This window comes from Mesoplodon bidens (genome assembly GCF_964165515.1).
Source record: "Mesoplodon bidens genome assembly, chromosome: 5".
Taxonomy (NCBI): Eukaryota; Metazoa; Chordata; class Mammalia; order Artiodactyla; family Ziphiidae; genus Mesoplodon; species Mesoplodon bidens.
The window spans coordinates 111,796,598-111,940,776 of record NC_138161.1 but is presented as its reverse complement, the minus strand read 5'-3'; the positions used below and the strand labels follow the sequence as shown (position 1 = coordinate 111,940,776).

At 45.5% G+C, this 144,179-nt stretch overlaps 3 protein-coding genes across 18 annotated transcripts; 1 reads left to right on the top strand and 2 right to left on the bottom strand.

Annotated features, from left to right (window-relative positions):
• Window positions 1-41,640: 41,640 nt before the first annotated feature.
• On the bottom strand, window positions 41,641-81,919 carry TNK2 (tyrosine kinase non receptor 2; the record flags this gene model as incomplete). 14 transcript variants are annotated; one of them, XM_081234356.1, is made up of 16 exons in its annotated part: window positions 81,128-81,919; window positions 67,368-67,520; window positions 60,143-60,323; window positions 59,032-59,102; window positions 56,908-57,129; window positions 55,621-55,773; window positions 54,843-55,120; window positions 53,258-53,384; window positions 52,717-52,863; window positions 52,540-52,634; window positions 48,139-48,333; window positions 46,649-46,740; window positions 43,980-45,325; window positions 43,784-43,879; window positions 43,487-43,614; window positions 41,641-42,447 (listed from the first exon to the last, which is right to left on the bottom strand). In XM_081234356.1, the coding sequence occupies exons 3-16, from the start codon at window positions 60,303-60,305 to the stop codon at window positions 42,441-42,443; spliced, it is 3,120 nt and encodes a 1,039-aa protein (XP_081090482.1). In that variant the 5' UTR covers window positions 60,306-60,323; window positions 67,368-67,520; window positions 81,128-81,919. The 14 variants fall into 14 exon arrangements, with proteins under 14 accessions (XP_081090482.1, XP_081090480.1, XP_081090481.1 ...); XM_081234354.1 differs by lacking the exon at window positions 67,368-67,520; XM_081234355.1 differs by lacking the exons at window positions 67,368-67,520; window positions 81,128-81,919 and adding an exon at window positions 66,075-66,150.
• LOC308617967 (uncharacterized protein) lies at window positions 79,241-104,411 on the top strand (the record flags this gene model as incomplete). Its single annotated transcript, XM_081235360.1, has 7 exons — window positions 79,241-79,244; window positions 81,246-81,432; window positions 81,619-82,668; window positions 86,056-86,164; window positions 87,316-88,284; window positions 102,936-103,001; window positions 103,591-104,411. The coding sequence occupies 3 exons, from the start codon at window positions 79,241-79,243 to the stop codon at window positions 82,541-82,543; spliced, it is 1,116 nt and encodes a 371-aa protein (XP_081091486.1). The 3' UTR covers window positions 82,544-82,668; window positions 86,056-86,164; window positions 87,316-88,284; window positions 102,936-103,001; window positions 103,591-104,411.
• A 2,115-nt stretch (window positions 104,412-106,526) lies between these two features.
• TFRC (transferrin receptor) lies at window positions 106,527-132,441 on the bottom strand. Of its 3 annotated transcripts, none has more exons than XM_081235176.1 (19): window positions 132,343-132,441; window positions 126,423-126,481; window positions 125,653-125,863; window positions 124,926-125,136; window positions 123,623-123,772; window positions 123,338-123,449; window positions 121,655-121,768; window positions 119,921-120,019; window positions 119,400-119,539; window positions 117,763-117,920; window positions 116,929-117,048; window positions 115,694-115,779; window positions 115,404-115,467; window positions 114,135-114,202; window positions 113,371-113,429; window positions 113,093-113,174; window positions 111,306-111,527; window positions 110,179-110,319; window positions 106,527-109,561 (listed from the first exon to the last, which is right to left on the bottom strand). In XM_081235176.1, exons 2-19 carry the CDS (start codon window positions 126,456-126,458, stop codon window positions 109,319-109,321), a joined length of 2,316 nt encoding a protein of 771 aa, XP_081091302.1. In that variant the 5' UTR covers window positions 126,459-126,481; window positions 132,343-132,441; the 3' UTR covers window positions 106,527-109,318. The 3 variants fall into 3 exon arrangements, with proteins under 3 accessions (XP_081091302.1, XP_081091304.1, XP_081091303.1); XM_081235178.1 differs by having other exon boundaries at window positions 123,338-123,446; XM_081235177.1 differs by lacking the exon at window positions 132,343-132,441 and adding an exon at window positions 132,262-132,300.
• Between the last annotated feature and the right edge of the window lie 11,738 nt (window positions 132,442-144,179).

Sequence of the window (144,179 nt, the reverse complement as noted above, 5' to 3'; positions counted from 1 at the left end):
AAAAGGAGAGGAAGCCAGATTTCACAAATAAAAACATAAAATATCCAGTAAAATTTGAATTTCATATGAACAACAGATAATTATTTTGTATATTCCATGCAGTATTTGGGACATACTTATACTAAAGGTCATTTGTTGTTCATGTGAAATTCAAATTTAACTGAACGTCCTGTATTTTATCTGACAGCTCTGTGCAGCAAAAAGTGGGGGCCTGGGTGGCTGGGAGTCGGAGGGGCTGGGGGCAGGCCTGAGGCAGGTGACAGGAAGACTGCCTGCCCCTCTGTGACAGGCAGCTGTTTGCTGTGCCATGCGGCCAGTGACCTGGAGACCACAGTCAGTGTTCTGCTACAGGGGGGTGCCTCATGGGGCTGGGGCACAGGGCCAGGATCCAGGAGAGGAAGGCTTTGTCTCACATTTGGGTTGGCACAGGGACAGAGAGAAAAGCAGAACTGCTTTGTGCAGGGTAGATCCCCAAAAGTCACCAGGCAGGAAACTGGAGCAGGAGGTCAGGGTGTAGGGGGCTGACACAAGAGCATCCCCTCCAATCCCCTACCACCAAAGGGTTCTCAGTGTCTGGGAGGAGCATTGAACTTGATGAGGGAGGTGGGATAGGACTTGAACCCACCATCTCTAGACTTCAAGGAAAGGATGACTCCAGTTGACATTTGGGTCTGATATGTTTGTATATGTACACATGTGTATGTGTCTGTGTGTATGATCTTACCTATTACATGTTAGTTTTGTTAGTCTCTCAGAATCCTAGAGATACCTTATTGTTATCCTTAAAAAGGACTTCAAAGACCAATTATTTCAGTACCCTCATGGTAGGCATGAAGAAACTGAGGCCCAGAGGAGTGAACTTGCTTGTCCAGAGTCACACAGCTGAGCCAGAACTAGCAGCCCCTGTGGTAAACACAGCTCTTTCTGCTATTCTAAGTTCTCTCTCCACATTCAAAAGAGTTAACATTGTTGTGCCTTGGTTCCCTCATCTATAAAATGGGGGCAATAATAGCTTATCATAGGACTGTTGTGAGGATTAACTAAAATGATACATGGTTAGAAGTGTCCACCACTGTTACCTGTTTTTATTGTCATCTCTTGACACCTATGTTGTTTCAGTCCTCTGAAAAGCTGTTGCCATGACAGAATTAGACATGCAAAAAATTAATTGGAGGAAAAGCCTCTGAAAGAAGGGGAGTATATTTGTTATCTATTACTGCAGATCAGAGTACTCCAAAACTTAATGGCTTAAAACAACAAACATGTATTATTTCACACAGTTTCTGAGAGTCAGGAATCTGGAGAGACTTAGCTAGGTGCTTCTGGCTCAGGGCCTCTTGGAAGGTTGCAGTTGAGCTGTCAGCCGGGGCAACGGTCAGCTAAAGGCTTCCAAGCTCACTCAGGTGACTGTTGGCTGGAGGCCTCAGCTCCTTACTGTGTGGGCTAGAGCTGCTCAACAACATGGCAGCTGGCTTCCCCCAGAGCAAGTGATCTGAGAGAGAGAGAGGGAGAGAGCAAGACAGAAGCCACAGTGCCTTTTATAGCCTTATCTCAGAAATGACATACTATATCACTTGTGCTATATTCTACTGGTCACACAGACCGAACCTGGTACAATGTGGGAGGGGACTGCATAGGAACACGAATACTGGGAGGTGGGGATCATTGAGCGCCATCTTGGAGACTGGCTACCACAGGGAGGGAACCAGAGAGGGTGAGACCAGCCTTTGGACCATGATTCAGGGAAAGAGGAAAGGACAAAGGACTGGGTAGGAAGAGTCCTAGGTCACAGCCCAGTTCTAAGATGGTTCTCATCAGGCCAATAGGGTGTCCTCCAGCCAGAGTCATGCATTGGAGAAGCTCCACAGTTTGCTGGAATGGGCCTGCATTATAGTCTCACTGTGCTCAGGCATTGGTTGGGAGCAGCCTGGGGTGGGGGGTAGGGGGAAGAAATGGCCTCTGGGCAAAGGTGGCGGTAGACACAGAGGGGCAGCAGCTGGGTTGTCAGTCAGTTATGCTCCTTGCAGCAGGAGACCTGAGCAGTGCATCTTCATGGCTGTCACAAAACCCTGCCCCACAGTACATAAATGTAATCAAAGAAGCTGTTCTTCAAAAGACATTATGTGTGGTGGGCCCAGGGAGATGTGAGGCCAAGCGCCAAGTGAATCACAAGCAAGTGATTTTCTTTTCAGTGGACAAATATTTTCTAAGTTTCAGCTCTGCCTAGGCCTGGAAAGACACCGTCTCTGTCGTCCCGGCATTCCCAGCTGAGCCAGCCTGACAGGTAAGCACATATCTGGGAAGGCTTCCCGTAGGAGGTGACACTTTAGCTGAATCTTTCAAGACTGTAGGGATTAGCCAGGCAAAGAAAGGAGAGAGCTCTCTGGCAGAGACAGGAAAAGATGAGGACTGTGCAGCCCTGACAACCAGGACAGTCTGCAAATCCCTTCACCATGGACGCACACCTGTCACGTCCTAGGGGAGTGTAAGGTCTCAGGCCAGGCTGGATAGTGCTACGGACCACAGCACAGCCAGTGGGACAATGTGACGCAGATGCTCGTAGACAGTGAAGCAGGGCCAAGAGTGAGGTCTGAGGGGTGGGTTGAGGCCGGCAGGAAAACAAGACTCAAGGGCAGAAGCTGGGAAGATGCAGAACAGACTGAGGAGTTCAGTGGAGGTGGGTCAAGGCAGGTTGCAAATGACGGGAAGTCTCGGGGGCCCAATGACCTATTGTGCCAGAGGCAAGGGACACACGTGAGCACCAGCCTGCAGAGGCACACAGGGCCAGGCAGCCACCAAGCAAGAGGAGTGGAGGGGATGTGAGAGGTGACTAGGGTGGAGCTGAGGCTGGGGAGTGGCTGAGGCTGGCAGGAGCGCTCAACAATCTCCCACTGGGAGGAACAAAAGATGGGAGAAGGCGCGCATAAAAAGTTGTGTTGATCAATACAACTTTTTATGCGTGCCTTCTCCCATCTTTTGTTCCTCCCAGTGGGAGATTGTTGAGCGCTCAGCTCGGTGCTTTGTGACCGCCTGGAGGGGTGGGATGGGGAGGGTGGGAGGGAGGGAGATGCATGAGGGAAGGGATGTGGGAACAGATGTATATGTATGACTGATTCACTTTGTTATAAAGCAGAAACTAATAATAAAAAATAAAATAAAATAAAATAAAACAAAAAACAAACAAAAAAACAAAACAAACAAACAAAAATTTAAAAAGTTGTGTTGACTCATCCTGGGTTCCCAGAGTGACAACCAACAATTAAAGAAGGCTTGAGAGTAGAAAGGAGGGAAGGGGGAAAGATGGCTCCGAGGATGTACCAGAGGAGGAAGGCCATGGAGATGGCATAGTCTGTGAAACGGGGCGGAAGAGGCAGAAGGGAGTGGAAACGAGGGAGAAAGGACCCAGAGGAAGACACTGAATAAGAGCAGGTGGGAATGAGTATTGGAAATAGGCTGGTTGCCAAGGAGCTTCTGTGCCCAAGTTCTTGTACCTTGGAGTCACATCACATCCAGGAGGGAGATTCCCCTCTCCCCATCCCCTCTTGACTTGGGTCTGGGAAGGGGGGGATTGGAGGGTGGGAAGCATGGGGAGCAACTACAGGGCTTGGGGGATGTAGACAGAGAAGGCATGCCTCCTCGAGGGCCCTGAGGAGCACATGAGAAAGCCTCCCTTAGTTAGGGGTCTGCTCTGTACCCTCTTGAACACTTTACCTTCCCTCATAACAATCCCCGAGAAGGGGATTAGCATCCTATGTCAGCCCAGAGGAGACTGAGGCTCAGAGAGGTCCAAATGGGTGCATTCCCAAACGTAGCCCTCAGACTTATGCTGGTCACCGTGAGATAACTACAGAAACTGAGAGGAGGTGTTTGGGAACTTCTACAGCACTGTGACAGAGAAGTTGCTTCTCTCTTACATAATAAACATTTGGCATAAAACAGCTAGGAATAAACTTTAAAAGAATTGTGAAAAAGTCATATGGGGAAAGCTTTTAAACTGTTAATGAAGGATTTAAAAAAGAAAGTCCTGAATAAATAGGAAGACATGTCGTGTTCCCAGATGAAAAGCATTAATAGTATAAACATGTAATTCTCCCCGTATTAATCTCTGCAGTTAGAACTAAAATGCTAATGTTATTTTTTGAAACTTGAAAAAAAAATTTTTTTAATTTATTTGATTTATTTATTTTGGCTGCATTTGGTCTTCATTGCTGCACGCAGGCTTTCCCTAGCTGCAGCAAGTGGGGGCTACTCTTCGTTGCGGGGCACAGGCTTCTCATTGCGGTGGCCTCTCTTTGTTGCAGAGCATGGGCTCTAGGCACATGGGCTTCAGTAGTTGTGGTGCACGGGCTTAGTTGCTCCGTGGCATGTGGGATCCTCCCGGACCAGGGCTCAAACTCGTGTCCCCTGCATTGGCAGGTGGATTCTTAACCACTGCGCCACCAGGGAAGTCCCAAAACTTGAAAATTTGATCCTCAAGTTCACATGGAAAAATAAATTTTGAGTAACTAGCCAGACATCAAAATGTAAAACTATAGTAACTTAAAGTATAGCCTTGGTCTAAGAACTGGTCAATAGATCAATGTAAGGGAACAATATCAGAAAAAAATTCATGGAAATTAAATGAAGATTTTTGACAATATTGAAACTCTGGTACTAAATGAAATAATATCTCTATGTATTTAATAAACATGTCTCTAGGGACGCTTATTTCACTTTATAATGTCATTGGAAAGACTTCTGTATTTATGGGGCCCATCAAGAAATATTCATTGAAAGCAAGAAATTTTTGAAAAAAAAATTCCACAAAGAAAAGAAATGAGTAGTTTGCTTCACAAGATAGTGATTTGAAAACCAAGATACTCTTGGGGAAACATAAATTTCACAAATGTTTGGCTAAAATGTGAAGGGTTGGCAAACTACAGACCAAATCCAGCTGCTGCCTATTTTTGTAAATAAAGTTTTATTGGAACACAGACCGCCCATTTGTTTCCATACTGTCTACAGCTGCTTTCATGCTACCATGACAGAGTTGAGTAGCTATGGACAGAGATTGTATGGCTCTTTGCAGAAAAAGTTTGCCAGGCTCTGCTCTATGTAGTTGAATTAGAATAAATTAAAAGTCAGATGAAGGGTATCTGATTGTGCTACATTTTATTTATTTATTTATTTATTTATTTATTTGCGGTACGCAGGCCTCTCACTGTTGTGGCCTCTCCCATTATGGAGCACAGGTTCTGGACACACAGGCTCAGCAGCCATGGCTCATGGGCCCAGCTGCTCCACAGCATGTGGGATCTTCCTGGACCAGGGCATGAACCCGTGTCCCCTGCACTGGCAGGCGGACTCTCAACCACTGCACCACCAGGAAAGCCCTGCAATTTATTTTTAATCAGAAAAAATACTCTAAGCAATCACTGTGTATTTATAATCATAAAATAGGTTCAATGATACCCAACAATTTGATAAATAAAAAATAAAATAAGCATATTATCATGTAAAATTTTGGAATTAATATTTTATGTCTTTGGTTTTTATGTTTCATTTATCTACTAATTCTCTTTTTTTCTGATTCTTTTCCTTCCAGGTTTAGTGAGTCATAATTGACATACAGTACCATATAAGTTTAAAGTGTACAGCATGACAGCATGATGATTTGACTTACATCAGAAAATGACTGCCACAATAAGTTCAGTGAATATTCATCATTTCATATAGATACAAAAGGAAAAGAAAAAAATATTTTTTCCTTGTGATGAGAGCTCTTAGGATTTATTCTCTTAACAACTTTCATATATAACATGCAATGCCATTAATTATATTTATCATGTTTAACATTACATCTCTAGTAGTTATTTATCTTATAACTGGAAGTTTTTACCCTTTGGCTATCTTCGTTCAATTCCCCCTTCCTTCACCCCCACCCCCACCTCTGGTAACAATAAATCTGATCTCTTTTTCTGAGTTTGTTTGTTTATTTTTGAAGTATAGTTAACCTACAACACTATGTTAGTTCCTGGTTCACAATATTGTGATTCGATATTTCTATACATTTCAAAATTATCATCACAATAAGTCTAGTTATCACCTGTCACCATACAAAGATGTTATATTATTATTGATTATATTCCCTACACTGTACATTTCATCCCTGTGATTCATTTGTTTTGGTAACTAGAAATTTGTACATCTTAATCACCCTCAGCTATTTCTCTCATCACTCCACCACCCTCTCCCCTGGCAGCCACCTGATTGATTTTTGTATCTATGACTCAAGTTTCTGTTTAGTTATGCTTGTTCACTTGTTTCGTTTTTTAGATCCACATATAAGTGGAATCATACAGTATTTGTCTTTCTCTTTCTGATTTATTTCCCTTAGTATAATACCCTCTAGGTCCACCCATGTTGTCACAAATGACAAGATTTCATTCTTTTTTAATGTCAGAGTAACATTCCAGTGTGTGTTTGTGTACCACATATTCTTTAACCATTCATCTATTGATGAGCACTTCCTTAACTTTCTGCATTTCTACAAGATGCTCCACCTCCCATCAGGAAATTTGCACAAGCCTCTTAGAAAGCCTCATCTACCAGAGGGCAGACAGCAGAAGCAAGAAGTACAATCCTGCAGCCTGTGGAACAAAAACCACATTCACAGAAAGATAGACAAGATGAAAAGACAGAGGGCTATGTACCAGATGAAGGAACAAGATAAAACCCCAGAAAAACAACTAAATGAAGTGGAGATAGGCAACATTCCAGAAAAAGAATTCAGAATAATGATAGTGAAGATGATCCAGGACCTCGGAAAAAGAATGGAGACAAAGGTCGAGAAGATGCAAGAAATGTTTAACAAAGACCTAAAAGAATTAAAGAACAAACAAACAGAGATGAACAATATAATAACTGAAATGAAAACTACACTAGAAGGAATCAATAGCAGAATAACTGAGGATAAGTGACCTGGAAGACAGAATGGTGGAATTCACTGCTGCAGAACAGAATAAAGAAAAAAGAATGAAAAGAAATGAAGACAGCCTAGGAGACCTCTGGGACAACATTAAACGCAACAACGTTCGCATTATAGGGGTCCCAGAAGGAGAAGAGAGAGAGAAAGGACCTGAGAAAATATTTGAAGAGATTATAGTTGAAAACTTCCCTAACATGGGAAAGGTAATAGCCACCCAAGTCCAGGAAGCACATAGAGTCCCATACAAGATAAAACCAAGGAGAAACACACGAAAACACATAGTAATCAAATTGGAAAAAATCAAAGACAAAGAAAAATTATTGAAAGCAGCAAGGGAAAAATGACAAATAATATACAAGGGAATTCCCATAAGGTTAATAGCTGATTTCTCAGCAGAAACTCTACATACCAGAAGGGAGTGGCATGATATACTTAAAGTGATGAAAGGGAAGAACCTACAACCAAGATTACTCTACCTGGCAAGGATCTCATTCAGATTCGATGGAGAAATCAAAAGCTTTACAGACAAGCAAAAGCTAAGAGAATTCAACACCACCAAACCAGCTCTACAACAAATGCTAAAGGAAATTCTCTAAGTGGGAAACACAAGAGAAGAAAAGGACCTACATAAACAAACCCAAAACACTTAAGAAAATGGTAATAGGGACATACATATCAGTAATTACCTTAAACGTGAATGGATTAAATGCTCCAATCAAAAGACAGAGGCTTGCTGAATGGATACAAAAACAACACCCATATATATGCTGTCTACAAGAGACCCACTTCAGACCTAGGGACGCATACAGATTGAAAGTGAGGGGATGGGAAAAGATATTCCACGCAAATGGAAATCATAAGAAAGCTGGAGTAGCAATACTCATATCAGATAAAAGAGACTTTAAAATAAAGAATGTTACAAGAGACAAGGAAGGACACTATATAATGATCAAGGGATCAGTCCAAGAAGAAGATATAACAATTATAAATATATATGCACCCAACATAGGAGCACCTTAATACATAAGGCAACTGCTACCAGCTATAAAAGAGGAAATCGACAGTAACACAATCATAGTGGGGGACTTTAACACCTCACTTACACCAATGGACAGATCATCCAAAATGAAAATAAATAAGGAAACAGAAGCTTTAAATGACACAATAGACCAGATAGATTTAATTGATATTTATAGAGATTCCATCCAAAAACAGCAGATTACACTTTCTTCTCAAGTGCACACAGAATATTCTCCAGGAGAGATCACATCTTGGGTCACAAATCAAGCCTCAGTAAATTTCAGAAAATTGAAATCATATCAAGCATCTTTTCTGACCACAATACTATGAGATTAGAAATAAATTACAGGGAAAAGAACGTAAAAAATACAAACACATGGAGGCTAAACAATACGTTACTAAATAACCAAGAGATCACTGAAGAAATCAAAGAGGAAATCAAAAATATGTAGAGACAAATGACAATGAAAACACGATGATTGGGCTTCCCTGGTGGCGCAGTGGTTGAGAGTCCACCTGCCGATGCAGGGGACATGGGTTCGTGCCCCGGTCTAGGAAGAACCCACATGCCGCGGAGCAGCTGGCCCCATGGGCCACAGCCGCTGAGCCTGTGCATCTGGGGTCTGTGCTCTGCAAAAGGAGAGGCCACAACAGTGAGAGGCCCATGTACTGCAAAAAAAAAAAAAAAAAAAAAAACCACGATGATCCAAAACCTATGAGATGCAGCAAAAGCAGTTCTAAGATGGAAGTTTATAGCTATACAAGCCTACCTCAAGAAACAAGAAAAATCTCAAAAAAAACAATCTAACCTTACACCTAAAGGAACTATAGAAAGAAGAACAAACAAAACCCAAAGTTAGCAGAAGGAAAGAAATCATAAAGATCAGAGCAGAAATAAATGAAATAGAAACAAAGAAAACAATAGCAAAGATCAATAAAACTAAGCGCTTGTTCTTTGAGAAGATAAAGTTGATAAACCATTAGCCAGACTCATCAAGAAAAAGAGGGAGAGGACTCAAATCAATACAATTAGAAATGAAAAGGAGAAGTTACAACAGACACCGCAGAAATACAAAGCACCCTAAGAGACTAGTACAAGCAACTCTATGCCAATAAAATGGACAACCTTGGAGAAATGGACAAATTCTTAGAACGATATAACCTTCCAAGAATGAACCAGGAAGAAATAGAAAATATGAACAGACCAATCACAAGTAATGAAATTGAAACTGTGATTAAAAATCTTCCAACAAACAAAAGTCCAATACCGGATGGCTTCACAGGTGAATTCTATCAAACATTTAGAGATGAGCTAACACCCATCCTTCTCAAACTCTTCCAAAAAATAGCAGAGGAAGGAACATTCCCAAACTCATTCTATGAGGCCACCATCACCCTGATACCAAAACCAGACAAAGATACTACAAAAAAAAAGAAAATTACAGACCAATATCACTGATGGATAAAGATGCAAGAATCCTCAACAAACTACTAGCAAACAGAATCCAACAATAAATTAAAAGGACCATACTCCATGATCAAGTGGGATTTATCCCAGGGATGCAAGGATTCTTCAATATATGCAAATCAATCAATGTGATACACCATATTAACAAAATGAAGAATAAAAACCATATGATCAGCTCAAAAAGCTGAAAAAGCTTTTCACAAAATTCAACACCGATTTATGATAAAAACTCTCCAGAAAGTGGGCATAGAGGGAACCTACCTCAACATAATAAAGGTCATATATGACAGACCCACAGCAAATATCATTCTCAATGGTGAAAAACTGAAAGCATTTCCTCTAAGATCAGGAACAAGACAAGGTTGCCCACTCTCACCACTATTATTCAACATTGTTTTGGAAGTCCTAGCCATGGCAATCAGAGAAGAAAAAGAAATAAAAGGAATATAAATTGGAAAAGAAGAAGTAAAACTGTCACTGTTTGCAGATGACATGATACTATACATAGAGAATCCTAAAGATGCCACCAGAAAACTACTAGAGCTAATCAATGAATTTGGTAAAGTTGCAGGATACAAAATTAATGCACAGAAATCTCTTGCATTCCTATACACTAATGATGAAAAATCTGAAAGAGAAATTAAGGAAACACTCCCATTTACCATTGCAACAAAAAGAATAAAATACCTAGGAGTAAACCTACCTAGGGAGACAAAAGACTTGTATGCAGAAAACTATAAGACACTGATGAAAGAAATTAAAGATGATACCAACAGATGGAGAGATATACCATGTTCTTGGATTGGAAGAATCAATATTGTGAAAATGACTATACTACCCAAAGCAATCTACAGATTCAATGCAATCCCTACCAAATAACCAATGGCATTTTTTACAGAACTAGAACAAAAAACCTTAAAATTTGTATGGAGACCCAAAAGACCCTGAATAGCCAAAGCAGTCTGAGGGAAAAACATGGAGCTGGAGGAATCAGACTCCCTGACTTCAGACTATACTACAAAGCTACAGTAATCAAGACAACATGGCATTGGCACAGAAACAGAAAGATAGATCAATGGAACAGGATAGAAAGCCCAAAGGTAAACCCACACACCTATGGTCAACTCAACTATGACAAAGGAGGCAAGGATATACAGTGGAGAAAAGAGAGTCTCTTCAATAAGTGGTGCTGGGAAAACTGGACAGCTACATGTAAAAGAATGAAATTAGAACACTCCCTAACACCATACAGAAAAATAAACTCAAAATGGATTCGAGACCTAAATGTAAGACCAGACACTATAAAACTCTTTGAGGAAAACATACGAAGAACACTCTTTGACATAAATCACAGCAAGATCTTTTTTGATCCACCTCCTAGAGTAATGGAAATAAAAACAAAAATTAACAAATGGGACCTAACGAAACTTCAAAGCTTTTGCACAGCAAAGGAAACCATAAACAAGACAAAATGACAACCCTCACAATGGGAGAAAATATTTGCCAACTAAGAAACTGACAAAGGATTAATCTCCAAAATATCTAAACAGCTCATGCAGCTCAATATTAAAAAAACAAACAACCCAATCCAAAAATGGGCAGAAGACCTAAACAGACATTTCTCCAAAGAAGACATACAGATGGCCAAGAAGCACATGAAAAGCTGCTCAACATCACTAATTATTAGAGAAATGCACATCAAAACTACAATGAGGTATCAGCTCACACCAGTTAGAATGGGCTTCATCAGAAAATCTACAAACAACAAATTCTGGAGAGGGTGTGGACAAAAGGGAACCCTCTTGCACTGTTGGTGGGAATGTAAATTGATACAGCCACTATGGAGAACAGTATGGAGGTTCCTTAAAAAACTAAAAATGGAATTACCATATGATCCAGCAATCCCACTACTGGGCATATACCCAGAGAAAACCGTAATTCAAAAAGACACATGCACCCCAATGTTCACTGCAGCACTATTTACTATAGCCAGGTCATGGAAGCAACCTAAATGCCCATCAACAGACGAATGGATAAAGAAGATGTGGTACATATATACAATGGAATATTACTCAGCTATAAAAAGGAACGAAATTGGGTCGTTTGTAGAGACGTGGATGGATCTATAGACTGTCATACAGAGTGAAGTAAGTCAAAAAGAGAAAAATGAATATCGTATATTAACGCATATATGTGGAACCTAGAAAAATGGTACAGATGAACCAGTTTGCAGGGCAGGAATTGAGACACAGATGTAGAGAACAAACGTATGGACACCAAAGGGGAAAAGTGGCCGGGGGGTGGTGGTGGTGGTGTGATGAATTGGGAGATTGGGATTGACATGTATACACGGATGTGTATAAAATTGATGACTGGGCTTCCCTGGTGGCGCAGTGGTTGAGAGTCCGCCTGCCGATGCAGGGGACACAGTTTCGTGCCCCGGTCCGGGAAGATCCCACATGCCACGGAGTGGCTGGGCCTGTGAGCCATGGCCGTTGGGCCTGCGCGTCCTGAGCCTGTGCTCCGCAACGGGAGAGGCCACAACAGTGAGAGGCCCGCGCACTGCAAAAAAAAAAAAAAAAAAAAAAAATTGATGACTAATAAGAACCTGCTGCATAAAAAATAAATAAAATTAAAAAAAACCAAGATGCTCCAGTTCATATTTTGTATTTCTTGCCTGAATCCTAGAATTAGTCATTTCTCCAAGGAGCCCAGGCTCCTTTTTATTGGAGAATGGCATTAGAAACCAAGATCCTTGATGCTAGGTGTGCCCATTGCTACCACAGCATCTCTAAGCTGACAGAACAAGAAAATATATATATATACTATCCCACATACATACACACATATATATATAAATATTTTGTATAAAATCATCTGTATCTATATTAAGCTAAACATGAGTTCATGCTGATGTCTCCAACGCCAATCCATTTCCACAGATAACTCTATCTTCCTCCCCTGCTTACCTGTAACCTCCCACTCTAACAGAGAGGTACCTGATTGCTGCCATCACCGTTTGCTTACTTGCTCAATACCAGTGTACATCAGAATTGTTACCCTGTACCCAAAGGAGAAAGAATTTGATATACAGTTTCTTTTGCCTTTAATCTTATATACTCCACTCATCTGCAAAGTTACTTATGTCAGCACCATTTCCTCCACCCCTATTAGTGAGATTGTTTCATACTACAGTTAGATTGTTTTGACACATTTTGCATTCTGTCCTGGGATTCCTGACCTCCTAAATTAATATTTTTTCATTTGCACACATTAAGGTTCACTCTTTTTTTTTTTTTTTTTTTTTTTTTTGCGGTACGCGGGCCTCTCACTGTTGTGGCCTCTCCCGTTGCAGAGCACAGGCTCCGGACACGCAGGCTCAGCGGCCATGGCTCACGGGCCCAGCCGCTCCGCATCATGTGGGATCTTCCCGGACCGGGGCACGAACCCGTGTCCCCTGCATCGGCAGGCGGACTCTCAACCACTGCACCACCAGGGAAGCCGTAAGGTTCACTCTTTGTGCTGTAAAGTATTACAGGCTTTTACACATGGGTCGTGTCACATAGCCACCACTACAGTATCATACAGAACAGTTTCATTGCCCTAAAAACCCCAGCGCTTCACCTACTCAACTCCTCCTCTTCCCCCTTCCCCTTAGCAACCACTGATCTTTTTACCAATTACGCTGTAATTTTGCCTTTTGCAGAAAGTACTGTATTGTATAAAAATATTGATCTATGATGAATTTTAAAATCTTTAAACTTAATACTTCAGCACAAATAGTTTAAAAAGCAGTGATCTTAATAATCAACCCAAGGCCACTCCACTACCACAAGGGAGAATGAGAATTTGAAGTCACGTCTGTTTGGTTCTGAGTCCCGAGCTGGTTTCCATGTCTGTCTCTTGATTCTCCCCTATTCAAGCATTAAGAGGGATCCCTCATTCTGAGCTCTGAATAGCCACTATGAGATGCTTTAGGAGCCAGTTAGACAAGATTACGGAGGAAAACAAAAGTGGGCAAGCCATGGTTACAAAAAAGGCCTTTATGTGGACTCAGGAAGTTGAAGGAAGAAGGAAGACGAAAACTGTGCATATGGCCCTGGTCATTACGTAAAGCCCATTTGCATTTTGGGGGTGATTCTATAGCCCCAAGTTGGGACCCTCCCTTATGCCAGGCCCTTACTGGGTGCCTAGGACACAGGACACAGAGGGACACTGTCCTTCAAGAAGTTCACAGCCTAGCAGGGTATTTGTCAATAGATATACACCTGATACATTATAAAGAGAAAACAGTAAACCATTAATTCTTTGGAGATGATAAAAATGTAAGAGTCGGGAGAAGAAATGGGTGGTAGGATTTTTACCCAGTCAACCAAAAAAATAAATAAATAAATGAAGAGCTTCATGAAAAGATCAAATATTTGCATTATGTGGTAATTGAATGACTGTAAACCTCTTGCTGAGGGGAAAGAATTATAAATGGAGATGTAAAATGTAGAAAAGAAGCTCAATCCGTAAGTATCAAAGAAGTAAAAACAAAAAAACCCTCTTGCGATTACAATGAGTGTGGGAAGACTTTCAGGTGGACCTGGGGTTTAATTTGACCCCAGAGAAACCAACCAGTGAGTAACTCTGAGCGTTGGCCCTGGGAAATCTGTAGTGCCATAGAATTGACTCTGAGGTCTCACTGTGACAAAAAGTATAAGTCATGGTGGGCTGGGGCTGCCTTGGTCGCTCTTTTTGTTATACGATGTGTGCACTAGGGCTCACGTGAAAATAAGAAATATGCATCACAAAGAAGACTAATGATTAACACGAAGGGTAACCTGACCTTTGTCTCCATGGTCACAGACCTAAGGCAGTGAGCAGGGGCCCCCAAAATAAGATGGACCAGAAGGAGAGGGACAGCTTGAGACTGAAGTGGCTTCTCTGTGGCTCTGTTTGTATTGATAACTCCACCTGCAGCCTCTCTTCTGAGTCAAATGTCACAACTCCCTCCTGGGCATTTCCCCCAGATGTGTCTCAGACACTCCAAATTCACCTCTCCCATTGCATCCCAAACCTGCTCTTTTTCTTTTTTTATTGAGATAAAATTCACATAAACATAAAACCCATCATTTTAAAGTGTACAATTCAGTGGTTTTAGTATATTTATCATGCTGTGCAACCATCACCACTAATTCCAAAACATTTTTATCACCCCCCCAAAACCACCCTGTACCCATTAAGGAGTCACTTCCCATTACTCTCTCCCCCAACCCCTAACAACCACTCATCTCTATGGATTTGCCTATTCTCTGGACATTTCACATAAATGGAACCACACAATATGTGGTCTTCTGTATCTGACTTCTTTCACTTAGCATAAATTTTCAAGGTTCATCCATGTTGTAGCATGTATCAGTACTGCATCTCTTTCTATGGCTGAATAATATTCCATTGTATAGCTATACAACAGTTTGTTTATCCCACACTTGCTCTTATGCCCGTCTTGTATATCTAATGAGTAGCAGCCTTCATCCTGTGTTCCATACGAAAACTTGGGATGTCTTCTTTGATCTTTTCCTCCCTCATAATCCAGTCAGGCAAGGTTGAAGTCCTGTCGATTCTATCCCTCTCTAAATCTCTCCTCCCCACCCTTCTACCATCATGGACCCCGCCCACGGTCAGGACACCCTCCTCTCTCACTCAGATGACTACCCCAATCCCCTGAACTGTCACCCTGCCTCCAGCTCTCTCCCTTCTGTCCATTATCTACATCGTGGTGGCAGGGACCCTTATTTTCAGAGTTGACCATGTCTCTGTCCTGCTTACAACCCTTCCATGCTTTCCCACCGCCCTCAGGATAAAGTTCAAATTTCTCATCATGGCTTACAAATCCCTCCAGGACAGGAGCCCTGCCTTGCCCTCTGCCTCACCTTGCATCTACACTCCAACTGACTGAGCTCTGTCCTGCGCCAGCCAGACTGTCCCCTGGACAAGTAGGAGCTCATCAAGCAAGACTCACCTTGGTGACCACTTTCTCTCTTGATCTCTTGCCCACCCTCCAAACTGGACTAGACCCCTCACAAGCCTCCCCATGGCAGTTAGAGCACTGGGTTGCACTCATATTTACCTCTGGCTCAGGTGGTCATGTGGCTGACCCCTTCTCCTTGTTCCAATCTCCACTCAGTGTCACCTCCACAGAGAGGTTTTCCTTGATGATGCCATGCCACCACCTACCCCAGTCACTAGATATCACATTTCATTCTTAGCACTTACATCTACCTGTAGTCTTTTAAATTTATTTGCTTGTTTATTATCTCTTTTCCATACTAAAATATAAGCTCCCTGAGAGCAGGAATCTTATTTACCTCTGAACCCAACCTCAGAACAGGGCCTGGCACACAGAAGGGACTCAATAATATATATTAAATGACTAATATATGTTCAGTGTGAAAATAGCTTTTATTTTTTTTAACCACATAATGATTTTAAGTCACAAACCTGAAGACTCTTTGCAGAAGTTAAAGGCCCTATGTCCCTGTGATGCACACCTACACTTGACTCCCTCCTCCTTTAGGAAATGCTTTTCACTCTCTGACCTCTGTGGCCCTGGGCCATCCTGGTTCTTCTCTCATTCTAACTAGTACTTTGTCTACTTGCTTCCTGTTTCCTCTTCCTCCTCCTTCGCCTCCCAATTGTGAGCTTTCCTCCACAACTGAGTCTTAGTTCTCTCCAGCGTATGACGCATCCCTTCAATGGCGTCTGGGTCTCTCTGTGTGGATGGCTCACCGGTCCATACATCTGACCCTAAGTTCTCCCACTACCTGCCACCTGCAAGGTCCCACTTGGAATTCCCTTTGTACCTTTAAATTGTGTAATGAAAGACTCAGAGCTCCCAGCAATGAATTCCTGGGGATTTTGTAATTCCTACCAACGCATCATGTTGAAACCTCATCATAATATCTTTACACAATTGTATACCGTGAGGCCATTGGAAAGAATGAGACAGCTCCATATGTACTGATCTGGAATAATTTCCACAACATAGAAAAAAAGCAAGATGTGCAACAGTGTGCAGGGTGGTGCTGTCCGGGAGAAATATAACACAAGCCACACACATAATTTTAAATTTTCTAATAGCCACATTGAAAGTAAAAAGAAACAGATGAAATTAATTTTAACAATATAATTTATTTAATCCAATTATATCCAAAATAGTATCATTTCAACATATCAATATGAAAAAGTGTTAATGAGATATTTAATGTTTCTTCTCATACTACCACTCACTGAAATCCAGGTGTACTTTATACTTATCATACATCTCAATTTGATCCAGCCAGATTTCAAGTCTAGTGGCTGTCATATTGGACCATGCAGGTGTCCTCTTTGAAGAATATGTGCATGGCAAGGACACAGCAGGAAATGACTACACAGCACATCCCAGAGAAGCACCCTTCACGTCCTGTCGTCTTTCCTCCTTGAATGCTCTATGGGACATTGGTGACTGACTGTGACTCACAGATCAGTTGGAGGTCTCTCCCTGAAGTGCCCACTCTAGGTCCCCTCCATGCCCCTGCTTAGACTTCTCTAAAGGACAGCTATTCTACAAAGAGACTCCTGCCACTTTCACCGAGAGGTGAAAGAGAAGAGACCACCGCAAGAGAAGCCATCACAATGAGAAGCCCGTGCACCACAGTGAAGAGTAGCCCCCGCTCGCCGCAACTAGAGAGAGCCCGCGTGCAGCAACGAAGACCCAACACAGCCAAAAATTAATTAATTTTTTTAAAAAACCAACATTTTCACCATCCTTTGCACAGCCCCTCTAGATGAACTTGTTCAAAATCAATCAATTGATCGATTGATCAATCAATCAACAAACGTTCATTGAGTGCTTACTACATGCCGGTTGCTTGCTGGCCCTGGGACATGAGGCAAACCTGGCTCCTGCCTTCATGGAGCTCCCAATCCAGCAGGAAATCTCTTCCCATCCCTCCTCACCCACTCCCTCCGCCTGCCCCTCTTCTCACCCTCCTTCCTCTTCCTCAGATCTCTCTCCTGGCACCCGTGAGCTATGACAAGGGGCTGCTCAGGTTGTAAACCACACCCCTTTGGGCTTGGTTTCCATTTCGGAGGTCAGCCTGGTCTTGTTCTTCCTGGGGAGGTTTCTGTGCATTAATCACTTGGCTCAGAGAGCACAGGATGGCAGAGATGCTGGGGTCATGAGGAGGACAGGAGGAAGTCAGGTGGAGCAAGGACTCAACTCGGGGTCTCACAGCCCCTGGGCTGCTCTGGAATGACCAAGGCCAGGCTGTCCTGGAGAGAAAGCAGAGGCCACAGTGGGCCTAGCTGAGGCCGGAGCTGTGTGTGGGGTCCCATAGTGCTCTCTTCCTCAGCCAGAGGAGAGAAGTGCCGGCTGCCCGGGGCTGTTCTGTCCCGGCGCTGACTCTCCCCTCCCATGACTCTCCCCTCCCCTTCAAGTCTGTCACAAATCAACATACTTCCTGCTCGGCACCATGGCCCCGGCGCCTCTCACCTGCTCTCTGGAGCCATGCAGGGCCCTCCTCCCTAATCACCCTCCCAAGTCTTCATGCCCATCTACATGGCCCCCCTCGGTGGGCGCCCCCTGCTGCTGAACAGCCCTCACAGCACGCTGCCCCGCCTCTGGGGTTGACCAAAGTCACACCTTCCCAGACGTTTCTCCTACTAACGCATGAACAGCGGGACAGACAACCGTGCTCACCCCACCCGCACTCTTCCTGGGAGGGGCTCTTTAGGAAGATGGAGGGGGCAAAATAGAGATGCTCTTAGCATGGTACCTGCAGTGCACCAACGTGGTAAGGCCGTCAACACTGACAAAAGAAAGGTTTGCTGGTTTTGTGGATGTGCTTTTCTGAGGCTGGACACGGAGGGCCATTTTCCTTCATCTTCTCTTCCTCCTTCACACTCCTGAAGTCTCCTCACCAGCTCCAGGAGGAGGAAAATCTGGCAGAGCCAAGACCCTGGATTGATGGAAGGGCCTATGAAACCCAGCGGGTGTGCCTGTGTGTGTGTGTGGTGGGTAGGTGGGTCCTTAGGGTCAGAGCAGAAATGCCCCCAACTCCCAGACAGTGACTGACTGTGGCAGGGATATCAACCCATTCCCGAGAGATACAGGCTTCAGGATTCCTCGACGGCTCTGTTGAAACTTCTACAGACTACTCTGTGGCGGGGCGGGAGGCGGTTTAGGACACCCCACTTCACGTTCTCTCCCTCTCTCCTTCACTCAGGTTCAGACTTGCACGGAGGCCTGGAGGCTCTCCCAGCGCCTCCAGCCCCTTCCTTATTTTCTCTCACACAATCACTTCCCCAAAAAAGACCTTGGGTGTTTGATCCCAACCCTTGGTGACTGCTTCTTGGAGGATCCGGGACTAATGCAGTCGGGCTGTGCATTTTTTCACACAACCTCAGGTGCAGCTGAACCCAGCTCACTGAAGAAGCTGAGTGTGATTCTACCAGCAAGGAGCGTAGGTGCACACAGAGCGAGCGCCCCTCAGCCCTCCTCCTCCGCCAGGCCGGCTTGAGAAGAGCTCACTCCTGTCTTCCCTTCCTGACTTTGTCAGCTCCCACGTATACCTGCCAAGCTTAGCTGTCCTTCGAAGCCTCACTCGGGGTCAAGTTAATTCCAGGTGAAGGGCATGACATCCCAGCTGGAAACTGGAGCACTCCCTGCTCATCTGGGACACAGGCGTGGAGGGTAGGAGGGACCCACAGAGACCATGTCACTGGCACCTCCCCGATCTGGGCCTGCTGGTGTCTCTGGGGGTCTGTCTGTGGTGTGTGAGGTAGATGACACCTGAGGAAGGGGTCCTGGGGCCATGGTTCCATCTGCCCACCCAGGCTCTGAAGGCACAGGGCAGTTCAGGTGGGGATTCCCCAGGGACGCCCAGCTGCTCTCAGCCTCAGGTTCCTACAGTGGCCCTATTTAGTCCCTAAAGAAGGTTTATTCTTTTCTGTTGTAAACAAACCTGGCCATGCCCTGGTGACTACACAACCCTTGACAAACTAAACACCTGCAAAGCAACCCATAGAGGGAAACATGGACTTTGGTGACAAGCAGACTTGGGTTCAACTTGCCTGCTCCCCAATTACTAGCTGTGTGAAAGTGGACAAATTGCTTAACGTCTCTGAGCTTGATTTTCTTAGCTCAGGAGACGGAATAATAATACTTACCTCCTAAACTTATTGGGAGGAGTGGATGAATAACATGTCAATTTCTAAGCCCAGGGTTTTCTCTAGGGAATCAGCAGTTCTCAAGAGGACAGTAATGACCCCTAGGGGACAGTTTGGGAAGTGCTGGGGTGTTTTCAGTTGTCACTATGCTAGAGGCTACTGATGTACTGGGTTGGTCAAAAAGTGCCTTTGGTTTTTAAGTAAAAATAAAAGACACATTTTTCATTTTCAAGAACTTTATTTGACCACCTAGAGGGGTGGGATAGGGAGGGTGGGAGGGAGACGCAAGAGGGAGGAAATATGGGGATCTATGTATATGTATAGCTGATTCACTTTGTTATACAGCAGAAACTAACACACCACTGTAAAGCAATTATACTCCAATAAAGATGTTAAAAAAGATAAATTAAGTGATAAATATTTGCCCTCTGATTATCCAGAGTTAACTGGACTGTTATAAAAATGTTTCCAATCTTCTTCCACATATGAAAGTTTTAAAATGACTTATATATATTTATGTACATATGAATTAAATGTGCAGAGAAACAGAATTTGTAGAAACACTGACCAGCAATGGGTTTGGGGAACTAGAGAAAATAAATGTTATTAAAAACAAACAAACAAAAAAGAACTTTATTGAAAACGTATTCACCCTTTTTTTCCACTACCTTCTGCCATTTTTCAGGAAACTTCATAATTCCATCTTCCCAAAACTTTTTACCTTTTTGAGCAAAGAACTGTTCCAGGTGCCTTTTACAGTCTTCCAGGGAGTTGAAATTTTTTCCATTAAGAGAATTTTGTAAAGACGGAAATAAATGGAAATCCAAAGGCGCAATGTCTGGTGAATGCGGCAGATGAATCAGGACTTCCCAGCCAAGCTGTAACAGTTTTTGCCTGGTCATCAAAGAAACATGCGGTCTTGCGTTATCCTGATGGAAGATTATGCGTTTTCTGTTGACTAATTCCGGATGCTTTTTGTTGAGTGCTGCTTTGAGTTGGTCTAATTGGGAGCAGTACTTGTTGGAATTAATCGTTTGGTTTTGAGGAAGGAGCTCATAATAGAGGATTCCCTCCAATCCCACCATATACACAACATCACCTTCTTTGGATGAAGACCAGCCTTTGGCGTGGTTGGTGGTGGTTCATTTCATTTGCCCCACCACCTCTTCTGTTCCACGTTATTGTACAGTATCCACTTTTCATTGCCATTCACAGTTTGTTTTAAAAATGGAACGTTTTCATAACGTTTAAGTAAAGAATCGCATTTGGAAATATGGTCAAGAGGTTTTTTTCGCTTAACTTATGTGGAACCCAAACATCAAAGCGATGAACATAACCAAGCTGGTTCAAATGATTTTCAGTGCTTGATTTGGATATTTTGAGTATGTCAGCTATCTCCCACGTGGTATAACGTTGACTGTTCTCAATTAATGTCTCAATTGGATCATTATCAACTTCACCTGGTCTACCCAACTGTGGAGCGTCGTCCAGTGAGAAATCTCCAGCATGAAACTTCACAAACTACTTTTGACACATTCGATCAGTCACAGCACCTTCTCCATACACTGCACAAATCTTTTTTTGCATTTCAGTTGCATTTTCACCTTTCTTGAAATAATAAAGCATAATATGCCGAAATTGTTGCTTTTTTTCTTCCATTTCAATATTAAAATGGCTGCACAAAAATTCACCAATTTTGAAAGTCTTTTTTAAAATGCACGCTGATATGACAACTGTCGCATACAATCTAACAAAATTGTTTCAAATGAAGTTAAAGACAACTAAGTGCTGCTAGAGCCAGCTTATGGAAAAACCTGAACGAAACTTTTGGCCCACCCAAATAAAAGGCCAGGGATCTTCTGCCTTACATGGAGCAGTTATGCACAGTGAGGAAATGTCCTCTGTTCTACATGTGGCAAAGGAGGGTTTTTTGCACGATAGTAAGAGACACTGAATTTTCCAGTGGATGAATTGGATGAATTGAGGGAATTTTATGTGTTTTGTTTGGCACTTTACCAAGACTTGTTCACTGATTGAGAAAATCTCACCACTGACAGCTACTTGTGGTCTCTGAGCGTCCGTGAGATACCTGTGTGTCAGTGCACGTTCGTAGTCACACCTGACCCTTGTGAGTCTCAGTGATGTGTTCTAACACAGTGCACACTCATCCCCTGGGGACCGTGCTCAGGTGCAGATTGGGATTCCAGCAGGTCTGAGGTGGGCAACTGAGACCGGCGTTTCTCACAGGCCCCCAGGAGAGGCCAATGCTACAAAGTCCTGGTGCAGTCACACCTGAGCCATGACATGCTTCATTATAAATTATAAATTCCACTTCCTCCTTTGTATGACAGTTAGAGCATTGTCTTAGGTTGAGTTTCCCAGGAAACACCCCGAGAGGGATATTTCCGTGCAGGTGGTTGCCTGAGGCGTTTTGGAAACCCCTGTGAGGGGTGGGATAAGGCAGAGGGAGCTGAGCTGTGAGGCAGTCATAGAAGGATCCCTCAGGGAGCTCGAGGTCTGGATGGCCTTTCAAAGATGTCTCACATTGACACAGGGCCCTGGGCTTCTGCTCTGACGCTGAAGGATTTGGGTCATCCTTTAATGCATTCATTCTCTCATTCATGTATTCATTACATTCTCAGTGAGTGCCTGAACGCACTCTGGGCCTCTTTCCCTCTGTGGCCCCCCTCCACCATGTCTCCCAGCACCCAGACCCTCACTGACTCCTTCCTGGGAGAGATGTGCACAGACTGGGGCCCAGGAGTCTCTGGGTCAAGGAGGGGAGGGGCGGGGTGTGTCCTGAGCAGGAGGCCCTTGTGGTCCCTCCACAGCAGCCTCATCCTAGCCTCCAACTAGGAGAGAGAGTCCCCCTCCCGGCACCCTCTTCTGCATCCCTATTCTCCAGCTTCTCCAACCTGAAAAAGGAGAAACAGCCATTTGTGCCAAGTGCTTTACACTTTTTTTCATCACATCCTTACAACCACCTTAAAATTTATGTTTTATTATGCCCACTTTATGGATGAAGAAACTAAGGTTCAAATAGACTAAATATTTCACCAGAGGTGGCCAGTAGAGGACCCAGAACTCTGGGTTCCAGAGCTCATGCCCTTTGCACAGCAGCATGCAGCCTGCCAGAAGCCCTCTGGGGACTCTCCAGGCTGGAGAAGAAGAGGCTGAGGGAAGATTCAGGAAACATTTTCTAGTCAATGTTGAGGTTTAATCGGAGGAGCTAGTGCCTGTCCTGTCCCAAGAACAAGGCTGAGCGTATGGTCAGAGGCATGACTGAGCATCCCCCAGGGGCAGGCTGACGCTACTATAATCTAGGGTCCGGGTCCGTACTGGCACACCTTTGAGTGTGAAAAGGGTTGCTATTAGCAATACACAGAAGCAATGGGCATAAACAGGGATGCGCTAGAGAAAATGGGGAGGGATGGTCACCCTGCTCAGGGCAGATGGAGGGTGGCAAAAGTACTCTCTAAGGAGATTGCCCAGAGTGGCCAAAATGCACAAGCTCACCCCTCAGGTGAGCTCTGGGCAGCAAGTGATATTCCGAGCAATCGTGTGGTTTCTTCAGGTGACTGACTCTCCTAACGGCTGGGTTCCCAGAACCCAGCTTGGCAGCCACGCTGGTTGTTTATGCAGCCAGCAGCTATGGATTCCAGTGCCATCTCTTTCTGTGCCTTTGGGAAAATTACCAAACCTTTCTGAGCCTCAGTTTCCTTGTCTGTAAAATGGGACAATAAATTCCAGCTTGTGGGGTTACCATATTATATGAGGTAAGGTCTGCGAAAGTGCTGACTGCTTAGTAGGTGCTCCATAAACATAGTGTTTACCTTTGAGGCGGGGTAGGTATGTGGCTGGGATGGGGTCATCAGGGTGATGATGTTAATTAAGTGTCAAGGCCAATGTAAGTTTTCTCCACCGGGGTAAATCCTGATTGGCCTGTGGCTTTCTTCTGCAGGAGTACCCTCAGGAGCACTAGCCTGGGAGGCAGGTGCCTGTCCTAGTCTGAGGTCTGCTATTGGAGACACTGAGAAGTAAATGGTGGCGGGTGGACAGGGAAGAAAACCAGAACCTGAAGTTACATCAGACCAGCAGGGAATTTTCCTTTTTTCCCCTCTGGCCTCTCCAGACCTGGACTAGGACAGCTGACCTGGAGCTGTGGTCAGAAAGAGCTCCAGAGAAGCTCTCTACTTCTGGTCAAAGGAGCAGAAAGGGGGGCTCATGGGTTAGAGTGAGCGGAGGGAATCTCCTACATTTTCTGCTGTTTTTTCATTCTCTTCCACCTCAGTTTCCCAGCAAACCTACAGCAGCACGGGCAACAGCTGGACAGGCACCTAAAGCTCCAAGGGAGAGAACTCTTCTCTCTGACCAGAGAATCTGTGGCCCCCAAAGTATGGGGAAATCACACTGCTTTTTCTTCTCTCTCTTTACTCTCCTCTCCTTTTGCATGGTCAGAGGCAGTTGCCATCATGGGAAGTGTGGGGTAGAGCAGGGAAACTAAACCCCTGGCTTTTTTTTAAAAATAAATTTATTTATTTTATTTTATTTTTGGCTGCGTTGGGTCTTCACTGCTGCATGCGGGCTTTCTCTAGTTACGGTGAGCAGGGGCTACTCTTTATTGCGGTGCGCAGGCTTCTCATTGCGGTGGCTTCTCTTGTTGAGGAGCACGGGCTCTAGGCGCGTGGGCTTCAGTAGTTGCAGCATGTGGTCTCAGTAGTTGTGGCTCACAGGCTCTAGAGCGCAGGCTCAGTAGTTGTGGCGCACAGGCTTAGTTGGTCCACGGCATGTGGGATCTTCCCGGACCAGGGCTCAAACCTGTGTTCCCTGCATTGGCAGGAGGATTCTTAACCACTGCGCCACCAGGGAAGTCCCAAAGCCCTGGCTTTCAAGCCAGAGAACCTGGAAGGGAGGCCTCTGGGAACCAGAAAGTGCCAAGGAGTTTGTGAGGAGGAGGAGGCTCCAGAAATCGACCCTATAAAATTTTAGAGGAACTCCTGGGCTCATGCCCACACTACATATGCTTGGTCTTTCCCTAAACAGTACACCAAAGGAAGGAGACAGTCAGCCACCCAGGTCCCAAATTGCCCACTGGGTGATGCACACATGGACAGATCCAAATAGCATTATAACACACTAGCAAAGACATGAAAATTGAACTGACATTGGAACCGCAGCTCACAAGGCAAGTAGGAACTTGTAATTGTAAATCAATTGCCTGCTAAAACAAACAAACAAAACCAACATTCTCCATAGGTTTCAAGAGAGACTAGAGTCTCACAACATAATATTTAACCAAAACCAAAAATTCACTGGATGGGTACCACCCTAGAATGGGCCACTGGCAGCCCAAGGGCTCCTTGGGTTTAAAAGACGAAGTGTGGAGGGTAGGACAGTAAAGCCAGCACCAAACCAAGTGGCTTTGGCCCCAGAACACTTAATGCTGTTGCCTGAGGCCTACATGTGGCTAAATCTGCCCAGCCCTTGCTAGACCAGCCACCCTAGCCCCCGACTCAGAACCTGGCTGTGCTTACCCTCCAGCCCACCACTGTATTTTCTAACCACCTCCTTGATGAGCCCCCTCTATGTATAAGCTGCCTACGGGGAGGGACTGGTAGTTTTTCCCCTGCACACAGCAGGAGGTACAGAAGGTGTACTCACCTCCAACTGGGGCTCTGGGGGAAGGAGCAAAAGTGAACAGCTAATTAGATCTCACAGCTGGAAGCCCTGACATGTCGACTCCCTCACAATTGCTCACTCCCATTTCAAGAGGAAGAGACTGATGTTCCTGAGAGATTAAAAGACAGGGATGAGGTTGAATGTGAGTAGCAGAGCTGGGCTTCAAACTAGGGCTTCTGCTTATAACCCTGGGCTCTTTAGACAGAGAAGACAAGAGGGACAAGGGAGGGGAGCACAGATGGCAGCTGCGGGCAGAATTAAAGCATCCGTCTTCTCCTCCCATGGATGGAACACAGACTAATAGAGGCAGGGAGGGGAAAAGGACCCTCCTCCAACCCCCTCCTTTACGGTCTGTGAAACTCAGGACCAGGGAAGGACCGGGACTTGCCTAAGGTCATACAACCAGTGGCAGAAATACCCGTTTTCCTGAACTTTCTATATTTCTGGAGAATTCAGAACTATAAGGCTTCTACAAGTTTCATTAAGGATTTCATTTTTACCAAAATGTGCACAGTTCAAGAAAAAAGGTTCTTATATTTAGATATCCTTAATAAATAATTTGCTAAAATAGCGTGACAAGTAATTACTATTTTTTAAGGGAATGCACCAGATTAAATGCAAAGCACTGAGAGGAGCTGGCTAAATAGTAATATATTTAGCACAATTAGCTTTGGCAATAAGAATTATAGAAGGAAAGTAGGAACTGCTTCAATACTCAACCAACGGGCAATGGTTAAGAATATTTGGCACAGGTACTCAATGGACTATGCTTATGAATCTATGATGAAGTGAATACAGTAAAAACCAAACAAAAACAAAAACGAAGACAAGGCAAATACCAAGATGTTAAGCACTGGTTGTATTCAAGTGTCAGGCTACAAATGAGCTGAAGATTCTATTTTCCTATGTTCCAGAAATTCCGTAATGAGAATGTTCTTTTAGTAAAGAAGGAAAATGTTTTATTCGGGGGGTGGGGGTGGGGGGCGGGAAGCCACTCTTTTATTTTAGTGGGAGAACAATAGATGGAGCAATAGTTGATCTGACTTTAAGCAACCTCCATGCCTGGTAACCCATTTCTATTTTGCTCATGACTATACCTCAGTGCCAGGTATACAGTAGGAATGCAGGAAATATTTGTTGATAACTAAATGAATGGATGGATAGATAGATGACATATTTGGAAATATTTAATACTTGAAATTTAAAAACATCTAGTAGAGAAACAAAGGAGTTAAAAATAAGAATTATTCCAAATGGGAACTCTGGAAATGAGACAAAGAGAAATAATTGCATATTAGAGGAAGCTGTTAGGCTTTTCACCTGTGAATTAGGCTCTGGTTAAACAGAGAATGACTATCAGACATGACAGAGTCCTCACAACCCCAAGGCCTTCAGCAGCCAAACCACTCCTCCAAAACATGGGCCTGATGTTGTTTTTCTCCACCTCTACCATCCTTCTCTGACCAGCTGTCCCTCACCTCCAGGGCCAATGTCAACCCCGAGGTTCTGAGGGGAAGCAAGTAAGTGAGAGGGGTGGGCAGGCTGAGACAAGACCTGGGCGCCTTCCCTCCAGGCTGAGTCCTTCCGGAAGCCTGCCCGACACCCAGGGATGCTCTGTGCCCCGAGTGGCCTCTCTTGTTCTGGCAGGGAAGGATGGGACTCGGGGGCGGGGGGTGGGGCGGCAGTGACTTGCCATCATAGACAGTGTGTGCATCTTACAGAAATACAGTTAATGTATTCCAAGCACCCAACAGTAGCCACTCAGTTATAACAGGGAGGGAAACACTGGCCTGGAAAACAAGGAAAGCAACACTTGCCTGGCACACATAAGGAGGAGCAAGATACAGGTCTGCTCTCTAGAACTTCAGACCTGGTCACGGAGACAAAACCATCCCCTGAGGCCTCCTGTCCAGCGCTTCCTCTGGGCTCTCCCCAACCTCCCCGCACCCCTGTCCAGCCACCATTTCCTACCACACGAGTGCTTCTGTGATTCCAGATCTTTGTTTCTTCTAACTTCCGCTTTCTGTGCCTGGCAAGCGCTAGTCCCTCTAGGTTCACACATTTCTCCAGTTGTGCTGCCAGGGCCCCTTGTCCCTGTCTGTCCCATCAGAACTCTTGGCTCGGTGTCGTATAAGGATCTGTGTGTGGCCATCTCCCCTCATTCACTGGGAGCCCGTAAGAGCCTCGTGACCGCTCGAGAGGGCAGCTCACATAGAGGGGACACCTACGAATGAACCGAATGAACCGTAGGGAAGGGGCTGCGGCCAGGGCACGCAGAAGAGGCAGCCTGGATTGGAGGGGCTGGGAAGGCTGGAGGGGCTGGGAAGGCCGAGTGAGAGTCGGCACTTAACGGGGCGGCTGCCGTCAGCAGGACTGTGAGACGTCTCCGCACAGGGGCGCAGCCAGCCTGGCGGGGATGGCAAGAGCCACATGCGAGGTGCTGCTCCTCCAAGAACCGGCTGATAAAAACCCTGAAAAAAGGAACAGTCAGGACAGACGGTGCTGGCGTGTGTGTAGGGAGAGCTGGGCCCACCTCACATGCTTGGAGACAGGAGAAAAGCAGGATTCCTAAAGCCAGTGAAACTAGATGGCGAGAGAGGAGGCTTCAGGTCATGGGGTCAAGCAAGAGGGCAGTTAGGACAACAAAAAACCAACGAACCAGTTAAAAAATGGAAGACAGATGACCAACAAGCACATGAAAAGATGCTCAGCATCACTGATCGTTAGAAAAATGCAAATCAAAACCACCTTGTACTCATTAGGATGGCTGCTATTTTAATAAATAAATAAATAAATAAAATTTTGTAATGTGTATTTTACCACAAAACAAAAACAAAACTGGGCGGGGGGGGAGGGAATTCCCTGGCAGTCCAGTGGTTAGGATTCCACACTCTCACTGTTGAGCGCCCAGGTTCAGTCCCTGATTGGGGAACTAAGATCCCACAAGTCGCCTGGCTCAGCCAAAAAAAAAAAAAGAAAAATAATCGGGGAAAAAAAAGTATAACAGAAAGTCACTTTCCAATAGAAGAGAAGTTTTTTTTTAATTTTTTTTTGTTTTTTTTAAAAATCAGCCACAATCCCATCACTAAGAAATAATCAATTTTAATATTAATTGAATATCAATTGAATATTCTTTTAAGGATGGTTTGATATGCTGTGTTGTATCCCATTCTGTGGATGAGATAAAGTATGTTCAACCAATCCCCCATTATCGGACATTTTGGTGGTTTCCAATTGTTTACTGTTATACACGGTGTTGTGATTAAATTCCTTGTATATATATTTTTATTTATTTTTATTTTTTATTTTTTTGCGTTACAAGAGCCTCTCACTGCTGTGGCCTCTCCCGTTGCGGAGCACAGGCTCCGGACGCGCAGGCTCAGTGGCCATGGCTCACGGGCCCAGCCGCTCCGCGGCACGTGGGATCCTCCCGGACCAGGGCACGAACCCGTGTCCCCTACATCGGCAGGCGGACTCTCAACCACTGCACCACCAGGGAAGCCCTGTATATATATTTTTAAACAAATTGTTTATTCAAAAAAGCGGGGGGAGCGTGAGAATGGGTGATGGGTCATCAGGGAGGGCAAGGCAGGGAGCACAGCCCCTGCTGGGAGAGGACCAGGGGTCCTGGGAGACAGCAGGGCCACCCAAGGCCCACCAGCTCTTTGGGATTAGAGCAGAGCTGCCTTACTTCAAGACTTTACACAGTTAAGTGTGTCTGAGGATCCCCTGGGAATCTTGGTAGAATGGAGATTCCAAGTCAGTAGGTCCAGGGTGGGGCCCGGGTTCTGCATTTCCAGCAGGTTCCCAGGTGATGCTGGCACTGCTGGACCTACCTCATGCCACCCTTTAAGTAGCAAGGATAAGGATAAGGATACCCTTAGCATAAAAGCTGAACACAGGATGCAGCCTGTGATAACAGGACTGGAGATGTTTCCCTCAGAATTTGGCCCAGTGGTTTGTAAAAGCTCCACCTTGTCTCTACCTCACAAAGGCCAGCAAGAGAAGGGGATTCTGTCCACCTGATGCCAGAGCTGTAAGGGGAGAAGCCATGCATCCTGGGGGCCATCCTGGAGGTGTAGCAGAAACAAAGTCAGAAATCTCCAAAGGGACAGTTTCAGAGAAGACAGCTGGACGAGTGAGAATGTTCCCACCTGGAAAGTGCGTGTATTTTCGTTTAGCTTTTTATCATGGAACAGTTCATTCACCCCCTTAAGTAGAATAAGCCATCATATCCCATCACCAGCTTCGACAATTATCAACTCATGGCCCATTTCCTTCAACCATCTGGACTATTCTCAACAGATCACTTCATTCAGAAATGTTCTTAAACATGGCTCCAAAATATAAATCCTGTCTTTAAAAGCATATAGGTTTTGTTTCTATAATTCAAAAAGATACATGCACCTCTATGTTCATAGCAGCACAATTCACAATAGCTAAGACATGGAAACAACCTAAATGTCCATCGACTAATGAATGGATAAAGAAGATGTGGTATATATATACAATGGAATACTAAAGAATACACAAAAAAGAATTTAAAAAATACAGTGGTGGAAGAGATCATAGGCAAAACATTCTCTGACATAAATCGTACCAATGTTTTCTTAGGTCAGTCTCCTGCGGCAAAAGAAATAAAAACAAACAAATGGGACTTAATCAAACTTACAAGCTTTTGCACAGCAAAGGGAACCATAAACAAAACAAAAAGACAACCTAAGGAATGGGAGAAAATACTTGCAAACGATGTGACTGACAAGGGATTAATTTCCAAAATATACAAACAGCTCATATAACTCAACAACAACAACAAAACAACCCAGTCGAAAAACGGACAGAAGGGACTTCCCTGGAGGTCCAGTGGTTAAGACTTCGCCTTCCAATGCAAGGGGTGCAGGTTCGATCCCTGGTTGGGGAGCTAAGATCCCACATGCCTCTCAGCCAAAAAGCAAAACATAAAAACAGGAACAATATTGTAACACATTCAATAAAGACTTTAAAAATGGTCCACATCAAAAAAATCTTTAAAAAAAATTGGGCAGAAGACCTAAATAAACATTTCTCCAAAGAAGACATGCAGATGGCCAATAGGCACAGGAAAAGATGCTCAACATCGCTAATTATTAGGGAAATGCAAATCAAAACTACAATGAAGTATCACCTCATGTCCGTCAGAATGGCCATCATTAAGAAGTCTACAAATAACAAATGTTGGAGAGGGCGTGGAGAAAAGGGAATCCTCCTACACTGCTGGTGGGAATGTGAGTTGGTGCAGCCACTGTGGAAAACAGTACAGAAGTTCCTCAGAAAACTAAAAATAGAATTACCATATGATCCAGCAATCCCACTCCTGGGCATATATCCAGACAAAACTATAATTCAAAAAGATACATGCACCCTTATGTTCATAGCAGCACTATTCGCAATAGCCGAGACATGGAAACAACCTAAATGTCCATCAACAGATGAATGAATAAAGAAGATGTGGTACATATATATGATGGAATACCACTCAGCCATAAAAAAGAACAAAATAATGCCATTTGCAGCAACATGCATGCAACTAGAGATTATCATACTAAGTGAAGCCAGAAAGAGAAAGACAAATACCATATCACTTATATGTGGAATCTAAAATATGACACAAATGAACTTATCTACAAAACAGAAAGAAACTCACAGACACAGAGAAGAGACTTGTGGTTGCCGGGGGCAGGGTTGGGGGCATGGGGGAAGGATGGACTGGGAGTTTGGGGTTAGCAGAGGCAAACTACATTTAGAATGAATAAACAAAAAGGTCCTACTGTATACCACAGGGAACTCTATTCAATATCCTGGGATAAACCATAATAGAAAAGAATATAAAAAAGAATGGACATATGTGTATAACTGAGTCACTTTGCTGTACAGCAGAAAATAATACATATTGTAAATCAACTATACTTCAATTAAAAAATAAATTTAAAAAATAGAGTGGGTGTGTGGGGGTCCCAAAGGGCACTTTTGTCCTCCCAGGACTTTTCCCTTAGCCCACAACTTCCTCCCAGGTAGCCCAGAGTTTCTTTCCTAGGTTAGGGGTGGGCTCCTTCAAAGCCCCCCACTTAGTCCCTCTTCCTGGCATTAAATCCTAGCTGACCCCTCTTTGGCTCCAAGTGATGGGCAAACCTGTTCCTTTTCTCGCAGTTTCTCTGGAATTAGTCCCTTTAAGCACCCATGGGCCTGGGCCCGGAGCTTTTGGACTTGATTATTGGGCAATGACTTTACACAATCTTATCCCTCCCCCTAGCTGACATTTAGCCCAAGAGACTGCAATGTCCCATGTTGCCAATAGGTGGTGCTGCACTTAACCTGGGAGTTCTGAAGATAGATTTCAGGTATTTCAGGTATCATGATTTAAACTAATAATTGCTTGAGAGGGTGTGCTGATATAGCATTGCTACATAAGGGTGAGGGGGCAAATTTACCCCCTACCACTGCCATCACCACACAAGAATAGCCATTTTAATACCAAAAATGTAGGAAGACAAAAATCTCAGAGTAAAGACAATCCCTGCAATTGAGCACATTTCATTTTAAGAAAAACTCAGTTGCCTGCTTCTTATTCTTAACATTTCACCTCAGGCCAGTGAAAACTTGACCCTAGGCCAGCACTGGCCTTGGACTGGCCCTCAGGACCCCTGTTCTACCCAAGGATTCCAGGAATTTGTGGCCTCTTCATTCCCCAAGTTCAAATTTCTGTAAAAATCAATTTGCTTCAAATTAAGAACACATTTATTTTCCCATTGTGCAGCGAGACAAATATGCTAGATCTTCCCTCCACTCATGGCCGCAGTGGAGGATCGAGCCACTTTAAAGCAGAGCCATCTCTCCTTTTAAAAAATTTTATTGAACTATAGTTCATTTACAATGTTGTGTTTAATTTCTGCTGTACAGCAAAGTGACTCATTTATACATGTACATATTCTTTTCCATTATGGCTTATCACAGGATATTGAATATAGTTCCCTGTGCTATACAGTAGGACTCTGTTGCTTATCCATTCTATATATAATAGTTTGCATCTGCTAACCCCAAACACCCATCTCTCTTAAAAACACAGGTCCGACCACATTATTCCTCTGCTGCTGCTTCTCTGCCATCTCCCTTTGTCTACAAAGTCAGAGTCAGAGAACTCAGCATTTCACACCAACGTTTTCATGATCCAGGCCTGCCTTACTAGCTAGGATCACACGAAAGCCACTTCCAACCCACCCCAGAAACTTAACAAAAGGATGGGTGCTAACTTTGCCAACTTCAGTTCTCAGGACAGCCAGTTGGCATCTCCAGACTGTTACATGTGCAGTTCCCCACACCTACAATGCTTTCATGCCATCTCACCTTCCTGGCATAGGCCTATTCCTCCCTATCACATCAGACAATGTCACCTCCTCTGGGGAGCTACTTCCTCTGATCCCAAGGCACCTGGTGCATAATGATCTGAGAACAATGTCACAGTCCCCTGGGGCACAGAGTATGTCTGTTCAACTTGTATCCCCTCTTCAGGGCTTGACACAGAGAAGGTGTCCAATGAATCCTCACTGATTTATCGATTCTCCATGTTGGCAAACAAACCTGGGTCAGCTTTTTCAATATCTTTCCTTAAGATCTTCTCAATAAACCCAAGAGATGCTGGCAGAAGCTGGCAGTCTGATCAGAAGTGAGAAGAACAGCAGGAAACCCTAGAGTTTAGGGAACTGTGTGTCTGGCAAGAAAAGTATTCAATACATTGGTTCTCCTGACCCCCTGAGGAACCCCCAGACGCTTTGGCATGCCCCTTACAAAAAATATTTCTGAAGTGTATTAGCTCTGCCACTGTTTATCAGAAAATGACATTTTTCAATGGAGTCCAAAGTGCCCATGCTCTATAAATAGGAGCGGCTTTGCAGCAAAAAAAGAAACTGTTTCCAAAAAACGGGGATGGGGGATGGGAAAAGAAGACAATTGTACACTTAGAGTTGTTCGGTGTATAATGTAAGCTATTGATTGGTAGGGGCAGGCAGGAACATGAAGAAATAAACTGTATTATGATTATAGTTTATTGGGTACTTACCATGGCCCACACACTTAGCAAAATGTTTTACCTATGTGACCTCATTTCATCCTCACAACCATTCTATAAAGCAGGAATTACTCTCCCCCAGTTTACAGGCTCAGAAAGGTTAAGAAATTTTACCAAGATCCAACAGCTGAGAATGAAATCCAGGTCTAGCAGCGATGCCCAAAGGTAACAATATTTTTTCCCTTCTATGATATCATATTTGACGAATTTTTAAAAATTGCAGCTAAATATAATTTAATTCCTGCATCAGTGAATAGGATACACAGAACACATTTGGATCTGAAGGCTAAAGACCTCCCAGGCCTCAGGGCCCACCACACAAGCCATCCTGGAGCCCCAGACACTAAGGAGAGTGGCTCAGACCCACCCTGAATGGCCTTTGTTTTTAATAAACCCAAGCCACCAGCTTGCTTTGTTATGATTTATCTCTGTTCCTAAAGTTCAGGTGATAATGTGGTAAAGCTCAAAAGGCTAAATTTCTTCTTGCAGTAAATTCCTTAGAAGCAGTAAGAAACAGATTAATAACCTAATCCTTAATGGGTCAAAGCTGTCGTGGTCCGAGCACAGGTTGGAAGAAGAATTTCCAGACACAAAGTATTTTAGAAAAGAGTGAGTTTATTGAGAACAAAAAGCAGAGCAGAGTTAGTGAGGAGCGCTGCCAATACAGCGGGCCAGCTTCCTGACAGACCAGGGAGAGCCGACCCCCTTTGTGGGCTAGTAGCCAACTTTTATAGCCTCAAGACAAAGAAATTCCTGCTGGCAGGATGGCATTAGGTGATTGGTCAGGATGCTACAAGGTTATGACATGGTGATTATTTTGCCTAATATGGAGTTGGGGGGCTGCCCGGTTTAGACTAAGAGAGCCCATGGCAACAGTTGCCATGGGGGTTTGGTTAATTCCAGAATTTTTGTCCTGTGTCCTTGATGTAGGCTGTCCTTGATGCAGGGCTCCACATTCCCCCCTCTTTTTATTTATGGGCCAAATCTTTGGCCTCTTAACACTCCACTCATGACTAACTATCTGCCTATCCTCACCTGGGGCCATAGGAACTCAGGGTACTGGGGAAAGAGGCGATGGCCTTTCCTAGCTTCTTCCTGCTGGACAGGGGCCTCGTGGGGCCCTGGGTCCCAATGCCCGCTCTCTGTCAGGGTGTATTTATGGAGGGAGATGAGAGCCCGCAGAATGATAAGGCGGCTTGTTCCAACATAGTTCGTGTGCCAACTGGCTGGTATCCTTGTTGTAGCACCATCTGGAATTGAATCTTTTGAACCTGTCAGGAGATGAACTTAGATAATGTGTTGATAATGCAGGGGCCAAACAACAAAACAAAGGCCATCAGGATTAATGGTCCCATCAAGGGCAATAGCCATGTCCATATCTGGATACCCATAGAGGAGAGAAGGCTGGAAAGCCAGCTGGGGCCCTGTCCTGCTCTCTCTTTTAAATCTTCTATTAATTTGATGTTTTTCTTTAGACTCTGAAGGTCTTCTTCAACCTGGCCGGAGGTATGAACATAGAAGCAGCCTGTCTCATTTAGTAGGGCACACACACACCCCGCCTCAGCTGTTATAACATTAAGGGCCTTCCTGTTTTGTAAAACCACCTTGGCCAGAGAGCCTAGGGCTGACTGCTGTTCCTCAGTGGCTGCTACCATAGTCTTCCAAGACTCCTGGACCGTGATGGTGAGATGGAGAACGCTCCTCTCTAAGAGGGGTATGCCTGCAAACCAAAGAGCCCTCTAAAGACACTATGTATTATTTCGGGCCGATCAAGAATTGGGGTATCATAACCATGTCCCCCCCAATCAGTGGTTCATTTTTGTCTCTCCGGGACAGGTCTTAAGGCCTCCTCGAGGAAGGACCCAAGGTTGGGAATGCCTCCCGAGGAAGCTAAATCCTTTGTAGTCATAATGGTCGCCTCTGGGACCGCAGCAATAATCGTGCAGGAGCTCCCAAAGTGTGGGAAGATCCAGATAGACCCCGTTACCACATAGAAATGAAAGTCTGGGGCCCCTCAAGGATACTCCGTTGTGAGTCCCCAGATCCAGGCCCTGACCTTTTGGGAGTTTTCCTCTGGAAATAGACTGGGGTCCCATGGCCTAGGATTATATTGGGAAGGCCAAACTCTGAGGAAGTAATCATCTACAGATAAAGGGGAGAATCCGGGCTCTGACTGATTATGAGTGTGATGGGGGGATTGTCATAACTAATTTCTGAATGTTAGTTGAATTATGTTATATTTTGGAGGACAGTCTTGTCGGGAGGTTAAACTAAGTGTCCAGTGGTCACACCAATCCCCACATATTTAGTTCCCAGGGCCAAGCTGTTTATGCGGATATGGTCTTCATTAATATATTTCTTAGTCACATTTTTCCTTGAATTTTCCCAACACAAAGTGCAATTATCTTCACATACATCATATGCATCCTCCTCTGACCAGGGATCCCACTCCAGGCTAGTCTGATTAAAATTGAGGGTATAGATACAAAGAGAGTCATTTAGCCAGCCCCAAATGGGTCCCCATCCATCCAGGTTGGAGATAGTCCTTTAAATTATGTTTTTTCCAGTATGCACAATCCCCTGATTGTAGGTCGTAGGGCATCTGATCTTCATCCAAAAATAGATTACTGAGAGAGCTTTAGAAACAAACTTAGAGTGTCCTTTAATAATTCAATTAAACTTTTTAGCAATATAACATAACAGCAAGGAACTATCTGGGAAGTGAGTCTTGGTAACACAGACCTTAATTAACAAAACTAGAATTTAATATTCAGTGAAACGTAATTTTTCCCCCCATTGTGAGGGCATTAACCCTGCAGCCAGGGAAGGCTTTATCCCATCAAATAAAAAAATGAGGTTTGTCAGGGAGCCGGAAAAAACCAAGCGGCTGTCTTGGATTTCCCATAGCCCTGACTGTTTGATTGACAGCTATTGTTTACCCATTTTAAATTCCCTGATTTAGGAGTAGACTGTTGTCATTTTTTTTTTTGTTTTAAAGATTTTTTTAAAAATTTTTATTTATTTATTTTTGCTGTGTTGGGTCTTCGTTTCTGTGCGAGGGCTTTCTCTAGTTGTGGCAAGTGGGGGTCACTCCTCATCGCGGTGCGCGGGCCTCTCACTATCGCGGCCTCTCTTGTTGCGGAGCACAGGCTCCAGACGCGCAGACTCAGCAGTTGTGGCTCACGGGCCCAGCTGCTCCGCGGCATGTGGGATCCTCCCAAACCAGGGCTTGAACCCGTGTCCCCTGCATTGGCAGGCAGATTCTCAACCACTGCGCCACCAGGGAAGCCCTGTTGTCATGTTTTAAGGGCATCAGGATGGCAAAAGTCTGACAATGAGGGGTTAATTTTTGTAGAAGCAGAATGAACTTTATCTACATGTGCCATAATCTTCATAGATCATTGTGAAATACTACTTATTTACTCAACCAAAGTAACAAAAAGATTTTAAAAGCAAATATAAATCACTTAAATGCAAGGTAATTCACACAGTCTGTTATCAAAAGCAGCATTCCAAGAAAACTTCACTCTTAACAGAGAGAGAGAAACAAATTCCAGTCTGGTACCAGCTTACTGTTAATAACAAAATTTACTTACCTAATTAATTTTAATTCAATCTTAGAAAGTCCTTTCTATAAATCTTGAAGAGGCAGTATTTTTGCAAAGGCAGTTCAACATCTTAAGAAAATTGTACCATGTATAAAATTCTTTTCCTGGGGTCCACTTTCCACAAACCATTTTTTATCACTTTCTGTATCCATCACTTTATTTTCCCATTCAAAAACAGCTACCTGGGGCTTCCCTGGTGGCGCAGTGGTTGAGAGTCCGCCTGCCGATGCAGGGAACACGGGTTCGTGCCCCTATCCCGGAAGATCCCACATGCCGCGCAGCGGCTGGGCCCGCGAGCCATGGCCGCGGAGCCTGTGTGTCCGGAGCCTGTGCTCCGCAACGGGAGAGGCCACAGCAGTGAGAGGCCCGCGTACAGCAAAGGAAAAAAAAAAAAAAAAACAGCTACCTGTAAGTCAGTCCTACTTCCTTTTTCCTTAATAAAATGCAGTTCCATTCCTCATAACTTCTTTACTAAAAACATACATCCTACTTTCCTTAAGCAACCATGAACTGTCCTTTATATCATCACTCTGTAGATTGGTAAACATACATCCAAATAATAATTTTTTTTTTTTTTTTGCGGTACGTGGGCCCCTCACCGCTGCGGCCTCTCCCGTTGCCGGAGCACAGGCTCCGGACGCACAGGCCCAGCGGCCACGGCTCATGGGCCCAGCCGCTCCGCGGCATGCGGGACCCTCCCGGACCGGTGCACGAACCCACGTCCCCCGCACCGGCAGGCGGACTCCCAACCACTGCGCCACCACGGAAGCCCCGCAAATAATAATTTTTGAAGAATGTGCTTTCTTATAGTAAATATCTCAGTGTGGCACCAACACATTTTTTAATAGTTCCAAACCTTTTGTTTCTCTGTAAAAGGAAGCCAGTGTTCAGTAATTAGTGTTTCAGTATCTTATTTTATTTGGAAATGGACTAGGTATTTAATAAACTTCCATCCTTTAACTTAATTTAGCACAACTCAATGTTTTAAGTTGTCAACTATCTGGAGAGATTATTCTTAAGTAGACATTCCTAAAACATAATTATTCCTAAAAAGTTCACCCAAAGCTCTTATCTCATTTGTATTTTCTTTTCTTAAAAGTTTCTTCACCTTGAATTATTTTCATTGCTGACAAATTTGCAGCAATGAAATAGTAAGATCTCATTTAGTTTATATTAAACCTAGGCACAATAAAAGTATTATACTTAATGTTGATGGCTCGAAAGACATGTCTATATTAATTAGATCAACAAACATAAACATTAACACCAGGTATTAATTTAATATTGAATATTTCCCAGTTCACATGAACCTGAAATTTATTTAGCTTACTTTTTCTTGTTTTAGAATTGTTTGATTTGTAAGCGCTTACTTCTTTTAAGCCAATGAAATAGACCTCATTTACAAATTAACCTCAGCAATATTATCCAAAGACAAAGACACATACTGAGACATACACATATATCCAGACAGTCAGAGATCTCATTGTTTCCACTTGAGATTTAAAATGTCTCTTTGCCTCTTTTTTTTTTTTTTTTTTCTTGGCTTGAAGTTCTACTCATTAACCCAAGGCTGAAGTCTCAGGCAAAGTGGGCTGTGTTTGTAGCTCAAGGACATGATAAGAATTAGCTTCAAACTTTTTCCTAGGGATATTTTTGTTCTCTCAGGGTCAGGATTCTGAAAAAAATATTTCAACAGGCTGGCTTTTCTAACTGCACATGCAAAAAGAACCCCTTTTGCAATTTCAAAAAAAGTTTTATTTTAACCAGTTTTCTCCGGAGTCTAAAGAATATTGTAGCCATCCTGACTGAAGGAACCTAACTTGTTTTGAATTTGGGACATGTCAGACATGGGAAAGGGAACATGGACTCTAATAGTGCTCATGTCTCCATTTGCTACTTCCCTTAAGGGAAACATATTAGAATCTGTTTCCTGGCGTTAGGCAGTCCTCCACCTTTTGTGGGGAGGGGAGAGGGGGCTTTCGCCCTGATAAGGAGGTGCCTGCTGGGGAGCTGTGGGTTGAGGCAGGGGCGGGCCCGGGCTGAAGCGAAGGGGGTTGATGGGGTGGGGGACAGGAAATGTCAAGTAGCGGGTCGCCTAGGAGATCTGATGGAGAGGGAGACAGAGGGGGTCGGGAGGATAAGGCGGCAACAGAAAGGCACATGCAGCATGAGTCCCTTAGCTCCAGATTCTGACTAAGGGCCATAAAGGTCTGGACATAAGGAACCTCTGAGTCCTTTCCTTGTTTCCGGCAAGAGATCAAGTTGGAGGATCGTGTTAGAATTTAGTGTGCCATTAAGAGGCCATTGTTCTCGGTCCCCCATTTTATACTGAGGCCAAGCCGTGTTACAAAAGAAAATGAGCCTCTTCTTTTTGAGATTTTCAGGGTCAAATTTTTTTAGTTCCTGAGGATACAGCCGAGGGGTGAGTCTCAGGGAGGCTCCCGAGACGTTCCAGAACCCATTCTTAGCCTGTATGCCGTAGAATGGGGGTCCTGAGAGTCACCAGCTGACAGAAAGCTGTGCCAGTGATGTCTTCGTGCGACTAAGGCACAAAATGGGCCGACCATCCCAACAATCGCGTCCGACTATGAGAGGTGACCCCTGAGCGTGCGACTAAGGCACCATGCGACTTGGGCAGGGAAAGAAAGAGATTCCCAGGATCCACTGTTTGGCAATTCCCTGAAACGTGAAAAGGCACTCCTGGGATGGCTCAGAGGCAACACCTAGGCCCCTGTAAGTCAACCTGGACTGAGAAAAAGGTGAAAGTTAACAGAGAAGACAGGCTGAGGAATCTGCCTTGTAGTCCTGCCAGGAAGGCGGCAGCCAAGGGGAGGGGGCTCAGTGTTTTGCTTGAACCAGTATGTACCCCATGGTGCACGGAAGTTGTCTTGCTGGGGGCAGACGCTGTAACAGCCTCAGCTGTTCCCTGACCCCCCTATCCTTTCATGGGAGTCTTCAAGCGGCAGGCGCCCTAATGGCTTTTAAATGCCTGACCCGTGCCAGCACAATACCAATCGGCCTAGTCCTTAGTCAGAAAGCAGACAGAGGGAACCTCACCCGTTCTGGGTGGCAGTTACTGGGGCAAAGTGAGCCGTGGAGCCTTCAGAACACACCAGGGAGTGGTCCTGGCCAGAGTGCCTCTGTTGCTTTCCCGGCAGCTTGCTTGTTCACAGAGGGTCCCAAGAAATGAGGAGAGGTTGGGAAGGAGATCCCCCAAGAGATGTCCCCGTACAGGCCACCAAAATGTCGTGGTCCGAGTGCGGGTTGGAAGAATTTCCAGACACAAAGTATTTTAGAAAAGAGTGAGTTTATTGAGAACAAAAAGCAGAGAAGAGTTAGTGAGGGGCGCTGCCAATACAGCGGGCCAGCTTCCTGATAGACCAGGGAGAGCCGACCCCCTTTGTGGGCTAGTAGCCAACTTTTATAGCCTCAAGACAAAGAAATTCCTGCTGGCAGGATGGCATTAGGTGATTGGTCAGGATGCTACAAGGTTATGACATGGTGATTATTTTGCCTAAAATGGAGCTGGGGGGCTGCCCGGTTTAGACTAGGAGAGCCCATGGTAACAGTTGCCATGGGGGTTTGGTTAATTCCTGAATTTTTGTCCTGTGTCCTTGATGTAGGGCTCCACAAAAGCTATTAATAGGTAGCTTATAGAAAAGAAATATAAATGGCCCAACTTATTTTTTAAATGTTTATTCATTCATTAGAGGAATGCAATTAAAACTATCGACACCATTTGCCACATGTCATACTGTCAAAAATCAGAAAGCTCTGGTACCACATGGAAAGCTCTCACACACTGGTGGCTGTAACATCAGGAAGAGCCTCTTCTGTGGGGAGAAAACTTTCCCAACTGGCAGGATCCCTCATTAGCCACACACACCCTGACTCAGGCGCGCTGCTTCTGCGAACTCATCCTTCAGATTGCCTTGCAAGTAAGTAATAACCCACATTCGCCATTTATTGATGCAATGGCTAGAACTGCAAAGGACTGGAAACAACCAAATATCCCTCCACCAAAAGGGGCCTGGTTAAATATATTATCGTAAAACCATATCCACGCAACCCTAAACAAGAGTTCTTTCAGTAAGGCTATGGAGCTCTTCAAAATAGTGAAAAAAATTAGAAACACACGGGAAACTGATGTTAAAGGCAGCCTCTGGAGAGGGGAGGTGGCAGCTGGGCTGGGGAACTTCACTGTATACTCTTTAGTACCTTCTGAATTTTGAACCACGTGAACTATTAGCTATTCAGAAAAAGAAACTTAAAATACTTATACATATTGGATCCTTCCATGTTATGAAAGTTTCTGGCTTAGCTCCCACCAATGGAGTTACTGTACTCTGTCCTGCAGTATATCCTGCCTCATGGAACATCAGACATAAAACCTAGGGGCTCTGAGTCAGGTGGGGCTCTGCCCACTGTCAGCCGCGGAAAGGGAGAGACCTGTTAGGGTCAACCAGGCCTGCACTTCCCCCCCTCCGTCAACAGGTGGCGCTACAGGGCCTGTGGCCTGGGACAGATGGTAGTGGCTTGGGGAGCCCAGGAGCCTCGGGCTGCTGACCAAGAGGCAAAGAAGCAGGCAGACACAAATAAGTAACATAAAATAGAAACTAACTTTATTTCTCTGGAAGAAGCAGATATTCATAGCTGGGGCAGCAACTTTGGCAAAAGGCTGGTGGGAAAACAAAGAACAGCACAGGGGAAGAGCTGGGTCAAAGAGGAAGCACTGGTGTCCCTCCAGGGCAGCTGCCCCCTTGGTCTCCTTCCAACCCTGGGGCCTTGGGCCCTGGTCCCTGCCAGAGAACGATCTGGCACCCTAGCTCTGCTACCTGAGCCACCTCAGGCTATTTCCAGGCACAAGATCCGAACACCAGCCAAGTCCCATAACATGTCCATGGTGAGGCCACAAGTCACATTCCGTCCGACACCCCAACTGCCGCCAGGGGCTCCCTGGGGAGGGCCCCCGCCCCACGCCCTGGGTGCTGGTCCACCTTTCTGCATGACCAACACATCCTCCCTGCCCGGGGTCAAGCCTGGCTTCCCCGCCGGCAGGGCGTGGCAACACATTTCAGCTACAGGCCCCACCAGGGACTGAAGCCAGAGGCAGGTCAGCCACAGGGCCTGCTGAGGCCGCCCCCAGGCCTGCCTTCAAGAGGCTCCCTCCTGCACCTCGGCTGGGTGCACTGAGAGCTCCGAAGTTGCAGGGACAGCGCTGGGTGAGGGAGGGACAGGCAAGGCGGGGCTCCCAGCCTCCTGCTGCCTTGGCCTCGCTCTGCCACTGGGGGCAGCAGGTGCAGCAGGTCCTCCAGGCCTGGCAGGGCATCTCCCCACCCTCGTCAGATGGACAGGCTCAAGTGATTCCTTCAGGGCAGATCCTCTGGGTCTCCAGACATCTCAGCGCCTAAGGATGGGAAACAACCAGAAAGCCCTTCCATCAACAGGGGTCGGTGCAACAGAGTATGGAATGTCCAGTGTGGGTGGGTGCGAGAGGGACCTCTCAGGGTCAGCCAAATGGATTGAAAACTGGTGGTTCTAGGCACTAATTTTGGAATTTAGCATCCTGGGACGACTTCTTTTATAAACTAAGCATAAGAGACCAGCAGTATCGTGTATTAGAGTAACTGATGCAGATCAGTAAGAATAACCACGAGGTAATGGCCAACGTTCAGCAATGGCATCCCACGGGCCAGACACTTGCTGTGCGGTGCATCCCTCATTAATTCTCCTAACCAGTTCTACGAGGTAGGCACTATCATTTACACACGTTTTACAGATGAGGACCCTGAGAGGTCAGGAAAGGAGCATAAGCTGACGCCACGTGTGTGCAGAAGGCTGGGCTCCAGCTCAAGCTGTCTGCCGCCAGAGGAATCCGACACACCCACCCCGCCAGCGCCCCCCAGGGAAGGATTTCACTTTTTGACTTGATAAAACTTTCATTTGTATGTATTTATACTCTACATCAAGTATGTTATTTATATATCTATATATTGTGTTATATATACACGTACATACATTTTTTGTAGGAAAGTAATGGATTTTTTTTTTGATTAGACATTCCTTTAAAAAGGCATTAAATCTTTGTCACTTTAAACTGAAATAGGAAATGAAGAGGTGAGAGAGATTCGTTTAAACCACTGGATCCTAAGCTGCTGCTCACTGGAGCCCAGCCAGGAAGCAAGCCCCCTGCAACCAGAGAGGCTCCAATTCCTTTTACTCATTAGCTCATTTGAACAAAGCGTCTATGAAGTCTAGATAAACGTGCTTAGGAGAAGCTGTTTTCTCCGAGAACTGTCTGTGTCCTGGGACCGGGACCCCTTTCCCTCCTCCCGCCTGGAGCCCTGTGTCTGGCCGTGTGTGGCTGTGAGCTGTTGGTTTTTCCCAGAGTGACTGCTCCAGGACACCCCAGGGACAGGAAGGTGGCAGGGGCAAGGTCTGCTCACTTGTGGTGGGCTGGGCCACAGGAGCCCAGCAGGTGGCAGCCAGCCTGCTCCAAGTTCCAGTCGAACATCTCCAGCACTTTGTGGCACTCGCCTCGCGGCCGCAGACCCAAACCAAAGAGCTGCTCCACCTGAGGAGCAGAGGGTGGTGCCGTGGGACACACTGGGGCCAAGGGGTGCTGGACCAGGGCGGGACAGAGGAGAGTGAGGGTGGGGGCAGGGAGCGGGAGGGTTGGAGGAGAGCCGCAGAACCAGTCTTCAGGGTCCCTGAAAGCCAGAGTGGGCAGGAGGTGGTGGTACCTTCAGATACTGGGCAGCCCTCTGCACGCTCCAGCTGTGGCTCTGCAGGGCCGCCTGGCACTCCTCTGTGGTCACCCCATGCACCATGGCCTGCAGCTGGGCACACCCACCCACCTGTCAGCACCACTCGGGCCCCTTCCTCTGGGTCCCTCGGGCCCCTGCCCCTCCTCACCCTGTAGCCAGGCCCACTACTCACCATCTGGATCTTGTCTGCTGGCCGTCCAGCCTCTGGCCCGTCCCCGGGGCAGCCCCTCTGTGGCAGCCGAGCAGTGGCCCTCAGGGCTGGCGGCTGCGCCCCTGAGTTGCTGGTGTTGGTGGAGAAGCTAGCCTTGGGGTCTGGGGCAGCCTGAGGCATTGGTCGAACGGTGGCAGTGGGGGCAGCAGGAGCTGGGATGCCGGGAGGGGGCAGCAGCAGGGGCACAGGCATGGGGGCCGGCTCCTCGGGGCTCCGGGTCTCACGCAGGAAGCGCTGGTAGCGCTCCAGGTAGGGTGGGCGCTCAGGCAGCAGGTAGTAGTGGGTGCTGCTGACCTTCTTGCCATCGCGGACGATGGGTAAGATGCAGGGGCCAGCCCGGGGGCCAGGTGCCTGGATCACCTGGGGTGTGGCATACTTGGGGTCTGAGGCGAAGCTCTGGGTGGTGGGCATGGTCTTCCCAGGTGAGCTGGAGAGCCGGGGTGGCAGCGGGGAGCTGCCGCGTGGCACCAAGGGGCTGGGGGTCCTGGAGCCTTGTGGGGACAGGGGCTCCCGGGGTGGTACCCGGGGAGGGGAGGCAGGTCCAGGCCACCGCCCCATCTCCTCCTCGCCCGAGGGGGCTGGAGACAGCTCCCCACGTGGGCGCGTGGGCCTTGGGGGGATGGGCACACGGGGGGGAACCTGGGGCTTGTCGTCGCCCACCGGGCTTGGCGAGGAGACCAGAGAGCCGGCCGGGACCTGTAGCTGCCGCATGCACTCCTGCTGCAGCGCCTGGAAGATCTCTGCGGTCTGGGCTGAGTTGGGCGGCTTGCCCCCACCCTGAGGCGGGAGGAACAGGTTGTCCTCCAGGGGAGGGAAGAGCCGCGCCGGCTCGGGCACAAAGGCGTAATTGGTCTCGCCCTGGCTGGGCCCAGCAGAGACACCTGCACTCACTAGGGTGCTGTTGATGGAGCAGACCTCAAAGTCATCCTCATCCTGGGCCACGTCATCGTAGGCAGGAGGCGGGGGCAGCGGGCGCGCATCCCAGTCCACCACCGGCGTGGGATGCAGGGGCCGGGGCAGGGCCCGCGAGGGGCTCTGCGGCGGGGTCTTGTCCAGCAAGGAGCAGGCATCCATGGCCAGCTGCGCCAGTGAGGGAGCACAGGGCCGTGGGGCCGGGACCACGGGCTCCTCACCGAAGTCGATGAGCGTGACCTCACCGCTCCCGCGACCCGCTTTGGTGCCCGGCACCCGGGCCGAGGGCTTTGCGAGCCACAGCCCACGGGGCAGTCCTGGCTTCCGCAGGCCCAGCCTCTTGAAGTCGCTGGACAGGGGGTCTTGGTCCTCACTCACAGGGTCGTAGGTTGGTTCTGCGATGGAAGGTAGACCCCAACAGGGAGGCAGTGTCAGGCAGGCCGATGGGAAAGATGGGGTGTGGGGAAGACAGCCCACCAACTCCTCACTCCCAATTCCCCCAGAGGTCAGCCCTCAGCCGCCAGAATTCTCTGTGCACCCAGACCCCATTCAACAGGGGGGCGGAACCTGTGCCCGTGGTTGGCAGCCCGCTATGGGGCCTGGCGAGCCCCTCCCTCCATTTCAGCTAGAGCAAGAACACCCCACACCTGCCTGCCTCTGACACCCCTCCATCAACACAAGACCCCATATACCCCGGCTCCTGAGCCCTGGTTAGTAATCCCTGCCCCACTACGGCACACCATTAGTGCAGGCAGGGGGCTATGGGCAATCTCCCACCATCAAGGACGATAGGAGCTATCCTTAGGGAGGACAGAGCTCCTCACCAACTGGCATGAAGCCCAGACACGGCCTCTGCAGGTCCCCAAGGACGTGAGGCAGGGCCAGGCAATGGCGGACACTGGCAGAGTGGGTGCCAGGACCACACTCTTGTTCCCGAAGCCCAGGCTTCTGGGGGTGGGGGGAGAGGCAGGCATGCCGGGCCAGGTCCGCAGCAAAAGCTCACAGCACACACCCACTTGCCCTCCCACCAGCCGGCCAGCCAGGGCTCTGTACCTTCCAGGAGGAGAGAAATGAGAGGAGAGAGGGGGCGGGGGCGGGGGCCAAGGCACCAAGAGCAGCCCCACTTACTCTGAGTGAAGACGGCAGGCTGAGGAGGGCGAGGTGGAGGCTCCCCTGCGAGAAGGGTCGTGCGGAGAGTAGAGGGGGCAGAACAAGGGAGACAGGACAAGGGAGGGAAGAGAGTCAGACAAGAGGGCGGAGTGGGGGTGGGGGAGAGAGAGAGAGAGACGTGAAGAGGGGCAAGTGAAGGTACACACCCAGCAGCAATGGGAAGCAATGGGAAAACTATGTTCCGGAGCGACAGGCCCTGGGTCCGGGAGACAGAGGAGGCTCCTGGCCAAGATGGAGCCCGTGGGGTAGTTTTGGCAGGAGAGGAGAGCAGGATTAGGGGGAGCGAGGAGAGCCAGGATCTGAGCACGGCGGGAAGGAGGAGGGAGGAGGGAAGCTGAGCGGGCAGGCCAGTGCGGGCCAGACCGAGGATGCCCACCTCGGCGGATACAGCTGCCTCTTGCTGTCCGCCCCACGGCCAGCCGGAGCCAGGGACACAGCTGTCCCCATGCTGCCCTGACCCAGCCGTCCCAGCTCGGGGTGGCCTGAGGAGACAGCATCCCCTCCGGGGCAGCTGACGGACTAGGGGACCAGGGCTTGGGGGCCCTTACTTTTCACCCTGCCCAGATGCTGGGTGGGTCTGGAGGTGCTCAGTTCCACACTCAGCAGGTCGGGAGGGTCCATGGGGTTTCCCAGATACAGTCTGTGGGGAGAGACGCAGGTCAGAGATGGGTAAGGGTGTGGGGCGGCGGCAGTGAGGGCGCCCTGGAGGAGGTGCTGGGCCTGTCTCCTGGGGTCAGGCAGAAGACAGAACCATGTCATCCAAGCCCCTTGCAGGCGCAGGCCTGGAGCCCAGGACTTCTGACCCCCAGTAGCTCCCTTCTGTAGATCTAGCAGGAACAGGGGAGGGTACCATGGAGAGGGGGCAGAGAAAGAACTCCTGACCGTAGGCTGAAAAACCTAGGACTGTAGGAGCTCCAAGGACACCCCAAAAGGGCAGAGCTGGCCCTCTGTAACCCCAAGGCACTCCAACCCATGCCCGGCAGCCACCTGCTGGCACGCTCTCTTCTCTCCTGCCGGGCCCTGAGGTGTCTGGGCCGCACTGCCCCAGCCAGGGTGGACAGGAGGGATCCTTCTGCTCCACTGCCAGGAGGCAGGGCATGGGCCGGGCTACCGCCACGCTCCCAATTCACCTGCAACCCCTGTGCCAACTCTCGGGATCTGGGACGTAGTCACTGGGGCTGATTAAAGCCCAGAGGAATGGGGCTGGGCTGGCCATGGCACGCCAGGAGCAGGACAGAGGGTGCCGGGCCGCCTTCTGGAAGGTGTCTGCCTTCTCTGGCCCCAGCTCTCTCAGGCCCTCGCCTGGCTCCTGTGAGGCAAGAGACAGGCACCCTCCCAGGGCTCAGTGTTCTGGTGTGCGGGGCAGGGGGTGAAGGGCCTGCTGCGCCACGCCCCCGGGGCAGAAGCCTGTCAGAAGTCAGAGGAGAGAGCGCTGCCCGGAAGCCCCGTGGTGCCAGCACAGAGGCTCGGAGGCCCAGCAGGAGGAGCTCCAAGTGGCTCCCTCGGGCGGGGCCCCCAGGAAGTGACTAATTCTCCTGTGTATCCTCCCCAGATGCCCCCCCGATGACCTCATCCTTTCACTTAAAGGAGACTGAACCCCCCTCCCAGGTACAGAGTGAGCAGGCAGGTGGGCACTCTGAAGTTTCCCTGCAGGGAGCTTTTTCTGCACCTTGCGCCCCTGGGCCTGAGCCAGCAGCTCCCATCTCCAGGACTCGGGTACTACAAGCAGGAGGAGGGAAACTGCCACCCAAGTGCTGGGGATCATGAGGAGATTCCCTACTGAACTGCTTCCAAAGGCTGTTCCCAAGTCCATTCTCCTAAAGCCAGTTTGCCAGGGGGGCTTAAGGTGTGGACGGACCCTGGAGGCCTTTGATCCTTTGAAGCTCCAACCCCAGTTCTGCCAACGAGGAAAAGCTTCTGAACAAGAGACCCTTGGCCCACGGCTGTAACTGGGAACTTGGAGGCCTGGAGAGCCTGCATGCCCAGAGAGGGGGCTGCTGGCCCTGGAGCCCCCAGGCGGGACCCTGCCGGTACTCACTCATCGATCCTGTCAGGGAAGCCCCAGCAGTGCCGGGGGTCGCTGTCACCATGTCCTGTGTGAATGAAGCTGTTCTGCAGGGGCTGGCTGATGTCCTGGGCCGACAGGCCGGCCACAGAGGTCACCACGTTGCGAGGGAAGGGCCCCACGCACAGCGTCCGTGTGTTCTGGCCGCGCCACCAGTAATTCTCAGCCCTGTGCAACAGAGGTGACGTGCTGAACACCAGGGCGTGGTGGGACGGGCCCCAGGACTGGGACCCTTTGCACACCAAGCTCTCTTTAGCCGTGGTATCTGACCACCTTGGCAGAAGGGAGCACAAGGGCTAAGTCCCCAGGATCAGAGTAGCCTGCCCCCAGCCCACCTCCTCCCAGCAGCCCCCCAGGACCTGACATTCACCCAGTACAGGGCCTGGTATTTGCACGCAGCCTTACCCTAAGTGCCCTAGGTGGGTCACAGAGCTTTTCCTACAGTTTACAAGTACGGAAACAGGTTCAAACAAGTGACACGACTTGCCTGCAGTTACCAGAAAGAGTACAGCAGATCCAGGATTCAAACCCAGCTGCTACTCCGCGAAGCCAGCGCCCTTCTCCCAGTACCACCTCGCCGCCCTCCTCCCCTGGCAAGGCCTGAAGCCTAGTCGTCTCCTAGCCACCCGACCTCACTCTTCAACCCAGTTCCAGGAGTTCTGAGCTGCCACGGCCCAAGGGGGCTCCACGGCCTTAGGACGGGGCTGGGGCCAAGCCCTCCTACCAGAGTCCCCGCCCCTCCACGGGGTGGGAGCGCCTGGGGCGACCCCCACTATCACATCGCCACTCGACACGCCTCCAGTGCCTTCCACCACCTCCTGCCAGGACCGTGGGACCCCCCACTCTGTCCCCCATCCACCTCCGTGGCAGGAGAGCTCCACGCTGGTCTTAAACCAGGGGTCCAGAAGGGAACCCAGCCTCCCAGCGTGGCTGGGCTAGGGGATCACCAGCCCCTCGCTCGGACCTCAGACACAGAATCTGTTGGCACAGCCTAAGTCCAGGCCTGGGGTGGGGGTGGGAGCCGGGCCAGGTGGGCAAGGAAGGAAAGAGCGCCCCTCTGGACGCTTCCAATGCCCCAAATCCAACAGGCCACGGGGCTCCTGCACCTGCTGGGATCGCGCACACCTGAGGACAGGCACGGACTCTGGGCTAAGGCAGAGGTGGTGACAGCCTCACGCTGCTGCTGCAGCGGACGTGTCTGGCACCAAGCTGCATCCGCTCACTGTCAGCCCCCCACCTGTACGTCCCCTGTCCACAGCAGGAGCATCAAGAAAGGTTTCCTCCAAGCTGCAGCCAGACCACAGGGGTTGGGGGAGGTGGAGGCTGGAAGGAGGCAGTGAGGCCCGAACACCTGGACCCCCCTCCGCGAGGTGATGTGGCCACTGGGCCAGTATGAAAAGAGCCTGTCCCAGAGACCTAATGTTGAACCCCACAAACACAGTAATCCTTGGGGAGCCAAGAGGCGTGGAGGGGGAGGGATGAGAGCCCAGCCTCCCTGTCAGCAAGGCTGCTGACCGGCCACCACAGACACAGCAACCCGGTGATTACCACCCAGCCCCCCTGGGTGGGAAGGGCAGGAAAGGAAGGAAGAAGAGAGGACAACACCCGGGAAGGGACAAAGCCCATCCAAAAACAGCAGGGCCATTCCAAAGAGAGAAACGCCTCCCCTCCCCACCCCACCCCAACCCCCAGGCCGGCTGAGGCCAAGGAGGCAGGGTGGGGAGCCCCTGGCCCCCACACCCCGATGCTGCTCTCACCCAACACCCATGAGCCCCCTGGGTCCCACGTGCCCTTCCACGGAACAGGCTCAGACACCAAGCCCATGGCTGGACGCTGGACTCCGCTCTCCGCACCTCTTCAGAGATGCTCGTTAACTGAGGTGGAGAAGTAGTGCAGAGTGGAACAGACTCGGGTCCAAGGCCAGGTTTACACCGTGATCACGCCCTCCCAGTGGATCCTGAGCAAGACCAGATGGGCAGGAGGTCACTCCCTCCGCTCCTTTCCTTTTGCTAACAGACCCTCACTCGGAAGCCTCCTGTGGACCCACTTCTGAGAGCGAGAGCAAGCCTACCTCTCTTTGTTACAGGCATGGCCAAGGCGAGAGCCAGGCCCAGAAGAAAGGGCTCCCTTTATCACTGCTGGGAGTCCTCACATCAAGTCTCAAAAAAGGAGGTGGGAGGTGAGGGGCAGGAGGCACGACAGCCCTTGCTAGTGGGGGAGGGGAGTTGGGAGTGCAGAGTATGTATAAGAAAGACCCCCTTGGGAATGACATCCCAAGCACAGAAGCATCCTCCTCCCAACGAGGGTCAATTACAACTCCCGAGATGGCCCACGTTACATCACGCTGCCCACTGGTCCCCCCCCTCCAAGGCTCAGTGGGGCGGAGATACCGGCAGCCCAGAGAGGACCAGACCAGCCCTTCCCACCCCGCCTGCTCTGGCCACACCTCCGTTCCCCTTCCAAGAACAGCCCAGAGTCTCCACGGCAACTGGAGGGCACAGTCCCCGCAGCAAAGACAGGCACCTCCAGCAGGATGCTTGACAGCATCCTGGGACAGGCAAGATGTGAAGCAGCACCTGGGAAACACCAGGGCCTGGGTTAAGAACCACCGAAGGCTGCCCCAGCTCTATTGGGGACCAGCCTCTGGAAACATCAGCCCATCATCCCAGTCCTGGCTTAGGTAGCCCAGAAATGGCTGACAAATGTAGCTTAAACATTCTGCTCAAAACACCACCCCACGCACTGTCCCCGGCAGCCCCTGGCCTTGAGGGACAACACACCCCCTTTGCTTCCCCCTCTCCCACCCACCACAGGAAGCAAAGGCTCCAGGGACCAGGCCAGGCCAAGGACCTACACATGGATTTCAAAATCTCTGTCCCCCTTCTCTGGTTTGTGAAAACAGGACATCAAAGTTCTGTCAGCCATCCCAGCCTCCAAAGAAGACCCACTGGAAAAGAGTGGTCATCATCTGTCCCTCACAGTCTAGACAGAGCCTCGCAAGCCTGGCTCACAGGACATCTGCTGTCCTCTCTCTGCCCCCTGCCTGGTACCCCGAGAAGCCCTGAGTCTAAAGAATCAGTCAGAGCCAGGGGCAAGGGTGCTCCAGACTCTGGCTAGGAGACAGCTTCTGCAAGAAGGAACCCCAGTCTAACAGAAGAGCACAGATACGAGACAGCTGAGAGCCAGGCTGCTAAAGGAAGACGGAGAAACAGACCGAGACGCACACGTACAAACCCAGACCCAAAGGGACACCCACGAACAGAGCCCACCCACCCGGAGACACGGAGACAGAGCCAGACAAACAAACACACTCGGGGCACCAAGGAAACAAGGGGGCATTTAAAGCTCTGGTACCACCGACACACAGGCCCACTCCCAAAGCCTCACCGGCTGTCATGCCTCCTGCCCCTCACCTCCCACCTCCTGAGTAGCTCCAGGGACCTGCGGCAGGCACTGTGGTCCAAGTCGGCCGGTGGCCCAGGAGGAAGAACCCAGCAAGCCCACACTGGCAGGCAGTGGCAGTGGAGCCAGCAGCTGGGCCAACCCAAGCCTGTGACGAAAGGGCGGGGCAGGGCCCGCCCACGGTGGCCTTCCAGGAGGAGCGGCTCCCCTCTCCCCTCCTGTTCCCCGCCTCACTCCAGTGGTGACCCAGGGTGCCAGCTCCAGAGACAAACGCCCCAGAAACACACAAAGCCCCTGAGTCACCGGTCCCAAGGACTGGGACCCTTTTCACACCAGGCGGTAGGGGGGCCTCCACAGCAGGCAGGCTTGAACTTTGGGGGCTCCATGTGGGAGACCTGACTCAGGAGAGGCTGCCTGCAGGCAGACACGTGTTGCCAGGTGTGAGGGGGATTGAGGGGGCAGGAATAGAGACCCTGTGAGGGCAGCCTGGGGACAAAATGGCCAGGTGGGAGGCCCAGCAGAGGACGGAGGAGAGCCCTGGGAGGGCAGAGGCTGCCAGGAACAGGCAGGGCTGCTTGGGGCTACTGAAGGGCACCCAGGTGGGAGTCCAGAGTCCTTATCCTGGGAGGACGGGGAAGAGGAGGGGCAGGGGAGGGTAAGAGGAGGAATGTCCCGGAGTCCCAGCTGGGCCCCGAGGCCAGGCTGCTCCACTTCCTACACCCCAGCATAAGGGCAGTGCGGCCCCGACCCACAGAGCCAGCGCTGGAGCCTGGTGGGAAAAGGGTGACAGAGGAGACGCTAGGCAGGGAAACCCCCCTGCGAGCCACCGCACCTGCATACTTAACCCCAAGCACTCAGAAGGACCCAGGCCTGCCCTCCCCTCTTGCTGCAGGAGCCCTGATAGGGGCTGTTGCCATGGGGACCTGAGAGGCAGAACGGCTCGGGGTCCCAGGCCCAACCAGTGCTCCCTACCTGCCCTCAATGACGGTGATGACATCGTTCATCTGGATGTGCAGCTTGTCTGGTTCCTCAAAGTCCTGAAGGGCCCGCATGTCAGTGGGCTGGGCCTGGGGGCAGAGACAGGTCACTAACCACCTCAGGCTGACACCTGCTCGATACCCCTGCCCCCGGGGGCAGATCTGCCCTCACCTCCAGCAGGAAGTCCCTCAGGGCCACAAACGTGGGTCTGTCCTCTGGCTTGTGAGCCCAGCACTGAACCATGACATTGTAGATGTCCTGGGGGCAGTCCTCGGGCCGGGGCAGACGCTCCCCCTCCTTGTCAATCTTATGCAGGATCTGGTGGTGGGGAGGTGCAGTGTGAGGACAAGCAGGGCACCCGGCTCTTCACGGCTCATCTTCCCCCCAGCCCACGGAACAGCTGGAACTGCTGGCCGCCACGCCTGTACCCCAAAGAAGGGCTCTGCCTGCGCCCTGGGCCTCTGACCCTTACCCCTACGTCTGGGGCCTCCAAACGGGGCCGTGGCAAAGGAGGACTGCGAAAAAGCCCAGGCCGGCCTGTTCCTGACCATTGGGGGCCGTGCTCTTTGCTCAGCTACCTGAGGGGGTCAGGCGGGCACTGGAGACAGGGATTCCAACAGGTAGGAGCCAGTTCCAACAGGGCCAGGTTGGGAGACAAGGATCAAATCAACCCCCAGCCACGCTGTGGGGAGGACAGCCCCAGCCCCCTCACCTGACTGCCATTGAGGCCAATCCAGGGCTCCTGGCCATAGGTGAACATCTCCCACAGCGTGACCCCAAACATCCAGGTGTCGCTGGCATGGGAGAAGGTGCGAGTCTTCAGGCTCTCAGGGGCACACCTGGCAGAGGCAGGGGTCAAGCAGAAGGCCTCTCAGAGCACCCCCGCCCCCTGCATCAGCGCCAGTGGACCCCAAATGCTCATGCACAAGTGTGCCGTTGCCCCGCGTGCCCGGGTTCACAGTAGGTACTGGGGGCGCAGTGTGAAGTTAAGGACTTCTTAACTACGGGGTGCACAGACTTGGACAAAATTGTCTCTGCTCAGGTCTTTTTTTTCCACGCGCGGCCTGGGGTGGGGAGAGGAGGACGTTCCCATGTCAGGGAAAGGAAGGTCAGCAGCTCCAGAAGGGGCAAAAAGTGGGGTGGGATAAGATCTCAGGCTGTTTTCTAATTGTGGTGGGAGGATGACAATTTCCAGACTTGGGGCAGGATCCTAGGATTTAGGTCATTTCAGCAGGAAAGTGTGGGTGGGAAATCTGGATAGGGCCTGGGGAAGAACCAAAATGGGTGGGAACAGTCACAGTGGCTTTCCTCATCCCACACGCTCTCTGGGGCTCCCTCTTGGGTGAGGAAGAAAAATGGCACTGCAGGGAAGCTAACAAAGGGTATTCATTCCAGGGTGGACTGAGGCACGGGGAGTGAGGAGGAAGCTGCCCTCGATGGAGAATCAGAGATATCTCATGGGACTGGAGAGCTGGCCCTGCCACTCAAAGGGGGTGGGACCCAGGGAAAGTCACCCAAGAGCTCTAAGCCCCACGGTCCTCATCTGTGAAATGGGAATAACAATAATCTGCTCACTTCACAGGGTTGTTATAAGAGGGCTGCATAAAAAAAGGTGACCTTATAATTTCCCATTCAAACCAGGACGCTTGAGCATGAAAGGAGGTGCTATTAATTACTCCAGGACATCAGGCATAATCCAGGATGTGTGATCATCCTAGATATAAAGTCAGTAATTAATGAGGGGTGAGTGTACATCCTGGATTAGAAGGGTTTTCTGGCAACCAGAACTGGACCAACTCCTCCCACCCCAAAGCAAGGAGACGACACTCCTTCAGGAGCCTCTGACAGCAGAGGATCATGATGGTCTCAGCACACGATAAGCTCACACGGGGTCCAGGGCAGGGCCAGGTGCCACCCCAGTGTGCAGGTGAACATCCCTCATCAGTCTACAAGGCCCTGCCTGCCCCCAGCTCTACCTGGGACATACTTACCAGCCAGTCTCTGCCTGGCTAACTTCTCCTGGTATTTCAGGAGCTTAATACTGGGTCTTCCAGGAAGCCTTAATGTGTCCCACAGCACTTATCCCTGTGCATCCTAGCACCTGGCACGCGGGCCCCTGAGAATTCCTGGATGGATAAGTGAATGGATGGGCACATAACAAGGGCACCCCGGGCCCAGAAGAGACAAGGGCTGGTGGGTGTATGGAAGGCCCTGGAAGCTCTGAGGCCTGGGCATGTAGGGACCAGGGCGGGGCGGGGCGGTCCAGGCCCCGTGAGCCGGCAGCACCTGCCCCTCACCAGGCAAAGGGCACCTTGCGATGCTCCTGCATGACGTAGTGGTCGTCATTCTGGGGCAGTGCTCGCATCAGTCCGAAGTCCCCGATCTTGACCAGGTCACGGGTGGCCAACAGCAGATTGCGGGCAGCCAGGTCACGGTGAATAAAGCGCTTGGACTCCAGGTAGCCCATGCCCTCAGCCACCTGCACAGCGTAGCGGCTCAGGGTACCCAGGAGGAAGTGGCCCTGGTGCTTGCGCAGCCGGTCCAACAACGATCCCAGAGGCGCCAGCTCTGTCACCTGAGGCCACGGAGGAGGAGGGAGGAATAAGCATGGCTGAGCCCTGCCCCTCCCTCAGCCCCTCCCCTCAAGGCCTGCCAGAGCCACGCTCCATGCTCCTTCCTGGCCTGTCCTCCAGGGACCTCTAGGAGTCCTACAGCTTCCCAAGCCTCTCCCCTCTAGGGAACGTGGGAAACTGAGACCCAGAAGAGCAACCCAAAGAGGCTCAGGTTAGCAATGCCAAAAACTAAACTCTGGGACCGGCCCCTCCCGTGGGTGCAACCCTCTACTGGTGAACACAAGCCAAATCCAGAGAGATGGAAGTGAGCTCCAGCGGACACCAGGGTCAGTCAGTACCGGGGTAGGCCTGTGAGCCCCTTTGCCACATCAGGTGGGGCATCAAAGCAGGATCTGGAGGACCTCCGACCTTCATCAGGATGGAGGGAGTAACCACAGCACAGGCAGGAGGTGAGGGGCACAGGGCCCTCCCTGCCGCCATCCCTTCTGCCCACAGTGCTCACCATCTTCATGGGTGGCGTGAGCACCACACCGTAGAGGCGAATGAGGTTTCGGTGGTCAAGCGAGTGCATGGCATTGACCTCCCGGATGAAGTCATCCATGGCCTCTGGCTGGCTCAGCACATCAGGCTTCAGGCACTTCACAGCCACACTCACCTGGCCAGAGTGGGGACTGCAGAGAGTCAGGACAGGCCCCAGCCTCCACACTCCGGGCCAGCCTGCTCCCCCCTCCAGTCTCAGACCTGCTCATCGGGCGGGTGAGCATGTCCCAGGTGCCTGTGGCCTGGCAAGGGGAGGGCAGCTGACCCCAACAGCCATGAGCCAGGCCTCTGCTTCCTGCGGGAGTGCCCAGGTTAAGTGGCAACCGCAAGGTAAGAGATGACCGGTACAATGATGGAATATTAAAATGTTATGATAAAAAATGTTTTTGGTGTAGAAGGAAAATGCTTTAAATATAATGCCATAAAACGAATCTGTGGTGACAGAAATCAGAAGAGTGGCTTCCCTTGAAGGGAGGTGATACTCAGTGGAAGAGGCATGAGGGAGCCTTCTTGGGTGACAGAGATGTTCTACACCAGTGGTCCCCAACCTTTTTGGCCCCAGGGACGGGTTCGTGGAAGACGGTTTTTCCACAGACTGGGATGGGGGGTGCTGGATATGAGGGTTCAGGCGGTAATGCGAGCGATGGGGGGCGGCAGATGAAGCTCGCTCACTCGCCCGCCACTCACCTCCTGTTGTGCGGCCCGGTTCCTAACAGGCAGCGGACCGGTCCCGGTCCACGGCCCAGGGGTTGGGGACCCCTATTCTACATCACAATCTGGGCAGTGGTCACACGGGCCCATGCATATGTGAAAAGTCACTGAGCCGTACACTCAAGAACTGTATGCTTTACTGCACACACGCTATCTTTCCTTCTGGGGAAAATTTTTTAGATACAATACTAAGATGAAAGGGCAAGCGTTAAAAAGTTGTATCTAAAATTTGTATCTTAAAGAAATTCAACAAAATATCTGAAGGGGAAAAAAGGTGTAAATGCTAACTCCACTTCCTCTGAGTGGTGGGATTACAGGCTTTTTTTTTTTTTTCTTATTTTTAAGTCTCTAAACTTTTATGATAATTAGTTTTATAATTGAAAAAAGGAACATGTGTCTAGTTAACCCTGAGCACGGACTCCAGGGTGAGCCACTTTGGACCTGTCCCCAGCCCCCTTCACATCCCAGCAAAGGGGACAGATCCGCCTTAGAGGGCAGAGCAGGGCCTGCCACGCCCCGCAGGACCCAGAGAACTCACCTTCTTCCCCGAGGGGGCGTCCCACTCGCCCCTGCGCACCACGCCAAAAGAGCCATCTCCCAGCTTCTCAAAGAGATGCAGGTCCTTCTCCCCAATGAGGCAGGTGAGGCTCTGCAGGGACCCCTCCGTTGCTGGGCCTCCGGGGGTGGGTGAGGTCTTCCGGAAGGTGCTCTGAGAGTGATGAGGGGGGAACTCAGCCTCCAGCCGCTTTCCACTGAACACCTGTTTGAAGGCAGCCAGGGGCCAGATGGAACCCTGAGGCCCCAGAGCCAGTCATTCAGTCCTGCCCCACTGCGTCCTTGGTGAGGCCGCCAGACAGGTCGTGGCTTTGCCCAACTTCTGGGGGGCGGCCTGGCTGGAGGCCCACGCCCCCTCCTGACTACACCTCCAAACGGGAACCCACGGCCTCAGTGTGGCCTCGGGCTACGTGCCAGAAACGGGCTGCCAGGCATGTAGCCTGCGGCAGCTGCAGTCCCACACCCAGCTGCGGGGTCAGGGATAGCCCAAAGCCCGGCACCACCTCTGCCCCCCTTCCTGCTCTGTACCCCTACCCAGCACAGACTCCAGCCCCTCACCCGAGCAGATGGGTAGGAGCCCGAGGGGCCCTCACAAACACCTCCTGTCCATTTTTAGCCCTGGCCCCGTCTCTGGGTTGCCCATTTGGCGCTGTCTGTCTCCACCCTCCCCAGGGAGTCGGCTGCTCTTCATCCTGCCCGGGGAGAGGATAATTTGAGCCTGAGGTTGGACCGTGAGTGTGTATGGGGGTGCAGATGAAGCAAGGCCTTGCTGAGGAAGGGCCTGGGAAGACAGCTGGGCTTCTGGAGGGAGGCCTAGAGCTGAGGGCTCAGAAAGAAGGAAGGTTGGAGAGGACTCTGCAGCCTCGGCTGTAGAGGGAAGGGGCCAAAGGTCAGGGGACAGGAGGGAAGCCCTGAGGGTCAGAGCAGCCCTGTCAGTTTGAGTTGACCACCCTACCAGGGCATGCAAAGCCTCGGCTTCAGGCAGCACCCTCTGCCCAGTTGGTCCCTGCCCCCAAGGTCGGCAGAGCCTTGTCTGTATGGGGTGAAGGGGTCTCCAGTCTGAGGGCCTCTTCTGGCTGCTGCTCCATCCTTCCTCCCAGCAACTGGAATCCCTTCCATTTGCAAGCAGTGTTCAGCTGACAAGGTCCTTCACAGCCTTTTTCTCAAGGGACCCTCCCCAAGGCCCCGTGAGGTGAGCTGGGCAAGTGCGGCTGGCACTGTCTTACTGGCCACATGCCTCAAGTCTGGAGCGGTCAACCGACTGGCCCGGGGACCTCCTGTGAGTCGGTGGGAGATACAAGACCCCCTGAATCCTGCACACCGCGTGGCTCTTCCCTCTTGCCTTCGCCCGCCCCAACACACCCATCCTCCCCTAAAACCTGGGCAAGGGACCAGGACAGTGTCCCCAGAAGAGGCCACAGGATCCCAAGAGACAGCCCCTTGCCAGATCACAGCCAGGAAATCTCTGCGGCCCAATCCCAGGTCCAGCTGTTCTGCACTGCCCGCCCCTCTCCCCAGCCCTGAGGCCAGAAGTGGGGGGAAGGCCCGGCTGGTTCACTTCCTCTCACATTGTCTTCCAGACAATGGGCAAAGTTCCCCTGAGTCAGACCTGGGACTCACCACTCCAGAGACCCAAATTAGGGCAACGGGGGTGGGGGCGGGCCTTGGGGAAGGAAGCTGTCAGTGGGGCCCGGTGACCAGAGAAACCCTCCACAGACTAGGGAGGTGCGGGACGAGGGAAGCAAAGACGTCCTGGGTCCAGACGGTCCCACTGCCCCACACTGGACACCGGCCCCAACACTTAGGCAAAGCGAGGGCTCAAGTTACAGCGCACTTGTCAACAAGCGTCTGTTCCATGCCCGGCACCACTGCCCGGCGGGAGGGGACGTGAAGCCAAGGCTGCACACAGGCCACTCAGGGCCGTCTCCAGCGGAGACAGACGCTTAGCCAGGCAGCTCTACAAGCACCCTGCCCGATAAGACCCCAGAGGAGGGAGGTCTGTACAAAGTGCGAGATTATACTGCGGAGAGTGGGGGAAGGCTCTCGGGATGACACCAGAGGAGGCTCCAGTGAGCTACCCCTCCCACGTCCCTCCCTGTCCGCCCACCTTGCTCATCCAGGACTTGCGTTTGCACACGGCCTTCCTCCTCTTCACAGCCTCCCACAGCCGCCGCTGGCCTGCAGGGAGGAAGGGGAACCCGTGCTGTTAAGGCGCTCACACCCCCAAGAGGCTGCTGCCCACCGCAGGCTTCCTCGGTCACCCTGGGGGAAGTCCACCACTAGACACTGCCCAGCACGATGACACCAAGGAAACAAGCCATCCCCACCAACCAGGGACTGCCATTAACCAGATGGTCACTGCATTCCACTTCTAGGCAATTCTTCTCGAACTGGATGGAGGTATTTAACCACCAAAATTGAACAGTAGTGCTCTTATGCCAACTCTCAAGAAAAAATAAATAAATCAAGGTAACGGACAGAATTTTCCCAATTTTGAGTTTTTCTCCCATAAAATTTTCTTATGTTACTGGCATCAGATATCAACTCTCTAGGCTAAAAGCAGAGTAAGTCAGTGTCTAAATTAGCACATTATTACTTATTTAGCTATTTCAGGCTGAATGCACTCAAAAATTTCTAATGTTCTACAAGGAACACCGTGACTTCTAGAAGCTATAGTCACTACTTTCAAGATAAACACATAGAAAAAAAAAAAAAGAGTTCAACTTATAGAACAGATCTTTGTAGGAGAGACAGAGAAAGGGAGAGAGATGGGGAGAAAAGCAGCAAACCATCATCTGAAGGATTTTATCTTCCCTTCTCCACAGACCTCTGGACACTAACCCCCCTGGTGTTCAGAAGAGACTCAATTCTACATTTATAAAAGAGGAGAAGATGGAAGAGATACACCCTAGAAATGTCTGCACAAACAAAACAGAGTGTGTAGTTAATCCTGAGTAGCCAGAAATTCAAGTAAGATTCCTCAAGCTCCAATTCACCTTCACAACTGCAAACTGTTCTCATGCACTCACTGTGTGCAGCATCTACTGATGCCCCTGTGCCCCACCGCGGGGGCTCTTGGACAGGCAGTGAGAGTTCTCAGCTCTGCCACCCCACGGAATAAAGGGGGGAGGGCTCTTCCATGAGGCTGGCCATCCTGAGGACAGAGGAGGTAAATGGTCAGTGGGGCAACGACAGGCGAGGCCAATGCCCCCACCTACCAGGCCGGCCCATGCCAATCTTCTCCAGGTCCTCATTCTTGACATATTCAAAGTGGGACAGGCGGGTAACGTTCAGGTCGTCGCGGAGCCGCAGGAAATATTGCTGCAGCTGCACCTCGGACAGCAGCTCCAGCAGCCAGCCTGTGCCCTCCTCCGGCTGCATGCTGCTGCTCCCCAGCCTCTGCGGGGAGAGAAGAATGGCTCAGGGACCACGGGATGCAGGAGGGTAACAGGCGACCCTGCCTCTGCTTTGGGCTCACCCACATCCTACTATGTGCTGTGGGGAAGGACTCAAACCATCTTCTTGCTCCCCAAAACAGCTGTACAGAAGAGCCTGTAGCCACCTGTCCTCCTCCTATGGCAACAAGGGTAGAGTCAGGGCAGTTGGGACACAGCCCAGGCCCTGGAGTTGGGGTCTTACTCCCCAAATCTGCCATCCATGGCTGAGTGACCCGAGCTCAAACTCTGTTCTCCGGTTCCCCACTGGCTCTTAAACGCTCCTGTTGTCACAAGGCCTTTGAGAATCTGATGAAAGCTATCGAGTGTGTCTCCAGGAAAACATATGCATCCTTTTCATCATGTTTTAATTACAAAACTTTTGAGGGTGCAGTGTCCCTTGAGACCCATCCATGAGCTCCCCACACCTGATGGACCCCACAGGGACTAGACGAGCTCTAGCTACTTTCCTCTCAGTGCCTGACATCGCATGAGCCTCCCCCCAGGTCCAAAGACCCCTCCACAGGCCACCACACAAACACCTCCAGGACCACAGGAGGGTCAGAGGGAAGGAGGCGCAGAGGCTGGGGCGGGCTTTCAGACTGCTGTCAACGGCTGTCACAACAGACTCCGGCCCAGTGTGGTCAAAGCTTTCCACTTTTTCAAGAAATACCAGAAATCTGAATCGACGTGTAAAATCTCACTATTGAAATGTTTTTTGAAAAGGTACTATACTCACATGTAAGATATTGAAAAGGCACATGAGAGCCGTAAAGTCTCATCCCTATCTTGCCACACAGCCACCTCAGCCCCATCCCCAAAGTCGGCTGCCATTCACGACTTTTACACGTTCTTCCAGACTTGTTTTTCCCCCACACAAATACTCACCCATTACCCACACCATTCTGTTCCTTGTTTACACTTGACGTTAGATCTTTCTCCTGACTTTTGAACTATGTCAACTAATTCAAGTTTGAAACACACACACGCAAGCACATGTGTATGCTGTGCTGGCCAAACAAAACTACATGCAGGCCTCAGTCAGCCAAGGGGCCACCAGACCTGTTACACCCTCTGGGGCCCAGAGAAAGAAGCCAGTGGCACCCTCAAAACTAGGCAGCCTGACACGAAACCCATCCTTGTCCGAGTAAGACCCGTCAGAGCTGATGAGGGCTTGGCCAGCCCCTGACCCGTGTTCAATCCCCACTGGAGAAGACAGGGATGAGGGAAAAGGCCAGCTGCCCCAAGACCCCCTCCTCCCGACTTGGAGGTGGCCTTGTCCCCCACCTCTCATCACAGGTCGCACTAAGAGAGCAGGTGCTCACAGCCTGGGCCCGGCGTGAGCCTCCTGCTCTCACAGTTCCCAGCGGTGCTGCCAACCCAGTGCCAGGAGCTCAGACTCTCCCAGGCAGCTCAGGGCAGTACAAAGAGCCACCACTGGGAAAGAGAAGCCCTCAGTTCAAACCCTGGCTCCTCTACCAAAGTGGCTGGGCCAGAAGGGGGTTTCCAAACTTTAAGCCCTAACCCTTCACCCAGATGGTTCTCATAAGGGCCATACAGCCCCCTAGGGGGCATTTTTGGCTGTCACAGTGTTGGGGGACCATTAGTGGCACTGAGTGGGTGGCTGGGGGACTCACACACTGTCCCAAATCCCATACAACTTAATTCATGTAGGTGAGAAGTTTGTTTATAGTCATCTGATTATAAATCAAATCCCATTTTACATACGAACAAGAAAGTATTTTTACAGTGTTAATACAGACTGAATTTTCCTGGAATGGAGCTACTGTGTAAACTGAGGGAAAACTGGCCTTTTGCTTTGTTTGGAACTTAGCAGAAGTTGTCCACCATTCAGAAAAATATCACTGAAGGCAGCCCACCCTACTATTTCAAAACTCTCCTCTCAGTCAGCACTTGTGTAGACGTTGCCGTGCTGGTTCTACCTGAGGTCTTAGCAGCTGACAGCTTGGTAATGTCAGATTGTACTGACATATTAGAATACACGAAATGATACAATTGATTTCCTTTTGATTCTCCTTTATATTACAGGAGGCATTAAGTTGACTGACCACACACACACAGAGTAAACAGGTTGTATTTCTCTTAATTTTAGTTAAGAAAAATAAAAACTCTAACACTTCAACTACAGTTAACTACATGCTGCGCACAGTTCTGAGCACTTAGCTGTATTAACTCACTTATCCACAACAAAGCCATCTGTTACAAACAAGGGGGTGTGGGCTTAAGAGGGCAGGGCACCACTGCTTTCCAGAAGAAAGCCCCAAAGGTGCCCTGTGAAAATCACCAACCTAGGCAGCGTCTCTCTGTGGCGTGACCAGGAGAGGCCAGCCAGCGCTTCCGCCATCACTATTCCATCCCTGGAGCAAAATGATCCCACCCCCTACAGGGCTCAGCCCAAGAAGAGGCTGGCCACCAGGGCAAGTGGTCTGAAGACCCCCACTGCTTCCTCCCCAGTCGCGGAATCCCAGGGCTCCAGGCCGCTCATTCCTACCCTCCTGGGGGTAGGAGGCAGCCACTCCTGAGAATAGCTCCAAGCCCTGCCCTGTGTGGTCCGGGCTGGGAGAGACCCAGAGGCCACTCCCCTGAAGAAGCTGCTTAGAAAGCACAGTCTGTCTGCCCTGTTCCTTTACCCCTGAAACACCAGCTAACAAATCTCCCTGCTCGGCTGGGCCCTCCTCTCCCTGCTCCCCCACCCCAGGAACAGGGCTGCTCTGCGTGGGGCGGGGCGGGGCGGGGGGGGGCGGCGAAGACTAGAGAGAACACTGGGATCTGGGTGAGAAGAAAGCAGCCAGGGTCCCTGTCCGGTCTCCACCACCCCGCCCAGGGTGACCCTGGACATGTCCCCTCCCTCCCCTCCCTCCCTCTCTAGCCCCCAGCACAGCCCCGTCCACACACCTGTGTCTGACACATGTGGCTCTCGTGGCCGGCACACACACTTCCCACACACGCTCTCCTGACACATTCGCCACCAAGAATGCAGCCGCTGGAGCAGGGAGGCCCTGAACCCCCGTCAGGCCGCCCGGTCCTGCTCTCTGGTCCTCAGTGCAGGGCTGCCTCTCAGTCCGTCCGGCTCCCGCCCGCAACCCCCCACTCACTGTGTAGAGTCTCCGCCGGAGTCTGGCCAGAAGGGGGAAGGAGAGCTCTAGGCCAGGGAACCGACGAGCTGCTGGCATCTCCACGGAGCTGGACGCCCTGACCAGGTCACCGGGGCTCTGGCCCGAGGGGGGGGGTGGGCAGTGGTCTCAGCTCTTGAATTTCAGGTGCTGCCCAGAAGGGAAGTTGGCCAGAGGTCTGCCCCAGAGGCCCCCCAAATCCCACACCAGGGGTGGGAAATGGAGCAGAAGAATAGGGTGGTCCCCCTTTCTCTGCTCTACAGCTGTTTCCACAGCTGGCTACCCTGGCAGGAGAGAGTTAGTTCTTCTCTCAGTTGACTGCAGCCTGGGTCCTCGGTCCGGTCCTGTTTCTCTGTCTTCCCTCCAGCGCAGTGGTCACGGCTCCAGCCCTGCTCCCTTGCTCCCCCGCCAGCCCGCCTCCCTCCCCCCTCCCTCCGCAGCTGAGCAGCTCTGACACTGGCTGAAAAAGGACCTTTCTGAATCACTGCCAAGAGGGCGGCGGGAATGGGGGGACTCTTCCTCCCAGCCACCCGTGCTGCCCCCACCTCCTCCCCGCACACAAGGCCCCTGTCTCTGGCTTCCACCCCAGCCCCCAGAGTTGCAGACAACCCCTGGGATTTTAGGGTGGGGGCTAGGTCAATCGGGCAGCAATATACAAAGAGGCCCCCGTAGTGCTTGTCTGGGGCTGTGAGGGCTTAGTGCACAGCCTGAGTTGAGGGCTTGGACACCAGAGGTTTGTTCCTGGACCTTGCAGGCAGACCCTTCGGAGACCCTCCCCCATCTCCCAGTCCCAGCCTTGGCTGGGCGTCTCCTGGCTCAGGCCCTAACGTGGCCCTGTTACCCTGGTGCCCGACGGAAATAGGAGTCCGGCAGCCTGCCAGAGCGGGGCAGTCCAGCCAAGAGCCGGGGTGGGGGGAAGAATCTCCCAGTCCAGCTGGCCAAGATCCAAAGCCCCCTCAAAACACACAAATATGCCCCTAAACCCTGCGATGCCCCCAGCCAAAGCTAGGGGATTCCGGGCTATAGGATGTCTCCTGAATAGCACCTACACACACAGACATCAGCCCCAGCTAGAGGGAACTGCAGTCACCCCATGAAGCCCCCGTGGAACCCACACATTCCTAGAGCTGACAAGTGATCCCTCTGGCCCTCCTCAAGGGCGCCAGCTGCTCTTACACCCCCCTCGCTACAGCCCCCAGACACACCTGACAGCTGCAGGAAGTCCTCTCAGGCTCCCTCAGCACCCCCCTCCCAGCCATGCCCAGGGAGCCCCTGTTTCTTGCACACTGCTCTCTTGTCCCTATCCAGCTGGCCACCAGCTCTGGGAGTCCCAGCTGGCTGGTGGAGTAGGCAGCTGGGGTTGAGTTTTGGGGAGTCAGCATCCCAGGCTCTTTCCAGGGCCTCTCTCTCAGTGCTTGACCTCCCTGGCAGGGAGGTGCCTGCAGGGACAGCCGTTTCCAGATCTGACTCAGGGAAGGGGGAAATGGGACACCCCCAGCAATCAGTCCTCTTTCCCATCCCCCTGTCATGTCATCCACCACCACCCAAAGCTTGTGAGGCCAGCCAGGTGCAGCCTCCCTTCGGTGCCAGTGAATCACCAGTCTGAGAATGGAATCAGAGCTAATGGACAAGATGAGGTCGGGTCAAGGTCACACTGGAGCTGACCTTCCCGCAAACGCCGGCTCACAATGCCCAGAGCACAGAGAAGCCTATTGCTTATTTCCCACAAAGCACCATTCTGAAGGAGATCCAGGGACCTGACTTCAGGGGACAATTTAAGCAGGATTATTCCCTCTACCGCAAGTTGGGGGACTGCTGGATTGGAATGGCCAGACTGAAAATTATAGCCACCCCTGAAAGATGTGCCCCAAATCCACCAGAACCCCATGCCTGCCTGTTCCCTTGCACATCAGGTAAGAACAAGCCTCAGTAGCTTGCTCAGCAATCCAGCTGTGGGAGGCTGTGGAGAAAAGCAAAGCATGGTCAGGGGTCAGAGGTCAGGCCAGCTCCTGGACCTCTTTTCCCAGCCCCGGAAAACAGCCACCTTTCTGCACCGCCACCCCTACCCCGCTTCGTCCTGTCAGTGACTGCCCTCTACTGGTCAAGAGAGAAAGTGCTTGATCTCCAAGGGGAAGGGAAGCCGACCCATAAATACCATGATCATGTTTTCCAAAGCAAACAGGGACATTTGGCTTAATACACAGATTCATAAAGCCAGTAAGAGGGAATGTCCAGGGCACAGGGACTCAGTGTCCATAAAGGACTACACCCACATCCTGGCAGTGCTTTCGGGGCTCCCCTGCAGCGATGAAACAAGCCCCAAGGGCAGCTTAATTGGGTCCCAAGGACTCAGAGATACTGAAGCAGATGTCAGCAACAGGAATTACCACCACTGACTCGCCCCGCCCCACCCCGCACACAAACACATCACCCTTCTTTACCCAGCATCCCAGCCCCCAGGATCTGTCCTGGGGCCAGGATCACAGATACCTCTCACTCCTGAGAGGCTCCCCTGAGCTCACCAGCAGACGATGCGGTCTAGGGCCCAGCTACCTGGCTATTCCCCAGGTTTCCCCTATTACCTGCTGTCCCTCCTCGGCCCCAGTTAGGCGCAGATATGCAAATCTCTCACCCTTGGAACCCAAACTCCGGGCTTTAGGGCCCGGGAGGGGAGCAGAGCCCTCCCGCAGTCCCCGCCCCTCCAGCGCACCGGCAGCGTCACTGCCCTGCGTCCTGAGGGGCCGGGCCTCGAGCATCCTCCAGAAGGGCAGGGGCCGCTAAAGCACCTCAGCCAAGGGAAGGCCCAGTCCTCGGGCCCGCACGCACCCCACAGCCCCATATCTGCCACCTGCAGCCAGAGCGAGGGAGCAGAGCCTGGTGGTGGCGGTCTCTCCCGCTGGGCCTGCGGCTGCCCCTCCCCCAATCCCGTGCACAGCCTCCGTTCCAAGGAGCCGCCTCTCCGCAGCGCAGGCTGCCCCCCCCAGAGAGCTAGGTGCGGGGCTGCACCTTCACTGACCACGGAGCCACAGCTCCCCTCGGCCCCTGGCCGCCTCCAGGACCCCAGAGATCCACAGCCACCGATCAGGTCCTGGGGACTCAAGGGCCCCCATACTCCATGACAAGGGGGGGTCCACCCAAGCAGCTCACAGAAGAGAAGCCCCCATCCTAACTCGACCTGAGACCCCTCCCTCTAGACCCCTCTCCTTCCACCAGCTCAGCTTCCACCTGGCTCCAAGCATGCGCCCACCTGCCAGGCTCCCTGGTGCGCTGCCGTTCCGCACTCCACTCAGGCCCGGGGAACCTGCCCAGCCCACTCCTCTCCGCAGTGGAAGCCACGCCCCCCGCATCCGCACTGGGAGGGAGACCTCAGCCCTCCGCAGCCCACGCCTCTCCTCACCGGCCAGGACTTCTCCCCGCCTGCACCTCCACCCGCCCCGCCCCCAAGACTGCGCGGGGCCCCGGGAGCTCGGGGCTGGGCAGAGCACAGTGGCTGACCTCTCTGGGCTCAGAAGAGTGCGAGTACCCACACTCCCTCCCGCAGGAGCTGCTCCAACACGTGTCCACGCAGGGCTGTCACCCAGTGCCAGGATGAGGACACTGCTAGTGGAGGAAGTCCCACTGCAGAGGCCCCAAGGTGCCACACGCACGCCCTCTCATTCCAATGGCATCTGATGCATCCACGGACTCCTCAGTACCAGGTATTTAGGGCTGAGCTCAGGGCACCCTCACACCTTGGGGGTTTGGGCAGAGGAGGAGGGAAATGCTGAGACATCTCTACTCCCCACTGCCCCCCACCACCCACACACACTCCACCTCAAGACTGAGGAAGGAGACCCGGGGCGGGGGGGCACTAGGTGAGTTCCCATAAGGCTCACTCTCTTCAAAAGCTCCTTCTCCAGCTGAAGCGCGTTGGCACAGGGGATGACCCTGCCAGGCAGGGTGTTTATTCTAGGCAGAAGCTCCTCTGCATCTTACTGCAGCTACGGCAGAAACTGGTTTTGGGAGCAGCTGCAGGAACACTCAGGAGGCTGTCGAGAAAGAGAGGCTGAAGATGCCAGGCCCACAGATCCCTTCCTCTCCTGGTTGGATAAAGAGTCTGATCTAAACCATTCCCCCTTCCTGCTTTCTCCCTACCTCCTCCCTCCACAAGGCCCCTGCCTCCGAATGCCATCCTATTACAAGACACCCACAAGATCCAAACTGCCTCTAGGATTTGGGGAATCCACCCCACATGTATACCCTCTGGTCTACAACTTGCCCCCTTATCTCTAAAGGGAGCTGGCAGTGGCCCAGGAACCAGCCTGCCTCTGCTGCCCACTCCCCTCCCCCAGGCTCTCCAACAGCATCAGTCAAGTTACAAATCCACACTGAGGAGCAGACGTGACATGTAATTTCCGGCCAAGAAGATTTTTCCAAAACAAGCTACCGTATTCTCAGGAATACATGCCAGGCCAGCTCTCCCCTATCTCTGCCCTCCCTCTTCTCTGGAGGGAAAACAACATATTGGGGAGGAGAAGGAGGGGGGCTTATGGCTCCTCTCCCAACCAGAGGATTATCTTGCCTACACATGCCAGCCCCACCAAGCCCAGTCAACCTCAACTCACCCCTCTGTGTGCAGCACCCAAGCTTCTGGAACAAGGCCAGGCTGGTTCCCCTTGGGACTTCATCCCAGAGGGAACTGTACCAGGTAACCCCACACCTTCAGGTCATCCCAGGTCTGAAATCACACTGGTCTGGGTAGGAGGCTGGCCACGGGCCAAGGGAGAGAAGGGGGTGATTCAGACACATACCATGGCTGTCCACACCCTCTCCATCTCCAGGCCACAGTGGCCCACTCCCTTCCAGGGAGCTTGGCAGCTGAGGCCCTCAGGACAGTCAAGGCTGAGGCATATGTGCCAGCAGTGATGAGCCCACAGGCCCCGAGGGCTCTTCACCCTTCTCCTTAACTGTGGATATTTCCTAAGTCTTTGGAACTTGCCCTTCCTTCGCTTCCCTCCCTGGGGGTCACCTCCTCTCCTCCCAGAGCTCCAATTAGCACCATGTGCTGTCTGTCTCCATTCCTGAGTTCTAGAGGCTCTACACCCATGCTTCTAGACATTTACAGCCAGCTCCACCAGGAGGATGCAAAGGTACCATGAATTCTACATGTCCAAATTGAGCTCATCAACCCCCACCTTAAACCTAGCTTATGTGTGCTCTTATATCCTGACTGAAAACATGGCAAGCCAACACCAGCCACCTAGGCTAGACACCTCACCCCTGGCTCCCCAACCGTAACTCCCTTCTCTCCCCACTGGGCAGCCCACAGAATCGTGTTGTTTCTGCCTCCTCATTACTCCTCCCATCAATACCTTTGGGACAACAATCAGACAGACCTGGGCTGAAAATCTTGGCTGTCTCACTCTCTAGTCAGAAGACTTCTGGGCAAATGCCTTAACCTCTAAGCCTCAATTTCCTTATCTGCAAATGGGAATAAACAGTACGTCCTTCATAAAGTGCAAACTCAATGAGATCATGAATGGCACACTTAGCCCAGCATCTGGCACATAGTTCCCTATTGTTATACCGTCATCTGAATACAGATCCGAAGTTCCTCTCCTGCTTACATCCTTCTGTAATTCCTCACTGAGCCAAATACAAGGCCCTTCAGGATCCATCCCTTGCCTATTTGTCCACCTCCACCTCTTATCATTTCCTTCAAACGTCTCCATATTCCAACCAAGTCAAATACTTGCCCTTCCCTAGACACACCATCTTCTTTAATTTTAATGTCTTTGAGCTATTCTTTGTGATACTCTTTTCTCTTCATGATGAACTCCTACACCTCCCTCAAGACCCAAATAAAACGTCATCTCCTTCGTAAATTCCCATTTCCTATCCCCAAACGGTTCTTTTTGCCATTGCTTCCCAGGTTTTCTTGTTAAAGTATGTTTGAAAACAAGAGTGGTATAAACACATAATACTACACGTGGAAAATAGCCAAAAGAATGAAAAAAATTTTATTATCCATCATGCTCTGATCCTTAAAGGGTACTATTTCTGTAGCACTCTGTATTAATATATAATTCTATTGAGGGAGCCCTGTGTACGCACCTCTTGTGGTTTGTACATTGTAACCATCTGTTTATATCTGTCACCTTGAAAGAAGAATCTGGCAAGGCACCTGGTCAAGAGAGTTTGCTGAAAGGGACTTCAAGCCTTTGTGACAGACACTGGGGAAAGGAGGCCTGTCTCTTTTCCAGTGAGCTGGTACCACCTTATGTCCCTCCAGTGAATACCAGGAATAAGCCTGGTTGCCCTTGTCGGCCCTGGCTTTGCTTCCCCCCATTATTTCGAATCCAGAAAAGCAAGCACCTTCAAGGGAAGAAGCGCAGCCAATCTCATTACAGCTACTCCTGTCCCAGAACCACTAAGCTACTTTGCTCCCACAAAGCTATTTCAGCCCCGGGGACAACACAGCAGTTCCTCAAGGCAGAGGGAGAGCTTTGACTGAAGGCTGCCTTCTCATCAGACTGCGGAGGGAGAGCTGGGGATACCACAGGGTGATCGACGGGCAGGAGGTCTGGTTTGTCAGGCATCCCAGCCTCGCAGAGAGAGAGGAGGGAGACAGGGGGGTCAGAGGGTGGGAAGGCAGGGCACAGAAGCAGGGGCAGACACACCAGATACAGGGACCCCCCTATGCCTCATCTCCTTTGACTCCAACAGAGAACGGGGCGTAACTTTCAGAGAGGAAAGAAAAGAAACTGACTAAACACCACAACACAGACCCTCACTGAACCCAGTACCTCCCCACATCTACCAACTTGGTCTTGAAAGTATTTTTTAGCTGTTTCACGCTCCACCAGCGAAAGACCGGTGTGCCAACCCTGACACCCAGAGACAGGACACTGAGAGCCCTAACACATTCCTGGAGCATCCCTCCCCCGCACACAAACACCACTCGAGTGTGACAGTGGGTAAATTCCTGCTGTTGCCTGGGTCTCTTGCACACACGCACCACACACGCCTGAGTGACAGGGCTGGGATGCAGGGTACTGCAGAGAGGTGCCTCTCACCATCCTCTGGCCCAAGTGTCCTCCCGGCACCAAGGCCCGGCAGCCGAGGCTCCTGGGAAGAGAGGAAGGATGTAGTCTGGCTCCCAGCAGCCAGCCACTCCCAGGGCTCTTCCAGGGCTGGGCAGAGGCTGCCCAGCTGGTCACCCTGCCTACCAGCTCAGGCCTCACCCTACTCCCCCCACCCCCTCAGCAAGAGCCTAGAGCTGAAGGGGCCTATTGTTGGGCCCTGGAGGTGGGGTGGGCCCAGAGCTGTGAATTGGAGAGCATTTACTCTGTGAGAGGGACTGCTCATTCCCTTGGGACAGCACCCACACCAGAACCCCAGGAGCTAGGAACATCAGGCACAGGGTGGGCTGCTGGGCCAGGGAGAGAAAGGGTCCGAACCTGGAAGCGAGAGAGATGTCAGGGACTGCAAGATATTTAAGATACCTTAAATCCCACCCATTTTAGAGATAAAGAAACTGAGACCCTGAAAGGGAAGGGACATGCCTGGTCTGAGGCACCTAAGAAGCTGTCATAGGGAATAGATCCCTAGGAGCTGGGGAGCAGTTCAGAGCAATGGTGATTCCTCTTTGGCCATGGAGGGGCAGCCCTGCCAAGGTCAGGGACTAATAAAGGTCAGGGGCCTGAGCGGAGAACCTCAGGAGGAGATACAACATCCAGGGCACAGGCAGAGACAGGAAGAACCTAAGAGTTCTCACATCCAGCAGAAGCCCTTGGCTCCCAGGACCTACAGCTGCTGAAGGAGGGCCCAGGCCAAACCTCTCACCCCACCCACCTCTTTAGTCACTCACCACATACTGACTGTGTGCTCACCCTGTGCTAGGTTTGGGGGACTATGAAGGAGAAGAAGTCACGATTCAGGTCCTCAAAAAGACACTGTGTGCAAGTTCTTTACTAAAAGTTTTATCTTTCATTGACTGATTAACCCCCCCCCCACTACCCTACATTATCCACATTTTACAGATGAGGAAACTGAGGCTCTGGAGAGGTTACCAGGGTCACCTGTTACTGGAGAGTAACAGGTGAACCAGAATTCAGTCCATATACAACTGGACACAAAACTGCTCGGTTCAAGGATCTGGGCTGATGGAGGGCAGAGCTGGAGTCTTATTTGTTAAATATATACTAGATACTGAATGAATTCATGGATTCTGCGAGGAAGTTTAAAGAGGGAATAGAGGCTCCAGGAAAAGTTAGATTGCGCAGATGCACATAATTTCACTCCTTCCCAAAACCCCACCAAAGCCAAAATTATCAGAAGAGAAATTCTCTGGGCTTCCCTGGTGGCGCAGTGGTTGAGAGTCCGCCTGCCGATGCAGCGGACGCGGGTTCGTGCCCCGGTCCGGGAAGATCCCACATGCCACGGAGTGGCTGGGCCCGTGAGCCATGGCTGCTGAGCCTGCGCGTCCGGAGCCTGTGCTCCACAACGGGAGAGACCACAACAGTGAGAGGCCCGCGTACCGCAAGAAAAAAAAAAGAAAAAAGAGAAATTTTCTGAATGGCCAAAGTCCCTAAGGACAGGAAGAATAGTAGAAGAGAAAACCACAGCATAGCTTTGGAAGCTGGAAAGCAGATGGCCAGTGACTATGGAGAGCAGACCTGAGAAAATCCCCAATCCCAAGGTGAAAAGGACCTGATTGACCCCACAGAATCCTCAAAAGGCCTGGGAACTAGAAGCCCCAGAAACCTCTAGAAGAAGAACAGGCGCTAAAAATACAGAGGATGAGTCGAAAGCTGTTTAAGAAGCAGTAAGACCCCCCTGGACTCCCTCTCCAGTACAAAGCCACTGAGTTGCTGCCCCGGTACCACCCGGCAAAATCGGGATTTCCCTTCAGGGGTAAAGTGCAGGCCTCTGCACTGGCGCAGCAGGCTTGGCTGAGAGCGGGGTGCCAGGGACCTAACAAGGAAAGCACACATAGATGTGGAGATCTCAGTCCCCTTCTCGACTCCCTCCAAGAACATGGAGCCAGGCCTCCACCTCCTGGCAGAAGACAGGAGTGTCCTTTCTGGGGACTCTGATCAGGCCAAGAAAGATATAAAGGAACCAACATTGGGAGTTCTCCACAAACCCAGCAGCCAGGTCACCATACAAAGAAGCTCGGTCAACAAGGCCACCCAGTGCTTGTTGTAGTCAAGAGTAGATGACAAAAAAATATTGGACACCCAAGGAAAGCCTCTAACATGGAAGAAAGAGCAAAACACACAGAAAAAACCAACTGAGAAGAAATGCAGACTATGCAGAAGAAAATTTCTGACAGAAAAAGCTCATTAATATCCTCAGAAAGACAAGATGTTGTATCTACAAAAGAAGAAGAGAATATTATTATTTTTTAATAGGGGGAATAAGAAATTACAAATATGACAGGAAACATAAAAAATTCAACAGACCCATCCTCACCCCAACCAACAAAGTCCGGCCCACAGCAGGTGCTCATAAATATTTGCTGAATGGATAAATGAGGCAGTATTTCATGAACTTTAATGGACATACAGATCACCTGGGGGAATCCTGTTAAAATGCAGATTCGGATTCCATAGATACAGGGTAGGGCCTAAGTTTTACATTTCTAACAAGCTCCCAGTGATAATGTTCTGGTCCTTAGACCACACTTTGAGAAGCAAGGGTCTCTGCTAAACCCTGGAGCAGTGGTTCTTTGCACTGGCTGTGCATTAAAATCACCTGGGAGGTAGGAAAGTGTCGGTGTGTGGTCCCCGCCCACTGAGATTCTAATCAACTTGGTCTAGGTGAGACTCAGGCATCATATCTTGAAATCTCTGCAGATGAATCCATACTGGGGTCGAGAACCGCTGCTCTGGAGAAAGCCTGTAACCGCGCCAATCATTGGTCCTGGCCAGAACAGTCCTGTTTTCAAATATTCTTTCCCATTGTTGACACTAACCACTCTTTCAGAAGACCCTTCTCATCGTGGCCATGAGCATCAGTTTATGGGACTATTTACTATACAGATGGTAATTCTTAATGCTAAGTCCCATTAATGTCAGTGGATGGAGAAATCATTCTACTGAATTTCCAAAAATTCATTCTGGGAATTTTTTCCTTATTAGATTCACACACTTACCTTAATTTTTCTAATTAAAAAAAACTGAACCGTAAAACTTTAGCAAGCCCTTTAAAAAAAATAAAGGATTTTTTAAAGTGAAATGTGGATATCTCCCTAGCCAAAAATCCTAATCCATTATTCCAATGTTTCTGTTAAAACTTAAGTTGAATTTAGTAGTTTTGTGTCTACCCCATCCATGCCATGGGATAAAATAATATCAACAGACATTTACTGCTGTTAAAATTACTAAAATCACAATAGAAGGGTTGGAGGATAAAGTATCTTCCACAATGGAGAGCAAAAGCCCACACCAAGCTACATAATTAAAGAATACTGGAGATAAAGAAAAGATGCTATAAACTCCTGGGCAACAGTATAACACAAGTTCCACAAAAAGGATTGGGAATGATTTTAGACATTAATGTTAACTCTGGAACTTAAGAGCAATGTCCTTAAGATTCCAAAGGAAAGCAATTTCCAGCCTAGATCTCTATATTCAGCTAATTAAGTGACTGAGTATCAGACTGGCAAGGTCTCAAAATAATCTACCACTCTTTCACCCTCCTCTCTTAGGAAGCTTCTAAAAGATGTACTCTACCAAACTAGAGAATAAACCAACAAAGGGGAAGATAGGAAACAGGAGAGAAAGGCACAGAAAGGCAGTGAAGGAAATGCCCAAGATGCTGAAAGGGAGATCCCAGGAGGACAGCTAAGCATCAGTGATAGAGAGCAATTAGTCCATGCCACTTTAGGGCACAAGGCTCTGAAAGAGACTTCTTCAGAGAGGTGAATTTGATAGAATACCTAATGGAATTGACACCCTGAGAAATTTATACAGCTACTGGAGAGTTTAATTAATTGAAAAGTACATAGAAAACTAAGCACACAAAAAAAGCAACTCCAGGAAGAACAAAAAGGTGCCCAGGAAAGGAAAAGTCACAGTTTACTACACCATAAGAATATAAACAATGAACAGTAGATTGAAGAAAAAATGAGATATGCCCAGAGTGGATGGGCTGGAAGATGGGATGAGTAGCAGGGTGGGAATGAGGAAATTAAAGTAAAATCCTCATCTTTGGCCAAGATGCAATAACATGGATCAGACTTACTCTCCTGACTGAAACAACAGAAAAATGGACAAAATATACAAAATGGTTTTGAAGACACCAGACATCAAGATGCAAAGGTCAGTGATACCTAGGAGATAGGAAACAAAGGAGGTCAGCCCTATGGTTGGGTTTCCAGGCTACAGAAAAGGGAAGGGAACCAGTTGGACCCCAAAGGACTCTCTGAGTTGAAGAGATGGAGCTGAGACTCTGGGGAAACTCAAGTGGCCAGAATTCACAGAACAGAGCATCAGAGAAGAGAGAGCACCACAGAAGTCTGTAAAAGATCCCCCTTGAGTAGTAAGCTGAGTACTGATCATCACATGAATGTATGGAAACTACCCAAGGCTGGGAAAAAGAACCACCCAAAAGGATTAGCTATAACAGTGCCCGGTGCTCACAGGGCTGGGAAAATTGCTTGTTCCCACTAGCCAGACTGGAAAAGCTAGGCACTGGGTAGAATACACAGGTGGGTCTTGCCTCAGCAGTGAGGAATTATTAGCCCCAGACTGAGCATGGCTCTGGTCTCACCTAACAAATCTTAAAAATGAAATCCAAAAGGATCAAACTATTCCCCAGTCATTTAACTGCATTTCAGAACAAAGCTCAAGAATATTTATAGGAATACAAAAATACCCAGCAACCAACAAAGTAAAATGGATTGTCTGGCATCCAATAAAAAATTACCAGAGGGATTCTGGTGCAGTGGTTGAGAACCCGCCTGCCAATGCAGGGGGCACGGGTTCGAGCCCTGGTCCAGGAAGATCCCACATGGTGCGAGCAACTAAGCCCGTGCGCCACAATTACTGAGCCTGCGCTCTAGAGCCCACGTGCCACAACTACTGAAGACCACATACCTAGAGCCCGTGCTCTGCAATGAGAAGCCACTGCAACGAGAAGCCTGTGCACCGCAACGAAGAGTAGCCCCCACTCGCTGCAACTAGAGAGAAGGCCACACACAGCAATGAAGACCCAACACAGCCAAAAAAAAAATTACCAGAAAAAAAATAAGGAAGAAACTATGATCCATAATGAGGAGAAAAAGCAATCAATCAAAACCAACCCAGAACTGACACAGATGTTAGAATTAGTAGACAAAGACACTAAAACAATTATAACTATGTTTTTAAAAGACTATCATTGAACTTTTAGAATAAAGACTACACTATATGAAATGAAAAAATAAAGTGAATGGAATTTAAGTCAGATTAGACAGTGCAGAAGAAAAAGTGGGTTAAAATGAAGACACAGTAATAGCACCATTACTATAGTAATACTAGACTACCCAAAATGAAACACAAAGGAAAAAAGATTCTTTTTTTTTTTTTGCGGTATGTGGGCCTCTCACTGCTGTGGCCTCTCCCGTTGCGGAGCACAGGCTCTGGACGCGCAGGCTCAGCGGCCATGGCTCACAGGCCCAGCCGCTCCGCAGCATGTGGGATCTTCCTGGACCGGGGCATGAACCCATGTCCCCTGCATCGGCAGGAGGACTCTCAACCACTGCACCACCAGGGAAGCCCCAGATTCTTTTTTAAATGAACAAAGCATCAGTGTGCAGTGGGACAATTTCAAGTGGCCTAATATATGTGTAATGAGAGTTCCCAAGAAGAGTTGGGAACAGAAAAAAAAAAACATGTGAAGAAACAATGACTGAAATTTTCCCAAATCTGATGAAAACTAAGAGTCCACAGATTCAAGAAACTCCATGACTTCAAACACAAGACACATGAAGAAAACTACACCATCGCACATCATAATCAAATTGCTCAAAACCAGTGATAACATCTCAAAAAGTAGCTGGGGAAGGCAAGGGAGACATGCTACATACAGGGAACAAAGATGACAACAGATTTCTTGCAGAAACAATGGAAATGAGAGGACAGTGGCACAACATCATTAAAACTAATGATTTAGAATTCGATTCCAATGGAAATACCTTTTTAAAATAAAGGCTAAATAAACTTTCTAAATATACAAAAGCTGAAAGAATTCAACACCAGCAGACCTGCACTATAATGAATGTTAAAGTAAGTCCTTCAGACAGAAGAAAAATAATACATATAGAAATATGGATCTATGCAAAGAAATGAACAGCACTGGAAATGGCAACTACATGGGTAAATAGTTAACAAAATTTTTTTACTATATTTAAATTACTTTAAAAGATAAATTGACTGTTTAAACAAAAATTATACCAATGTAGTGTGGGGTTTATAACATGTATAATTTTGATAATATTGCATAAAGGGAAAAATGAAAATATTTTAAGGTTCTTACATCACTTGAAGGCAGACTATGATAAATTAAAGATGTATATTATGAATCCTGTAGACATTACAAGAAAAATATCCTCATAAACACATGATAACTTAAGGATGTATATTATGAATCCTGTAAACATTACAAGAAAAATATCCTCATAAACATAGATGCAAAAATTCTTAACAAATGGAATCCAGCAATATACATAAAGAATAATAACCGTGACCCATTGGAGCTTATCTCAGGAATGCGAGGTTGATTTAGCATTTGAAGACGAAATCAGTGTAATTCATTCACATTAACTAAAAAAGAAAATCCTATCATCATTTTGATAAACATAGAAAAAACATTTGACAAAATCCAACATCCATTTCTATTAAAAATCTGTGTAAAATAGGAACAGAAGGGAGCTTCTTCAACCTGATAAAGATCATATATGAAAAACTTACAGCTAAATCATGCATAGTGGTGAAATACTGAATGTTTTCCCCTGAAGATCAGGAACAAGATACCTAATCTTCTATTCAACATTATATCAGAGGATTAGCCAGTGCAATCAGGCAAGAAAAAGAAATAATAGACATAAAGACCAGAAAGGAAGAAGTAAAACTGTCTATATTAGCAGATGACATGACAGTCTATGTATAAAATCCAATGGAAGCTACAAAAAAGCTACTAGAACCACCTGGTTAGCAAGGTGGGAGGGTATAATATACAAAAGTCAACTTTATTTATATATACTAACAACAAACAACTGGAAATTTAAATTTAAAAAACAACACCATCTTATAGCAACATTATTGGCAATAGCAAAAAGGTAGTAGCAACCATTGATAGATGAATAAACAAAATCTGGTATATTCATACAGTGGATTACTATTCAGCCTTAAAAAAAAAAAAAGACGGGAATTCTGACACATGCTAGAACACGGATGAACCTAGAATATGTTACGGTAAGTGAAAAAAGCCAGTCACAAAAGGACAAATACTGTATGATTCTACTCCCATGAGGTATTTGGAATAGTCAAATTCGTAGAGACAGAAAGTAGAATGTGATTGCCAGAGGTGGGAGGAGACGGGGGAATACAGAGATTGTTTAATAGGTAAAGAGTTTCAGTTTTGCAAGATAAGAAAAAGTTCTGGAGATGGATGATAGTGATGGTTGTGCAACAACGTGGAAGTACCTAACTCTACTGAACTATACACTTAAAAATGGATAAAATGACGGGCTTCCCTGGTGGTGCAGTGGTTGAGAGTCCTCCTGCCGATGCAGGGGATACGGGTTCGTGCCCCAGTCCGGGAGGATCCCACATGCCGCGGAGCGGCTAGGCCTGTGAGCCACGGGCAGCTGAGCCTGCGTGTCCAGAGCCTGTGCTCCGCAATGGGAGAGGCCGCAACAGTGAGAGGCCCGGGTACCGCAGGAGAATTAAAGTGCAAGCCAGAGCCTGGAAGAAAATACTTGCAAATCACATATCCCATAAAAGGCTTGAATCCAGAATATAAAAGAACTCCCAAAACTTAGTACAAAAAAAACCCCCACGCAATTAAAAAATGGGTAAACAATTTGAACAGACACATCTCCAAAGATATACAGATGGCAAATAAGATGAAAAGATGCTCAACATTCGTCATTAGAGAAATGTAAATTAAAACCAAAATGAGATAACCATTACAGACCTATTAATATGTCTAAATTTAAAGAGACTGGTCATACCAAGTGCTGACAAAGTAGTGAATAAACTAGAACTTTCATACACAGCTGGTGGGTACATAAAATGGTACAACCACTTTGGAAAAGTCTGACGGTTTGTTAAAAATTAAATGTACACCTACCATATGATCCAACTATTCCAGTCCTAAGGATTTACCCAAGGAAAAAAAAAGCATATGTCCGTACAAAGACTTACACGTATGTTCATAGCAGTTTTACTTGTAATAACCAAAAACTGAAAACAACCCATCAGGAGGTAAATGGATAAACAGACTGTGGTATACTACACAGCAACAAAAAGGAATAAGCAATTGATACTCACAAAAACGTGGATGAATCTCAAAATAATTATGCTGAGTGAAAAAAGCCAGGCCAAAAAAAAAAAGAGCACATACTGTATGATTCCATTTACATAAATTTTAGGTAATGCGAACTAATGTATAGTGACCGAAAGCAGACTACTGTTACCTGGGGAAGGGGGATGGCAAAGGAGGGGTGGGATGGAGGGATTACAAAGGGGCACAAAAAACTTTTGGGGGTTTGGGAATAATGGGTATGTTCATTATCTTGATTGTGGTGGTGGTTTCACAGGTATACACACGTTAAAACTTATTAAATTATGTTTTAAATATGTGCCATTTACCATGTCATTATACCTCAATAAAGCTATTATTAAAAACAAACACTTCATCTTCCAGGATAAAGCACAGGGCAGGGGGATAATTGTGGGCTCAGGGGCTAGAGGAAAAGGCCTGGGAGCGCTGACCACTCCTGCCTAATGTCCACTGGCCATGGCTCCTGGGAAGGTGGATGCTAGGCTGGCAAAGAAGGGTCTGAGCCCTCTGCACTCAGGACACTGTAGGGAAAACCAGGGCCCGCCTCACAGACGAGGAACTGAAGCCCAGAAATGTTATCCTAGTTACACACTAGTTACCCAGCTAGTAAACCCAGATCTGCCAAAGTCCTCTTTCTCTTCATCTACCACAAATTCAATAATCAACCTGAAACAGGGTGAAGGTGTATGCTTATGTGCACGTGTTTAGAACAGTTCTCTCCACTGAAGCCAGAGCGCAAGAACCAGTCTGGCCGTCCCAGAAGAGCCAGACACCTTGGACACAGCGGCTGAACTTCCGGTGCATGACTGTTTGGGGTGGCAGGATGACAGGCAGGCATGGGACGAAGTTGACAGTCAAGTCTGGGTCTGCATGGGGAGCAGGCTAACTGGCTCCTCCAGCAGAGTCCCAGCAGCTGCCTGCTTAGGACGCGACCACCACTCCCCCTGCCCCAACAGAAAAGGACTATCTTCACCCAGTCCGGTTGGAACAGGGGTCTGGGGGCCATCTGACTCGGAGCCACTCCTTGGGGTGGGGCAGAGATGGGTCTTGGCTAAGGCCCCGAGACAGGCAGCAACTCTGTACCCACCCCGACCCGAGGACTAGAGAAGCAAGAACCCAGACAGCGCCAGGTAAGAGGTGAACATCCCTAGGCAGATGAGGCCCACAAGTGGCCAACCAAGCCCCTGTGGGGCAGGAATGAAGAGGCCTGGCACCCAGGCCATGAGGAAGTCAACAGGAAGCCAAATTTAGCCCCCACCTCTGCAAACCCCACCTCTAAGCTGGGCTGAGAGCTGGCCCTGGCTGGTACAGAACCCATGATGCCACAGCTGCCCATCTGTCCACCTCCATGGGGTGGGGCTGAGGTCTGGGCCACCGAGGATGCCCAGAGTCCAGCAGTGCAGATACCCTCTCCTATCCCACTCTTTCAGGTTGGGGTCCTGAGAGCCCACACGGAGACAGAAGTCCTCACCAGCTCTCCACCCTTCTGCCCACTATTTATCCTTGGCTCTGGGCCCTCAGTATTAATCAAATGTGACAAGAAGGTGTGGCAGGAGCAGGCCAGGCTCGTGCCCAAGTTACCGGCTGCCACACTCACATCTCAGCCCACGTGGCCAAGAGGGTTACAAGATAAGGTCCTGTTAAAGCAGTGCTGCCCCTTCCCTTTTCTGGAACGTGTTTTGAGGACGTGAGGCAGCCTGTGCTGATTGCACCAACCCAGCTATGGCACGGAGGCACCCCTATCTCCACCGGTAAACGGGTGGAGGGGGGATGGAGGGGTGGAGAGGTGACTACTTCCTCTGCAACCTCAGCCTGGGACTACCCCTCTCTCCCTTCTGCCCAGGCCTGGCAGCCACCCACCCAGACAGTCTCACCGCCAGTCTAGACTCTAAGGAAATATCCCATCACTCCAGTTGGCGTATACAGTACTGGGGGGAGGGGTCCTGTCTCGCTGTTGAACACTGCACTGCTTCATTCCTCTCCAGGTTTAAACACAGGGGAATGAAAAAAGGCAGTTTGGAGACCAAGCTCTCCTGAGATAACTGCAGCCCTCCTTCCAAACACACCAATTCCAGCTGAGAACAGAATTGGGCTTCCTTACCTGCTGCCTTCCACTGGCTCTCTGCAGACAAAGCTTCTATGATGTCCCGGCTGAGGTGGCAGAGAAGGACCCAGCAGGACACTGCCCGCTATTGGGCAGTGATTTCCAACGCTCCCAGGTTCACGGCGCTCTTCTGACCCCCACTCCCCAAACCCCTACATCCTGCGCTCACCACGGCCCTGGCCCGGCCGGATGCTGGTGCTGAGCAGCCGGCCTGTGAGTTACCACCTCCTCCTCCGCCTGCGCCTCCGGATCCTGTGTCCCTCCAGGGGCCTGTCTCCCTCCTGGGACCCTTTCCCGTCCAGGTATGTTTCCTGGACAGCCCGCACAACCTGCCCTTCCTGCACCCCGGGTAGCCAATTTGCTTCCTGCACCCCAAGGCGCCCCTCTCCCTCAGGCCCCTGGGGCCCCACTAGTCGGGCCCTCCCCACCAGTTCGAGTCTCTTGCGGCGTGCCGGGGCCGCTCCCAGGACCTCTGCCTCCCCTCTGAGGTGCCCGCAGCTCTCCCAGTACTGCTCCCCCCGCTCCTCGGAACTTTCGAGCTCGTCTCTGCTCTCCCAGAGGCCGTCCCCGAGCTCGGACAGCTGCTCGGGCTGCTGTAGCAGCCTGCGTGGGCTCCCCTCCCCCTGCTCCTGCACCCCGGTGCGAGCCTCCCCCCGCTCCTGCACTGCGGGGCTGCCTCCCCCTTTCTCCTGGTGCTGCTTGCGGGGGCCCAGCCCCTCCTCCTGCACCACAGGCCAGCCCGCGGAGCCCGTCCACGGCGGCGGGCGTCTCCAGTCCGCGAAGTCCCCAGGCCCCCACACCACCCCCAGGCTGGGCTCGCGGCCCCGGCCGCCCCGCTCCTGCACCCCCGGGCCCACCCCGCCCTCCTCCTGCACGGCCGGACCCACGCCCCCCTGCTCCTCCACGCCGAGCTTCAGCCCGCGGAGCTGCTGCGGGCCCCAGCTGAGAACCCCGATCCGCTGCGGCTGCTGCTCCTGCAGCGCTGGGCAGAGCCCGCCGCGCTCCTCCTGCGCTCCCGGCCTAGGGCCCCCAGCCGGCACTGCCCAACGCACTCTCCTGCCCCCCAGAGGCCGCGCGGTCCCGCCCCTCCAGATGGTGCTGCCCTCGCCGCCCGCTTACACCGCCCCCCACCCGGCTCCTTCCGCCCCGTCCCCCGGGGGAGGGGGCTGCGGGGTCGCGTCCCCTCCCGCTCCGCCCCCACGTCCAGGTCCCGGCTCCCAGCCCTCGCTCCTGGGCGTCGACGTCCGCCCGCCGGGCGCCGCGCCCTGCGCCGGCCCCCGCAGGTGCTGCGGCCCCGTGCCCCGGCCTGAGAACCAAGAGCGCCCGCCCTCCCGCCGGGTGTTCCTGGAGCCAGCCTGCGCCTGCGCTGCCCGAGGGGGGGCGGAGCCTGGCCGGATTGGCCCGCCCCCTTAAGGGGCCATGTCCCACTTACTTCTCCTTCTTCCTTCAGAACCCCTACTGCTTCCCCTTCTTCATCCAACCAGAAGCCCTGCTTGCGCCTTCCTGTGGAGCCAGAGGGAGAAGAAGTGAAGCAGAAGGTAGGGAGTCCACACTGAGACGGTGTAGTCAACAGGGCCCAATGGAGGAGTGCTGAAATAGGAGTCTCGAATTCTAAGTAGCAGTTCAGCTGCTCCTGACTTATGAGTGTAAAAAAACCACTTCCCTCTGGCCTCAGTTGCTTCGTTTCTAAAATGAAGAGGAGGTTGGACCGGAAAGTTTCCAAGGTCCCAATCCAGTGAGTGTTTGACTGCAGAGAGGGACTCTAGTCCTAATCTTTCAGCAACAGCCCAGAGACCTATGAACCTGGGCTGCCTCCACCGTTTCCCTGGGGCCAAGGGAGAGCTGGGCTCAGGCCTGTGACACTTCCTGCTGGGAATACAGGCAGAAAGAGTCCCAGGCAAAGGGGGTCTTCCTCCCTCTTGCACTGCTCCCTCTTGGGTCCGTACCCCGAAAGGAGGAGAAAATTCAGAGCTCCTTTTCCCAGTGATAGTGCAACCTGCAGACCCCGATCCTAGCACAGCTGGAGGCGGCCTTGGGCTGCCAAGCTTAGAACCCAAAAGCTAGGGCAAGTTGACCGTTTCTGACTGTACCTCATCTATAAGATGCGTTTAATAATAAAACAACTCCAGACAGAATTGTCCCAAGGATCAGACATCAGAGAATTGTGTAAGGGTGCCTCCTTCTGCACTCCTATTTTCCAGCATTGGGCCCAAGGGCTCTGGCCTGAGGACAGCAGGGCAATGAGAAGGGGGCGGGTTCTAGACAGCTATGGTGGGGCTGGACTGGGTGGATTTGGGTCATGGCGTCTTTCCCTGTGAGGTGAGCAGGGCAACTTTCTACTAAATCATTCGATAACAGTGTGTGTAAGGGGGTTGCCCTTCACCATGCAGCCAGGGCCACTGAGCAGGAAGTTGAATGCACCCCACCTGGGCCGAGACAGGGTCTAGGGCAGGTAGTACTCCACAGGTGGTAGAACTGAGGCTCTACACGATTAAGTAACAGCTGGTAGTAGTGAAGCCAGAATTCAAATCCACTTTTCTGACTCCCAAGTCTGCTCTGAACCAATAAGGCACAACAAAGCAACACCATACCCAGGAGCTTTGGGAAGCATCAGGTTTTAAAGTAGTAGATGGGCCCCTGGGCTGGACAGCTGGTGATTGTCAAGTGGAGCAAAACTGAAGTTTTGTCCTCAGCCAGACAAGAATGACGCCCGTTTCCCTTCCTCCATTAATATGGACGGAATGAACTAGCAGTGGGGAATTTGTTGCAACAAAAATAGAAATGAAGTTTTTCCTCTCCTGAGAACAAGGAAAGTAAAGTAAACAGTGAACAGGCTAGAGAAGAAACAAACGGGATGGAAAGAGTTAATCACTCCTAGCTTTATTTTAACTGTTGCTAATCTGTACTGTCTGTAACTAGATATGTCCTTCACAAAGCTAACCCATTACTCCCTGACACTATGTGAATTACATCCTGCATGGTAATACCCCCTAACTCTATGTAAATTACATCATGCACCTACTACCCTGCACTCCCTTGTAACAAGTCACCCCTTATAGCCTTTTGCATTTCAGAAAGAAAGATAAACCAGAGACAAACAGGCTCAACTACCGGGCTGCTGGACCCAGTTAGCCAGCTGCCTGACACCAGCTGTGACTGTTTTGAAATAATGCAAGAAGAATGCAAGACCTTCACAATTTTGATCCTTATCATATACCCTGGACTGTGAGCCCCACCTATAAGATCTTGTCTGATCCCCCGGGAAGGGGGGTGGGCACAGTTCTTGAGGTGCTAGCCTGCTGTGTTTTCCCCTTTGCCAGGCAAAGATTAAAGCCATTTTTCTTGTTCCTCCAAAACTCTGTATTTCTGTTTGGCATTGGTGCACAGAGAGCCAAGATTTTTGGCATCAGTCTGACCAGATTTGGGGAATCAATAGATGCAAACAACTGATTTGGAGCAAGTTTCTCTGCTGGTAAATCAAGCTCTAAATCAAACAAGGCAAAGGGTCAAAGCACCTACATGCTGGATTGTTCTGCTGGGTGATTCTCTTAGGGGAGCCCAGCTCCCCATTCTCCCATCTCCCTTCCAGTTGCTCTCAAGAGCCAGACCCACGCCTCCGACATCCCTAGTGCAGGGTTATCTGGAGCTTTAGGCTCACAGAAAAGAGGTCTCCTGCTCCCTTCCCCCATCCTGCCATCTCAACTCCTGGACTGTCCCCACCACCACATTGAGCACTGGGGCTGTGATGGAAGTTGTCTTGGAGCATGTCTCCTTCTCCTCATTGTGTTTGACTCTGGTACTGGTAGCTGGGGAGACTGCTCTCTCCCAAGGGGACTGACAGCACAATGGAGGAAATGAGACACAGGCTAGAAACACAAGGCTTAGGAGATTCAGGAGGCTGGGGGGATAAACCCAATCCTCCAATGTGCCTATGCCAGTCTCTTCCCAGATCTGAAACTTGAAAAGAGCTGCCCACAGCAGAGTGATTCTGCAGGGAGAAGGGCTTGTCAGGTCTAGTTCTAAGCAGAGGCAGCCCAAGCTGCTTGAGGGAGGCATGTGGCAGTGCCTTGAAGAATCTCCACTGTGAGATGGTTGCATGTGTGGGGTAAGCAGGAGGTCAAGGAAGGCAGTGGCGGGTGGTGAAGGCAGCCTGGCTCATACCTGTAAGCAGGTGCTCGGCCAAGAGTGTTGATGCTGCGGAGTGATTGGGCTGAAGGTTTTTTGGGTTCTGTTTTGTTTTTAAAAATAGAGCAATGTTTTTTAAACTACTCTTGCAAACTATTAGCTGGAGGTGAACTGAATTTAGTGAGTTTTAACTGGCTTTTTTTTTTTGGCTGCGTTGGGTCTTCGTTGCTGCGTGTGGGCTTTCTCTAGTTGCAGTGAACGGGCTTCTCATTGCGGTGGCTTCTCTTGTTGCGGAGCATGGGCTCTAGGCACATGGGCTTCAGTAGTTGTGGCACTTGGGCTCAGTAGTTGTGGCTTGTGGGATCTAGAGCACAGGCTCAGTAGTTGTGGCACATGGGCTTAGTTGCTCCGTGGCATGTGGGATCTTCCCAGACTGGGCTCGAACCCATGTCCCCTGCATTAGCAGGCGGATTCTTTATCACTGCGCCACCAGGGAAGTCCCTTAACTGGCTTTTTTTTTTTTTTTTTTTTTGCGGTACGCGGCCTCTCGCTGCTGTGGCCCCTCCCATTGCAGAGCACAGGCTCCAGACGCGCAGGCTCAGCGGCCATGGCTCACAGGCCCAGCCGCTCCGCGGCATGTGGGATCTTCCCGGACCGGGGCACGAACCCGTGTCCCCTGCATCGGCAGGCGGACTGTCAACCGCTGCGCCACCAGGGAAACCCTGGCTTTTTTTTTAATGAAAGAGGACAGTCAGTAATAGAAAATATCAGAATATAATTTTCTGAACTTTTCATTGAAGTATAACGTGCATCCAGAGAAGTGCAAAGACTTGGGCATTTTGCAAAGTGAATATAACCAGCACCAGGATCAAGAAGCACCATAATCAGGATATGGAAGTCCCCCCAAATGTAAGTTGTAAAAGAAACTATAATCTTCAAGCATGTCCTTCATATTTATGGTTTACTTTTAACTTTCTGACAACCCTCCCTGGCCTCCGCCCACCAACATAAACTCCACAATGACAGGAAGTTTTGTCTGGGGATAAGACTGGCACAGGCACCTAGAACAATGCCGAGTATACAGTAGGTGCCAGCAATATCTATTGAATGCATGAGAGTGCATCACAGATAGTGTAACCAAGCAGGACCCTATGGGGCCTTCCCAGGACAGACCCTAATCCCCACCATGTCCTCTGCCTCTCTCTCTTTTTTTTTTTTTTTTTTTTTTTTGCGATTCGCGGGCCTCTCACTGTTGTGGCCTCTCCCGTTGCAGAGCACAGGCTCTGGATGCGCAGACCCCTCAGCCATGGCTCACGGGCCCAGCCGCTCCGCGGCATGTGGGATCTTCCCAGACCGGGGCACGAACCCGTGTCCCCTGCATCGGCAGGTGGACTCTCAAGCACTGCGCCACCAAGGAAGCCCTGCCTCTCTCTTGTCTGTAGAAAAACTTTAGCCTCCTAGGCCTTCCCCAACTTCCAAAGAATAAATTTAATCAGAGAAGTAAGAAAATGCAGAAAGAAAGGAAAACAGCCAAACAAGACAGAATAATAATAGTTTAGTCATTAAACAAAGTCAAGGACTGTTAGTTCCTCCTCAAGGGCTATAGATAATATACTGGACCATATCCTTTGAGCTGTTTGACAGCTACTAAAACCCCCACGAGGTGGAAGAAGTTAACTGCATGCTGCCCACAAGCACGTAGACTCCAGACCAGTTGGAATCAGGAGGTTGATGATGTTGATTCCCAGTTACTCACCAACAACCAATCAGAAGAATGTCCATGAGCTGATCATACACCCTTTTCTCTCACCCTGTCTTTAAAAACCTTTCCCTGAAAGCCATCAGGGAGTTGGGAGCACTAGCAGCCTGGACTCCTTGCTTGGTGCCCTGCAATAAGTGCTGCACTTTCCTTCACCACAATCCGGTGTCAGCAGATTGGCTTTACTGTGCCCAAGTGAATGGACTGAAGTTTGGTTTGGTAACAATAGTAAAGGTATGGTTTCATTATATATACACAGGTGTGCTCTACATCTTGATATAAAATGTGTTTCTTTCTGCAGATCAGAGGCAAAGACTTCTGAAGGCCAGTGCTCCAACTTGAGAAAGCTGTGGAGGCTGTGGTTCAGGCCCAGGGAATGAGCGTGGACGAAGTAGAATAGTATGCTGACTAGACCAGTGCTTCTCAAACTGCAGTGTGCCACTGAATGACCCAGGCGTCTGGTTTAAAGGCAGGTTCTGATTCAGCAAGCTCGGAAGGGGATGCTGCGATTCTACATTTCTGTCAAGCTCCTACACTTGGTTAGCAAGGCCTTGAACCCAGAGATTCTCAATAATGCTGTACATAAGAATCACATGGGAGGCTTTTAAAAACACTGCTGCCCAGGTCCCACCCCAGAACAATTCAGTTGCAATCTCTGGGGTGGGGCTCAGCATCCATAGGTTTTAAAAGCTCCCCTGGTGATTCCAGTGTGCAACCAGAAACAGTGGGTGCTGGTTCCCTGGAGTACCCCCAGTGCCTGAGCTGAGGTGGGAGGAAGTGAGGTGTGGGGTCAGGTCTGGTGTCTGAGCAAACAATCCAGTATGACAAAAGGCAAGAGGTTTCTTAGTCAGGAATGGACCATTTGCCCCTTAGAGGAGGTGAAGGGAGGGATTTCTGAAGCAATTCTTTGGCGTGGGGCTATCTGCTAACCCAGGTAACATCCTCCCAGGACCAAGAACAGACCTGTGCCTTTACCTTATCAAGCAAGTCAGAGCCCCCCAGAGCTGCTCCGGGGGCTGGGCTCACATGCCCCCAAGCAGTTCAAACATTTTCAAAACCTTACTAGAGCAGTGGGAGGAGGTGCTGCCAGTTGCTCCCACACCCTGCCCCCTCTGCCCTGCTAGAGAAAGAGCCAGATGAGTCCAGAGATTACAAGTCCTGGATCAACATGGACTATTCAGGATGAAGCACCATAGTTCTGGGTTCTGACGCCCTCTGGTGGACACCTAGATTTGAAGTTGGTAACCAACAAACAGACTACGGCGTCCAGGTACTCTTTTATTTATTTATTTTTTAAACTTTTAATACAGTTTTTAAAGGTTACTTTCCATTTACAGTTATTACAAAATATTGGTTGTATTCCCCATGTTGTACAATACACCCTTGAACCTATCTTACACCCAATAGTTTGTACCTCCCATTCCCCCACCCCTATACCCTCCCCCCCACTGGTAATTAGTTTGTTCTCTATATCTGCAAGTCTGCTTTTTTGTTTTATTCATTAGTTTTTTGTATTTTTTAGATTCCACATATAAGTGATATCATACAATATTTGTCTTTCTCTGTCTGATTTATGTCACTTAGCATAATGCCCTCCAAGTCCATCCATGTTGCTGCACATGGCAAAATTTTGTTCTCTTTTATGGCTGAGTAGTATTCCATTGCGCGCGCGCGCGCGCGCGTGTGTGTGTGTGTGTGTGTGTGTGTGTGTGTGTGTGTGTGTGTATTACAGCTTCTTTATCCATTCATCTGGGTTTTTTTGGTTGTTTTTGCCTCAGAAAATTTATAATTTATTTCTTTAGATTGAAGTTTAGTTGATTTACAATGCTGTATTAGTTTCTGGTGTACAGCAAAGTGATTCAGCTATACGTATATATATTCTTTTTCATATTCTTTTCCATTATAGTTTATTACAAGATATTGAATATAGTTCCCTTGGCTATACAGTAGGTCCTTGTTGTTTATGTATTTTATATATAGTAGTTTGTATCTGCTAGTTCCAAACTCCTAATTTATCCCTCCCCCTCCCATTTCCCCTTTGGTAACCATAAGTTGGCTTTCTACATCTATGAGTCTGTTTCTGTTTGGTAAATAAGTTCATTTGTATCATTTTTTTTAGATTCCACATATAAGTGATACCGTATGGTATTTGTCTTTCTCTGTCTGACTTACTCCACTTAGTATGATGATCTCCAGGTCCATCCATGTTGCTGCAAATGGCATTATTTCATTCTTTTTAATGGCTGAGTAATATTCCATTGTATATATACGCCACATCTTCTTTATCCATTCATCTGTCAATAGACATTTAGGTTGCTTCCATGTCTTGGCTATTGTAAATAGTGCTGCTATGAACATTGGGGTGCAAGTATCTTATCGAATTAGAGTTTCTGTCTTTTCTGGATATATGCCCAGGAGTGGGATTGCTGGATAATAAGGTAGTTCTTTTTTTAGTTTTTTAAGGAAAACTAAACTCGATACTGTTCTCCATAGTGGCTGCACCAATTTACATTCCCACCAAGAGTGTAGGAGGGTCCCCTTTTCTCCACACCCTCTCCAGCATTTATTTATTGTTCATAGACTTTTTGATGATGGCCATTCTGACTGGTGTAAAGTGATACCTCATTGTAGTTTTGATTTGCATTTCTCTGATAATTAGCAATGCCAAACATTTTTTCATGTGCCTTTTGGCCACCTGTATGTCTTCTTTGGAGAAATGTCTGTTTAGGTCTTCTGCCCATTTTTTGATTGGGTTGTTTGGTTTTTTTGTTATTGAGTTGTATGAGCTGTTTGTATATTTTGGAAATTAAGCCCTTGTTGGTTGCATCATTTGTAAGTATTTTCTCACATTCTGTAGGTTGTCTTTTCATTTTGTTCATGGTTTCCTTTGCTGTGCAAAAGCTTATAAGTTTGGTTAGGTCCCATTTGTTTATTTTTGCTTTTATTTTTATTGCTTTGGGAGATTGACCTAAGAAAACATTGCTACGATTTATGTCAGAGAATGTATTGCCTATGTTCTCTTCTAGGAGTTTTATGGTATCGTGTCTTATACTTAAGTCTTTAAGCCATTTTGAGTTTATTTTTGTGTATGGTGTGAGGGAGTGTTCTAATTTCACTGATTTATATATGGCTGTCCAGCATTCCCAGCAACACTTGAAGACCGGCTTTTCTCCATTGTATATTCTTTCCTCCTTTGTTGAAGATTAGTTGACCATAGCTGTGTTTATTTCTGGGCTCTGTATTCTGTTCCATTGGTCCATATGTCTGTTTTTGTGTCAAAACCATGCCATTTTGATTACTGTAGCTTTGTAGTATTGTCTGAAGTCTGGGAAGATCATGCCTCCTGCTTTATTGCTTTGACAATTCTAGGTCTTTCATGGTTTCATATAAATTTTAGGATTATTTGTTCTAGTTCTGTGAAAAATGTCATAGGTAATTTGATAGGGATCACATTAAATCTGTAGATTGCTTTGGGTAGTATGGCCATTTTAACAATATTAATTCTTTATCTCCCTTTTTGATGGAATGTAGTCTTGATCTATCACGTACCCAAGCCAATGTCAGGCACAATCAAAGAAGACATGACCCATATGCATAATCAAGAAACTGCTAGTTGGGGGAAGCAAGACTAAACAACTAAAGGACTGGCTCCTTTTATTCTTCACCTACTCCTTCTTTACATCCCCCAGATCTGGCTTTCCTTGGAACTCACTGTGCTAAGTTTAGAAATGAGGCACACTCAGGGCTACTGAGGTATTTTTTCACTTTTGGACCTCCCTGCAACAGGGGGTCTTTGTTTAAATCTCCCCATTTGTAGTGTAGATACAGCACAATCCTTAGCTGACTGTTCTTTCTCTTTCTGCTCCAGTGATGACCAACCCAGGGAAGCCCATACCTGCTGCTTTTTTGGCCACCTCTGCAGCTTGGTCAGCTAATTTCCACTCATTGCCACCTCCACCTGCAAACACACACACATCTGAGCTAATTAGGCCCATAGGATAGAGCTCCCTGCATCTGTGGCTGCCCTCTTGAGCCACGGTGTTCATTGACTACCAGACACTTCCTTTTGGTCGCACCAATCTGAGGAACTGGCAACAGAACCCAAACTCTCAAATCCAGCCCTCTCTCCTCGACTCACCTGGCTCTCTCATTTGCCCAGGAACCAGACTCAGGTCCTTGGCCACCTCTTTCCACATCCCCTCCTTCAGCACTCTGTGAAGACCCCAGACACTGCAGGGCTCCAGCCTCCCTCCTCCTCCCCAGACTCACTTCCTCTCAGCTACCACCTTAGTGCCGTTAGGGAGAACGTGGGTCCAAGACACCTCAGTATCAACAGCCCCAAAGGAGGTGATCAGGTGGTTAAACCAATGGGAAACACTAGTTGGGGAGATCCTGGGCACCTGCGTAAGTGCCTGAAGAATGTCTACAGGATAAGGACAGATTAACAATCTTATCGGTAGCACATCTGAGCTATTGGGATGGGTAAGAAAGGATTGTAAAGGTACCCTAAGAGGATAGAATCAAATCTGGGTTTGAGGGAGGAAACATACATTCTCAGTGGGAGAAGGATTTTTTGTTTGAGCTAGAAAGGATCTTAGAGAACATCAGGCCTAACCCCCTCATTTAGAAGTGAGGAAACTGAGGTCTTGAGATGTATAGCAGATTACCCAAGGACATCCAGCAATTTAAGGGTGGTGATTGAATTGGATTAGAATCTCCATGACCCAGATACAAATTCAGGGCTCTTACTCTACTAATTCTTTTTCCCAACTTCCTAACCCCTCTAGCAAATACATATATACCATGCCAAAGCTGAGCTGCAAAAACAGAAGGGAGTAAGAATATCTTAGTGAGTTCTGATGATTTACATATAGAAATTATATATGGGCCAGTCTCTATATGCTTGGTTGGGGGTGATGAGAAAGCACCTTATGGAATTAGTTGAGGGGAATAGCTGGGTATCAAGGAAGTCTGGGACTGAGTTCTAGCATGGGAACATGTTAGGCCATCAGGCCTCCTTACCTTCCAGTTCATGCATGCATGAATGCACCCACACGTAGTTTTTTCATAAACACTGGTAGCCTGCGTGGATAGTAGTCAAACACTTTGAGCTGACGAGGTTCCTGGCCCTTGGTGTGAGCACTTACATAGGAGAGACTTTTTCAGCAGGGAGAGGAGCAGGAAACAGGGCAAAAAATACAGAAAAGAGAAGGGGCCACAGGAATGATGCTACATCAAAAAAGTGTTATAGGATCTCTTTAGGCATTAAGGAAGCCTTTTATGTATGGAGAAAACATTTTTTATTAGTTTGTCAATTATCTTATGATTTGGTTTATGCTATGTTTTTTTTTTGCAATGCAACAATTTGTATGAAATCAGTATATCAATCTTATCCCACATGGCACTTGGGTTTCTTTTAATTTAATTTTTATTTTATATTAGAGTATAGTTGATTTACAATGTTGTGCTAGTGTCAGGTGTACAGCAAAGTGATTCAGTTATACATATACATATATCCATTCTTTTTCAGATTCTTTTCCCATATAGGTTATTACAGACTATTGAGTAGAGTTTCCTGTGCTATGCAGTAGGTCCTCGTTGATTATTTTATGTATAGTAGTGTGTATATGTTAATCCCAAACTCCTGATTTATCTCTTCCCCTCACTTTTCCCATTTGGTAATGGTAAGTTTGTTTTTGAAGTCTGTGAGTCTGTTTCTGTTTTGTAAATAAGTTCATTTGTATCATATTTTTTTAGATTCCACATATAAGTGATATCACATGATATTTGTCTTTCTCTGTCTGACTTACTTCACTTGGTATGATGATCTCCAGGTCTATCCATGTCGCTGAAAATGACATTATTTCATTCTTTTTTAATGGCTGAGTAATAGTCCATTATATATATGTACCACATCTTCCTTATCCATTCCTCTGTCAATGGACATTTAGGTTGCTTCCATGTCTTGGCAATTGTAAATAGTGCTGCTATGAACATTGGGGTGCACGTATCTTTTCGAATTATGGTTTTCTCTGGATTTATGCCCAGGAGAGGAATTGCTGGATCATATGGTACTTCTATTTTTAATTTTTTCAGGAACCTCCATACTGTTCTCCGTAATGGTTATACCAGTTTACATTCCCATGAACAGTGTAGGAGGGTTCCCTTTTCTTCACACCCTCTCCGGCATTTATTGTTTGTAGACATTTTGATGATGGCTATTCTGACCAGTGTGCGGTGATATCTCATTGTACTTTTTAAAAAAATTTATTTTATTTATTTATTTATTTATTTTTGGCTACGTTAGGTCTTTGTTGCTGCACACGGGCTTTCTCTAGTTGCGGAGGCTACTCTTCGTTGCGGTGCATGGGTTTCTCATTGCAGTGGCTTCTCTTGTTGCGGAGCACGGGCTCTAGGTGCACGGGCTTCAGTAGTTGTGGCGCATGGGCTTAGTTGCTCCGCGGCATGTGGGATCTTCCCGGACCAGGGATCGAACCCGTGTCCCCTGCTTTGGCAGGCAGATTCTTAACCTCTGCGCCACCAGGGAAGTCCCCCCATTGTACTTTTCATTTGCATTTCTCTAATAATTAGTGATGTTGAGCGTCTTTTCATGTGCCTCTTGGCCATCTGTATGTCTTCTTTGGAGAAATGTCTATTTAGATCTTCCCATTTTTTGATTGGGTTGTTTGTATTTTTTGATATTGAACTGCATGAGCTGTTTGTATATTTTGGAGATTAATCCCTCGTTGGTTGCTTCATTTGCAAATATTTTCTCCCATTCTATGGGTTGTCTTTTCATTTTGTTTATGGTTTCCTTTGCTGTGCAAAAGCTTTTAAGTTTAATTAGGTCCCATTTATTTTTGTTTTTATTTTCATTACTCTAGGAGGTGGATCCAAAAAGATATTGCTGCAGTATGTCAGAGAGTGTTCTGCCTGTGCTGTCCTCTAAGAGTTTTATAGTGTCCAGTCTTACATTTAGGTCTTTAGTCCATTTTGATTTTACTTGTGTGTATGGTGTTAGAGAATGTTCTAGTCTTATTCTTTTACATGTAGCTGTCCAGTTTTCCCAGCACCACTTATTGAAGAGACTGTCTTTTCTCCATTGTATATTCTTGCCTCCTTTGTCATAGCTTAGGTGAACATAGGTGCGTGGGTTTATCTCTGGAATTCCCATTCTGTTCCGTTGATCTATATTTCTGTTTTTGTGCCAGTACCATACTGTTTTGATTACTGTAGCTTTGTAGTATAGTCTGAAGTCTGAGAACCTGATTCCTCCAGCTCCATTTTTCTTTCTCAAGATTGCTTTGGTTATCTGCGGTCTTTTGTGTTTCCATACAAATTGTAAAATTTTTTGTTCTAATTCTGTGAAAAATGCTATTGGTAATTTGATAGGGATTGCATTGAGTCTGTAAATTACTTTGGTAGTATAGTCATCTGACAATATTGATTCCTCCAATCCAAAAACATGGTATATCTTTCCATCTGTTTGTGTCATCTTTGATTTCTTTCATCAGCATCTTATAGTTTTTCAGAGAACAGGTCTTTTGTCTCCTTAGGTAGGTTTATTCCTAGGTATTTTATTCTTTCTGATGTGGTGGTAAATGGGATTGTTTCCTATAATTTCCCTTTCTGATCCCTTGTTATAAGTGTATAGAAATGCAACAGATTTCTGTATATTAATTTTGTATCCTGCAACTTTACTGAATTCATTGAGCTCTGGTTGTTTTCTGGTAGCATCTTTAGGATTTTCTATGTAGAGCATCATGTCATCTGCAAATGGTGACAGTTTTACTTCTTTTCCAATTTGGATCCCTTTTATTTCTTTTTCTTCTCAAATTGCTGTGGCTAGAACTTCCAAGACTATGTTGAATAAAAGTGGCAAGAGTGGACATCCTTGTCTTGTTTCTGATCTTAGAAGAATTGTTCACCGTTAAGTATGATGTTAGCTGTGGGTTTGTCATATATGGCTTTTATTATGTTGAGGTATGTTTCCTCTATGCCCACTTCCTGAAGAGTTTTTATCATAAATGGAAGTTGAATTTTATCAAAAGTTTTCTGCATCTATTAAAATGGTCATTTGGTTTTTATTCTTCAATTTGCTGTGTGGTGTATCACACTGATTGATTTGTGGGTATTGAAGAATCCTTACAAACCTGGGATAAATCCCACGTGATCATGGTGTATGATCCTTTTAATGTATTGTTTGATTCAGTTTGCTAGTATTTTGTCAAGGATTTTTGCGTCTATGTTCATCCATGTTATTGGCCTGTAACTTTCTTTTTTTGTGGTATCCTTGTTGGGTTTTGGTATCAGGGTGATGGTGGCCTCAGAATGAGTTTGGGAGTGTTCCTTCTTCTGCAGTTTTTTGGAATAATTTCAGAAGGATTGGTGTTAACTCTTCTCTAAATGTTTGATAGATTTCACCTGTGAAGCTGTCTGGTCCTGGACTTTTGTATGTTGGGAAGTTTTTAAATCACAAATTCAATTCCAGGACTTGTGATTGGTCTGTTCATTTTTTGTATTTCTTCCTGGTTCAATCTTGGAAGATTGCTCCTTTCTAAGAAATTGTCCATTTCTTTTAGGTTGTCCATTTTATTGGTATGTAGTTGCCTTTAGTAGGCTCTTATGGTGCTTTGTATTTCTGTGGCATCAGTTGTAACTTCTTTCTCATTTCTAATTTTATTGATTTGGGCCCTCTCCCTATTTTTCTTGATGAGTCTGGCTAAAGGTTTATCAGTTTTATCTTTTCTTTTTTTTTGGCAGCACTGCATGGCTTGTGGGATCTTAGCTCCCCGACCAGGGACTGAACCCAGGCCTCGGAAGTTAAAGCGCCCAGTCCTGACCACTGGACAAGCAGGGAATTCCCAATTTTGTTTATTTTTTTCAAAGACCCAACTTTTAGTTTCATTGATCTTTTCTATTGTTTTCTTCATCTCTATTTCACTTATTTCTGCTCTGATCTTTATGATTTCTTTCCTTCTACTAACTTTGTGTTTTGTTTGTTCTTCTTTTTTAGTTGCTTTAGGTGTAAGGTTAGGTTGTTTATTTGAGATTTTTCTTGTTTCCTGAGGTAAGCTTGTATCACTATAAACTTACCTCTTAGAACTGCTTTTGCCGTGTCCCAAAGGCTTTGGATTGTCGTGTTTTCATTTTCATTCGTCTCTAGGTATATTTTGCTTTCCTCTTTGGTTTCTTCAGTGATCTATTGGTTGTTTAGTAACATATTGTTTAGCCTTTACAGTTTTTTTCTTGTAGTTGATTTCTAATCTCGTAGCATGGTCAGAAAACGTGCTTGATATGATTTCAATTTTCTTAAATTTACTGAGGCTTGCTTTATGGCCCAGCATGTGATCTATCCTGGGGAATGTTCCAAGTGCACTTGAAAATAATGTGTATTCTGCTGCTTTCAGATGGAATGTTCTATAAATATCAATGAAGTCCCCTTTGGTCTAATGTCTTATTTAAGCCTGTGTTTCTTTACTGATTTTCCTGTCTGGATGATCTATTCATTGATGTAAGTGGGCTAAAATCCCCTACTATTGTTGAGTTAACATTTGCCTTATATACTGAGGTGCTCCTATGTTGGGGGCATATATATTTACAATTGTTATATCTTCTTGGATTGATCTCTTGATCATTATGTAGTGTCCTTCTTTGTCTCTTGTAACAGTCTTTATTTTAAAGTCTACTTTGTCTGGTATAAGTATTGCTACTCCAGCTTTCTTTTGATTTTCATTTGCATGGAATACCTTTTTTTCATCCCCTCACTTTCAGTCTGTATGTGTCTCTAGTTCTGAAGTGAGTCTCTTGTAGGCAACATATACATGGGTCTTGTTTTTGTATCCATTCAGCCAGTTTATGTCTTTTGGCTGGAGCATTTAGTCCATTTACATTTAAGGTAATTATTGATATGTGTGTTCCTATTGACATTTTGTTAATTGTTTTGGATTTGTTTTTGTAGGTCTTTTTTCCCCTTCTTTTGTTCTCTTCTCTTGTGATTTGATGGCTATCTTTAGCTTTGTGTTTAGATTCCTTTTTCTTTTTTGTGTATATCTGTTATAGATTTTTGATTTGTGGTTACCGTGAGATTTTTATATAGCAGTATATATATGTGTATATATACACACACACACACATATACACATACTTGTTTTAAGTTGCCGATCCCTTAATTTCAAATACATTTTAGATACCCTCCATTTGTACTCTCTTCCCTCACAATTACTGTTTTTGATATCATGTTTTACATCCAATTGTTTTGTTTAACCCTTAACTACTTAGTGCGGATACAGATGATTTTGCTACCTTTGTTTTGAACCTCCCTACTAGCTTTGTGTGTGGATTAATTCTTGTCTTTACTGTATGTTTTCTCTTACTGATGAGCTCTTTCATTTCATAATTTTCTTGTTTCTAGTTGTGGCCTTTTCTTTTTCACCTAGAGAAGTTCCTTTAGCATTTATTGTAAAGCTGGTTTGGAATTCTTTTAGCTTTTGCTTGTCTGTAAAGCTTTTGATTTCTCCATCAAATCTGAATGAGAGCCTCCCTAGGTAGAGGATTCTTGGTTGTACTTTCTTCCTTTTCATCACTTTAAACATATTGTGCCACTTCCTTCTGGTCTGCAGAATTTCTGCAGAAAAATCAGCTGATAGCCTTATGGGAGTTCCCTTGTATGTTATTTGTTGCTTTTCCCTTGCTGCTTTTAATATTCTCTATCTTTAATTTTTGTCATTTTTATTACAACATGTTTTTTGGTTAATCCTGTATGGGACTCTCTGCACTTCCTGGACTTGGGTGACTGCTTCCTTTACCATGTTAAGGAAGTTTTCATCTATTATCTCTTCAAGTATTATATTTTCTCAGCCCTCAGGCTCTCTTCTCCTGGGATTCCTATAATACGAATACTAGTGCATTTGATGTTGTTCCAGAAGTCTCAAGCTGTCCTCATTTTTTTTCATTCTTTTTTCTTTTTTCTGTTCAGCAGCAGTGATTTCCACTACTCTGTCTTCCAGCTCACTGACCTGTTCCTCTGTATCATTTAGTCTACTATTGATTCCTTCTTGTGTATTTTTCAATTTTTGTATTCTTCATCTTTGTTTGGTTTTTCTTTATATTTTCTAACTCTTTGTTAAAAACTTATAACTTCTCACTCTGTGCATCCATTCTTCTCCTGAATGCTTTGATCATCTTTACAATCATTGCTCTGAACTGTTTCTCAGGGAGATTGCCTATCTCTACTTCACTTAGTTCTTCTTGGGTTTTATTTTGTTCCTTCATCTGGAACATACTCCTCTGCCGCCTCATTTTGTCTAAGTTGCTATTTGTATTTTTATGTATGTGGTATGTTAGTTAAATTTCTCAACCTTGGGAAAGTGACCTTCTGTAGAAGACGTCGTATGCATCCCAGCAGTGCACTCCCCTCTCATCACCTAAGCTATATGCTTTAGGGAATCCCCCCTAAGAGGGCTGCATGGGTTCTTCTGTTGTGGTGGGCTGACTCTGTGAGCAGCGTGGTAGGCTTTTTGGCCCCTAGTCTTGTTGGTTGCCTGACCCTTCCATGTGTGGATGCTGCTTGCTGCTGTTTAGCAGGACTTGGTCACAAGGTGGCTATTTGTAGAAGCCTAGGGGGTGCCAGGGCTAGTGCTAGCTCACTGGTGGGCAGTGTCAGGGTCCTGAAGACTCTGGGTCTGTTGCCCACCCACTGGCAGGTGAAGCCAGATCCTCGGGTTAATGCTGTACTACTGGCAGGCAGAGCTATTTCCTGGAGTCTAGCTGCAGGGCCCAGGGATCCCAGAGCTTGTTTCAGATCATTTGGGGCAGATGGGTTCTTGACACTGTTGGGTATGGGGGCCAGGGTGTCCCACAGGTTACATTGGCCTGCTAGTGGGCAGGACCATGGCCCAGCTGGTCCCAGGGTAGGGTCTGACCTGCTGTTGGTGGTCTGCAGGGTACAGGATCATACTTTTTTTGCTTCTGGCACCTGCCCACTGGTGGGTGGAGCTGGGTCTTGGCACTCTGGTGGGCAGGGCCATGTCTAGAGGCATATCTAGAGGTGGCTGTGGGCTCAGGAAGTCTTTAGGAATTCTGTTTGCTGATGGGTGGGGCTGTCTCCCTGCCCAGTTAGTTGTTTGGCCTGAGGTGTCCCAGCACTGGCACCTACAGGCTGTTGGGTGGGGCCAGCAGCCACCAGTAGCAGTGCTCATGCAGCTGAATGCCCCCCAAAATGTCTGCAGCCAGTGTCCATGTCCCCAGGGTGAGTTGCAGCGATCTCCCCCCAACCCCTGCCGCCTCTCCAGGAGGCTCTCTAAGACCAGCAGGTAAGTCTGGCCCAGGCTCCTATCAAATTCCTCTTTTTGCCATGTGTCCTGGTGCACATGAGATTTTATGTGTGCCCTTTAAGAGTGAAGTCTCTATTTTCCCCAGTCTGATGGGGCTCCTATAATTAACCCTGCTGGCCTTAAAGCCAAGTGCTCTGGGGGCTTGTCTTCTCTGTGCTGGACCCCTGGGCTGGGGAGCCTGATGTGGAGGTCAGAACTCTCACTCCTGTGGGAGAACCTCTGCATATATTTATTTTCTAATTTGTGGGCCACCCACCTAGGGCATATGCAATTTGATTATATTGCAAGTCTGCTCTTTCTACCCGTCTCATTGTGGTTCCTTCTTTATGTCTTTAGTTGTAGAATGTCTTTTCTTGTAGGTTCCAGTCTTTTTCACTGATGGTTGTTCTGCAGATAGTTGTGATTTTGGTGTGCTTGTGAGAGGAGGTGAGCTCAGATCTTTCTACTTTCCCATCTTGGCTGCTCTCCTCTTCATTCTTTCTTTCTGCTCTTCAGACTAGATAATTCCAATTGCTTTATCTTTAAGTTCACTAACACTTTCTTCTGTCTGCTCAAATTTGCTGTTGAATAACTCTAGTGAGTTTCTCATTTCTGTTATTTCACTTTTAAGCTCCAGCATTTATTTGGTCCTTTTTATAAATTCTATGTTTTTACTGGTATTCTCATTTGTTCTACATAGTTTTCCTGATTTCCTTTACTTCTTTGCCCATGGCTTCCTTTAGCTCATTGAGCATGTTAAGTCAACTGTCTTAAACATCTTTAATAATTCCAGTGTCTGGGCTTCCTCAGGGATGGTTTCTGTCAAAATCTTTTTTCCCCCGTGATTGGGCTATACTTTCCTGTTTCTGTTTCCTGTAACTCTTTTATTGAGAACCAGATATATTGAGCATTATGTTGTTTTAACTCTGAAATCTAATTCTCCCTCTCCGCAGGAATTGGTAAATCTTGCTAGTTGAGGGCTGGAGCCATTGTTGTGACTTCTCCAAACTATTTTTGCAAAGTGTGTATTCCTTGTTTTGTGTGGTCACTGAAGTTTCTGTCTGATATCTCTACAGTCAGCCAGTAAGCTGACAAATATTTCCTCAAATGTCTGGCTCCCAAAGGGAAATACTGTCTCTAATCCCCTGTAAACCACTTTAGTTCACGGGGGTTGAAACAATGGCCAACCTTTGTGCTGGCCCCTCAGTGATCAAAAGCAGCAATTATCAATCAAAACACACAATCCTAATATTTGGAGGACAAGTTTCTTATTGTCCAGGAAGCTGCGCTAGGAATATGGGCCACCACCTCTCCTTTCTGCTCCCTGCTTCAGAGGATGGTAGTGGAGGAATGGTAGCCACTATGTGAAAGACCAACATTCCCAAGAATTTACTGATTTACCAGTCTCTTCATCAAGCTCTACCCTGAACATTGCAAGTATTTAACTAGACTCCAGAATTCCAAAATAGTTGCTGTAGACAGTTCTTGCCAGCTCACTAGTTGTTTAGGTGGAGAAATGGCTTCCTTCCCTGACATCATTCCATTTCTTTTTATTGCCAAATAATATCACATTGTAGGCTTATACCACATTTTGTTTATTCATTCATCAGGTAATGGACATTTGGGTTGTTTTCAATTTTTAACTATTATGAATAATGCTTCTATGAACAATCGCTTATAAATTTTTGTGTGGACTTGTGTTTTTAGTTCTCTTGGGTGTATACATAGGCATGAAATATCTGGGTGTAATGATTACTATTATTAACAATTATTACTATTATTAACCTTGCATTCCTAGAATAAACCCTACATGGTCATAATATATTATCCTCTTATATATTGTTGAATTCAATTTGCTAGTCTTTTGTTAAGAGTTTTTGCATCTACATTCATGATAATATTGGTCTGTACATTTTGTTTTTGTAATGTCTTTGTCAGGTTTTGGTATGTTATACTGATATCAATAGTTTCCTCTGTATTTTCTGAAAAAGTTTGTGTAAGGTTAGTGATAGTCCTTCCTTGAATGTTTGATAGACTTCACCAGTGAAACTGAGTCTAGAGTTTTCTCTATGGAAAGTTATAATAAATTCTGTTTATTTGATACAGGGCCATTCAGACTTCCTGATTTTTTCTTGTATTAATTTTGATAATTAAATTTGTCAATACATTTGTCTACTTCATGTAAGTGGTCTAATTTGTTGGCATAAAATTGTTCGTGATATACCTTTACTATCCTTTAATGTCATAGGATCTGTAGTGATAACCTTTTTCATTCTTGATATTGGTAATTGTTTTCCATCATTTTTTTTTCTTCATTGCTCTAGCTAGGGGTTTTTCTATTTCATTTTTCATTCCAAGGAATCAGATTTTGGCTTTGTTAATTTTATCTATTGTATGATTTTCATGTCATTGATTTTTGTTCTTTATTGTATTTCCTTTCTTCTATTTCATGTGAGCTTACTTTGCTTTTCTTTCTCTAACTTATTAAGATGGAAACTTAGGTCATTGATTTTAGATGTTTTTCTAATATAATTATTTAAAGCTATAAGTTTCCCTCTAAGCCATGACTATTCAATAGCACTTTCTGCAGTGATGGAAGTATTCTGTTTTCTGCTGTCCAGTACAGTAGCCACTAGCCATATGTAACTATTGAGCACTTGATATGTGGCCAGTGTGTCTGAAGAATTGAACTTTTGTATTAATTTAAATTTAGTCACATGTGTCCAGTGGCTTCTGTAATGAGCAGTGCATCTTCAAGCACTGCTTACCTGCATCCACAAATTTTATGTTGTAATTATCATTAAATTTAAAATATTTTCTAATTTCCCTTGTGATTTCATCTTTTTGATGAATAAATTATTTACAAATGTGCTGTTCAATTTCCTGAGGTTTTGGGGGTTTCTGGATATGTTGTTACTGATTTTAAATTTTTAATTTAATTCCTTTGTGATCAGAGAACACACCATGTATAATTTCAATACTTTTTAATCTGAGCCTTGTAGAGCCCAGCATATGGTCTATCTTGAATTTACCATGCACACCTCAAAAAAAATAGTATTTTGCACTTGTTGGATGTAGTGTCCTATAAACATCAGTTAGATTGAGGTGGCTGATAAAGTGGTTCAGATTTTTTGTCCTGATTTGTCTAATTGTTCTAATGACTTCTAAGAAGTGGGTGTTAAATCTACTATGGCAGAATTATGTTTCTCCCCACAATGCTATAAACTTTTAATTCACGTATTTAAGGCTATCAGGCATCCTACATACATACTTACAATTGTACTATCTTCCCAATGAATTGTCCTGTTTATCATGAAATGTTCCTATTTTTATCTATGATAATCTTTGTCTTAAAGTCTATTTTTATCTGGTGTTTATATAGCCACTCTAGTCTTATTATGCTAATTTGCATGTTCTTTGTTTTCCATCCTTTAACTTTCAACTTATCTGTGTTTCTTGTAGGCAGCATTTAAATGAACTTCTTGATTAGAATGTTAATGTGTTACTAATGTAATTATTGATATAGTTGGACCTTGGCATATTTTATTAGTTTTTTGTTTGTCCTCTCTTATTGTCCTTACCAACTCTCATGCTTTTTTTTTTTAAGGTCACTTCTCCAGGCTTTACTCCCATCCACAGTCTGTTTGCCTGTGTTTACTTTTTAAGTCCTCAGGTGGGTTGCTTTTCCTTTCTTTTTTTCTATTTTACTCAGAGTTTATCATCGTAAGCAGTGGAGGGATGGGTTATAGGGGCTTACATTGTGATACTGGAACCAAAACTCCTTGCATGAAGGTTTCACGGCTGTTCTCACTTACGCATAGACTACTTTGAAAGCATACGCAAGAAATTGGTGATTGTGGATATTTAGAGGGAGAAATTGTGGGGACCAAGAGGAAAAACTTACTTTTCAATAAAGACCCTTCTGCACTTTGACCATTAGTATGTAAACATTTTTCAAAAAAGGCATTAACAACTAGTCAAAATAATCAATTTGGGATGGATTAAACATTAGGTAGTTTAAAGGACAGATGTAGCAAACTACAAAGGCTTTAACTCAAGCACCTAAGAAGGTAAGCCCATTGATAGCTACAAGGAAGATAACGGTATCTGATGTGTTAAATTCCAAGCGAAGGTATATGTTGCAGATAACCAACCATATGTCTCTTCAAATATTTGTTTAGGGCTGCCTCCTGGCCCATCACCTTTCACAAGGCACATTTTCCTTAGAATACAGTCATCTATTGTCTTGATTTTTTTTCCAGGCTGTGCACGTGGCTACTAATTCTGACAGGGGAAAGCTTGGACATAGGTGAGGCAATTAAAAGGCTTCCCAATTCTAGTGGCTGCAATTCCTGCAAGCATACTGAAGAATTCTGGCTGGCACTTGTAGCTACAAGATTCAGTTGTATAATGTTTTCTTTGGTAATTGCTTAGTAGAAAGCCTGTAAAATAAAACCCTTACCAATTATGCCTTTTACTATAGAGCAGCAGTGTCCACTAACCATTAGCTACTGAGCACTCAAAGTAGGGGTAGCCCAAATTGTGATGTGATAAGCACAATGGATTTTGAAGACTTAGTATGGAAAAAGGAATATAAAATATCTTGGAAATAATTTTTAATGTGTACATGTTAAAATAATAGCATTTTGAATATATTGACTTCAGATATACTAAAATTTCATGTTTCTTTTTAGGTTTTTAATGTGGCTAAACATTAAAATTAGATACGTAACTCACCTATTTTGGAGGGGGAGGGGAGACAAAATAGGTCCTGCTGGAGTTTTTTTTTAATTGAAGTATAGTTGATTTAGTGTTGTTAGTTTCAGGTGTACAGCAGAGTGATTCAGTTTTATATATTCTTTTTCAGATTCTCTTTCCTTATGTTATTATAAAATATTGAGTATAGTTGCCTGTGCTATACAGTAGGTCCTTGTTGGTTATCTATCTTATATATAGTATTGTGTTTATGTTAATCCCAAACTCCTAATTTATCCTTTTCCCTCCCCCCTTTCCCCTTTGTTAACCATAAGTTTGTTTTCCATGTCTGTGGGTCTGTCTGTGTTTTGTACATAGACTAATCTGTATCTTTTGTTGTTTTTTTTTATATTTCACATATAAGTGATATATGATATTTGTCTTTCTCTGTCTAGCTTACTTCACTTACCATGATAATCTCTAGGTCCATCCATGTTGCTGCAAATGGCATTATTTCATTCTTGTGTATGACTGAGTAGTATTCCACTGTATATATACCACATCTTCTTTATCCATTCATCTGTCCATGGGCATTTAGGTTGCTTCTGTCTCAGCTATTGTAGATAGTGCTGGCTATGAACATTGGGGTACATGTATCTTTTCGAATTATGGTTTTCTCCGGATATATGCCCAGGAGTGGGATTGCTGGGTCATGTGGTAGCTCTATTTTTAGTTTTCTAGTGAACCTCCATATGTTTTCCATAGTAGCTGCACCAATTTACATTCCCACGAACAGTGCAGGAGGATTCCCTTTTCTCCACACCCTCTCCAGCATTTATTGTTTGTAGATTTTTTTGATGATGGCCATTCTGACTGGTGTGAGGTGGTACCTCATTGTCATTTTGATTGGCATTTCTCTAATAATTAGCGATGTTGCGCATCTTTTCATGTGCCGTTTGGCCATCTGAATGTCTTCTTTGGAGAAACATCTATTTAGATCTTCTGCCCATTTCTTTATTGGGTTGTTTTTTTGATGTTGAGCTGTATGAGCTGTTTGTATATTTTGGAAATTAATCCAAAACAAAAAGACAACCTACAGAATGGGAGAAAATATTTGCAAATGATGTGACCTGCTAGAGTATTCTTACTGAAAACCAATGACCAATTGGACATCCACATGCAAAAAAAATGAACCATATACCCTTTACAAAATTACCTGAAAATAGCTCAGACCTAAATGTTAAATTGAAAACTATAACTCCTAGAAGATGACACAGGGAAAAATCTAGATGGGTTTGGTGATCCATGAAAGAAATAATTGATAAGATGGACTTCATTAAAATTAAAAAATTCTGCTCTGCAAAAGACACTTTCAAGAGAATGAGAAGACAAACCACAAACTGGGGGAAAATACTTGTAAAACACATATCTAATAAAGGACTGTTATCTAAAATACACAAAAAAAATTCTTAAAACTCAACAATAAGAAAACAAACAAACTGCTTAAAATAGGAGCAAAAGATCTGAATAGACACTTCACCAAAGATATACACTTGGTAAATAAGAATATAAAACATCTTGTCATTAGGGAAACGCAAATTAAAATGAGATACCACTACACACCTACTAGAATGGCCAAAATTCAAAACGCTGACTCCACCAAATGCTGACAAGGACGTGGAGCAACAGGAACTCTCATTCACTGCTAGTGGGAATGCGAAATGGTATAGTTACCTTGGAAGACAGTTTGGAAGTTTCTTACAAAACTAAAGATACTCTTACCATATAATCCAGCAATTGCACTCCTTGGTATTTACCCAAATGAACTAAAACTTAAGTCCACAAAAAACCTGTACACGTTTATAGTAGCTTTACTCGTAATTGCCAAAATTTGGAAGCAACAAAGATGTTCTTTGGTAGGTGAATGGAGAAATAAACTGTTACATCCAGACAATGGAATATTATTCAGCACTAAAAAGAAATGAGCTATCAAGCCATGAAAAGACATAGAAGAATCTTAAATGCATATTACTAAGTGAAAAAAGCCAATCTGAAAAAGCTAGATTGAATGAATTGTATAATTCTAGCTATATGACATTCTGGAAAAGGCAAAACCATGGAGACAGTAAAAATATCAAGGGTTGCCAGGGGTTCCTGGGAAGGGAAGATGAAGAGGCAGGGCACAGAGGATTTTCAGGGCAGTAAAATGATTCTGAACTGTACCATAATGGTAAAAATGTCATTATACATGTGTCCAAACCCATAGGATGTACACCACCAAGAGTGAAGCGTAATGTCAACTATGGACGATAATGATGTGTCAAGTTAGATTCATTGATTGTGACAAAGGTACTTCTTGGGGGTGGGGCTCTCAGGATGTCGATAGTGGGGGAAACTGGGGTGGGAGCAGTGTGCAGGCAGGGAGTATATGGGACCTCTCTGTACTTTCTCCTCAGTTTTCCTGGGAACCTAAAACTGATCTAAAAAGTCTATTAGAAATGACAACAGTGTTCAAGCATTTTATTAAATCAGATAAGGAATCTCCACATTGTTGCACATACCAGATTGTTTACAATTATAAGGGCATATCACTTGTTTACGAAGACACAGCTGAGCAGTAAGTTGACAAGTCTAATAAACCATGTTTAGCCAACTAAAATTTCAAGAACATTCAAAAGGAAACACAATAAAGGTCATGCAAGTTCTAGAATAGTGAATCATGACAAAGCTCAGTCGTTTTATACTTTACCTTCAAAATGCACATGACATCTAAAACCAGAAAAAATCTGAAGACCAGTTGGTTGCCACTAGTCAGATACACATTTCATTCAGGAATATTAAGCCTCTTACCACTACTGACTTGTTTGATTGTAAATAACTTAGTCCTAACTACAGAAAAGGTTTTTGAACAGATTTACTGTTGTAAAATATATGCCCATTGTTCATAATATGCCTTGAAGTCACTGAACTTTCATTAAAATACGATAAAGCATGATACTCAAACCAGGAATCCCAGCTATGACCTTTTCACTTACCACTAAATATCAGTTCAAGATAAAACACCATAAAGACTAAAATAGACTGTAAATGGTCAAATCAGTGAGACTGTATTAATCTACATCTATTTTAACTTACATAAATGACACTAAGTTTAAGAATCTGAAGAGACCCTATGGACTTTTTCTTAGGCGACAGTATTGAACTGCCTTAGAACAAACAGCTGATTATCAGGTTTATAATGATGGCTGAGTAGAAAATAAAGTTCTAACTGATGTAGCTTCAAACTTATTTGTTCACATCTATGTTTAACTTATAACCACCAAATCCTAATGGTTGGGGAGACATGATCAAATACCTTTCTGCAAACTTCATCTCCCCAGACCCTCCACTCCTCCCTCCCCGCCGAATTCCTATATAAGTTTCCCCTGCTTTAAGCTAAAAGGTCAATTCTGGATTCAAACTTGTATGAACTAAGTTTATAGGAGATAACATGCAAATAAGGGGATAAAGTTAAATTCATTTGACAACAGCAAACATTATAAATGTATGCTACTATCCCGCTAAACAGAAGACCTGGGGAAACCACAAATAAAACACGTTAGGTTTAAAAACAAAGACTCTTGAAGGAAGTAATTTTATTTTACAGTGGTTGAAGTTATCCACCAAATGCTTAATGACCTCCATGTTTCTGCAACTAAAACTAAAAGAGAATTATAGGGAGCTGGGAATACATGTTAGATACTAACGATCTTCAAGCTTTGAAGACGTCATTGCATGAAGAAAATTATGGGAAACACTGTTCCCGATAATTACGTACACCCTTAGTGTAACATATGGAGATCACTGTCTCCGATATAGACACTGTGGTAGGCAAAAACTACCTTGTTCTTTATACATTATGGAAGACACTGCTCCCGATAATGTGAGTTAGGTTTGTGACAAAGGTACTGGAAATTTTGCAAAATTCGAATTAAAGTTACACCTTGGATAAATCGAGTTGTAAAATTTTGCATGTATGAGTACACATCTTTTAAGTGACATTAATTTATAACTTGGTCACAATTCACTGCATTTAGGGGAACTGCTGTTTTTATCTGGTTAGCTAAATAGAAATTTACCTTGATTAGCAACCACTAATTAAATTTAATTCTTCTCCAAGACTTAGCTTTATAATTTTATTTGGCTTGCGGTTGTTTTCTAACACCATAAGTGTCGACCACAAATGCAAAACTTCCAGTATCTGTTGGGTTTTATTAGCAGATGCTGCTATTATTTTAAAAAAAAACGACAGTATAACTGTCATAATTATGGAAGGCACTGCTTCCGATAATTATCTTCTATAAAAAAAACACCATTTATAGTGAACTCTGTCACTGATAAATAAACAATAAATATCTCAGTGCCAAAACGACAGGAAGCTTTTCCAAAAAATTAACACTTTGGCCAAAATTTGGCAGTGTGTTCTTTAAAGTCTGACGAACTGAGTTTGAAATTAAACACCTAAAACTTGGTTCTCTTTCAAAATACCTTGGAAAAAACGAAAACAAAAAACTAACAAAGGTTTATGGGACAAGGGACAGAGGAAGAGAAAATATACTAGGTCTTTGGCTTCTGGTCTCCTCTTTTCATACATAATCTTGAGGTTAACACATTAAGGCCTTACTCCTGTGATAAACAGTTGAGCCTCCTTTTATGCAGCTGAAGGACCTCTATTTCAGACCTCACTGGCAAGAAAACAAGTCCCATCTCTTCTGAAAATGAACTGTTTCACTTTCAGATGTGGAAAGGAGCTAAATCCTTAAAGAAGGCAGAGATCTCATGTGGAGAGTAAAGCCTTACAGCCTGGGATCTCCTATCTAGCATCCAGTGAAGGTAGAGGATCACACTAAGCTACCACTTTCCACCTTCAGCAGGTATCACCTTCCTCCTCCAATTCAAAAGATACCAGTTCACATACTTAGGATTTAGAGCAATAGTTCACGTAACTGGTTCTGACTTTTTCATAACTGTAACAGGAAAGAGGCAGTTACCATTACAAAGCACTTAAAACTCTAGAGATAATCAGAGAAAATATTCTATCATGAACATTTTTTTAAGTGGTTAGTCACTTTAACTTGAAGTGCAGGTACCTACCCTGTATTAAAAGCTGCTGCCTAAAGACATCTATTAGTACCAAGATTGGGTAGAATTTTAACAATATTAGGTTTTGTAGCCCTACTGAAAATTTAGCACAACCAACACAAGTCTAGGAACCACACTACCCTGATGTTCTTATATAAGTCATAGGTATCACATTTAAAATTCATTGTCAATGTCCCAGATGTCACCAGAGAGGGCATTTGCAGCTCCCTGAATAGTCCAAGTTGCTAGAGCCAACTGGTTTTTCAACAGTGTTTGATTAAAAGCACCGTTATTTTTCTGCCGCAGCTTCAAGTGCTCTAGTAAAGCTGACAGAGTGTGAGAGCCAGAGCCCCAGAAGATATGTCGGAAAGGAGACTCTCTTGGAGATACATAGGGTGACAGGAAGTGATGTTCCACCTACGAAAACAAAACATACAAGGGAGCTTACACAGTGCTGTGACTTTTGTTGTGAGGAAAGGACCTGATAGAGTAAAACAACTGTCATTCTCTCACTTCAAATGTTAAAATTTCCCTGAATTTAAGAATGTTGAGAACAGGCTACTAATGTTCTAATGTTAAAATTGTAAAGCAAGTTGTCAATTCCTTTGTAAACTCTAACTGCATTGGGTTTTTTTTTTTTTTTTTTTGGTCGGAGCCTATATAGGGAAGGGTTACAAGTTTCCACTGTAATGCAGTCTTCTGCTTCTTCCAAGCAGACTAGGCTAAAAGCAGCTAAGGGCTAAATTAAACAGAAATACAGAGAAAGTGACAGCTAAAAACCATGAATGATCCCTTCTTTAAAATGTTTTTAAAGCCTAAAAAAGTTAATACGAGGTCAAATGTCTTTTGTATTTCCAGTTTAGATATGTTGGCGTCATACCTTGCTAATAAGTAAAAGTTAAAATTTGTGCTGAATTCTAAAGCAGCAAAGGATTCTAGGCTTCTGGAATTATTACTCTACTTTTTAGAAAGACAAGATTTACCAATTAAAAATGCACATACTTGAATTCCTCCTTTTCTAAGGTTTTACGTACTTTCATGATACGGTCATTGATCTCCCTCATGACAAATCTGTTTGTTCTCTCAGCATTCTTATAATCTGTTGTTAGTCTAGATGTAGCACGGAAGAAGTCTCCACGAGCAGAATACAACCACTGTAGATTCAGACCCATCTCCTAAAGCAGAAAGACATTAAACTCACTATTTATTAGACGTTATATTTCTAAGGGTGTTATTCTATATACCTTTCTAAATTTAGGTGTACTAACTGAAATGATTCTGATAAAAGGGGGTGAGACTCACAGACAAGCTCAAGCCAGCAAAAGCTAGACTTAACCATCTTGTACAGGAGGTTCCAAGCTCTATAAACTCATAACACACTCATATTTAAGGTCAGCAGATAGTACAATTATCCATTCTTAGTCTCATAAGAAAACCATCCTCATCAAGAAATGTAACATAATGTACTTAGTAAAAGTATATAATCCTGTGTAGTATATTCTTTCCAGTTCAATTTCCCTTTGGTGGCAAACTTCAAACATTTTGGTTCAGTGAACTTCAAAATCTAGTTATTTCCATCTGATAAGTCCCAGTTTCTGATCAGTTACAATTAGTTTCATGTAAGCCAATCCTAGTAATTAGGATTCGGTTATCAATGATTTACTTCACTTAAGGGATATGTTAAATTGACTTCTAGTACCATAAAAGCCGCTTATTAATTAATTTGGTTTTATCAAATGTTTGAATATTAGACACAAAGGATCAACACTAAACAACACTTTAACCACTGGGTATGTTCTGTCTCCATCCATGTCATCTCTGCAAGGCACATGTGGCCCAAACTCATAGGTTCAGAGTCATAGTTGAGATCTTTATATTCTCTAGGCCTAACTTCTTTATGGGTTGCTTGGAATACATGAATGAGAGAAAGCTTAACACCATTTTAGATTCTGAAAGACTTGCTGTGGTCTATCCTATATCTATAACCTTCAGCCTCCCAACTTCCCTTTCAAATGAGTTATGGATTCTAAGCAAAATTATACTTCAGTTCACTTTAAAACATACCTTGGCTACCAATCATGCTGCCCAGGAACAGCTAAACATTATTCTTCAAACTGCTTGATACTTCAGCAGTAAGAACCTGATCTTAGTTAGTGCTCACCTTTATGTCTGCTCTGAACTGGTTCATTTCTCTCACAAACCAAAGTATTTTGTCATTATACATCTCATAGTTCAGGTTCAATTCAACATCATGGGTAAGTTTAATCACAAGCAGACCGGCTACTTCTGCTGCTGCACGTGCCATTTTGTTCAACTGAGGAACATTCTGATTCAGTACCTCATAGGTATCCATGGGAGTACCCAAATAAGGGTAATCTTTGTCCTGGAAAACAAAGGTAGGTTAATGTACTCAGGTGGGTTGTAAGACTAGGAACCTCACATTCTAGTTTCCCCATCAAAGTAATAGTAACTGTAATTCTTCCTTTGCTTCTAATATATTCCTACTCCAACTTTATCTCATATCCGCCTACCTTAAGAAGATACGGCTTTTACTACTCCTGCAATGAGTAGTTTCTTCTAGGTTCCATAGAATCCCTGTTTTATCACATCACAGACCCTAAACAGATTTCTAGCCAAATTCCTTGAGGTTGTATCCTTATTCCCTTCTCTCTGGGAAGTCTGGACCATATTAATGAGGAAAGAGGAGAGCACGCATGAAATGTACTTTCAATATAAAGTGTTACTTGTAGACAAGAATTTACCTCCTTCTTCATGCAGCATTCATCCATCCATACCTGTTACCTTTCTAACAAGACCGTTTGATGCTCACAAGAACTTCTCTCCACTTTCACTGGACAACTTTAGTAGCTATTTCTTCAACTCTATAACTCTATTCCCTACCACTGTCCCCAGTGACAATCTCATTGCCAATCCTTTGGTTTGACCTCAATTCTTTACTTTCAGACTGTATATATCTGTATTACCTATACCTCTGAACCAGCACTGCTAGGAATCATTAAGAAGTTTTTTAAAAAAGACATGACTTCTGAAGGTCAACAGAAATCATCCATAAGTTTCCTCAACCCTAGGACCTGACACTCAGTTCTTCCTAAAGTACTAAACAGACTTAATGACCAGATATTTCAATACCATTCATACTGTTGCTCTAGCAGAAAGTCAGGGGAGTTCCAGCTATGTTAATCTCCAAATCCAGATCTTTCATCACTCCCTCACTTCACACCTTTCCGTCCTAGTTCCAGGCTAAAACATCCAGTGGTAAGAAGTCTATTAAGGACCTGGCCTCTACTGGATCATCAATTTGATGCCAAAGTCAACAGCTTCCACTCTGACCCCCTAGACTAACCCTGGGATCTCTTCACACCTCTGAAGAGCCTGCTACGGAGCTGGTTTTCCAACTCTAGCCTTCAGCACAGAAGCCTTCATCATGCTTTTTACTCTGCCTGGTTTTCAGTGCCTTCTAACTGGCTCTTGTACCAAGTCAATCTTGTTTTCCAACTTGGTCAGTTCAAAGTTCTTTCTGTCTCTTAAAAATCTTACCTCTGTTTGGTTTTTCTGCTTTTATCTATAATCCCCGCTTAAGAGACTAACATTTCAGGATGAATTGAACATCTACAACCATATTTCAACAGGCATCAAGAACAGTATTATCCTGTAGAACTTTGTTTGAAGGAAATATTCTATACTGCACTGTTCAATAGACGTCCTTGTTATTAAAACTCATCATGCATAACTGAAGAAGTTTAGCAAATAAACTCAAATGCTAACTAAGCTGAGATTAAAATTCTATCTTAAGACTGATAATAAGGGAGATTATAATAACTGCATGTATCTAACTTCTCAAAACATACTAAGCACTCTAGGAAACTTGGCCTCAAAACTGACGAAAGAAGATCTAAGATATAATGCCGTAGCGTTCTTCAGACTTACCTCACAAAAACAGAAAGAGACTGCTGGGATTCCAGAATATGCAAGGAAAGGGAAAGCAGCATTATCATAAGAAAGTTTCTCGCTGCAAGAAAAACAGGAATGTGTTTTTAGAAAGTTATCTAAAGAAAAAGACTGTGCTACATGCAACCCTACCCTACCCCCAAGTAAATTTTAACTCACTGCAAGGTTATGTTTAAACCTCTACCTAACACAGTAGGTGCTACTTACTGAGTGACTCTGCTTTTCTATTAGCTATTCATTCACTTTTCTCAACTTACACTTTGTTGATCCAGTTGCTGTCCCGATATAGAGAGAGCCCAGTAACTGGATGTTTCACCTGTCAAATAAGGAATTATTTTATCATTACAATGAACCTTTCTAGACTTATTCATTTAGGCTAGTCACTAACATTTTTCTCTATAAACATTTATTAAAAATATTAAATTTTTTATTATATCTTCTTGAAAACAATTTAAGACAGTTAAAACAATCCCAAATTTCTGAAGTTACTTCTGCTCGTCCTGTTAGTTCCTCTAGTTATGATGAGAAAAAAAAGTTTTCCTTCTTAACATTTTAAAGGTGACTTCACCACAGTTTTAAAAGCCCTCTCTAGTCTTTATGATCTGCCTATCTTCTTTCTGGTTTCTTCCTTCCAGCACATTTTATACTACTGCCAGCCTAACCTGTAAGCACATTACTGCCCTGTTGGGGACCCTATAGCAATCCCTAGTTTCCCATGGGATCAAGGTCAAGTTCCCTGACCCTGATGTCTCTCCAACTTCAGTCACTCCAATATATTGTCTCTAATCCCATCAGGGAAACTTTGTTCCTCACTCATTCACATGTCTGTTTTTATTCAATGACTATCTCATCTGGCCTTCTTATTTAAGTCTCAGGTATGGTTCAAGTTCATTTAAACCTTCCTTAACATTCTGACTCTATAGATAACCTCTGTGGGCACCTACAGTTTAAATATCAATGTTTTTCATCTTAATTTTTTGTCTAATTTACATTACACTTTCATAAGTAGGTATACACTCACATCTTGCATCGTCTTCTCAATAAGCGAATACAACAGTGGGCTGGAAGAAACTTTGAACTTGCTGGTACCTGCAAAGAGATTATTTTAACATTGCTCCTTCTTTAGTCAAGCAATTTGCACACTGCTACTTCTATAAAACTACTTGGCAAACAGGAAGACGATAACCTAGATCAGTGGCATATACAACAACTATCCTCTTAATGAAGTAGATTAAAAAATGGTTGAGTCAAGCTCTTTCGTGACTGATAACCCCTAATTTCACTCAACTGAAGCTCTTACTCCCTGAGTTTGCATATTTAATGTTAATGACTTGTTTTTCTGGTAACTTTTTGGTTCACCCATGTGAGGGCAGGCATCTATTAGCTACAGTAAGCTTGCTATATTCAGTACATTCTGCTGCAAAGGTAAAATGGCAATGACTAATCTAATAAAATTTAGTTTAATTGTAATGCCTTCCTTTTTATTCCCAAAGTAGACATTTCATTACTCTCCAGTTCATCCAATTTATTCAGCCAGTTCATCCACTAGCTACATCTGTACTTTAAATAACACCGAACTCTTTCACAAGTTTGATTATCTTGTATTTCTATCCATGATGCCACAATCTAGCAAGTTGTGAATTAGTCTCTAGGAGTAATACCATTCTATTGATGGTTTAGTTCCTTCTGGTCCAAAGTAGAGAACTAGTGGTTCTCAAACTTTAGTGCAACTGAATCACCTGAAGCACCTGTTAGAACACAGTTTGCTGGACACTATGCTCCAGATTCTGATTCAAAAATTCTGGGGTAGGGCCTGAAATTTTGCATTTCTAACAGTTCCCAGGTGATCCTGATGCTGCTGATCTGGGACCACATTAAGACCACTGCTCTAGACAAGGTAGTCTGTACCCATTCTATAACTTAATCCACTATTTAAAAGGAAGCTAGGGCTTCCCAGGTGGCTCAGTGGTTGAGAGTCCGCCTGCTGATGCAGGGGACACGGGTTCGTGCCCCAGTCCGGGGGGATCCCACATGCTGCAGAGCGGCTGGGCCCGTGAGCCATGGCCACTGAGCCTGCGCATCCAGAGCCTGTGCTCTGCAACGGGAGAGGTCACAGCAGTGAGAGGCCCACGTACCACAAAAAAAAAAAAAAGGAAGCTAAGTCAATCTTTTGGTCTGGTTATATCCGATGTAAATCATAAAAAATAACAAGTGCTGCTTTAGAAAGCTTTCTTCTACTATTCTATAAGTAGTTGATAAATTTATAAACAGCTAATGAAAGGATACTTACCAAGAATAGCTTTATCCAGGTTAATGTAAGTGAAAGCCTTTAAATGCAAGGAGGAAAGGTATCCCTAGAAGAGAAGGAAAAATACGCATGTACTAATATGTATTAACTTAATTATCACAGACAGTAGCTATTATTCGGGATTTCTGTTTAAGTTTGGATTCTATTGAAACTAAATATACAAAGGTAAAAATGATATAATCACATTTAAAAGAGCATGGTTTCTGGAGGACAGCTTAAGCCAATACAAGTTCAAGTGCCCATTCAGGGTATGGATGATATATAGATAATACCTCTAGCCATTCAGTGGCACCAATAGCTCCAAAGTCTCCACCACTCCAGCTGGCAAAGACAATGCTCCTGCTGGGTTTAAACTGACCTAAAAGACAACAAAAAGTTAAGTTTTGTCTTGGTAAAGGTTATAGGTAGGAAACCGACTTAAGATGAAATCAGAAACTTCTAATTCAAGACTGCAGATTCAGAAATATTTCTTTTCCTTTTGAGGCCCCAGGTGAAAGAACCAAAAAAAGAAATAGAAATAAAATTTTAAAGTAATGTAGCAAAGAACAGGATAGGAGATCATTTGCAAATAAGATCTTAAGTACATAGTAGGGACCAGCTTCCTAGACCTCACTCTTTTACACTCCATTCTTTGAGTCCCTTATAACTTCCAGACCAAGAGATACTTGAAATCACAGCCAAAGTATCTTCTTTGAAAACAATTTGCCTAGAGGTAAGTCACTTAAAACACTAGATTACTTTAAAAACAACTGTTTGAAATAAAATTAAAACTCACAAATTTAAGTTTAGGGAAGAGTGAGTTTTCAGAAAAATTACATTAATGGCAGCTCCTTTCGGGGTTTTATGTGCAACTACCCTCCATCCCTCCCCCTCCCCTGGGTATGTACTTTTCTGCATTAATGTACTTTTGTATTAAAGTTAAGCACTGCAACTTACCCTGTGACCCAAAGATTCATGAAAGTGATGGGGGTTTGCATGTGGGTGGGTATAAAGGAGTGGCAAGTACTATGGGAGAAAGGCTTGAAAGGAAGCCTTTCTTACATAAACAAATTATATACTATAAATATTATATATTTATAAATCAAATATATAAATACATATTCTATGTTGTATTTATAAATATTTAAGTTATATATTATCATTTTATAGCAAAACTATAGAACATTAGTGCAAAGGTATGACACTGCTTGCTTTCAAATAGATTCCTTAGGGACCATGTTAGATTTGCCATATCATTCTGGATATGTAAAACTAAGAATTTAGGGCCCAATATAATGCTTTCCAGAATCTCAAAGAAACTCATGATTCCCAGTACAATGAAGACACTGCACAGAAAGCTGTTTCAAAGTCAAAGGCAGATACAACAAAAGACAACCTGCTTTGTACTTAAGAATTCAGGGTCTAACACAAGTGAACCATAAGAATATAGGCAGAAGTGAGCAAAGCATATTATAACATTTGGAAATACAGTACATAGATGTTCAAGTTCTCAAAATTTGTACTCTACCTTTTAAGACCATGTCGGAAAGTATCTGGGCAAGTTTCAATAGGAGACTTGTTCCTACACTGGACTTTGCAGCTCCAGGACCCCAGGCATCCCTCTGGGCCCCTACTATAACATAGCGATCTTAATTAAAAAAAAAAAAAAAGATAAATTATACAATCAGCTTTTAAACTGTTTTCTAATACTGAAGTCTAGAATAAGCACGTTAGTAGAAGGGTAAAAATGTAGTATATGTATTAAGGGTAAGAGAGCCTTCCTTCAGATCTGACTTAGGATTCCAGGGATTAAAAAATTCACATGACAATACTGGTCTCTTTTCCCTTATTCATACTGCTACTCTTTTTTCTACGTTACCAATAAGGTTACTCACTGACTACTTATTTGTGCTAGTTGTCTAGTAAGCACTGAAGTCCAAGGGCTTTCCTTACCAAATATTATTATTTGATGGCATTCAGATACATTGGCAGACTACAGCCTGCATGCCCATATTGTCCATGGCTATTTTTATGCTACAATGGCAGAGTTGAAGAGTTGCAATGGAGACTGTATGGCCTGCAACATGTTTATTATTTGCCCCCTTAAGAAGAAATTTGCTTACCTCTGGTCTATTTAATAACTTACAAGAGATTTTCTAGTCATAATGGTCAGTTTTTGACAAGTTAATTTCCTAGGGCCTTATTACCTCCTACTAAAACTGACACCTGAACAGTTCACTTTAGGACAGATAAGATTTAGCATTTCAAGAAACCAAGCCAAGTCAGCCTTCCTACACTCCCTCCCTCTGGCCACATCCTTAAGAGTAAGGAAAACAAACAAAAAACCCCCAAGGATCTTTACCTGGTTCTTCAAAGCCCTTAATAACTCCAAAGATGTTAAAAATTCTTATCTCTTTCAGCACATTGTTCACAGTGAGCTTCACATTCTTGTTCTGTGAGGATACCAGCTTACATGAAGAGTCTATTCCCCAAATAGGAGGACAGTCTCCTTCCATATTTCTAGAAGTAGAAGACAGAGATCAGAGTTCTGAGTTACTGTTTACCTCCCTCCAGTTTACAAAATCAGTCCTTCCTACTGTCCAGTAAAGTTCTAGGTTAAGAGGACATATAAATAGAACATACAAAATTATTCACTAGTGGCCAAACATTTGTGTTTTACTCTGATCTGTAGGCGGTCATTTGAAAATCATGAGTTACTTCCTAATTTAACCAATGTTTTCTAAAAAATGTATTACCTATCCCGTCTCTGGCTCTCTGCCAGAGACACAGCTACAATTTACATTTGAAATAGATTCCAAGATGGACTCGGAAGGAAGTTCTTATACATTAAAGTCCATTAATATACTCTCATGTTTCCTACCTCTCCACTAACAAGGGTAGTATACATTCTTATTTCAGTTAAGAAAGAATATTCTCATGCTGCTGGTAGTTAGGTTAGATATCTTCCCCTATCTGATTCCTCATGTGTTATCCAAATGCTGACTACTCTAAAAGGGCTTACTTACATAAATATGTCAAAATATCATTACTCCCCACTACACAAGAAGATAAGGGGCTGGCTTCATAGGTTAGGAAAGACTTGTAGATGGTAGGAAGAATTAACTGATTCTAAGTTTGGTTTTAGTCAAAAAGAATCATCCATTACAAAAACCTCTTAAACAGGATTAATAGCCATATAGGATATTTGAAAGTCCTTACATGTAGATGGCTCTTCATTTGATACCAATAACCCTGCTAAGTAGAACATACTTTATAGCTATCCAATTAAGTCAAAGAAACATGATCAGTGGGGTTAAGAGTGACTTGTTCTATGTCACATAGCAAATAAATGCTCACATGAGTTTTGAAACTAGACTGACATCCCATGCCAATACCAGGTGGGAAATATATCCAGATCAAGATAAAACTTCAATGACATGTACTCTAATCAGACTGAGTTCTATTTCTAAAGAGGGATACTAATACACTAGGGAGATATCCAGAAGGACTAATCATGACTATAAAGCATCTGGAAACTGTCATGAGAACTGAGAATATTCAGTCTATAGACAAGGAAACTTGAATCATTCTGTTGCTTAAAAAGAAAATCCAGAACTAATGAGTGTTCCAGGGAATAAGATTTCAGCTCAATACAAATTCTTATAGATCTCCAATAATTGAACAGGTTGCCATAGGTAACAAAATGCTTTACCACAGGAAGTACTTAAGCAGAAGCTATGCCGGGAATATTACACAAGAAATTCACTGGGTGGATTGAACAAGGACTCCTTGAGTTTATAAATCCAATGTCTATTATTAAGATCACTTTATGGAGGAAAAATTTCATTTTTATCTACACCAAGTTAACAGCTAACCATCCCCAAAATGTGGAAAATTATAACCAATTGTTCTAAGATTTTATCAAATCAACAAATTATTATTATTTCTCCCTAATCATAAAACCTGACCCTGCATTACAGTTTTCAAATAAGAACTTACTGAAATAGCTTTTCTGCACCAGCTCTGGAAATTGTTTGGACAGGTATGTTAGGCAATCCTGATGACTGAGATGGTGGAAACTGAGTGTGATTGAAAGAAGGGAATCCAGGTGTGTAAGGGTCACCTGTTCCCAAATGAGCCTAGTAAAACAAAAGAATAATTAGCTCAGGCATTTATTCAAGAAATCCCTATAAGATTCAAATTCAGTATGGGGCTATAACCTGAGTTTGGTTTAGCACCTTAAAGTTTGAAAGTCTGAGTGGTTCTATAATATGTGACTCTTATTTTTATATGGCATATGTCAAATTCTCAATTCAAGATACTATTGATAAAGTACTTTTAGCAATAAGTAATAATTAGGTCTCAAAGTCATGTAATTCATCTTCTCACTTACTGCTAAAACTCTCCAAGGGAAAAAGAGTATTTAAGGATGGCACAGTTCTCTTTCTATTAATGTAGATGGAATCCAGCAACAATTTGGAGAACCCAGTAACTCATTTACTCAAGAAATAAAAACTCACATGTCCAAAAACTGGAAGATCTGCATTAACAATGGGAAATTTAGTCTGGTCCATGTATATCAAGACACCAATTGCATTTAAACTTTCAGCATTTGCAGCCTAAAGAAAAACAGGTAAAGCTCAGAAAATGAAGATCTAATCAACCAAAATTAGAAGAATACATACTGAACTTATACTGAAAGACAAAGGGTTACAGCAGACTACACCAGTACTCCCAATGTTTCAAATAGCTTATATGTTTAGAAAAAAATACTTGCCTTAAAATTTAACTCTTTTCTAAAAAATTTAACTGAAATTTTTAATGAGATAATTGTAGATTCATTTGCAGTTTTAAGAAGTAATAGAGATCCATTGTAAACTTTGCCCAGTTTCTCCCATTAGTCAAACTTTGCAAAACTATAATGTAACAGCCTGAATATTAACACTGACACAATACAATCCACCAGTATTATTCAGATTTCCCCAGTTTTACTTGTACTCATTTCTGTGTTTGTGTGTATTAAGTTCTAAACAATCAAAATATTGAACAATTAGTTTTAATACCACAAAGATCCTTCCCATTGCCATTTGATATCCACACCTACTTCCTTTCCACCCTCAACTCCTGGCAACCACTAACCTAACCTCTCCTCCATTTCTAAAATGTTTTCATTTCAAAAATATTATATACTCAAAAAGCTAAACAGAGTTACCATATGACCCAGCAATCTCACTCCTAGGTGGATACACAAGAGAATTAGAAATATCTATTCACATAAAAACACGTAAATGAATGTTTATTGTAACATTACTAATAAAGCCAGAAAGTGGACACAGCCCGAATGTCCATCAATTGACAAGTAGCCAAGCAAAATGTGGTATATCCGCACAGTAGAATTCTATTCAGCCAGAAAAAGAAATGAAGTACTGATTAATGCTACAACATGGATGAACCTTGAAAACATTATGCTAAGTGAAAAGAAGCCAGTCAAAAGACACAAAATATTGTATGAGTCCCTTCATATAAAATGTCTAGAAGAGGCAAATCCATAGAAACAGAGAGTAGATTAGTGATTGCCAGGGACTAGGAGGGGGGAATGGGGAGTGACTGCTGCTGGGTATGGGGTTTCTTTAGGGGACGATGAAAATATTCTGGAATTAGATCATGGTGATTGTTGCACAACCTGTGAATACACTAAAAACTGAACTGTACACTTTAAAGAGTGAATTTTATGGTATGTGGATTAAAATCAATTTAAAAAGTAAAAAAGAAACAATTCAATGTGGCTGCACAACAAAGTTTAACTAACTCTTAAGGAGAGTTCAAAAGATAAGAGAAATAATAAAAACCCATCCAAAACAACCACTGTCTTTCCATTCTAAGCCCTGTGTGGGTGACTTTTAATTTTCCTTTTTATGAAACATAGTTATAACTGAATTTTATATATATAATATATTCTATATATAACTCAGTTACACAGACACAATTTAAACTTCTTTCACTTAAGCATTTCTGATTACTGCATTTTTATTGAAAGACAACGACTGCAAAATACTCCAAGTGGATATGCCAGTTTTGGAAGTATCCTATAACTTTAGATAACTGGAACTTATTTGATTTGTAGAGTACTTTAATAAATTATATTATCAGGTATGAGAGTTTAAGACAGATGGTTTTCAGAATGTAAGAAAATTAACAATACCATTTAGCTGAAGAATGTTATGATACCAATGTATTTAATAACTCATACTCACCTTTTCAGCAAAAGTAATTTTCCCTGCTCTAACAATCACTAAAGATCCATTCACAGGCATATTTAAATCCTCAAAGTCTTTTTTAGTGCCAAAATTAGCATGGACCAGTTTACCCTAGAACAAAGACATTAGATTCAATGAGCATTATGGTATTAGAATAGCGACAGAGTCTGCCACCAAATATTTTACAGGTCAAACCTAAGAGAGAAAACCAAGAGAGAAAAAAAAGAAGGCCAAGGCCAGGAAAGAATATATGAGAGTTCTAAAGTCAAAACTGGTCAGGGTTAACAGGAGTGAAGTCAAGATTTCTGGTCTCATATATTCATGCCATTTATTATCTTATGATGCCTTTAATTAACATTGATTATTTACATCAATTAATTTACATTGCTTCAGATATTTGGGGGGAAGAGAAAGGATAATAAGATATCCTTAAGCAAAGAGACATCTATCAATATAAATATGGTAGGCTAGCCAAGGCAGTACCAATTACATAATGTTCCCACACTTGAACTCCAGACAATTGAGGACATAAGAATTAACTAAAAGTTCTGATAATAAATCTGTCCAGAAATTGTTTTACAATAAAATGACTTGCATAGATCAACTTTTGATGTTTTTATAAGCTCTTATCATAATGCTTCTAAACTCTATCAGAGTTCAGACATACAGCTATAAACTGACATTAACAACCAAGTATCTAAATATAGAAAGCTCGCAGGTGAACCAAAACTCTCCGCATTCTTTAACAGAACAATCTACCCACCTCCAAACCACTGGCTTGTGGGTGGCCTGGGAAAGTGATACAGCACAGGTGAACCAGGAAGGCAGAGAACAACCCTAAAACTTCATTTGGCTCAGAAGGCAGTTTTTAGATAGACCCTAGCATATAAATATGTGGTTTTTAACCTAAAAAAACCTAGATAGATCTATGTAGCTGTTTTTTAATTTCTATAGTCGTCTGGCCATATTTGTCTAAATTTTAAAAGATCAACCATTAACGAACCAAACTAAGACTCCAGCTGAGATGGTTATTTATATCTGTCCCCACATAAGGGGGTACCTGATACATGAATTCATTTAGTAAATACTACCATGTGTCAGGCGCTGTCCAAGACTCTGGGACATAGCAGAACATGAAACCAACCCCTAGCCCTTCGTGTAGTTTACATTCTAGTGTGGAAACAAGTAAAAGTCAGGTGCTATAAGTACTAGGAAGAAAAAGAAAGCAGGATAAGGAGAAGTGATTAGAGGAAGGACATTTTTGATCAGATAATCAAGACTTCCCTAGGGAGGTAATGCTGGGAAGAGACGTGCACAGAGTGAGGGAAGAAGCCATGCTAATATTTAAGGGAAGAGTGGGCCAGGCAAAGGGAAAGGCGATTTCTATAAAGGCCGTGAGGTGGGAGCATGCTTGAGTTTGAGAGTTTGAGGAACAGTAGGGAGGTTAGAGTGGCCACAGCAGAGTGAGCAAAGAGGGGAGCAGGAGAAGTAGGGCCTTGCTAACCAAGATGAGGACTTGGGATTTTATTTTAACTGTGGCATAGGAGGGTTGAGAACAAAAATATCCCAAGGTCAGTTACATTTTATAAGTAAATTTATATTCAGAACAGTAAAGATAATGAGTGTTTGAGCTATTCAACAGGGAAAAAAATGTCTCACGCACGGTTTTGCCTTACTCACAGTAACTGTCGTAGCCTTACTATACGCCACATAACCCTCGGGATTCTCCACCTGGTACGCCATACTGCTGCTGCCGCTCCTACTCACTATGGTCACCGAGTTGTGAGCACTGCTAAAAAAAAGATTAAGTTAAAATGAAGCTAAGACATTCCTGAGAAACAAATTAAATGGATTTAATACATTTAGCGTTTGACTTGCATTATTTATTTTGAAGGTCTTCGCTATAATTAGCACACCTGAGAATAGCTACTTCTTATAAAATAAGGTTACCATCTTTCAACATACCTGCCTTTGACCTGAATCTTAACAAAATGTTCATCATGCCAGACTTTGCTGAGTTTAAGTTCACGGAATTGATTTTCAATGTAAAAAGCAAGGCTTTCATCTTTTTGAGATCCAGCCTCACGAGGGACATAAGAATTTCCATTCAGCATCCTGGAGGAAAAAAAGTCACTGTTAAATGAACTAAAGTTTAACCTAAAATAAACATTGAACTCAAATATCAAGCAAATCGTTTTAAAAGCATAACTCAAAAAAATAAATTAACTGTGACCCCAAATCCTGGATTAACCAGATAGAGACAAGCTTAGAAGAAAAAAAATGTGTGCCCATATTTTAGGGAATTTGTGACGTCAAACTTGTTAAAACCTCTTTATCTGATGTATCTGCTTAGGGTAATTTTAGGGGAAATGAGTAGCTTCCAGAAGATCTGCTATAAACAAAATGAAAGATAGTATTACTACTGGTGAACTCAAGATGTACAGCTTCAATTTTCACTCTTTTGAAGCATTCTGAATACCCCGGAAGCAAAACTCCTCTTCATTCCGCTTTCTTTCCCATGACTCTTTGTAAATATACACATCATATTAGTTATATGATCTTTTTTTGATAGACCTTATCCTCACTTTATCCATAATGCCTAATATACAGTATACACAGAAGTATTCACCAGATGAAGTAAAAAATGCCAAGATTTCTAATTTAAGACCAAAAGAATTACTGTACCATTGAAACTATAGGGGGCTAACAAAAGGTAAAAAGATGATTTGTTCTTTATACAGAGTTAGATATGTGTCCAAAGAAGACCTTAAAAATCTAAGGACAGGAACGTTAAGGACACTTCTTAGGGTATAGATTGAGTGAGAACCAGAAGAAATCAAGAAATACTAGAGACATATCAAGCTGGGCAGTCAAGTTAGTCCTGAACTAGAGGATGAAAAAGGCTACCGATGCCGTTATGGACAGTAGCAGGGCTCAGCATGACTTATAAGGGGTTGAGACGGAAAATCGGAGCAGAAGAAAGTCTGACAGCAAGCCACAGGCTACAAAGAACCAGACGACAAAAAGATCAAGAGCCTGTGAATTTTCTAAAAAAAAAGGAGAGTCCCCACAGAAATTCTAACATTTTTTCCTGACAACATAGTTTGAGTTCTTTACTGACTCTTTACCCTCTAACTGAACGTGGGAAGTCTCGCCTACTCTATAAAGCTGTTCCTCCAGACTATCACCTTTGTTTTGTTCCACTGCACCTAATAATCAGTATTTGTTTAGGCACTGAGGTTGAACTTATAAAGCAGCTCAAGCTTACCTGATGGCACTGGTGAAGTCTATGGCATCCAGTCTCTCGGACAACATTGATTTGAGGTCTGCCCAAAATATGCGACGTGTTTCGGGGAGCTGCTCTTCTGTTTCGAAAGGTTCTGTCTCGTCTGTGCACGAAGGCTGTCCTCCTGCCGGTCTTTCACAATCGGCTTTTGGTTCTACACGTTTACAGTAGCCCAAGTAGCCAATCATAAATCCTAAGGATAAAAAGTTTCAGAGCTGAACTCATAGAATTTCATTTATAATCTATTCCTATAAGAATTGTTAATATTTTCAGCTAACCCTTGAAAATACTGGTTTTAATCAAATTGTAAGCCATTTGAAAGTAAGTAATGCATCTCTATTTTGTCTATTTTAAACCAGTCATTCTATTATATAATAATTTTATTTTAAACAGTTACCTTTTCAAAGCAAAGGTACCTTTTCTTCCCCAAAGCCTTCCTTGAATCCTCAGGTCCAGGGTCTATGCTACAAATATCCTGTGCATATTTCTAGTATAACATTTGCACATTACACTGAAATGATTCATGTGTCTCTCTTCTCCCACCAGGTTAACCTCAAAGGCATGTACAGAGTCTTAGCCATCATTGTATTCCTAGTGCCTTGCACAATGGCACATAAAAAAGTACGAAATAAATGTTTGCTGAGCTGGATGAACAGAATTCCTAGGGTTGGTGACAAGGAACATTTAAGTTTTGAATGGCCATTCTTACCAATCAAGAAAAAGACGATTACAGCAATAGTCCCATAGCAGATATATCCATTTAACCTTTTTGGTTTTGTGACATTGGTGTGGTTACCCCTCATGTTATTGTCAACACTTTCTTCTTCATCTACAGCTAGTTTCATCTCCACATGACTGTTATCGCCATCTACTTGCCGAGCCAGACTAAACCGGGTGTATGACAATGGTTCTCCACCAAACTGAGATTTAAAAAAGAAAAAAGGACAGAGAGAAAGCATTATGAAGGAGAAGAAAGGGAATAGGTACAGTTAAAGAAAGTTTGGTGAGGTGTTATACATATTATTGGGCCATTACTATGACTTGCTATACATTCTCAAGGAAAAAGAAGTTCCCCCTTCAAATCAGCGTTCTCCCCTGTGCCCAGTTCTGTCAATGGCAGATGAGGGCTGGATCACACACTGGCCTTCATCTCATTCAGACTTTTCATTCAGGGTTTCTGTTATGCATGTCTACTGGTATACAATTTGACCAGTGCTTTCTTTAGTTCATCTTATCTACTTGATTGTCTCTCTGCCCTGAAACTTCTTACAAGATTTTCCATAATTAACTCTACTCAGGACTGAATATACCCTTCCTTTGTGAGATCAGTTATGCCTCAAGACCACCACTTCAAATATAAATGAATACCTGATGACAGCTTTGGGTATTATTTCCTGCTTACTGGGTGAAATCCATCCTTGTATACTTCGTATTCTTGCAAACTGGTGACAGAGAAATCTTTCTTACTGAAAATCTTACCAAGTTAGAGAATGCTGATCTTGCTTGATCCATCATTGCGAGCTGCCACACAGAAGAGCCTAGTAGTAAAAAAGAGAGTTAATATAATGAGATAGATACCACTGTATCAGACTGGTGAGGACTTTTCATTACCACACTAGATTATTATATATCAAATATCCTTTTAAATATATTATCACCTTTCTAGAAACGGTCTTTAACCAAGATATTTAGTTTACATGACAACTAAATTTAATGTGATCCTTGAATAGATCCTGAATTGGGGCGGGGCGGGGGGCAGCTTGAAGGACATTATTGGAAGAAACAAGAAATTTGAATATAGACTATATCCTAGATAACAGGATTGTATCAATATTAGATTTAGGAGTGTGATAATGGTATTGCATTTTTTGGAGGAGAACGCCCTTGTTCTTAGGAGATTAATGCCAAAGAATTTAAGGATGAAGTATTGTGATGTCTGTCACTTAATTCCAAAGAGTTCAGTTTAAAAAAGTATGTAAGAAATAAAGGAAATGTGGCTATCGATCAGTGGATCTAGGTAAAGGGTACTTGGATATACATTGTAATGTTATTTCAGCTTTTCCTGTAGGTTTGAAATTTTTTTAATTAAAAATGTGAGGAAAACTGGGACTTCCCTTGTGGCGCAGTGGTTAAGAATCCGCCTCCCAGCGCAGGGGACACGGGTTCGAGCCCTGGTCCGGGATGATCCCACATGCCGCGGAGCACCTAAGCCCATGCGCCACAACTACTGAGCCCGCGTGCCACAACTACCAATGCCCGTGCGCCTAGAGCCCGTGCTCCGCAACAAGAGAAGCCACCGCAATGAGAAGCCCATGCAGCACAACAAAGAGTAGCCCCCATTTGCTGCAACTGGAGAAAGCCTGTGCGCAGCAACAAAGACCCAATGCAGCCAAAGATAAATAAATAAATATATTAAAAAAAAAAAAATGTGAGGAAAACTAGTTAGAATGTTATCCATGGTAAGTAGATTTAAGTAATTGAATTTAGTAGTCATAGAAAAGGGACAAATACAAAAGAAAATAGACTAGCACCTGGAAAAAAAAACCTAACAAAAGTAAAATTAAGTCAAGACTGGTTATGCTACACAAATCAGTAACAAATCACCGTCAATAGAAAAGGAGAGAAAACCTGATCCTTCTGATTAAATGAACAGTTCCTAACAAATGATTTGATAGATCTTCGATGCAAAAAGAATAGGTAAAAGTAAAACAGAGTATGCTATTTTACAGATGAAAAGGCCAGTTATTTGAGACGTTAAGTGACTTGCTCAAGGCTGAAAACTGATAATCTAAAAATGAAGTCCAATGGGTTTCTATAAAACTGGTTTTATAGAAAGCACGTTCTCATCTCCAGAAATTTAAGAAATTAATTTCAACTTTTTTCAAAGCAAACTACACCTCTGTAACCAAGAGAGTCTTAAGTTAAAGCGTAGGTATTAACTGAAATCTAGATTTTCTAATTAATTTGCTTTGAGTCCATCTAGATGCTTGAAAGTGATAGTATGTTGAGATGTATAAAATGGACATTTATTTCATACTATTTTAAAGCTTTTCCTCCACTACAAGTACACTCATAGCACATTTAACACCCACATTGCACAAAGCAAGCTGTGATATATATGCAGATTGTAAAACAAAGAAATTATAAAAACTGGCATTAGAAAAGTCTATCAAAACCTATTAACAAAAAAACAATTTTTAATCCCCAGGCTTTAAAGACCGGAGCCAATAAGCAATAGATCATATTCTTAGAAGCACAATCTCTTGCCCCATGCGGTACAAAAAGGTTATCACTATCACTGCACCAGAACCGTACAGACCCAATCACTAGAGCCAGAACTAGAAGGCCCCACCCTGAACCAACTTTAATCACCCTTTTCTAGGAAAAAACAGCTTACCAGTTTAATATTCATCTGACCCAGCCATTCCTCAAGGCTTCTGGTTTTAAAGACTTAAGTGACAACATATTTAAATAAATGATCTACATAAAAGATTTAAATAAACAATGAGATTGAGTGATTGCAAGTCTGAAAAAACAGATATTAATAGCACATGCCATGATTCTGTATAATTAAAAGTATATTTTTTACTGAGAAAACAGATACACTATTTCTATTTCAATCCCCAGACACAAAATTAAGACTATAACATAAAAGAAATCAAGTCAGAGGAAAAAAAGTGTGACCTAGGTAATTTCCATTTTAACTCCATCATTTAACCCCACATCTGTGAAGAACACAATTAATTCTATGATATCCACAAAAGTTATTCCTGAAGTTTTACACATAACAAAATTGAGTTATTCTTTCAAAATAATCTCACACACAGTAAAGCTATTTCAAAGACCCCTTAATGAATTTTCTTCTAACTGAAATAACTCTAATTTACATGCTCTAAAAGCATGGGAGAGAAACTTTTCATACCAGTTATATACCAGTCATATACCAGTCTATAAACAAGTAGTTCTCTTACAAGACTATGTATAAAAGGCAAACAACCCTTATTTGGCTTCTTTCAAGATGTCACCACCAGTGCTAACAATCTATTACAAGAGACATACCAAACATCACGTTGATTTTTATTCATATTAGCATCTTGTATATCCTTGGTGTTCTCAGTGATAACTGGGAAAACTATTCAGTTTCTCACAATAATTAAAATTAAGGTAAGCAAAACCAGTGCCCCACATGTTTTGAACATGAAATGGAAGGAAGATCTGAAATGTTTTTTAATTGAGCCATGGGATGGAAGACAGGAGGCAGGCAAAGGTACTCGCTAGACTATACCCCCAAACTTCTTTCAAATACAAATCATCTTATTCCTACTTTCGTGAAATCTGGCATTAATTTCTATTTAATTTTTTTTAATACAGTAATTATCTTATGGTCTTAAGCTACTTTGGGATGTCTTAAAACAATAGTTCTGTACAAAATATGTACAGCTAAAGGGCTGTGGGGATCAGGTACCAAAATACACTTTCACCTATATATAAAACATACCCAAAGCTGCTACTCCACTTTACCTGAAATAAAAATAAGACACTTGTTTGTTATTATTGAAAAGCCCATTTCAATTTAGAAAACAAGCCTTAGTTTCAAGTCCTTGGAGATCACATAAAATGAAGTTCCTCTGCCTGCTTTTGAGGCTCTGTTCTAGAGCCCTACACTACCTAATTACTTCGCCGCCCTCTACCTTCTCCAAAATGAGACAGAATCCAGCCCCTGCCTGTACCCACTAACATTCTTCCTCTGTTCTTAAAGTCCTACTCATTTTTTCCAGGATCTGCTCAAGGGCCATCTCCATGAAGCCTTCTCTGACTGATATCCCTATCCTATAATACTTGATATGCAATTATATCATAATCAACAAAGTTTAAAGATATTTTATTTGTTAACAGTACTGGGGCATGCTTAATGTATATGAAGTTCACTTTTCATATCATTTGGAAATTATATGAAAGAGAATATGATGAAAACCTTGGATGTGGGATCTTCCCATCCTTGCTACTATTTTGGTTTATCCTGAAATCACTGGGTAAAGCTTGGGTAGTAGGGAAACTTTAAAAAGTAGAAAAACTGAGGGCTTCCCTGGTGGCGCAGTGGTTGAGAGTCCGCCTGCCGATGCAGGGGACACGGGTTCGTGCCCCGGTCCGGGAAGATGCCACATGCCGCGGAGCAGCGAGGCCCGTGAGCCATGGCTGCTGAGCCTGCGCGTCCGGAGCCTGTGCTCCACAACGGGAGAGGCCACAACAGTGAGAGGCCCACGTACCGCAAAATATATATATATATATTAAAAAAAAAAAAAAAAAACTGTAAAGAGACGGTTGGTCAAGGTCTTTACTAGCTTCAAGAGTTAACTTTACGGGCCTAAAATGAAAAGGCAGTGGAGGAAATCAAAGAAAACAAGCAAAATCTTCATTCCTATTTAGCTTTCTGAAAAGAAGATTGCTCAACTTGAAGGTCAGGACCACCTGAAGTCCCTGCGGTCTATTTGTGTAGTGCTCATCTGCGAGAGCAGACAGAAGGCACACACACAGAAGAGTTCCAAAAGGCCTCAGAGAATCATTTTTAGGAGCTTTCAGTTGTTGTCTGATTCAAGTTTAGCTGGGAGCCTTCTCCATTACAGATAACTATATTATCAGAGGCAAATAAATGCCACCCCTTAGGGCACAGTTAGCTGAGTTGTTGGCTATCCAACAATATTCAGCACAGGCTAGGTTCACAGCCACCACTACAATGTTCTTGTCAGAACATTCCATCAAAGAAAAATTAGAGGATGCTATGCTATATATAGACTTTTGGAAAATATTTCATATCAATGACAAAATTTTTTTAATTCTGGATTTTCTTGTGAAGCATATTGAGTTTATTATAATCCAAAATTGAGAGGGGGGAAAAAACAGCAGGGCGAACAAGTATACTTTAGATAGCCTAACCTTAATTTTCAAAGCAGAAAATCAGGGACCTCCCTGGCAGTCCAGTGGTAAAGACTCCGAGCTTCCACTGCAGGGGACGTGGGTTCGATCCCTGGTCGGGGAAATAAGATACCACCAAAAAAAAAAAAAAAGGTAGAAAACCACTTCTGGAAATCACCTTAAATGTCTTTATCAATAAGGTCAAACTCCCCAGCTCAGAGACCACAGAATCAGCATCTAGTATTCCAAAGTCCTATCGAAGCCTAGAATAAAGGTATCCAAATACTTTTGTAACACAACTATTTCCTACTTCAATCTTCTCCGAAAAAAGCAGCAGCAATCAATTTCCTTGGTATACCCAAAGTCGCCACAAGCAGTAGGCAGAGGAAAGACGTTAACCCGAGTCAAGTCACAACTTACCCACCTGCCCCACTACGAGCTTAGAAAGCTGTCCACCCGAAACAGTGACACAATGGGCCTCTAAGCCCATTTATACCATACGGCACAGCCTTTTTATACCATATCCCTAATTTCCTGAAGGCAAAAGCCGATTCCAATCCAAACAGCTTTTATTTAGCCTCTAGACCATAGCTTTCACAAAGTATAAGTCTTATTCCTACGGTCTCCCATCTGTTAGTGAGGAGGGCCTAGCAATCCGAATATTCTTAGTATGAACACCTGCGGCTTTCAGTCGGCTTCTGCCTTGGGAAAACTGAGAACCCACACACAAGGCCAACGCGCAGCGCTGAAAGATCAGGTTGTACTAGAGTTCAAATATACAGCTTATAGAAACCCCCGCTTAAATGCCCAGGACACAGTCGTAATGCAGTCGAGGACAGCAATGAGACCAGGGCCCGGGCGGGCCCCGAGGAATCCAAGGGCTACGAGCTCAAGGTCACCCACGCACCGCGACAGCCATTCCCTGGGAACTCTTCCTAGATCGGCCACGTGCTCCCCGCAGAGCGGCTCTGCGCTGCGGCAGCGTGGCTCACGCCTCGCTCCCGAGCCCTCAGGCTAGGGCTGTCCCATGAGGGCCTGCATCTTTTAAGGGCAAGCTACTGAGGACAAGGGATCCGGGTGGCCTGAGGAGCCGGAAGAAGAATGGCGGGGCGCAGAGCGACAGTGGGGCACCCCTCATCTCGCCCTCAGGGCCCTAACAGAATCCATTCGCCGGTCGGGGGCCGAGAGGAGGAGGGCACCAAGAGGAAGAGAAAGGTAGGGCAGACCCTCTCTGCAGCGCGGCTCCACCCTGCTTGCACTTGCAGCCTACTCCGCTCTCCGCCGCAACCCCTTCCCCGCCGCCACGCGGCGCGCATACCCTCCCGCCCCACCCGGAGGCGCTGCAGCCTCCCCGCGCCCCCGGCGGCTCCCCGAGGCTGCTGGACTGCACGCCGGAGGGCCGCACCCGAGACTGCTCGGAGCAGCCCCGCAGGCTGAAGGGAGGGCAGGAGGGTCAGCGGGATTCTAGCAGCAGCGTGTCACTCACACAGGCACCTCCCGGGTCCGCCGCTCCACTACCCGTCACCGGCCGATGCTGACGCCCTCTGATGGGTTGGTTGTCTGCAGTCAGCCGTTTATAGTCTCCCGCCCTCTCCAGATCCTCGGAGACCCTTTGCGTCACTTCCTGCCTCACGTACACCTTAGGAGGCGCTCTGGAAACAGACAGCCCGGGGCTAGGGGTGGGCAGGCAGCCGGATGAGGGCCCTTCGCTGGAGCGCGGGACCCGAGGAGGCGAGGTCGGAGGGAAAAGGCGCCAGACTGCAGGTGCCGGGAGGGGTCGAGGGGGTGGCGCACCAGCTCCCTCCTCGAGTCCTCGGCTAGCCGGCTGGCGCGCGGGCCGCAGCCCTTCCTCCCGGAGCCCTCCGTCTAACCTTGACCGGTCTTCTGGCCCTGCAGTGCAAGGTCAAAGGGTGTTAGCGTTTACTCCTAAATGCTGGATACTTACACTGAAATAACACTTTAAAGTGTATGTCGTTGATGGAATATTAGGTAGTCACTAAAGCCATGTGAATATTTTTGCAGCATCAGAAATACTTCGGATAAGTAAAAAGGAAAAAGAAAAGCAAAATGCAACTGTATAGCACAGGGAACTATAGTCAATATCTTGTAATAAACTATAATGGAAAAGAGTCAAAGAAAGAATATAGATATGTACATATATATGTATAACCAATCAGTTTGCTGTGCACCTGAAACTAACACAATATTGTTAATCAACTATAATTTTTTAAAAAAAGCAAAATGCAAATTTGCATTTAGGATGTGTAAAAGCTTCCCGTGAATCCCTAAGGCTGGCACAGAGCTTTGCAGAATGTTTTAATGCATGAGGAAATGGAAGATAAAATAGAAACAAGCGATTTATTAGGATGATAGAGTTGTAGAACTTTCATGTACATTTTTATTGTTATTATAGGATTGTGCAATGCATAATAAATAAATAAAATGGGATTGTTGTCACTTTCTAAACTCTTACAAACATTCTCACCCTCTCCCTCCCTTTGGTCGGTAACCTACAGTCCTGTGAGCGCGATTAGACAAGTTTACAAATAGCCAGGAAGCGAGAATACGTCTGGGGCCATAAAAGGGTTACAGATATAGCGCTTTCCAGGTCAGAGCCCAGAGGGAGGCACAATAGCCCTTTGAAATCCAAATCCGTTTCCCGGCCTCGGGCTTCTGCTCTTCCACTTATTACGCGCCGAAATAAGGAAGTACAGAGGGGTGTGCCCGCCGCCCTAAAATCTCTCCCCAATGAGAAATATTTTAAAATCTTTAAGTAGGAATACCGCTGCACCTTAGTGGCTCTACAGAGGAAAAAGTTAAAGCAGGGAATGGGATGGATTCGCTGTAATGGGGCCAACTTGAAATTCTGACAGTAGGTCCCAAGTCCCTTCTCTTTCCCAGACTGGTGGGACCTTAAAAAAGAAAAGAAAAGAAAAGAATGCTAATATGCAGGTGAAAATCTTATAACCACGTGGAGAAAATAGACTTAGGAGACTGGAGGTCAGGATGGAACCTATGAAAATCCAAATTTAAAAGTTTACATTCAGCAAAATGAAACAATAAAGACACTAAAAAAGCACGTCAATCATATGTTTATTTTCATGCTTTTATTAGTAATAACGGATACTGTGCAATTACATTCCCTTCACTATCCCTTTCTCCCTGGAAGCTTTGCAGGATCTCCCTCCTCTGCAATTTCAAGTAGATGAAAATAAATTTGTCTTGCTTTGTTGTAGAATCTTTTTTTTTTAATTGGGGTATAGTTGTTTTACAATGTTGTGTTAGTTTCTACTGTACAGCAAAGTGGAGTTCCCTGTGCTATACAGCAGGTTCTCATTAGTTATCTATTTGATACATATTAGTGTATATATGTCAATCCCAATCTCCCAATTCATCCCACCCCTCTTTTCCCCCTTTGATGTGCATGTTTGTTCTCTACGTCTATGTCTCTATTTCCGCCTTGCAAACCAGTTCATCTGTACCATTTTTCTAGATTCCACATATATGCATTAATATACGATATTTGTTTTTCTCGTTCTGACTTACTTCACTCTGTATGACAGTCTCTAGATCCATCCACGTCTTTACAAATGATCCAATTTCGTTCCTTTTTATGGCTGAGTAATATTCCATTGTATATATGTACCACATCTTCTTTATCCATTTGTCTGTTGATGGGTACTTAGGTTGCTTCTATGACCTGGCTATTGTAAATAGTGCTGCAATGAACATTGGGGTGCATGTGTCTTTTTTTTTTTTTGCGGTACGCGGGCCTCTCACTGTTGTGGCCTCTCCCATTGTGGAGCACAGGCTCTGGACACACAGGCTCAGCGGCCATGGCTCACGGGCCCAGCCACTCTGCGGCATGTGGGATCTTCCTGGACCGGGGCACGAACCCGTGTCCCCTGCATCGGCAGGCGGACTCTCAACCACTGCGCCACCAGGGAAGCCCGCATGTGTCTTTTTGAATTAGGGTTTTCTCTAGGTATATGCCCAGCAGTGGGATTGCTGGGTCATATGGTAATTCCATTTTTAGTTTTTTAAGGACCCTCCGTACTGTTCTCCATAGCAGCTGTATCAATGTACATTCCCACCAACAGTGCAAGAGGGTTCCCTTTTCTCCACACCCTCTCCAGCATTTATTGTTTGTAGTATCTATACATACTGAGAGGCAATTTTGCTTTGTCTGGTATTCCATACATATGTTCAAAGATTTTATTTTTTAAATCTGATTTTCATTGTTGTTGTTGCCATTATTACATAGCATTGGGTCCCACTTCTAGAGACCCAGTAACTTGGTTGCTTGCAATGAAATAAATTTTTGGTAACTTTATTTAAACTATCCAGCATCACTGAAATGGACATTATTCAATTTCCAACTTTCCACAGACTGTTACACAAGATTTACCTTACAGTGGACCTAAAATTCTTGTGGTTCTTCCAAAAGGTACACAAAAGATTTTTTAAATCATGTATGCTAGAATTTTGCATAAAGGAAATTGGAGGTTGGAGAGGGATGTACAATGTGCTTAAATAATAAACAAGCAAGTAAATAAATAAAAGCCCTGGAGATCTGGGAAAAGAGCACAAAACCTGGAGTTGAGGAACTGGAGTTCTCAACTTTCTTGAGCTTGAGTTTTATCAGCTCTTAAATGGGGATAAAAATACTTGCCTCACAGATTTTCTGTGGGTTTAAGTGAGATAAGGCAGGTGCAGTCTCCTAAAAACACACAGTAATAGTGGTGAGAGTGGGCAACCTTGTCTTGTTCCTGATCTTAGTGGAAATGGTTTCAGTTTTTCACCATTGAGGACGATGTTGGCTGTGGGTTTGTCATATATGGCCTTTATTATGTTGAGGAAAGTTCCCTCTATGCCTACTTTCTGCAGGGTTTTGGCACATATATACAATGGAATATTAGCCATAAAAAGAAATGAAATTGAGTTATTTGTAGTGAGGTGGATGGACCTAGAGTCTGTCATACAGAGTGAAGTAAGTCAGAAAGAGAAAAACAAATACCGTATGCTAACACATATATGTGGAATCTAAGGGAAAAAAAAGGTCATGAAGAACCTAGGGGTAAGACGGGAATAAAGACACAGACCTACTAGAGAATGGACCTGAGGACTTGGGGAGGGGGAAGGGTAAGCTGGGATAAAGTGAGAGAGTGGTATGGACATATATACACTACCAAATGTAAAATAGATAGCTAGTGGGAAGTAGCCACATAGCACAGGGAGATCAGCTCGCTGCTTTGTGACCACCTAGAGGGGTGGGATAGGGAGGGTGGGAGGGAGGGAGACACAAGAGGGAAGAGATATGGGAACATATGTATGTGTATAACTGATTCACTTTGTTACGAAGCAGAAACCAACACACCATTGGAAAGCAATCATACTCCAATAAAGATGTTAAAAACACACACACACACAGTAAACTGGCACAGAGTAGACTCTTCATTGAGTCAATCTGGGTGGGATGGAGGAGGATCAGGCAGGAAAGTAACATGGAAGATGTCTTCAGGCCAGACTTGGATTGATGAGGAAGAAATAAGGTATTTAGCCAGAGGAGACTGGCTTGCCTGTGGTGTGTACTTCCTACTCTATGTAAATACCTCAGGGAAATCACTGGTGGAAAAGAGATTTATAGAAATCAGCTGCACAATTCTCCCTCCCTCTCTTTTTTCTTCACCTTGAGATGAAAGCAGGAATCTTCCAATTTAGTGAGGGAGGAATAGGAGGGAAAAACAAAGCAGAGAAGCCACTAATGTACTGAAAAGAGCCCCAGCCTCGAAGTCAGCAACTAGTCCAGAGCTGTCACCAATTGTGCTGCAGAACCATGGGCTTAATGCCTCTATGCCTCAGTTTCCCCATTGGCCACATGAAGATAACATCCCTTTATGTCCTTCACCAGTGAATTAAAAAGTAGGAAAGCTCCTTTAACTACACAGTTTTACAAATACAAGGTGCTGCTAGTTCAGAGCCCAAGCCAAGTGAGTAAATGTGGCCTGAGGGGGAAAAGCCTGGAAACAGAGAAATTCTAAGCAACTAGCAATGAGGTTATTGCTCCAGAAAAGGAAAGTTGTCTTCAATGGCATTTTACTGCCCTGATTCCAGTAAAAATGACTCAGTTATTGATAATGGCTGAGAAGAAAAAGTAATCAATTATCATTTATTGCATTTATACAATTACGTTTATTGAATAGTATTGTGTGTCTGGCAAAGACACGTAAAGAGATAGGAAAGGAATCTGTACCCCTGAAAAGGCAAACAATGTAGCTGGGGAAACAATTTATACTTAAAGGACAAAAAACAATGATGCAAATATGAAATATAAGCAAAAATAAAAGTGAGTCAGTGTCTGTAACAGACAACTGCCCAGATCTGAAAAGGAAGGTAAGACTGGTATGCTCACCAAGGCACACTGTAGTTCTCTAAATCTTGTTCCAAATTATATGCCTATTTAGATTCTAGTTAATTACCTGCTTTTTAACAATCTATTTTGTAATGTAAAAGTACAATTGAATGTAAACACACTCTCCTCTCTAACTCAGTCACAGGTACAAAAGGGGACTTTTGCTACTTGCCCCATAAGATCAAAATCAAAACATACACCTGTTCTGGGAGATCCAGACCAGGAACCTAGTCCTGGTCCTAGTCCTAGGAGGAAAAACAAGGGGGATGGGAGAAGGGGGACAGCATTGTAAACCCAAACCTTTAAGATGATACAAGTTGGGGATGGGAGGTTTTTAGTCTTTAGACAAAGGCATTTAGTGCTTTTTCCCTTACATTTTAAAACGTTAGTCTGTTTATGTTATGTATATTTTATCACAATTTATAAAAATACATTAATCTGTCAACTCAGTAACAGAGGATCCAAAATCATTTGCTTTTTCTGGGGTCCTCTCTGTGGCCCAAGTCCTAAATAGGTTCTCTTAGGTCAGCATTTGTCAAACATTTTTGACTGTGCTCCATGGTAAAATGTTCACTTTACTGCACAATCCAGTATACACGTGTGTGTGTGTGTGTGTGTGTGTGTATGGGTATGTGTGTGTATTCACATGAAATAAGCAAAAGTTTTATTAAATAAAACTTGCTGTGTGCAAAGAAGTCTGGAATTTTCTATTTAATTTTTTTAAATGCTGATTTCAACTTATTAAATTGATTTCTCAATTTAATGGGCTCAATTTAATGGTCGTGGGCTACGACCTGTGTTTGAAAACCACAGTCTTAATCCATCTCCTTTCTCAGAGCATGTCTTTCTAGTGAACAGGACAAATGACTTGCTCAAAGTTAAATATCAACTTGCAAGTTTTCTCCCTGTTACTTTGCCCACTGTTTCGACTTTCTACCACCCTGCACTTGAGCAAATATTGAGGTTTTATGAATTGGTAGGCAGTGTTAGAAAACAAAACATAGATAAAGCCTTTTCAAATGCTTTCAAACATGCTTTGGTCAGTCATGGCCGTACTCTGCTGGTCACATAGTAGGTCCTCCCAGCAACCACTACAGACGCCACTCCAACCTACATTCAGCTCTGACCACAGCTCCTATTTGACAAGCTGTATCCACTTTCTTTACTTTGGAACCCTAAGCCCAGGGCAATCACTTTAGGGCCAGAATCATAAAATAAAAATATGGAGCTCTGCACACCGGAACAGGATGTGTTCCAGAGAATGAAGGTGAATTGTCAGCTCATATATTTGAGGTTAATATTTGAGGTTGGTACTATTTTCCATTTTATTTTGCATTTTTTCCCTTTAAAATGTACTTGGAAACCTTCAGTTTCCTGTCCTAATACTGCTGACTAAATTATTCTTTGTTTCCCCTGTGCTAAAAGGAAGCTTACATGGGAGAACATGGAACAGGAGCAATCCAGGTTAATATGGTGGAATTTGCCCCTACTTTATAGCAAGTGGCAAAAGTTACTCAGGTCAGGGAAAGAAGAATATATAATTAATTTTAAAATTAATTACAAGAATATTTATGACAATGAGTATAGTGGTCAAAGTCAGAGTTTTGAGCAGGATATAAGGTCCTATTTAGCTCTTCTAGTTTCATAATAGATTTCAAGTCTGGCAGGAATATACATGGCCTGTAACAGATGTCCACTAAACATATGTTGAATTCATTTGACAAAATTCCTCTACTTTACCCCATCAAGCGGTTGTCTAGCTTCTCCTCAATCTTTCCAATGAGAACAAATTTATCACTTCCCAAACCAGACAGCCTTGGATGGTTCAGACAGTTGGAAAGTTTTCACCTAGGGAATTCCCTCGGTGGCCCAGTAGTAGGACTCTGAGCTTTCACTGCCAACGGCCCGGGTTCAATCCCTGGTCAGGGAAGACCCTGCAAGCCACACGGCGTGGGCAAAAAAGAAAGAAGTTTTCACCTATGTTATACTGAATTCTCTTTCCCTCTATTTTTGATAAATTGGTTATTGTTTGAAGACTGCTCTCATGTCCACAGCTGTCTTCTCTCCTTCAGGCAAAATATCTTAATCCCTCCTAAGGGCCACCACAGGACGCGATTCCATGCCTTTCTACCCACTAGTCACTTTTGGAAGCATGGTCTGACCAATCCAGATGGTCAAACAGAGGACTGGAGCAGGGCTACCTCCATTCCTCTGTTCCAGAGGCTTCTGCCTGTACACATCCCATTTGTCTACCACCACATTCACTGCATTAACAACCACTGCACGTTGTCAGCTCATGCTGAGCTCTTGGCAACAGGGTTCAAAGAGAACAGATTGGCCTTTAGAGCAGAGAGACCTGGGTTCAAAATCGAGTTTTGCCATGTACTAGCTGATTGTGCTACTATTCTGTATTTCTCTTTCTTCTGTGGATAATGTGATATCCACATATTGTTGCAGTCTGATACACTATGCAAAGACTATTTTCCCCAGTTTATTGCCACTCTAGTTAGCGAATGATGGGGAAGAATCTAGTCTATTTGGCTGGGAACATCCTTGAATATAGAGCTGAATGACAGACAACAGTTAAGATTTACTGATAATCTACTGTGTGCTGGTAACAATTCTAATCCCTTTATAGTATTAGTTCATGTATTCCTCATAACAATCCTTAAAAATAAGAATAAATATTATCTCCATTTTCCAGGTGTGGAAACTGGCATTATACAGAGGGAACTTGCCCCAGGTCACATGGCTAATTAGAGGTGACAACGAGAATTCAAATCTAGGCAATCTAGCTACTGAACCCAGCCCCAAAGGACACCACTGTACTGACTCATTATAGATCTAACCGTGACACAGACTGACTGCAAGTCAGAATTTTTATGAAAGACGTTCACGGAACATCCAAGTGGGATTTGAAAAATTTGAATATTTGGGGGGATCCATTTATTTTTCATTTCAGATTTAATTTTATTTCAAAATTTGGATTCAGATTCATGTTGAGGGGGAAATCTCAAATAATTCTAAAAATAAGATTTTGGAGAGTGACTGATGCTCCAGAAATCTAAGTACAGGTTTAACAGAATTGCGATGCATTCATATTATCTCTACAAGACAAGCTGATTTATTAAATTCTCAGTATGTGTACTTATCTTTGATAAGGAGAGTTATTGAATTAAAATAATTATACTTGTTTCTAAAATATCAGTGAATCAGTTTCATCTTCCTCTTTTTGACATCTGTAGCTTACAACTCTTTCACTTATGTCTTAGTTTCCCTTCCTCTATGGTGTAAATCTGGAATCTTAATAATACGTCTGATAAACTCTGTGCAGTATGGCCAAACCTAGTATAAGTTGAGGTCTTAAAAAAAGGGGGGGCTAAAAAAAGAGGCTTTTGAAAGAATATTGTGAAGTGCTGGCTGGCTGCTGATGTAAAAGGGGAACATGAACAAATGTGTAAAGAAAATACTTGCAAACATAATTAAATCTAAATCCTAAATCAGCAAATCCAGGGTTTGGAAAATATCATATCATCTGAAACTTTCTGGTTTCTTTAGCTTAATATATACAAGTAGACAAATGTTCCCTTGGTTTGGAAAATTATCCTGCCAGAAGTTTTATTTCTCATACATGGAAATGTGGTCAAGGAGGCGACTGTTTGGTGGTTACATCCGTGAGGGCTGGCCTGCCTTCCCTGCTTTATCGCACACAGTCTCCTGAATGGTAGGGAAGCCGTGTCCTACGGCTAAGATTCCCAGGTGTCAGTCTATTAATATTCACTGAGCCCCTACCCGGTTTGGGTAATGGGCTGAGTGCTTATACTGGGTCAATTTTAGCCTGCCAACAATTCTGTCAAGTAGGTACCATATCCGTTTTATAGATGAATATGTGGGAGTGAAAAGAACACAAAGTAATTTATTCCAAGTGGAATAGCTTAGCTTCAGATCTTGGAGATCTTCTATCTCAAAGCCACCTTTCACACATCTCAGGTATTGAGACACTGAAATACTATCCAGCAGGCAGATGGCTGAAGCTCTGTGCCCAGAATAGAGTGACTTACTGCCAGGCTCCAGCCTGGACCTTGTAACCATAGCCATCTTAGGAAGGTTTGAGTCCAGTTTATATTTGAATTTGATGCCACAGGCATGAAATAAAAGACCCTAAAATATAAAGACAAGGTCACTAAGTGCAGTGTGCCTGGGATAACTATCCCCCAGAATGTTTCCTAGAAATAACCTGTGCTAGAGTGAGATTTGAAATTTGCTTAACTGATGACATGAAAGTCCACGGCCCCCAACCAGGTGATCAGAAACCAGCTAACCTAAAATATCATCATTGTAAACCATCTCTAAACGTCATAAGATTACTGCTTCTGAGACTGGATTCAGACAGTGAAGCATTTGAAGAGACCCACGACTTCCACGATAAAGTCCACGCCAGAACTCAAAATAGGCAATGGGTGCAGAGAGCTGCAGAGAGAAAGAGAATCCAGGAACAGGAGGCAGCCCTGCTGAGCCCAGTGCCCTCCCCATTGCCAGCGGGGGATCCCGGGTCCAGCCTTGAGGGACCCTGTGGACAGGAAGGGCTCCCTGCGGGTGTTGAGATGAATCAAGATGATGTGGATTTTGAGATCCACATGGAGCCTAGACTCTAGCCCAGGGGTTCTTTTTTTTTTTTTTTTTTAACATCTTTATTGGCGTATAATTGCTTTACAATGGTGTGTTAGTTTCTGCTTTATAACAAAGGGAATCCGCTATACATATACATATATCCCCATATCTCCTCCCTCTGTGTCTCCCTCCCACCCTGCCTATCCCACCCCTCTAGGTGGTCACAAAGCACCAAGCTGATCTCCCTGTGCTATGTGGCTGCTTCCCACTAGCTATCTATTTTACATTTGGTAGTGTATATACGTCAATGCTACTCTCTCACTTCGTCCCAGCTTACCCTTCCCCTTTCCCGTGTCCTCAAGTCCATTCTCTACATCTGCATCTTTATTCCTGTCCTGCCCCTAGGTTCTTCATAACCATTTTTTTTTTTAGATTCCATATATATGTGTTAGCATATGGTATTTGTTTTTCTCTTTCTGACTTACTTCATTCTGTATGACAGACTCTAGGTCCATCCACCTCACTACAAATAACTCAATTTCATTTCTTTTTATTAGCCCAGGGCTTCTTAAACTATAAAAAGCATGGGTGTCCTGGGAGTCTGTTAAAATGCAGATTCTGACCCCAGGTGGGGGCCTGTGACTCTGAATTTCTAACAAGATCCCTGGTGATGCCCAGGCAGCTGGTCTTCGGAGCACACTTGAGTAGGTTTTAGAGCAAGGAGTTTTTACTAGCAGTTTCTCCACTACTCCCACAGAGAGGACACACTGTGTGGCCAGCTGGCATGGAAGTGGTTTCTGCACGGCAGCAATCTTTATGTGGCTAAAGGCAATTACTGGGGCTATCACAGCTTAAGTAAACAACCCTCAAGACCATTTAGCTTCTTTGCTGGGAATCCACAGTTTCCAAACAACCCACTCATCCTGATTTGAGAGGATTTTCCCCCAAGAAGCCCCTAGACCCTGATGTGGAGATTTGGCCTAGAGGACAGTTCTCTTGCTCCATACAAGTTAATAAACAGGCCTTAGGAATCAGTGTTTGTGCCCCTGGGTAGCAGATTACCTGATGACCCTGGGTGAACTGATAAAATTGAGTCTCCGAAACAGAGGAATGTCCTAGAACTGTTGTGAACTTCACCAAGGACTCTGGTCTGAGAAGACCAGTCCCTGCACACTCTGCGCTGGAACCTCTCCTGAGACAGGGCCTGGGCTGGAATGAGGGTAGATATTTTCAAAAACAAGCACTACCCCCAATTTCCCCCACCCCCACCCCAAACAAACAAACCAACAAAAATTCTTACTGGAAAACTAAAGGGAAACAAATACTAAATCCCTATCCTGCCTCCTTCCTCAACCCACTCACACATTCATAGCATATGAAACAGATCACAGACTGCACATCTGGAAGCCTAGTTTTGGAGCCTAGGTAAAGGTCGGCTTGAGTAGGCACTCGCCTTGACCATTTTCCTTTTCTTCACCTGAGTTGGCAGAGGGAGTGGCTTCTGGGTAAGGACACTCATACTTGGAGCTGGGGAGGGTTGGTGCTGGCACAGTGTGGCTGGCACAGCCGACTCTTGCCTGGGAATGCACTGTCAACGTTATCCTTTCCCTCCCCCCACCCCACCAGGATTGCCCTGACCTGAAACATCCCTGGCCACCCAGGCCCTCCACTAGAAGCTGAGCCTCAGGTGAGCCCCTGATCCCTCCCCCAAGGCCCTGCCCCTCTGCACAGTGCCCACAGATGACACTCCAGCCTGTCTGGAAAGCTCTGTGTGGTTAGCTCCTGGAAGGCCAGGCCTTGCCTTGACTCATTTCTTTCAGTCACTAGGCTCAGTCACGAATGGCCCTAAACCAGCATCCTGCCTGAGTGGCAGGGGGCACATACCCTGTGCTTGTCTGCATGGCGTCAGCTCCCTCTGCCAGAGACACTGCACTACCTCATCCTGTTTCTAAGCCTGAGCTTGCTTTGGGACCATCTGTCAAGTCCCCTCTCCCTGTCTGAGGGATAACTCTGATTTTCCACATGTTCAGAGAATAGAGAAACTCTGTTCCCATTCTTCTCACCTTATTAACAGTGTATTGGATGAACATTTGTGGAGGATCCACTGTGTGTCAGGCACTGTGTTGAGCCCTGGTGATGATAAAGAGCTGCCTCAGAATGCTTTCCTTGGGTTCTCTCTGATGACTTACCCGTCTTCCAGAAGCCTACCATTCCACTTCTATAGTATCAGAAGCCTTTGAAACATTAAGAGAAGCTTCCTTGTTTCATATTAAGATATCACTTAAAACAAAATGACCAGC

Bases quoted from the DNA above. Each gene is read 5' to 3' on its own strand.
- TFRC (XM_081235176.1), bottom strand. From the start codon at position 126,458: ATGATGGATCAAGCAAGATCAGCATTCTCTAACTTG. The intron at 125,864-126,422 runs GTAAGATTTTCA...TTTAAATCTCAG, and splicing joins GATCAGCATTCTCTAACTTG to TTTGGTGGAGAACCATTGTC. The intron at 115,468-115,693 runs GTATTATCTATA...CTTCTCTTCTAG, and splicing joins GTGCCACTGAATGGCTAGAG to GGATACCTTTCCTCCTTGCA.